The sequence below is a fragment of the Monodelphis domestica genome, chromosome 8 (genome assembly GCF_027887165.1).
Source record: "Monodelphis domestica isolate mMonDom1 chromosome 8, mMonDom1.pri, whole genome shotgun sequence".
Taxonomy (NCBI): Eukaryota; Metazoa; Chordata; class Mammalia; order Didelphimorphia; family Didelphidae; genus Monodelphis; species Monodelphis domestica.
In genome coordinates, this window is record NC_077234.1 from 43013250 (window position 1) to 43157428 (window position 144179).

At 38.3% G+C, this 144179-nt stretch overlaps 2 protein-coding genes across 6 annotated transcripts; one reads left to right on the plus strand and one right to left on the minus strand.

Moving 5' to 3' along the window:
* The first annotated feature begins 27823 nt into the window (after positions 1-27823).
* TTC14 (tetratricopeptide repeat domain 14) lies at positions 27824-46904 on the plus strand. 2 transcript variants are annotated; one of them, XM_001362691.4, is made up of 12 exons: positions 27824-28143; positions 31393-31517; positions 31645-31844; positions 37583-37667; positions 37786-37915; positions 38848-39003; positions 39673-39744; positions 41105-41224; positions 41337-41459; positions 43546-43663; positions 44686-44795; positions 45440-46904. In XM_001362691.4, exons 1-12 carry the CDS (start codon positions 27992-27994, stop codon positions 46344-46346), a joined length of 2298 nt encoding a protein of 765 aa, XP_001362728.1. In that variant the 5' UTR covers positions 27824-27991; the 3' UTR covers positions 46347-46904. The 2 variants fall into 2 exon arrangements, 1 of the variants encoding a protein (XP_001362728.1); XR_008914042.1 differs by having other exon boundaries at positions 27851-28143; positions 43546-44247; positions 44686-46904.
* Positions 46905-47571: 667 nt separating this feature from the next.
* Positions 47572-97632, minus strand: CCDC39 (coiled-coil domain containing 39). 4 transcript variants are annotated; one of them, XM_001368371.5, is made up of 20 exons: positions 97280-97632; positions 94127-94246; positions 92160-92306; positions 90295-90453; positions 88657-88749; positions 88121-88249; positions 81839-82030; positions 80246-80349; positions 79631-79763; positions 76936-77130; positions 75308-75472; positions 71742-71879; positions 71124-71332; positions 60092-60215; positions 58174-58333; positions 56192-56298; positions 55492-55632; positions 55138-55317; positions 54703-54785; positions 47572-48814 (listed from the first exon to the last, which is right to left on the minus strand). In XM_001368371.5, the coding sequence occupies exons 1-20, from the start codon at positions 97367-97369 to the stop codon at positions 48676-48678; spliced, it is 2808 nt and encodes a 935-aa protein (XP_001368408.2). In that variant the 5' UTR covers positions 97370-97632; the 3' UTR covers positions 47572-48675. The 4 variants fall into 4 exon arrangements, with proteins under 4 accessions (XP_001368408.2, XP_056663556.1, XP_016280692.1 ...); XM_056807578.1 differs by having other exon boundaries at positions 97285-97593; XM_016425206.2 differs by lacking the exon at positions 88657-88749.
* Between the last annotated feature and the right edge of the window lie 46547 nt (positions 97633-144179).

Here is a 144179-nt window from a genome sequence, read left to right on the forward strand (position 1 = left end):
AATTGGAAAATGAGGAGATGCCCTTCAATTGGGGAATGGCTGAACAAATTGTGGTATATGTTGGTGATGGAATACTATTGTGCTCAAAGGAATAATAAAGTGGAGGAAGTCCATGTGAACTGGAACAACCTCCAGGAAGTGATGCAGAGTGAGAGGAGCAGAACCAGGAGAACATTGTACACAGAGACTGATACACTATGGTACAATCGAATGTAATGGACTTCTCCATTAGTGGCAATGCAGTGATCCTGAACAACCTGGAGGGATCTATGAGAAAGAACACTATCGACATTCAGAGGAAACACTGTGGGAGCAGAAACACAGAAGAAAAACAACTGCTTGATCACATGGGTCGATGGGGATATGATTGGGGATGTAGACTCTAAGTGAACATCCTAATGCAAACATGAACAACATGGAAATAGGTTTTGATCAAGGACACATGTAATACCCAGTGGAATTACACATCAGCTATGGGAAGGGGAGGGGGAGGGAAGGGAGGGACTTGCTCAGGATCACACTACTAGTAAGTTGGAGGTCAGATTTGAACTCAGGAAAGTATAAGTTCTCCTGTCTCTAACTATCCACTGTGCCACCTAGCTGCCCTTTCTGGAGAGTTTATACTGCAACCTCAATATGAGTCAGCAGTGTGAATGACTCAAAAAATGCTAATGCATTAAGAGGATTCACTAAGAGAGTAGTGTGAGAGTACTCCAGTAGAAGAGAGGTGATGGTCTCAGTTTACACTGCCTTTGTCAGACCGTACCCAGATTGTTGTATTCAGTTCTGGATCCCATGTTTAAGGATGAATAGTGACCAGTTGAAGGAGGTTCAAAGGAAGACAATCAGGATCAAAAGAGGACTAGAGTCCACTCTGCATAAAGGTGAGTTAGAGGCTCATGGACCTAGTTCTATTGTCTCAGTTGGTAGTTCTCTCTTCCCTCCTCAAATAATTTTTAATTTACTAATCTATAGAATGTAAGCTCCCCAAAGGCAGAAACTGAATTTTTTCTATTGTTTAGCAGAGTCTTACACATTATTAGTGTGGAATAAACACCTGTGGAATAGAATTGGGTCAATGAAGTGTAAACCTTAAAATTTCTTAGACTTATGAATGTTGGAAACTTCCCCATAGTCTAAGAAATTTTAAGGTTTACAGAAGGAACAGGAAATTTAGCCAGAAGAAGAAAAGACTTTGGTGGGAAGAAGGAGGCCATCATAGATGTCTTCAAGTGTGTTAAAAACTATCACATGAAAGAGGAGTTACCCTTGTTCTGTTCTGTCCCCCTGGCAAAGGGCTAAACTAGGAACTTCTTGTGTATAGAAGTTTCAGAGAGGCAAATTTTGCTTGATGTGGAACAATTAGAGCTGTTCCCAGGTAGAATGGGCTGTCTTCATCATTATCACCATTATATAATCACCATCATCATCACCATCAGCACCATCATCATCACCATTATCACCATCACCATCATCATCACCATCAACACTATGATCACTATCATCATCACTATCATCACCATTATCAACATTACCATCATCACCACCAGCAACAGCACCACCATCATCATCAGGTTCCTTCACATTACAATCTTCAGACCAAGGCCAAATGACCACTTATATCATAAGGGAATTTCTGTTTAGTTAAGATTTAGACTAGATGTGCCCTGAAGTCCCTTCTGAATCTGAAGCTGTGAATGAATGGATGGATGAGTCAATGAATGAATGGGAAAGATGAATGACTTGCTAAAAGATCATATGAGGGGAAAAAAGCTATAATCCTCAACTTCCAAACCTCTGCACATTTCAAGGTCTTCTTCTAATCTACTCAGGGCTTCTGGTTATTCTCACTTTCCTTTTGTTCCCACGGGACTCATGTCAAAAGTTCTCTTAAGCCCTTGTGAACAAATGCTATCTCTACTGTTTTGAGTTATTGAGTCCTTTTCTTATCTTTTCCCTTCACAGAGGTGGAGAAAGCTGAGCTGAAAATCCTTCATCCTCAAAGCTTAATGAGATATTTGCTGTCTTTTTCTTTCTCTCTCATCCCTCTCTATTATGCATGCTGGGGTCCTATTGCATATGGATTGGTTCCAGGTCACTGGTTGTCAAGCCTGTACTCCTGGGTTCCAGGGTGATATTTCACTTGCAAACTTCACTGTCTGTTGAACAACTGCATTATTTGTGTGGGCACAGAAGAGGAATAAATATCAATTCCACAGAACTTTCATCTGGGAATCTTAATGTGCTACAAGAAAACCATATCATTAGACCCATTTTACAAGTAGATGACTGAGGACAGTAAACTTTATGTGTTCAAGATGTTGAAATGAAAAGGCAGCTGCAGTGGGAATAAACCAGCAGCTCCTTCTCTCCAAATTAAAATCCAGGCTTCTTCAGCTCAAAGCCACATAATTGTAATGTTAGTACTGAAGCAGTTTTCCCCTAATCACCTCACCAGTCATGGCTGATGGCACCAAGAGGACAGAAAAACGGAGAAAATTAGCTTAGCCTGTTTTAGCCATGTGCACCTTTGGTCCATCAATGGGGTCAAGGAGGGCAGTGAGGAGGAAGAGGGAATGCTAGGTCTAGTAGAGAATACTTCTTATAAGAAAATAAATATGCTTCAGCAAAAGTTCCCAGATTTTGTTAAACTTCTCACTGCTTTATAAATACTTATGCCCAATTTTTAAAAATAAATTTGTATTGATCACTCTTGTTATAAGTGACCTAAGCAGCAATATTTTTAAATAAAAAGAAGAAAAGAAAAAGTTCAACAAAACTAACCAACATATCAAAAAAGTATGACATTATATGTGTGATCCAAATGTCTCAAGACTCAGAGAAATTCTCAATGGGAGTTGAAGCAACCTATAAGCTCTGCATTTTCAATCATGAGATTCTGTTTCAGAGATTCTTTTCTAACATCCAGAAATGTATCTCTCATCATTATCCCACTTGAGTTATATATGCAATGTTCTGTACCCACAGTACCCAGAACCCTGCAAAGAGATGGGGCTAGTAGCTTTTCACATCTTTTGGGGGGGGCCAAAATTGATGATCACAATTTCTTAGTATTTAGTTTCAGTTGTTTATCATTATTTTCTCCATTTACATTATTATAGTCAAAATTGTAAATATAAATGTCTTGCTTCTACATCGTTCCCTTTGTATCAGCTCCTATATCTTCCCATGCTTCTCTTTATTCATCTCATTCATTAATTCTGGCAACACAGAAATATTCTATTACTTGAACGACCACAATTTGTTTAACTGTGCTCCCATTAGTGGATTCCTGCTTTGTTTCCAGTTCTTTGCCTCCACAGTAAAAAACCATAATAAATAATTTAGTTTATATGGGGCCTCTTTTTGTCATTGAACTTCTCAGTTAGATTTCTTTCAGGAGAATCTCTAATCCAAATGGTGTGAACATTTTAGTCACTCCAAGTAATTCCAATTTACTTTCCTGAATGACTGGGACCAATTCATATTACAGGTAATGCCTGACTTTCCACAAAACCTCCAGCATTAACCATTCTTGATAGTTCAACCATGCCAGTTTCCTGAGTTGAAGATCCAATTTTATTAGTTGAGGTTTATTCAGGATTCTAAGATCTTTGGAGGGAGAGGGCAGAGTAGACATGTTATTTTTATTAGTCAATGTTATTAACAAGTGCTTTATATTTATTTTCTTTGGACTTTTCTCAGAAAATATTGTATTTCTCCCACATCACCAACTTTATTTGTAGATGGAGCTGGCCATAGCCTAAGTAAAATCATTTCTGGGGATCCAAGAAGGCAAAATGCCAGCCCTCATCCCCCAAACATCCCTTTTTACATTGGAGACACAGATTCTATTTGACTATCAGAGGTAAAATATAAGATCAAGAGGCTATATGGTGTAGTGGTTAGAGTGCTGGACTTGGAGTAAGAAGACTGAATTTCAAATTTTGTCTCTGACGCTCATTAACTATATGACTGTTGGCAAGTCACTTAACTCTTTGAGCTTCCTTTCTTCCTCTGTAAAAACGTGAGATAACTCCTCCCATCCCTTTTATTCATAAGTCTATGATTCTGTAATCCTTGGAAAAGGTGGCACCTTCACTTAAATTCATACTAAGGAGTAAATGGCTCATCAGTATGTATTAGCTATAAAGAGGATGATCTAGAGGTCCTAGTGGGATGGAGGACAAGGAAAGCTGTAGAGTAGAGGACGCTAAGGATGACCTGAATAGGGAAGAGAGTATAGGGGAAGGTAGCAGGAGGAAAGAGTTTGGCTGTGACAGAGACTAAGAATCACAGGATTGAAGGGTAGAATGTGGCATTGGTGGAAGAACCAGTTGACTGGGGTTATAAGTGGAGACTTTGGTTCCTCATTGTACCATCAACATCTGTAGGCTATCATTCCAAACACTGGGAAGCTGGGAGTGGAATTGGAAGGGACTTCTGCTTCAGTATCTAGATCAGTAAACAGAGTCCCCAGAAAGTTGGAGAGAACACAAAGTGAGCACTTCCACTGAAACCACCCCAAATGTCAGGGGTTGAAGTACATCCCAACAATTTATAGAAGGATTGAGTCCTTGGTTCCCAGTTTCTCCTGTGTATTACTGAGAGCCTCTGACTGTTGCCTCTGACTACCTCTATTTTAATCAATCAACAATAAAGATTGCTTAAGCCCCTACTGTGTGTCAGATACTGTTCTAGCTGCTGAAGAAATAAGTATAAAGAATGAAGCAATCCCTACCCATGAGGAACTTATATTCATTGAGACAAGAAATGTGTCGGGAAAATAGTAGACACCTAATGAATATTTGTTGTTGAATTGATGGAACATGGTATTATCTCCATTGCCTTAAGATCATGAGACCACTAGGTTTAATAAGATCCTGTGGTTTTAGAAGGAAAGGTTCATCATGGAGATTACTATAAATGTGAGCTCATGGCAAACTCCCCTGGACAAATTAGCACTCCCCAGTCTCATCTATAATCTCCTGACTCTCCATTCTTTAGCCCTATCCCCCATTCATGGAATGCATACCCTCCCCATCTCTCCCTACTTAAATCTCTTTCCTTTAAGCTTGATTCAGATGCAACTGCATTTATCTAGTTTTCTCCAGTCCTCCCAGCTTTGAAAGTGTTCTATGTCTCACATTCTCTTAGAGCTTTTGGAGTCTCTCCTTGTCCTATATCTCATTCAATTTTGTCAACAAGAATTTATTACTTCCACCATGCCTCAGCTGTTTTCTCACCTGGGAAGATCTCTTTGCCCTTGAGGTCCCCTTCTCCCACAATTGAGTTCTTTCTGCAAGCAACACATAAAACAAGCTCTTCTGTTCTTGTTTTATGTGTTCTTCTCCCATTCGAATATAAACTCCTTGAGGGCTTCAAGGATTGTTTCTTCTTGCTTATATTTGTACTTCTAGTCTCAGCACAATGTCTAGCACTTAGAAACCACTTAAATCAGGCCTGATGATTTGGTTATACTTTTCAGCTTATTTATTTGTGCATGTGTGAATGAGAGAGTTACAGACTGCATTGCAAGGACTTGGTTTGCAGGAAAACATGCAGGAAGAGAAGGGAATTCTGCTGTCAATGGGTGATGGGCTAGAATCTCTAGCTAAGAAAAGGAGATGAGCAGTTGGAGAGGGGGTTCTTCTCTTTTTTGAACTTGGAGAGAGAGGAGCATCTTGCTGAGCTCAACCTGTTGTGATCCCTCATTTATCTGGAGAAAATCAGATCCGCCATCCTTCCTCAGTAGTGAAGAGAGACTTTTTCCCTTTGGGGAAGATAAGAGACTATCCACCCAAGAAGATTTTCAATTGGCCTCTTCAATAACTGTACATCCCTCTATATCAGGAAAATACAACAGCCTGACTCCACAATCTCACCAGGGACTCAGGTCCCCAGACCTGAGCCCTCAACCCCTGAGGGGAATTTAGGTTAAAATAGAAATTAAGGATTTCCTAATTTCCCCTCCACCCTAAACCTACCATTCCTAAATATTAGAAAAAATAAATAGATTTTATTAATCCAGAAGAAATTGAACATCTTATTCATTTAATGTGCTAAGGGGATCAGGATAAAATCTAGAAAGGAAGAAACCAGAAACCAGAGACTGAAGGGGATTTCTTCCTTACCTTTCAGCTCTGGACCTTGATCAAATCTCTCACCTTCCTTTGTGTAGCTCTACCTAAGAGAGGAAGTGGTGTTCCTTTTATCTGTTCCCTCTCTCTCTCTTAGACCTTTCAAGCTTTGGTTCCTTAACCCTACCCTCCCACCCTGTCACCCCCCACCTCACCCCACCCCACCCCACTAGTACACATGTCATATCCTCCCCACCCACCACCCACCTCATTGTCTCCTTGAGGACAGGAACCAAGTTTTTCATCTTTGTCTATCCAGTGTCTATCTAGCATCACCTGTTAATAAATGTTCATTGAATAGTCAATTCTGCTCTCTCATTCTGTGACCTGGCCCATATGGAAAGCTTCTGAGGGTGGACTCAGAAGAGCATTGTTCCTGCTTCTTGAGCATCAGTTCCAAGGGACTAGTGCGCAAAAGATTTGCTACCAAAAGATGAATTGTTCAACCACCAAAGTTCATTAAATCAAACTAAGCTGTGGAGAGGTTGCAATTTGCTCTGTGGAGAGAATTTACATACCAATAAAGTCAAAAACCTTCTAAAGACTGCTGGACTCTCCAAGAGATCTTATATATAAATTATGTAGAGAATTTTGTCAAATATATGTATGTGTATACATATGTATATAAGAATAAGAGACACTCTCCTATGGATTGATGAAGAGAGAATTTTTGGATAAAGAAGTCAGTCACATATAGGTATATTAAAAAAATGCTCTACATCATTATTGATTAGAGAAATGCAAACCAAAACAATTCTGATATTATCTCTCATCCATAAAATTGGCTAAAATGAAAGAAGGGCAAAAATGACAAATGTTGGAAGGGATGTGGAAAAATGGGGACACTAAGTGCTGGTGGAGCTGTGAACTGATCCAACTATTTTGGAGAACAATTTGGAAATTACAACCATAGAGTTATAAAACCGTGTATTCCCTTGCTGAGTCTGTTTCCCAAGGAAATTAGGGGGAAAGGAAAATAACCTATATGGTCCAAAACATTTATAGCTACTCTCTTTGTGGTAGCAAAGAACTAGAAATCAAGGAATGCTCATCCATTGGGAATGGCTAACTAAATTGTGGTATATGATCGTGATGGAATGCTACTGTGCCATAAGAAATAACAAGCAGGCTAATTTTAATAAAACTTGGGAAAACTACATGGGATAATGAACAGTGAAATGAGTAGAACCAAAAGAACAGAATTCAAAGCTACAGATTTACTTCTTGATGAATAAATTGTGAATGTTACCTCCTGAGACTAAACTGAAAGGTGAAAGCATGAAAGATTTAATTTGTATGAAGATGGTTGTCTCCTGGGATGCAGGAAGGGTGGAGGGACTGGGACACATAAATAAATTCTATTAATAATAAAAGGGGGGGAAAGACTGCTGGAGATCTGGACATACAATATGGGATTCATCCTCCCATTCTTTAAAGTCTGAATAAAGCCTAAGCTAGCAAGTGAATAATAATAATATTAATAGTCTTATTACTGATACTATTTAACATTAATATAGTACCTGGGGTCCCCTCACACATGAATCCCCAGAAAGTTACCAGATTCCAGCCCCCCAAAACAATGGCTTGCTAGCCCCCACTAACATGTTTACTTTTACTGGACCTAGAGAACATTTTATTTTGAAGCATATCAATCAGTCAAGAGCATTTATTAAGTATTTAGTATGTACCAAGCACTATGCTAACAAAGACATTTAATCTAACAGCACAGCAAGACAAGTGACAAGAAAACATTGGTGAGTACTCATTGGGTACATTGTAGAAAAGATTCATGTTCAGATGCTCCATCCAAAATGAGATTCTCACTCCCAAAGATCACCACTCCACTAGTTGGGGAGGAGGGGAGCTGGCACACATAGGAGGGCAAATACATGTGGAACATGAGTAGCACAAAACATAAATTCATGTCAATATAACATATACAGGCAATCTGTGAAGCCAGGCAGCAGCTCAATGAGCCTCTGATAAAAGCAGAAGCACCATGGTCTTCTGGGGATATCTATTCTTCTGGGAACCTCCTGGAAGGCTGGCAGCTACAATATCATCTTTTCCCTTTAGGATATAGGATCCATCAGTTTGTTTGTTTGTTTGTTAATGATAGCCCAGAGTTATCTTTAGATCTCTTGTAATCAAGACCCTAACCAACTACATCCCATCAGCAGGACAGAGAACCACTTAAGCATCTTAAATCTAGTGTGTAGTTTGAATTCTTTTTCTTCTTAGAGTCTGGAAGACCAGAATTAAAATATTCCTCACTCTTACTAGCTATATGATCCTAAGCAAGTTACTTAACCTGTGTCTGCCTCATTTTCCTCCCCTAAAATGGGCATACTAATAGCACTATGTAACCTATCTTCCAGAGTTATTGTGAAGATCAAATGATATGATATTTGGAAAGCACTTAGTACAGTGCCTGGCACACAGTGGTACTTTACAATGCTTGTTTCCACTTCCTAGCTGTGTGACCCTGGGCAAGTCATTTAACCCCAATTGCCTAGTTCTTACCACTCTTTTGCCTTGGAACCAATTCTTAGTTTGGGTTTTTTTAATGCAATAATAATGCTTGTTTCCTTGTTTTCCTTCCTTTATTCCTATGGATGCTTAGATAATATCTTTTTTTTAACCCTTACCTTTTGTCTTAGAATCAATATAGTTCCAATGCAGAAGACTGATAAGAGCTTGGCAGTTGGGGTTAAGTGGCTTGTCCAGAGTCATATACAATGCAGTTCCTGAGGCTAGATATGAACTGAGGATCTCCCATCTCCAAACCTAGTTCTCTATCTATTAAACCATCTAGGGGTCCCAAGGCTTAGAGAATTTCAGTCTAAATTTCAATAATAGATATAATAATAGCTAGCATCTACATAGTGATTTTAAATTTTTTAATTAAAATTTATTTTTTCTGAGTTATACATGTATTATCATGTAAATCGTTTCCATATGATTCATTTTTGTACCCGTAAAACATATACCCAAATTGTTGGTTGTCTCTCGAACCGAGGATGACAATTGTCTTTGTGCGTTTTTGTGCACAAAGACACCTGTGCATGAAGATTTAAGTGGAAAAGTCGATGTACAGAGACAGTCCCACTCTCTCGGCTTTGGAAGCCTGGCTCCATTGGCACAAAAAGTCATTCCACCTGGAGACTTCCTCAGCTGTATTGGATAGCCGTGTCGTCTTTTGTGCTCCATCATGCCCTAAGCACTCCACAGTGCCTTGCTGCATCGCCATCTCAGCCGTTGAACCTTCTTGTTGGTTTCTTCTGCCTGTTCCGCCAAAGCAGGGTGCTGGGTGAGCAAAGCCCTGGTACACCAGGGGTCCACGACGACCCGATGGCTACCCTCACAAGGTTTAGCCGGCCTGTCGAAGCCGTTGCCCGGGGTGTGGCCGCTGCCGCATGCTAGCAGCTACTAGGAGCCACAAGTGAGAGCTGGGTGTCAGGTGAGGGTCAGTGGCTGGAGAGCTGCCCTAGAAGGGCACGACAGGCCCTGGAGGTATGGAGATATTACCCCTCCCTGAGCACCCCATACACCTATATATACCCAGGGGCAGCTGGGTAGCTCAGTGGATTGAGAGTCAGGCCTAGAGATGGGAGGTCCTAGGTTCAAATCTGGCCTCAGACACTTCCTAGCTGTGTGACCCTGGGCAAGTCACTTGACCCCCATTGCCTAGCCCTTACCACTCTTCTGCCTTGGAGCCAATACACATATACCCAAATAAATAAGTGATAAATCCAATGTTTTCTTCTGTATCCCTATTCCAACTGTTCATAGTGTTTTCAGGTTTGCAAAAGGTTTTACAAATATTTTCTAATTTCAGCCTCACAAAAACCCTGGGTGGAAGATACCATTATTATTATTCCCATTTTACAAATGAGAAAATTGAGGCAGATTGATGTTAAATGATTCCATGTTGTCACACAGCTATTAAAGGTCTAAGACTGGACCTATCTGCCTTTTATCCAATTTATGGTACAAAATTCTTTTTAATTATTATCATTTCCTTAGTTCTCTTCTCCTCCCCCTTCTAATCATCCGAGGCACTCCATTTAGCAAGACTAAAACTCAGCTAGATGGAATAGGGGTCTGGAGATTACTGTATTCCACTACAAACACATTCATAATGCCACCTGGTTACCATGCAAATCAGCTTAGGAACAAGACTAAAGAGAGTCATACAGAGCTTGGGAACTTTGCCCTATTTCCCCCTCACAAACGGAATTGTGTACTGCCTATTTAACAGATCTACTTAGTGATAATGGTGTGGGGAAGTCATTTAAAGGCATCGAATCTGTTGTGTTCTGACCTAACACAGGAAAACATCCATTCCTCACATCATAAACTCACCTGACTCAGCAGCAGCAGAAGGATGAACAGGGCTCAAACTGGGTCCCTTGACATCCTGGTACCTCAGCCAGCCTACCAGTCAAGCTTAATGCACAACTCTTGCCATTATAATGGACTCTGCAAATATTCCTCTATCAAAAGCCACTTCATGGCCCTGGGAAATGCCTAGACATTTACTTAGTTCTTCATACCTCTTGGATCACCTATAGATTTCTGTCTTGCATCCTTTAAGAGGGAGAGAGAGAGGAGGAAAGAGGGGGAGAAAGAGGAGAAGAGACTTCATTTTCTCATGAGCCTTGGAGGTATTTTTCTCTGAAATGAGAAGTTCTATTTTGTTCAGGGCAAATTGATATGAATTCCAAGAAGATGGTGAGCATCTTAGAACTCTATACCTGGGAATAATGTAGACTTCTTAGACATTCACTCCCTAAAACATTTAAGGCTTTAAAACTAATCAGGATGAAGCTTATCCAGTTCATACCCATAGGCTGGTCATGATGGTCTTGGAGGTACTGAGGAGCCAGAGTGAAGATGGCAGATGTTTAATCATCCTATCTCCAATAAGCTGAGGGAGTACACAATTTATTTTTAGCTGTGCTTTTTTACTTTCTCTCTCCATCTCGTACCTGTGTATTCAGTTGGAAAACTGCTTGCCTAAGCAAAGCACATTACATTTCACAGGCCTCCTGGTTGCTTCTGGGTTTACTCCTCTATAGAAATGAGCAGATCTCCAAAATTAGCCAGTACCAGCTGACTGCTGGGGAGGAATGGCTACAGGGAAGAAGATTGCTTTCCTCTCCTTTTCCATATCTATGCATGCTTGGAGATGAAGGACTTTTCTATTATGTGCAGGCAAACTCTATTATAACTATCACCTAGGAACTCTCCACATTCTTTTGGTGGTCCTGCTATGGAGCTATATTGGACTGGACACTGGCTAGACCTGGGAAAACCTACTGGATAGGGATTAAAATGACCTGGGTCTAAATCCTGCCTTTCACACTTAGAAATTTTTTGATGCTAGACAAATCAGTTTACCTCGCTTTACCTCAGTTCCCTCTTATGTAAAATGGTGTGGGGTTTTAAATTAATATACAATAACTATTATATTTTATAAAGTTTTATTAATGATAACTAAAGTGAAAGAACTAACTGAACCCAGTCTGGTTGTGAGAGAAGAGAATGAGGGAAAAGTCACAGCAAACTTAAATACAATCCCATGAAGGTGAGGGAGGACACAGGAAAAGGGGAAAGGATTCTAGGTAATACAGAAAGGAATTTTGGGTAATGTAATTTTAGGGGTTCAAGAATTTCCAACTATACACTGGGAAACAGAGCCAATGACTTCTTAGGTTCCTTTCCACAATAACCCTTTGACTATTAACAAGTTATTTTAACTCTGAGCCTCAGTTTCCTCTTCCATAAACTGTAGTGACTGTCTCACAGGGCTATTGTGAATGAAGCTTAGATGAAATCGTGTATAGAAAACACTTTGCAAACATTAAAGCATTATACAAGAATCAGTTGCTACTATTTGCTGTATGTAACATTGCATGTTACATTAAAGCATTATACAAGAATCAGTTGCTACTATTTGCTGTATGTAACATTGCATGTTACATTAAAGCATTATACAAGAATCGGTTGCTACTATTTGCTGTAACATTGCGTGTTATGATATCAGCCTATAAGTACCAAAGGATGTGATTTTTGCAGCAGCTACAAATCCTATGAAGCACACTTTGCCTTTGGGTCTCTAATACTGAAAGAACAGATATAAAATGAATCCTGGGATCAAAGGACTCTGAGCCAGAGGAAGTTTCAGTCAATAGTCTTCTATCCAATCCCATATAACAGAGGAGAAAACTGAGGTTTAGAGAGTTTAAGGGACTACCCAAGATCACACCACAATAAGAAACAAGCATAACTCAACTCTCGCCATCTTTCTGGCTCTAAATCAAATATTCTTCCCACTTCTTCATATATCTTGGTGCTCATGTTGCTATGAGAATTTTCCTGTAACTAAGCTATGAATTCTAAGAAGTCAATGACTAATTATGTGTGCATGTATCTTCTATGGCATTATTGTTTGCATATTTTCTCCCTCTTTAGAATATGAGCTCCTTGAGGGCAGGGATTTTTTTTTCTTTCTTTGCATGCTTATCACACTTAGTAGGCTTTTACATACATACATGCACACATATGTTAAGTGTATGTATTTTAGGTGGGTGGTTAGATATATAAGATATTTTCTACTGCTCACCAGTCAACTCATGAATGCTTCAAGAAAATATCGAGCATTTCAAGATGGCCAGAAAGACATCCAGCTCCTAGAAAATGTCATTTTTATTCCTATCAAACTAAAGGAAAATAAATGAAATACCCATTTTTGGAATAATAGGATCTAAATCTACAAATTAGTGACAGGCAAGAACTGAGTCATCTTCTGGGGATTGGGAAGCAAGAGATCATTCACCCAGATGTCTGCATCAAAATCTCTCTTTTATGATGTCAGCTCATGACTCACTGTTGCCTCATTTAGCAGCCCTCCTGCCAGGGCTAGTCCGCAGGATTTCAGTAGAAATGACATGTGTTCAATCAGCAAAGCTCAACGTAAACTTGGTGTGTAGCATAGTTTCCCCCTCTGCCTTTCTTTCAAAAACAAAACAAAGTATTAAGTTCTGTCTTAGAATCAATACTTAGCATCAGTTCCAAGATAGAAAAATAGGCTAAGCAATTGGGGTGAGGCTAGTTTTGAACTCCGGACTTCCTATCTCCAGGCCTTGTCTCTAACCATTAAGCAATCTAGCTACCCCACTCTTTACCTTTCACAGAACTTAACACAGTGCTTGGAACATAGTAGAAGCTGAACAAATGCTAATTGATTGAATGACCAGCTATGATACAGTGCAAAAATTGTGGGAATTGGCTAGACAGAGTTGCCTTTGTGGAAAGCAAGAGAAAAGGACTCCCTTTGGGGAATGTAAATGAATTGATATTGTCCCTCCAAAAAATCATTACACATTCAGAACCATTTATAGGTAAATTCATAATTAATGCTCCTTATCATATGCCGTCCTGCCCCTCCACAATGCAGTTCAGACCCATGTTTTTGTCAGTGTGAAGATTCTCTCCACTGAGGCAGTTTTGCAATTCATTTGCAATTCATAATCCTGGAAAGCTGCCCTGAAAAGTTATATCTTGGCAGTGGTCACAGAGCTAGTATAATCAAAGACAGGACTTGAACCTAGGCTTCCTTTCACAAAAGCCAAATGTCTACCTATGTATACATAACTACTCCCTCTATCTATTTCAAGGCATATGTGTGTATATATACATGTGTGGTTTTATATATCTGTGTGGACATGTATATGTATGTATGAATGCACATGTACATATGCAGATAAATTTATGTGCAGTAGAGTTCAGTGGGTATTACTTATTTAATATAAATATGGATAGCCCATAAATGGCAAAGATAGATAATTGATCTGGATATGGACAACAATGTCTACAAGGACAATTGCAATTTTTGCCTTTATGGGGAGCAAGAGAAAAGCCATGACTGAATATTCACTCCTTGTCTTCAAAAGGGGCTATAATTAGAGCTATCTATGGAACATCAAATATTGGTAGTCTGGGGTATGATTCTTTTGGGATTCAGAATTAAGGCCACTTTCCCTGATCAACTTCAAGAAGAATTTACTCTCACCAACTTAGCTCCCTCCCACCAAATACAAAATTATCTCCAGGAATGACCAAAGTATTTTATTTAAGAAAATAGTTAACAAAAATCAGATAAGTCATACAGAATATACATGGATGGATGGGTTATTCAATTTAGGAATGAGATTGAATTTCAGGTTGACCAAAGAGACAATCATCTTCTTTAGTAAATCTGTGCTTAGTAGTCTCTAAGCTTTAACTGAAACTCAGAAACAATACCTTATTGGCAGACAAGGAAAAGGAATATGCCTTTTAAAAGTAAAATATTTAATGTCTCATTCTTTGCATGGGTAAAGAGCTATGATGTTATAGAATGTTACCAATTTTGTGAGATAGTTAATGTGGTGGTTGATTTTGCTGAATTGCTTTTCTTGACTTTCTAAACTTTATTACAAGGGATGGCTTGCTGAGTAGGGCAAAGAGAAATGTATTCACAAACTAAAATGATGTAACTATAAGCACTCCAGTATCTTTGCCAAGAAAACCCCAAATGAGCTCATAGTCAGACACAACTGAAATGACTGAACAACAATAAAAAAGTACAGATGATAGCAAAGATTTTAAAAATAAAGCATTTAATCGAGATCAAAACAATTAGTTAAAAACTAGAAAAACTATTTCATATGCTACTCAAAAGATTAAAGTCTAAACTTCAAGCAAATAATAAAGAGTTTGAGGGGATTAAAAACTCTTGAAAATTCATGATCTAAGAGGAGGAAGATATTGAAAAGTTTTTGTCATGTGCCCAAGTCAAAGATGAGTAGGTTCACTGATTTCTTCATTGCCTGATGATTTTTTCACTATGTATTTAAGGGTTGAATTAGGAGTTTTGATAAAATAAGAGAGCAGCTTTTAATAATTTAAGTTTTAATGAGACTATAGTAGAGTTGTAAATTAATATTAATCCTTTAAACCAGAGAAAAGAAAACTACCAGCAGCTTTTAACAATTAACAATTTAGTTTAATTAAAACAGAGATAGTAAATGAATATAGTAAAATGAATATAGTAAAGGAGAGAAATATAGGAAAGAGGTAGAGAAAGAAAATTTCCTAATGTCTATACTAGTTATCCTATAACTACCTATAGTTACTAACAAAACTGTGTATATCTACTTATAACTGCCTATAACTCCCACTAATAACACCCATTCCACAAAGTTCTAACCCAATCCAGCCCAATCAAAACCAACCCAATCAGTGTTTAATCCAACGCCGATTAGGTTTGTCAATGAAGACCAGCCACCCCCAAAAAAGTTCAAGAAAGAAAAAAACCTAACAGCCTAAACCAAAAGCTGAAAAGCCCTCTAAAGGCTAAAGCCAAAAACCCTCTCAGTAAGCTCAGACCTGCCTTTATATTCCAGCAACTAAACACATACCACCAACTCACGTCCAATAGCCAACTTCCCCACAACTGCCAGTCTTAACTGTTAGCAACTGACCCCCACCCCCACCAACTAATGTTGGCCCCCTTTTCTACCCTTTTTCTACCTCACTTCCTGTCTCTATGGTTCTTCCTTCCTGTCTCTATGGTTTCTACTACTAAATAATTCCTTTTTATAAGTAAAAGTGTTCTCTTTCTCTCTGCTCCTGTCTACCTAACCTTGTTGCCCAACAAGTTGTACTATATTGCAGAATTCACTCCAGCACCACTTTTTTCCTTTCCAATCTCCTGGGGTCCTTTACACTCTAGCTCCTAAGAACAGAATACATTGAAGATAGTCCACAATACAACCATCTCCACTCATTAGAACCAAATCCCATAAATTCCTATTCAATTCTACAACCAAGTAACCCAGAAAAAAAAAATCAAGACTCCTTGAACACCACTATATTCTCATTAAAACTTAAATTATTAATCAATCACATGGGCCCTCTATTATATCTATATTGAAACAAAATATACCACCCAGAATGAACTTCTCTTCTTTAGCTCTAGTTCTACTCTCTAAAGCAACATAGACTAAGTGTAGGTGAGTCTCAAAGAGAATTTAATGACACCAAAGAACAATTTCAAATGGCATAATATCTGCATTCTTCTGGGAAACAGCAACAGTAGAACAGCATTGCATATTGTTAAAGATATTTTTAGGGTTGTGACTTAAAATCAAAATTAATTTGGTCACCAAGGAAATTCCATAATAAAATACCCAAGTCAGTTGGAAGTTTATGGTGATTTTAATTAATAGAGAGGAAAGAAATTAAGAAAGAGAAAGGAAAAGAGTTAATTTAAACTGCTCCAGCTCAGGCTGAGCCAGGCAGGAGTTCAAGGCCTTGGCCAAGAGGGCCTCCCCTGAAAGCCAAGGGAAAAGGGAGTCAGTCTTATCACTCACCACGTGACTGTCTCAAGGAAGCTATCTGAGGGAGCTCCTCCAGGCTCAAGTTCCAGGATCGAACTGGCACCCAGTCCTGCTCACAGGAAGTGACCAACCAGGTCCACCTCTCCAGGGAAAGAGACCTAAGAGAGGAAGTGACGTGAAATATATGGACGATTTTACATCACTTTCCTGTGTCTCATCTGGAAAAATTAATCTTAAAATTCTGAGGCTTGGAAGCCTGACATCTACAGACACATCAGCAAGAAAACCATGGAACTGGCAAAAGTTGGGATGGAAATGAGGCATGGGAAAACCATTTGATAATATCTTGGCAAAACTATGGAGAGAGTAAGCAAATTCAATTATCATTTAGATGATGTAATAAAAAGAGTTCCAGACTTGTACTAGGAAAACCTGAGTTTAAATACTGATTTAGATATTTACTACCTATTTAATCCTGAACAAAACATTTTACCTCTTTCTAAACCTCAGTTTCTTCATTTGCAAAATGGGAATAATAATCTTGACTGCTATATAGGTCAGTGTAAGGATCAAATAAAAGAATATATGTAGAGGGGTTTACAAACCTCAAGATGCTCTAAATTTTAGTTAGGATCATTATTGTTGTTTTGCCTCAGGAAAGTCCTTGCTGCAATAAATATTGCTCTGCTACACCCCACAGGAAGAGCATCATACAATCCATGAAGGAATAAAAGCCATTTTTAGAACATTCAGCAGAAGATTCCTGTTCCTTCCCAAAGTTTCTTACCTCTGCTTTAATTATATTCACCAAGCCACCCTGTGAATATTTAGACTTTTCTTTTCTCCTCTTGGTCCTCTTGTGCTCCTCCCAGGCTTTTTTTAGCAACTAGTTTGGGTTTCAGTAGGAAATGATAATTTATCCAAAAAGGATGTCAGAAACTTCAAAGAGCTTTGCTTTACAATTTAAACTCTAACCCCTCCAGCCTAAAAACTTCCATACTTCAGCTTAGATCTGATCTATCAACTCCTGGCAAGGAACAAAAGTCATATCAGTAATGAATAAATCAGGAAAGAAATGCTCTTATTTTTGAAAAATACCATCTGTGGCAATTAAATGGTCTGTGGCCCAAATGTCCAGGTATCTAAAAGAAAATTCATTTCAGCAAGCACTTATTAATGTCAATTTATGCCAGATACTGTCCTAAGTACTAGGGATACAAAACCAAAAATGAAATAATTGCTGCCCACTAGGAGTTTACATTCTATAGGTATAATATACATGGATAAGTAAATGCAAAGTTATTTTAGGAGGAAGAGAGGATGGCAAATAGAAGAATGGGAAAAGGATTTTTAGAAAAGGTGGCACTCGGATTGAGGTTAGAATGAAACCAAGGGGTAGAAGACAGGAGTGAATGCAATGCTGGGACAGGGAACATTTTGTACAAGGGCATGGATTTGGGAGATGGCACAAGTTCTAGGAACTTAGCAGAAAAGTTTGGCTGAAATGTAGAATACATGAAGGAGAGTTATATTAAATAAGTCTAGAAAGGTAAATGGTAGCCAAAATGGGAGAATTTTAAATGCCACCCACCGAGAAATTTGTACTTTATCCCAGAAATAATAGGGATACACCGATGGGTTTTAAGGAGATGAGTGATGTGGTCAGTCCTTTATTTAGGAATCTCACTTTGGCATATGTGTAGAGGATAGATTAGAAAGGAGAAACATTCAAAGCAGGGAGATCAATTTCAAAATCTATTGAAAGCTAGGAGGCTCAGTGGATAGCAAACCAGGCCTCGAAATGGGAATCTGAGTTCAAATTTGACCTCAGACTCTTCTTAGCCTGGTGACCCTAGGCAAATCACTTAACCTCAGTTGCCTAGTACTTACTGCTCTTCTGCCTTAGAACCAATACTTAGTATCAATTCTAAGACAGAAGGTAAGAATATAAAAGAAAAAAATCTATTATAATAGTCCAGAGAAGAGGTAGTATCCAAGCAACTGTCAAGGCTCTCTTCCTTCTGAATGTGTTTGATATTTACATATTTTTGTAAACATGGTACCTGCTTAGTAGAATATAAACTCCTAAAGGGTAGGAAATATTTCATTTTTGTCTTGGAATCCCCAGTGTTTTGCACAAAATATTTATTCGATAAATATTTGTTTAATTGAATTCTCATTTGTTATGTCTTGTCATTTAGGTATCAAAAATTAAAAAGGTCTTAGGTAGGATAATGATGCCATGAATAGAGAAGGAAACTAATGTAAGAGACACTGACATCCATATGTGTCTCAAATGTTCCATCTCTCTTTACAAACATCAGTGAAACTTCATGCTTTGCTATATAGCACAATATCCCTTGACTCCTAGTCTTTTTACATCTGCCAATATTGTATGTAATCTTCCCTTATTAAAGACCTTATGTAAGTCACAACCAACAGGGGCCCCATTTTACTCATTTGCAAAATGAGTGTTGAACTAGATCAATGGTGTCAAACTCAAGTAGAAACATATCTCCATGAGCTGCATGTTGACTTAGAAAAACACAAATTAATATTTTCTGTGTTTTATTGTATCTTTATTTATTTTGCTAAACTTTCTTCAATTACATTTTAATTTGGTTCCGTCTGAACAGCTTGTAGCATGCAGATCATGAGTTTGAAAGCTCTTGTCTAGATTGTGATTTATCCTTGTTGAAATCTGACTATCATTGCCTTCAGGACTATTCCCTCAAATCCCAATTACATTGGTAAACCAGATCCCTAGAGAATATTCTTACTCTTCTTGTAAGCCTACTCGGTCTATTAATTCTATTGATTATAAATAATCTATTGATTATCTATCAATTGAAGTGAGGGGTGTCAAACATCTCCTTATATTACCATCAACTCTTACTTCACATGCACCTATGTACACACACACACACACACACACACACCCCTCCGTTCTTCAAATAATCATTCCCATTAGGCATTTTTCAAGGCTCCACCCCTTACTCTTCCCCTTAATCTCTGCACTCCTTTTTAAATTTTCTCACATTTCCCCATCTTTTCTGGTCAACTTGAGCTTTATGCTGACATCTCAGAATAGTCTCCTTTCTCCTGCCCACTATCCTGCATAAAAAGTAATATTTTTGCCTTTTTTAAACCTTTACCTTCTGTCTTAGTATTAATTCAAAGATTCTACCTGCCCCCATATCTTCTTTCTCAACTGTCTCCCCTTGATAACAAATTCAAGGGAGTCTCAAAGTCAGAATCTCGGACAAGTACTGGTTAAGAAATTTTTCCTTGTATTGCTCTAAAATATACCTGTGTGGAGCAGCTAGGTAGCACAGTGGGTAAGGTGCCAGGTGTGGAGTCAAAAGGACCTGAGTTCAAATTTGGTCTCAAACACCTAGCTGTGTGACATTGGGCAAGCCATTAAACCCACTTACCCAGACTTTGCCTTTCTGTCTTAGAGTTGTTACTAAGAAAGTAAGGTTTAAAAAAATTAAATCTGAGGTTTTTATAATCATGCAATTTGTAATAATAATAATAATAGAAGACAGAAATAGTCAAGTTTGGAGGGGCTGTTGGAAGAGAAGCAGTTTGATATACTGTTGAAAGAGCTCTGCATTGACCCAAACATTCTAGAAAAAAAGATCTGAGTTATTAAAAAACACTAAACTGTCCACATGACTTGGCAAAGAAATCCTACTGTTGGGAATATTCCCCGGAGAAGTCCCCTATATAACAAATTCAGAGTAGCAATCTTTGCAGTAGCAAAAAAAAAAATGGAAAAAAGTGAATGCCCATCAATTGAAGCATGGCTAAATGGTATCTGTGAACAGAGTAGTGTTTTTTTTAAACAAACACAAAAGAGGAATTCAAAGAAACCAGATGCCTTGGTGCCATTTTCCTGACTGACTCTGTGGTGATGATCAAGTATCTCATCCTTTTCCTAATAAACTGAAACTTGTCTTGGATGGAAATGCACTAAGCCCAGTATTTCATTCACAGTGCTCAAAGGTCTTTGGTTTCTCCACCTATGAAGCCAAAAACAAGTATTCAAAGGCAATTGGGAGCTGTTCATAGTCATTTGAACAACAATGAATCCAGAACTGTTGGTAGAGATGGAAGGCAACAAAGTGCAATGGAAGTATTTGTGCTCTGAAGTCAGAAACTCTGGGGTGAAGTAGTACTTCTGACACCTACTTCCTGTATGACTTTGGGCAAGTCACTTGCCCCAGTTTATTCATCTCTAAAATGAGAGGGTAAAACTAGAATATCTTTAAAGTCCCTTTCGGTTCTAAATTGATGATGTTATGAATTTATTTTTATTTAGGTTAATCTGACCTATAATAATATTTCCTACCATATACCTATTATATAATATATATGCACATATATAAACTTGGTTTGAAGTTCTGAGTTATCAATAAACTGATCATCTAAGAAATGTGGATGCATATGGTTGAATGTAACTCTTTATTGCTGTTCAGGACTTGTGATGTCATTGTATTGAACCCCAGTAGAAAAAAAACTCTGTGCAAATAATACTAACAAGCAATGTTTAGTCTTAGAACTGAGTCACTGAAAGAAGTCAAATGATTTACCCAAAGTCACATGTTTACTTTGTCAGAGGCAAGATTTGAAACCAGGACTTCCTGACTGAGACCAGCTTTCTATCCCCTGCTTCTCTTTGTGTGATCATGGCTTTTAAATATGAAAATGATGACATTGGTTCATTCTTTATCAGTAGGACATCTGCTTTCTATTGTTTTTCAAAGAATGATAATTAGATTTGCTCTGAACCATTCCACATCCCCTTACCAAATCATCCTTGTAAACTAATGGCAACCACATGAAAAATGTCTGAAATAGGACTGCTATCTAATAATCATGGCTCATTGACCTATTCTGATACTGGAGCTGGTAGTCACAGAACCACAGAATCACAGGACTAGAAAAAACCTCAGAGATCATCCAATCCAAACTATATCTGGACAAAAATCTCTGACAAATCTCTGGCATCTAGTTTGTCTGAATTCCTCTTTTATGTATGTCCTGACAAAATAGTATTCCATTGCCTTCATAATTCAACTTCTTTTCAAAGATCTTCACTAACAGGAAAATCATTATCACTCAAACTAGTTGATTCCATTTTTGGACAGTACTGTAAAGAAGCTTTTTTCCAAATTCCAAGTCTACATTTGATTCTTTCTAATCTCTACCCAATTTTTCCTTGTTCTGGTTTTATCAAGCAGAACTAGTCCCTTTTCTAGATGTTAGCTATTGCATATTATCACAGTGTTCTATCAGGGTACCCTGGAATCAGCCCTTGCCAATTTATAAGAGAGCCACTTGTTAAATTATCAGTTTGAGCACTTATATCTTAGAAAAGGGGAAACACTACAAACTGGGGGGGGGGCTGATTTATTATTTTACTGATTGTCCATATTGAAGAAAATAATAAGAAAAATGTTAATGATGTGGATTAAATTTTAAAGTGTGTAAATTATACATTTTTCCAGACCTATGTATTAAATATTTAACAGCACAACACAGACCCTAATCCACTGAGCTAAACCTCCTAAATTAAAATATTGTGAGACTAAACATGTCATACTCATACACATACACAAGGAAAGAGAGAAGGCAGGATATAAAAATAGTTGTTTCTTTTCACATATCACAGTATTATGTTACTACTATTCTGGGTTGGTTGGCTAAAGAGCATTGTATCAATAATACAATATCTAGTCTAGAAGAGGTAATAAACTTGTTCTGCTTGGCCCCAGAGAGAAGAAGAAGAATGAATAGAAATTTACAATAGGAAATACTTCCTAATAATTATAGTGGTCCAAAAATGAAATGAGTTCTTTCAGGAGATAATGATTTCCCCAGCACTGAAAGTCTTCAAGTAGAGATTAGATGATCATTTATCAAGAGAGGAATCTCTTTTAGATCTGGGTAAGTGGGACAAATGACCTCTGAGTTCTCCTTTACCACTGAGATTCTGAGAGTCTGAAATCACTGGCTCTTGTCCTTGGGTGCCCCGATTAGCTTTGAATAAACAGTAGAACAGTTCCAAAAATATGCATGGTCCCAGGATCTCTAGTCTAGAATTAAAAGGTAAAGAAAGGTGTCAGTGACAAACCTTTTTTACAAAATGGCTCCATATTACAGGTAAATGAATTAACCACTATTAGCTATTCCCATCTTAGTACAAAAAACTGAAAAATTATCTTTTGTCTGCTTGATGGTAGAGAAAACCGTGGTCTACAATGATCTTAGAGCACCCTCTAATGGACTAAGGGACTATTGAAGGAAGCCAAGTTAACCTTTTGTTTTGGGGGAAGAGAGGAGTTTAATTTAATACTATAATTAAAAGTGGCCTTTGAGGTCACCTCATCTAAACTGCACCTGGATCAGGAACCTCCTCTACAATATCCCTTACAAATGGAACAATGAAAGATACTACAGATTAGGACGAAGTCCTAAATTTCAATCCTAACTTTGACAATACAAACTGCTGAGACCTCAGGAAAGTCATTCTGAAAAGACAGAAAGACCCATTAGAGAACAAGAGGCCCCAGGAATTCTACCTTGGGTTAAAATGTAGAGAAGATCTCAGGGACAAACTTCTAGGTCTTCATTTAATTTCTGTCAAACAAGGGGATTTGATTAGATTATCTTCAAGTCTTACTCCAAATCCTAAGTGGCCATCCAGTCTCTATTTGAAGACCTTCAAAGAAAAGGAACAAGCCTTTTCTTAAGGCCATCCTTGTCTAATTGTTATCAAATGTTTCCTTATGTGAAACCAAAATCTATCTTCCTATAGATTCTATCCATCAGTTTTGGTTCTAACCTCTTGGGTTATGAAGAAGTCTAATTCCCTTTCACATGAAAGCTTTACAAATTCTCAGAAAGATTATTTTATTTTTTTTAGATTCAGTACTTTAAATTTTTTTTTCCTTTTAAACATTATTTTATTTGGTCATTTTCAAACATTATTCAATAGAAACAAAAATAATTTTCTTTCCCTCACCCCCACCCCTCCCAATGGTGATGTGTAATTTCTCTGTGTGTCCTCGGTCCGAACTCTTTTCCATTTGTTGGTATTTTCATTAAGGTGTTCATTTGAGTCTCTCCTCAGTCATATCCCCTCCACCCCTGTAGTCATGCTGTTGTCTTTCCTTGGTGTTTTTGCTCCCACCATTTGTCCTCTGCTTGAGGGTAGTGGTTTTTTCTCCTTGATCCCTGCGGATTGTTCAGGATCACTGCATTGCCACTAATGGAGAAGTCCATTACATTCCATTGCACCACAGTGTATCAGTCTCTGTGTACAATGTTCTCCTGGTTCTGCTCCTCTCACTCTGCATCACTTCCTGGAGGTTGTTCCAGTCTCCATGGAATTCCTCCACTTTATTATTCCTTTTTGCACAATAGTATTCCATCACCAACATATACCACAATTTGTTCAGCCATTCCCCAATTGAAGGGCATCCCCTCATTTTCCAATTTTTGGCCACCACAAAGAGTGCAGCTATGAATATTCTTGTACAAGTCTTTTTCCTTATTATCTCTTTGGAGTACAAACCCAGCAGCACTATGGCTGGATCAAAGGGCAGACAATCTTTTATCGCCCTTAGTTCCAAATTCCATAGTTCCAAATTGCCCTCCAGAATGGTTGAATCAATTCACAACTCCACCAACAATGAATTAATGTCCTGACTTTGCCACATCCCCTCCAAAATTCATTACTTTCCTTTGCTGTCATGTTGGTCAATCTGCTAGGTGTGAGTTGATACCTCAGAGTTGTTTTGATATGCATCTGATTATCAGAGATTTAGAGCACTTTTTCATGTGCTTATTAATAGTTTTGATTTCTTTGGCTGAAAACTGCCTATTCATATCCCTTGCCCATTTATCAATTGGAGAATGGCTTGATTTTTTGAACAATTGATTTAGTTCTTTATAAATTTGAGTAATTAGACCTTTGTCAGAGGTTTTTGTTATGAAGATTGTTTCCCAGTTTGTTGCTTCCCTTCTAATTTTGTTTACAATGGTTTTGTTTGTACAAAAACTTTTTAATTTGATGTAATCAAAATTGTTTATTTTACATTTTGTGACTCTTTCTATGTCTTGCTTGGTTTTAAAGTCTTTCCCTTCCCACAGGTCTGACATGTATCTATTCTGTGTTCACCTAGTTTATAGTTTCCTTCTTTATGTTCAAATCATTCACCCATTCTGAGTTTATCTTGGTGTAGGGTGTAAGGTGTTGATCCAAACCTAATCTCTCCCACACTGTCTTCCAGTTTTCCCAGCAGTTTTTGTCAAATAGTGGATTTTTGTCCCAAATGCTGGGGTCTTTGGGTTTGTCATAGACTGTCTTGCTGAGGTCACTTACCCCAAGTCTATTCCACTGATAGAAAGATTATTTTTTACCTTCATAAGTCTTCTCAGGTTTGGTGAAATAGCCCTAAACTCCTTAATTGGTCTTCATATGACATGAATTTGTCTCCCCATCATCTTGATCATTCAGCTGTGTTAGAACTACTTAAATGGAGTAGTGTACAGGATCTCTTAAAAGAAGGGTGAAAAGAAAGATCCAGAGTACAAATAATAAAATACATTTCCCCCCTTTTGATGAAGGTGGAAAGGAGCTACTGGTAAAGACTATTATATGTTATCAAGTAGAATCTTTTGTGTCCCTTGCTTTTGCTTGTTTATTTTGTCAAGAAGTAAGTTTCATTTTGGAAGATGAAATGGAAATGTGTCCTGCCTAAAGATATAAATGCATCAGGACCCCTTTTTGTTGCTGTTAACATAAATGGAATTATAAGAAAATCAAGGCTTCTGCAGCTTTCTGAAGTAGATAAGTTGGAGAGGTGGATGTATATAGAGCCAGAGATCTAGAAAACAGAAAGCCCAAGAAACAGAGATAGAGACAGTTTTTGTATGATACTTTAAGACTAAGAATCTGGCATTGGGCAATGTGAATCTCTATTTCTTCACATGCTTATTTTGTTAGTTTTGTTCACATACATTTTTTTCTTAAGGGGATAGAACCTTGTATTTATGAGAGCCTATAAAGATATTTTGTTCAAGTGACTCAGTTCCTCAGTGGATATAGGGAAAATCATTTCTCTAGTCTCTCTACAATACAGACAAAGTGTTGTTTTTTTCTGCCTTTCTCTATCAATATTGCAAGCCATTTACTAGCTTACTCTGTTACAGCTTAATTGTTTGCAGCTAGGTACAAACTCAATTCCCATAGAAATTATGAATGATAGCAGTTTTATATAAGGATGAAAAGATTTTAAAGTTACTACAAAAAAAAATATAAACAACTTGTGGAAACAGAAAAAAAAAATCTTAGAGATGTCCCTCAGATGAATGTGCTGAGAGGATCTGATTGAAGACAGAACAATGACTGAGATAATGGCTATTGGGTATTGTGATACATCCATTTATTTGCATGTGGCTGTTTTTAGAGATTCAAAGAATATTATAACTGGCAAAATCATACGTCAAATAACTTGTTTGAGGACTGTGGGGAAATTACTTAAGGTCTATTGAGTTTATGCCTGTCAGAAAGGTAGATATCTCAAATTTTACCTCACAGAATAAATGTTACTGACTACAAGTAGCCTGATTGAGATACTGGAAGAGATACAAAGCCAAAAAGAAGCTATATGAAGAAGAAAATAAAGGAAGATGGAGGAAAAATTAAAGGAAGAGATAGGGAGGGGAAAGTAAATTGAGCAAGGTGAAGTCCCAAGCACAGGAGAGTTTAGGACAGAAGGCATACATAAACACACAAAAAAATTGCCTGATTATCAGTTGCTGTTGGACAGCTGATAGACCTTTTCAGGGAGTTGGAGAAAAACTGAATCTGGCAGCTGAATACAGAAATGTTTGAGTTTATCCTCTCTAGTTCAATGGATAGTGTGAGAGAGGGGGAAACTATTTGCCCTTTACTACCTTCTATAGAGAGAGGGTAAAAGGGAAAGACAGGCTCTGCATTTGATATGAGCTATGCGTATTAGGGGGAAATTATTTGTTTTTTTGCTTTGCTACAAGTTGATTGGAGACATAAGAATCCTGTTGAGTGAAGAATAGAATAGGCTTGTCATCATTGCCCAGAAAATCAAGCTCACCTTTCAGTTCTCTGGTTTAAGGGAACTGCTTATCACTGGATAAGTAAAATGTTAATATATTTTTGCTAAGAGAGCATAACATTTTCTTAGCACCATGTTAAGAGGAATCATGGACTAAAAGAGCCTGTCACTGCTTCATCTACTCAAAAGCCAGAGCTGTTTTACCTGACAAAAGAACAGTGAGGTCAAGGAGAGAAGTTTGTATGATATAGATGTTCCTGAAGGGACCAAGAACACCAGCATCTACAGTGATAAGCCCCTGGATTATTGTTGTCCCATTATATGTATCTACCCACTAGGTTTCTTTCTATAAATTCTCATTCACTCTTCTTCTCTGGAACCACATACTGCAGGTTTATGGACAGACTGTAATTTTAAAATTATTCCTGTGTTTACCTTCTATTGTATAAATGTTGTGGTTATTCTTGCTTTTGTCTTTTTCTGAATTAAAAGTTTTATATTTAAGTCATTGGCATAAGAAAATGCCATCAGTGATGTCACTGTGGCTGATTTTGTGCAAATGGGAAGCACACCAGTAGGGGCTCAAGAGCTATAATAGTCAATGTCAAGAAGCAGTTATTAAACTTTTACTATGTGCCAGGCACCATGCTAAGCACTTTCCAAATATTATCTCGTTTCATCCTCACAACCACTCTAGGAGATGGGTTCTATTATTATCCCGTTTTACAGTGAAGGAAACTGAGGCAGAACACAGCTAAGTAATTTGCCCAGTGTCACAAAGCTAGGAAGTATTTAAGGCTAGATTTAAATTGGGTCTTCCTGACTCCCTCCTTTCTTTCCCCATTCTTCCTCATTCTTCCCTCTCCTTTTTTCTCCCTCCCTAATTTCCCTCTCCCCCTCCTCCCTTCTTCACCGCTACTTCCATTAACCTCTCTTCCTCTCCCCTCCTTCCTTTCTTTATGTTTCCCTCTTCTTTCTTCCTCCTCTTTTCTTTACCCCTCCCCTATAGCTTTCTTCTTCCTTCATCTTCTCTCCCCACCCCTGCCAAGACCCTGTTCCGACCCTCCCCGCCTTATCCCAGGCCCCTCCCGCCCGAACAACCTCCGGAGCGCTGCTTGTAGGACCCTCGCGAGCTTCCGTTGCTTCCCGTAAGATGTGAAGTTGTGGGGGATGCTGCAAGGGGCGGAGTCTCTTCTCTCTCTCAAGGAAGCGGGGAGTCTCTTGCGCTTCCGGCGGGCGCACGGTCACTTCCGCTGCTCGCGGGCCCTCTGGGCCGAAGCGACGAAGTAGGAGGAGGAGGAGGAGGAGTAGAAAGAGGTCGGTGGGCTGGGACCGGAGCCGCAGCTGCGGGCGCGCCATGGACCGCGACCTGCTGCGGCAGTCCCTGAGCTGCCATGGGCCCACGCTCCTGTCCCTGCTCCGCAGCGAGCAGCAAGACAACCCGCACTTCCGGGGTCTCCTAGGCCCGGCCGCGGACACGGCCCGCGGGGCGCCCCCGCTGCTGGCTAGGTAATGGCGTCGTCGCAGGGGGTGGGGGAGGGGGCACCGCTACCCTCTGCACCCCCAAAGGGAGAGGTATGGGTGGGAGGCCCTGGACATCCGCACTGGTGGGGAAGGAGAGACCTTTATGTTGCGGTAACCTCTGATCTCTGTCATGGAAGGTCTCAGGACGGGTTCAGGAAACTCATCTTCCCCTGCCCCCTTCCCGACGGGGGATAGGCCTGGAGTGACCTTGGGCCAGTCATTGGACTCAAGCTCTAGTCAGAGCCAAGGTCACTGCGGGACTTGATCGTGGTGCTCTGTGGCTCACCGGACTCCAGTTCATACCTAGGAATCCCTAGAAAGGATAGCCTGAGGCGGGTTGCAGCCGGTTTGCCTCCTCTCTCTGCCCGGGAGGAGAAGCCCCGAGGAGAACTGGGCCCGAGAGAACCGAGTTTTATTACCTCCCCGGACCAAACCCATCGACGGTACACAGAGCAGGTGCTCAGTGAATGTCCACAACCTTAACTTAAGGGTTGGTTCACGTTAAGAGTGTGCTGTCAGAGGGTTCAGTGAATGAAGAGCCAGGCCTAGAAACGGAAGGTCCTGGGTTCAGACACTTCTAACTGTGTGACTTTATGCAAGTCACAACCCCCATATTCTAAGACAGAAGGTAAGGGTTTAAAAATATTCTTACCCACAATTTTGAAAAACACTTAATATGCACAATTTCATTTTCATTGTTGTTACTCCCATTTTACCAAGGAGAAACCTGAAGTTTGGAGAATTTAAATCCTCTCCCAGGTTGCAGCCAGTGTCTCCTGATGAATTTAGACCCTCATCTCACTTCCTCCAAGTCCAACACAGCCATTCTCTGAAATAAACCATAGACTTAGCTTTAGATCCAGAGGAATCCTCAGAGATTTGTGTCCTCTGAGATGCCACTTCCATTAATAATTGAAGTTGTTGAAATCTAGGAAGTGACAGGAAAAAAAAAGAATGACCATTTCTTTAGCTTCTGCTATGTGCCAACCAGTACCTCATTTGATCCTCCTATGCCTCTTCCCTTCCCTGCTATAAGCCTCTTCACTTATTTTCATGTCAATGCCATTATTAAGCAACAGATTTGAAAACTTTTTTCCTTTCATTTTATTTTTTAAAAATCCTTACTTTCCATCTTAGAATCAATTCTAAGTATTGGTTCCAAGGTAGAAAAATGGTAAAGACTAGGTAGTTGGGGTTAAGTGACCTGCCCAGGGTCACAAATAGGAAGTAATATGTGAGTAGATTTGAACCCAGGACTTCCTGTCCCTAGGCTAGACTTTTAATACACTGAGCCACTAAGTTGCCCCCCCCTTTTTTTTTTAATTTAAATTTGATTACACCTACATTTCATGACATAGATACTTAAAGTATCTAGTGTTACCCATATGATCACTTTTTCCATTGGTTCAAATGAAAACCCTTTCTAAGTATCAAATGGTAAATGGCACAGAACCGTCAGATGTCCAAAGAAGCAAGACCTCAAGACTTCTTTCTGGGGATTGCTGCTCTGAGCTGTCACAAGTCGTGGGGATAATCTCCCTAAACAGGCAAATAATAATAAAGTATAGGAAAGACTTGACCCTAAACAAAATGCTAACCAAAAGCCATCCCCAATTTTGAGGAAGTTCTTTTTTTTTTTTTAAAGTAATTGAAGAGCGGACAGCTAAGTGACTCAGTGGATTTAGAGATAGTAGATCTTTGGTTCAAATCTAGCCTCAGACACTTCCTAGCTGTGTGACCCTTAACTAGCCCTTATTACTCTTCTGTCTTGGTGCTAATCATAGTATCAATTCTAAGACAGAGAGTAGGGGTTTAAAAAAAAAAGTAGTTGAAGACATGTAAGTGCCAGCCACTTGCTCTCAGTTTTATATTGGGCAGATCTGTTGACTTTTAGGGGCTTTGGTTTCCTCATTTGTGAAGTAGTGGGGTAGGAATGGATGACCTTTAAAGAGCCTTCCAGATCTAAAGCTGAGTCAACTAGGTGGTACATTGGATAGAATTCTGAACTTGGATTCAGGAAGACCTGAGTGCAAATCCTGCCTCAGACTCTTATAGCCAAGTGGCCCTGAACAGGCCACTTAATTGCTATTTGCTTCAATATGCCTTTCTATGAAAAAAAAAAGGGTTGATATGAGAATAAAAAAATAATTTTTGTAAAATGCTTTATAAACCTTAAGTAGTTTATTAATGCTGTTATTAAATCTATGGTCTACATACTTCAGTCAGATTCCATATTCCACAGATATTTCCATGTTTTTGCAGCTGTTTCTACTTGCTCATTTTGCTTCTTAAGCCTAGAATGCACTCTTCCCTTTGGAATTTATTCTGTCTTTTCCCTCTTCAAAATACCAGTTTCTCTTTCCCCTTTCCCCTTTCCTTCTCCCATCCTTGGAGCTTTTAGAACCCCTTACCCCTGGATCCCATGCACATACCCCAAGATGAGGTGAGAGACTAATACAGTGGAAGGAGTACCAAACTTGGAACTAGAGTACTTGCGCTGTCTGCTTCCCCACAATATTGTACTATGTTTTGTAAGCATTGAAACGTTTGCAAAAATCATTCTGTGGCCAAGTTATTTACATCTTGTCTTTTCTACCAGATTACACATCCTTGAGGTCAGCAACCATCTTTACCTTAGAACTGCACAATTAATCAATGTTTCAGTTTGTTTGCTTGCTATGTGTTGAATTTGTTAATATTTATATAGTCTTTGAGGTTTGTAAAACACTTCATGTAGATTAACTTATTAAAAACAACCCTTTTAAGGTAGGTTATACTTTCATTCCCATTTTTACAGTGTGTAATTGGAAATCTCTTACCCTAAAAACTGCATTTCAAAGGAGTCCACTGTCATTACGTGGTGGCGTAGAGAGGGACATATATTGGATGGGGTTCTTAGTCTCACTCTCTGCTTCCTGGGTTGCAACTGTGGTGGTAAGCGGGCTTTTTGAACAGATAGATTAGCCATGGGCACATGGTTTTTATTTTTTACTTTTTTATTCCTTTACTTCTAATGATCATTAATAAATCTCTTAAAATACATTTTTATTATTTGAGATTAATTTTAATTTTTACAGTAGGTGTAGAGATTGAAGTTCAGAGTAAGTCCAGGGACATACAGCTGTTAAATATCCGGAGGCAGTACAATCTGACCTCAGTGCCAAAGGATGTAGGGATCATTGTAATCAGAAGATTTCAAGGAAGTTGATTTGTTTTGTTTTGTTTTTCCCTTAGGAAGGAGAGGAGGGGTGACAACATTGAAATTCAAAAATTCATTTCCAGAAAAGCTGATCTTCTTTTCGCTCTTTCCTGGAAACAAAATGCACCCACAGTTTCTGAAATCAATGAAGAAAATGAAGGTAATTTCTCCAGCAGTATATATGCCCCATAAAAGCATACTCTTTTTACCACTTTGAGGGTGAGGGGAGATTTTCAGGAAGCAAAACTACTGCTAATCAGTTTTACTTCTTCAATTCTCAAATTTAGACTATTATGCTATTATGCCACCTTTGGAGCAGTTCATGGATGTCCCTAGTGTTGACAGAAGAGAGCTCTTTTTCCGAGATGTTGAACGTGGTGATGTTGTAATTGGAAGAATTAGTTCCATCCGTGAATTTGGATTTTTTATGGTGTTAATCTGCTTAGGCAGCGGCATCATTCGAGATATATCCCACTTAGAAATTACAGTAAGTCTCTCTTTTACTTCTTGCTAATTTCATCTCATTTTTCCCTCCCAGGTCTGAAAGTAAAAGTCAGTGAAACTCTAGCAGTTTCTAGGTCACCTCCTTACCTCAAAATTAGTGAATAGAATTTGAGTTAAACTTGAATTCCACTAATTGGGACAGTTCTGTAACTTCTTGAAGTTTATAAATCATCTGAATGCAGAAATTTGTGTCTTTGTTATATATTCCTACCTTATGGTGCCCAATGCACTGACAAACATCTTATGTTTAGTGTTAATTGATTGCACAACTAAATAATTAGTCGTCCATTAATTAGTACTGTGTATGCTGGAGCCACTTGATAAAAGTTTATTGAATTTTTTTTAAGTTCTTTTTTTTTTTGTCTACAAAAAGCCTTACCAAGATAACATTCCTTTATAATGATTTAAGAAATTATCTGAAAAGTGTACTTAGGATGAAAATATAAAAAACTGTTGTAAGTCTGTCCTTTGACTATAAGAAGGTAATATAGAATTTCAGGCTTATGTTATAGCGGCCCTGCTTTGTGTGATGATAAGAAGAAACTTGGTGACCAGTTTGATATGTCATGTTAAAGAGAATAGAACTCAAAGTATGGTAGTCATTTAGAATTTCACAGCCCAGATTATGTTGTGGGACCAGTAAAATATCTAAATTCTTCACCTTGAACCCCTCTGTCTTCTTTTTGTCCTCAGCAGAACAGTTTGTTTTGAGCACATAGTTTTGGGTGTCTAGAAGTAGGAGGAACAGAATGCAAGAGAAAAGAAGTCAGGTTTTTTCTTTCTGGTTATAAGAAGTAAGGATTTCTAGTAGTAAAAGTTGAGTGAATCAAATGAAATATATGTAAAGCATTTTGAAACTTAAGTGCTTTATCAATCTCAGCTATTAATTTGTGCACCAGTTGAACATTTACCATGGACCAGTGCTTAAGAAACATTGAATACTGAAACTTAGAATAGATACATGATTTAGACATAAAGGATGACATCACAAAATAGAGGAACATGCAAGAAATTGCTTATCAGATCTATGGATGGGGAAGTATTGATGACCAAAGAAAAGGTGGAAGAGGTTCATTTTTGCACAGACAAAACCAAGGCAGCTAAAATTAAAAGTAGGAAACTGGGTGGGAGAAATCTATAGTAAGTTCTCTGATAAAGGTCTCATTTCTAAGATAGTGAATCAAGTCAGATTTCTAATAGGCGCCATTCTCCAAAGAATATGAATAGGCTTGACAAGTATTGACGCCCCCGACCCCCCCCCAAAAGCAATATTACCATAAGTCTTCCTCCAACTTTGACATTTCAGTATTCTTTGGGTGTAGTTCTTCTAACTACAATCTACCTAACTGAACTATCTCCTAGCCTATATTTCCCCATTCTAAACACAAAAATATTGAGAGATTTTATTATATACTTTGCTGAAATCTGGTTCCTTTTTGGCATTCCCTTGATCTACTCTTCAGTTGTGGTAGAAATGGCTAATTTGGCATGACTTAAACCCTAGTAATCATTATTTCAAATACTCACAGTCTTAACAATTAGGGCATTCCAAGTTAGGTGATCTGCATAGCAAAAAAGTTTTTTGTGAGTGTGATGTATTAAGTGAACATGAGTTTGCAGAAAAATTAGATAATAGTGAAGGATAATGTGGGGAGCTTAGAGTAAGACCAGCTTACAGAGCCTTAAATGTTAACATTTGATCCTGTAGGCAGGTTCTCTAATATGGAGTGATAGTATAACAATGAATAGTATGTATTAGCAGGCAAAAAAGTTGACAGACTAGTTATAAGAGGCTGTTCTGACAAACTTGAGCTTGTGTTAAGGAGAACTAAGACTCTGGGGTAATAGCCATTGAAATAAAAAGGAAGGAACTTCTGGGGGTGGAGTAATCCAGAGTAGCTCTGTGCCATCATGAGAATCCTCTCCACAAAGATTAAAATAGCCCCACAAAATGAATAAGGAGTAAAAGAACCAACAAGGAAGCAGAAAAGCAGAACGAAACATCTTTTAAGAAAAGAAAAATCTGAAAGGTAGGCAAAGAACATCTGGGGCACAGGGGTGAGAGGAGAGCTGAGCCAGCAAAAAATTGTGGCAAGAAGGAAAGAGCAAGCCACATACTCCCACCCCACATCTGCTGACCAAGATTTGGGAACCTATGCCGTCACCATCCAGACCCTGAGAATCCTGCCTGGGCAAATAGTGGTACAAAGCCAACCCATACCTCTTGAAATTTCAAACCTGTGACGTCCAGAGCGCTAACCCAGGGAATTCTAGTCTGGGCTTGAGATAAGGACTTAGTTCACACTTTGGGGTGGTTGATAGTACTAAATACTGATCTTTTTGCCTAAAGCTTAGGGTAGAACTCCAAGACAGGACAATCAAGGGTATGCCTGATTGGATCAGAGTGAGGTCAAAAGCTTACACCGAAGACTGAGACAAGTCTTTAAGCTATCAGCATCTCAAGAGTCAATTGAATCAGCAAGGAGAGGGAGTTCCAGAGCTCTCAGCCCTCAGAACATCTGGTAAACTAGTAATAACCCAGAAAAAAGCTGAAAATAGCATCAAGGAAGGACTGAAGTTAAAGACTTCAAAAATCAATTAAGAGGCAGAAGAAAAGTAGGAAAGAGAAATGAAAGTGATGCAAGGAAAAATGGGCCAATTGGAAAAGGGGAAGCAAAAACTGACAGGAAAATCGGATCTTAGAAATCAGAATTGACTATGTAAAAACTAATGATTATATGAGAAATCAAGAAACAATAATGCAGAATCAAAGGAATGGGAGAAAAACAAAACAGAAAAACATGAAATATCTTATTGATAAAAACAACTGACCTAGAAAATGGATCTAGGAGAGACAATTTGAGAATTATTGAACTACCTGAAAACCATGATCAAGAAAAACCTTAGATATATTATAAGAAATTGCCAAAGATTATTGTCCAGAGATCCTTGAACAAGAAAATGAAATTGAAAATTCACAGATCCCTTCTAGAAAGAAGTTCTCAAATGATGACTTCCGGGAATATAATAGCTAAATTCAAGAGCCACCAAGCCAAGGAAAAAATACTTTAAAACAGCCAGAAAGAAACCATTCAAATATCAGGGTCACACAGGACCTAGCAGCTTCTACATTAAAGTTTCAAAAGGCATGGAATATGATATTCAGGAAGGCAAAAGATTTGAAGTTTATAGCCCAGAGTCACATATCCAGCAAAACAGTATATTTGAGGGGGGAGGGTGCTACATTCAATAATTTAGATTTCCAAGCATTCCTAAGGAATAAGCCAAACCTAAACAAAAAATTTTAAGTCCAAACACAAGACAAAAAAAAGGTAAAAGAGAAAATTTAAGAGACTCATTAAAGTCGAAGTGTTTATATGTCTACATGGAAAGAGGATTTCTGTAATTCTTAAAAATTACTCTTGGTAATTGAGAAGATAGAAGGAATTTACTCAGAGGGTAGGAGAAGTAAGCTGATTATGATTATATGGTGTATATGTAAATGTGATGATATGGTATGATATGTATGTATGATTGATATATATATATGCATATATATATGAAATGTAAAAAAATCAGTCAAGGGCTGAAAGAGGGTTGCACTAAAAGAAAAGGGAAGGGAGAAATAGAATGGGGTATAAGGGTGGTGATGGGCAATACTTAAACTTTACTCTCATCATAACTGGCTCAGAGAAGGTAAAACAAGTATACTCAGTGAGGTATAGAATTCTATCTTACCTTAATCAGTGGGGTCTAGAATTCTGTCTTATCCCATGGAAAAGTAGAAGAGGGATAAAATAAGGGAAGAGGGAAACAATTGGAGGGAGGGGGAGTTGACAAAAAGAAAAATACTGGTGAGGAGGAACAGAGAGAAAGGGGATGGAGCAGGATCTAAAGGGGATATAATGATGGAGGGCAGTGCACTCGACAGTATAAAATATTTCGAAATCTCATCTACTAAGACAAACACAGGAATTATATGAACACAATTACAAAACACTTCACACAATTAAAACTAGATCTAAATAATTGGAAAAACATGGGTAGGATGAGCTAACATAATAAAAATGACAATTCTACTCAAATTAATTTACTTATTCAATGCCATACCTATCAAACTACCAAGAAACTTTTTAATAGAATTAGAAAAAAATTATAACAAAATTCATCTGGAAGAACAAAAGATCAAGAATATCAAGGGAAATTTAAAAAAAATGTAAAGGATAACAGTACCAGATCTTAAACTATGCTATAAAGCAGTGGCTAAGAGACAGAAGGGTGGATCAACAGAATAGACTAGGGGTAAAGTGACCTCAGCAAGCTAGTGTTTGAGAAACCCAAAGATCCTAGTTTTGGGGACAAAAAGTCAAGCCATTCCCCAGTTGACAAATGGTCAGGGGACATGAATAAGCAGTTTTCATATGAAGAAATCAAAACTCAATAAGCACATGAAAAATTGTTCTAAATCCCTTCTGATTAGAGAAATGCAAAATAATATTGAGGAAAGTAGTAAATGTTGGAGGGGTTGTGGCAAAATTGGGGCACTAATACATTGCTGGTGGAGTTGTGAATTGGTCCATCCATTCTGAGGGGCAATTTGGAATTATGCCCAAAGGGCTTTAAAAGAAGGTCTGCCCTTTGACCCAGCCATACCACTGCTGGGTTTGTAACCTAAAGAGATAATAAGGAAAAAAACTTGTACAAAAATATTTATAGCCTCACTCTTTATGGTGGCAAAAAACTGGAAATTGATTGTGTGTCCCTCGATTGGGGGATGGCTGAACAAATTGTGATATTTGTTGGTGATGGAATACTGTTGTGCTGAAAGGAATAATGAGTTGGAAGAATTCCATGTGAACTGGAAAGACATCCAGGAACAGATACAGAGCAAAAGGAACAGAACCAGGAGAACATTGTACACAGAGACATTATGGCACAGTCAAATGTAATTGACTTTTCTACTAGCAGCAATGCAGTGACCCAAGACAGTCCAGAGGAATGTATAAGAAAGATGCTATTCACATCCAGAGAGAGAACTGTGGATGCAGAAATGCAGAAGAAAAACATGATCAATCATGTAGTTCGATGGGGATATGATTGGGATTTTAATGTTAAAAGATCACTCTGTTGCAAATATGAATAACATGGAAATAGGTTTTGATAACCCAGTGGGATTGCTTGTTAACTCAGGGAGAGGGGGGAGGTAAATGGGAGATAATGAATCATGTAACCATGGGAAAATATTCTAAATTTAAAAAAAGAAAGGAAGGAATAAATCATTTGAGTAGATTAGTAGGACACAGAATAAAATGTTCTGTTAGAAGATATGTGGCAAGAGAAAGAAGAAAAACTGAAGACTTTCCCAGGCTGAATTGGCTTGAACTTTGGGGACTTGCTGCTTTATTTTTGTTGCCTATTTTTAACAATTCTCTCTACATTTTAATCATTATAAAGCATTTTCCTTGTGATTATAAGTATTTTATTGCTCTAGTCAAATGGAAAATGTTTTATGAGAGATTTTTTAATTCTCAAAATGTGCCAGATAATGTTTTATGTTTTAATTTAATAATTTGAATTTAATAATTATGTTCTTTATTTTAAAATTAGAATTTAAGTGCTTTATCAACTTTTAGCAAATATATATTAAACAACTGGGTAGAGAAATAATACTGATTTTTCAAGTGACGAAATTTGTCCAATTTTTTATATCTTTTACTATAGGCTCTTTGTCCATTAAGAGATGTGCCTTCTCACAGTAACCATGGTGATCCTTTGTCTTATTATCAAACTGGTGACCTCATACGAGGTAATCATTTTTACTTAGTAGAGATGAAAGTAATTTTTTAAGCAAATTTATGAAAAATTATATTTCAACTTGAGTTTTTCTTAGATGCTTTTCCCCTGACGTTTTCCATATTTTTTAGCTGGAATTAAAGATATTGATCGTTACCACGAGAAGCTTGTAGTATCTTTGTACAGCTCTTCTCTTCCACCTCACCTATCTGAAATGAAATTAGGTGTAATTAGCTCTGAAGATCTCCCTTTACACTACAGGTAATAATACATTCTCTTTGTGCTAGAGATCACTCATCATTAACAGTTTGTAATATATTCCTATTGACTAATAGTTGCTGGGTTTTGTTTTTTACAAATCTCTATCTTCCATTTTTTAATCAATACTGTGTGGTTCCAAGGCAGAAGAGCAGTAAGATCTAGGCAATGGGAGTTAAGTGACTTACCCAGAGTCACACAGCTGTGAAGTATCTGAGGGCAGATTTGAACCCAGGACCTCTCATTTCTAGGCCTGGCTCTCGATCCACTAAGTCACCTAGCTTTCCCTGGCTAATAGTTTTCTTGAGTAATGTCAATAGATTTTCTCGAAAAAAGGTGTCCAATATTTTAATAATTCATTTCACTTATTACACAACAAAAGAATATTATCTTTTTGTAAATGTAGAAAAGGAATAAAGTTATTGTTATTTCATGTATAAAGAACTGAATCTCACCGAAGACCTTCATTCTCATGTATATAGCAAGGAAACTATTTTAAAGTTTAGGCTTCATATTTCACTCCTTTGGGCAATAGGGAGAATTCTGGGCCTTCCTATGAATGGTAACTATTGAATTATAAGGTTAGAAAATATTTTCTGTTATCTCATTTTACCCATTCAGCAAACCTGTTGACTATAAAGGTTGTCATTCTCTCCTCATAAATGATGAACGAAACTGGGGCCCAGAGACAATTCAGCCCCCAATCCCAGTCACACAGGCTGGGATCATCGGAGACAAGACTACACCATGGGTCTTGACACTCAAATCCAGGGCCCTTGTCATATGTTGTACAGTTTCTCTATATTTAAAAATTTACATTAAACATGGAAAGATGCATACTAGACTTTGAGAAATATATATAAGATGATATAGCATATAATAATAATTAATATGGTTGTGTAAGATTCATCTGTTCTTATTTTGTTATCTTTAAGGAGGAGCATCGAATTAAATAGTAATTCTTCAGAGTCTTATGAAAATGTTCTGCAACATTCTATGGGATTTATGAATCCAGGAGGAGTTGAATTTCTTCTAGGAAAACTAGGAATAAGTGAATCCAATCCACCATCCCTAATGAGAGGCCTTCAGAGGTATTAGAGCAACTACATATTGTTGGGTGGAGGAGGGGGAAGGAGAGCAGAACCAAAAAAGCTAACATATGGGAATCAGTGTGATAGATCACAGATTTGGAGTGTACCTGCATGTCACAGGGTCTTCAACTCCAGCAGGCTTAGAGGAGAATAAATGGAATTAGGAAAGGGGACCTGGATAGGTCTTGGTCAGGCAGTGTAAAAGGAAGGAGGAATAAGAGGAGCATCTAGTATAAATGAGAGATAAACTTCATATCATTTTTACTCTTAATTTCTTTTTTCTCTGATATTTTCTGCTGCTCTAAGGCAGGCAGCAGGAAAAGTTCCATGAGGGAGGAGTTGAGATCATTCCCTAATCAGCCGCAGGCTATCCTTGTTTTTTGCCATGGAGAAACAGGGAAAGGGGACCTTCAGCTCAGTGGGAAAAATAAAGAGTTTCACCGGGAGATTTTAAAGAAGTTTGTAAAATAGAAAAGGTGGAAAAGTTTTTCTTTGGATGTGTGGTGGCATTAGTTATATCATTTTTATATAATTAATGATCAATTGGTGAATACAAAGTTTTCCCACCGAATTTTCAGAATTGGGGACAGCAAATGTCTAAGGTGCAAATTTTATGCAAATGTAAAATGTTTAAGGTTCTAATTGTACATTTTGTTTTCTATTTTATAGGACAAATTTCTCTGAAGAAGATTTTGCTTTTACTTTAAGGAAGAAACAGTCTGCTTCCTGGGCTTTAAAATGGTATGGTAATTTGGCTTTTCTCAAAAGCACCATAAAGTATAAAGAAAGTCTGAAATTTCTAGATGGCAGGCATTTTTCTAACGGCATTGAAACCAGTTTGTCCATTCTGGGCTGTAAAATATTTAACAGATATTTGCTTCTAGATAGAACCCAAGAGTAAGGAATGTTATACAGTAAAAATGTCATGACTTTCCCTAGCCTTCTTAAACATTTGTTATGCAGAAAATATTTGAAGATATTTTCTTTTTAGGAATTTTTACTTTGGGGAAGATCTTGAAAGTAATTATTGAAAGATATGACTGTGAGGATGGGGAATATGTGGCATTACAAAGTTTCAAAAATGGAACAGTGTTTGTTTCCTCCTCTAGTCTGGTTGTGTCCACACTTAGTTCTTCATTCTCCACCAGAGTTTAATTATTTTTTTCTATCATATTAATTTAAATATTTTTTCTATCATTAATTTAAATATTTCTAAACAGAAAAAATCCTTAATGAGAATACTACTTGCAAAAGAGCTGGATGAGAATTCTTAATAACTATGTTATTGCTGTGAATGTTCGTTTTTTTCAAGGCAACTGGGTTTGAAGGGATGTTACATTCTGTATTTTTAGCAGTATAAAGCTTCATGAAGTTCATTGAGTTATGTGCCCTATCCTGTCCTATATAGATCACACAACTGTCTCATCTTAATAGAGTTATGTGCTTGAGGATAGTTTTAGCAGTAGATGAGGGGAATGAGGAAAAAATCTGTTTTGATCCATCCACATTTGCCTGAGTCCCTATTGTGAAGTGGCATATATTGGCAAAACTTGAATTTGTAGCACTGGGAACTTAACTTCATCCATAACCATAGGTTTGGTGTTAACTGTGCTCTGACCTAGGTTGGCATCTGCCACCTGTTGCTGTATAATTGACAAACGAAAATGATTTCTACATTTTAAAGCCACATACTAACAGGCAATTCTGGTTTGCCAACCCCTGCTAAAACCAAAAAAGTTCATGAAAAAGAACAGTTGTTTTATTACTCTTCACTGACACACCTCTGTTCAAGCCTCTGATGTTGCTGCCAAACTGGAAAGTCTTCAAATCAGGACCAAGTGAATTAAACTGTGGGTCAGTTGTTCAAGTTCAGTGAAGGGTCACCAGCTTGTTCACTGGCTGATGAATAAGTTTTTGGACATAGCAACTCTTAATGACCATCTCCTAAAATTGGAAACATTGCAGTTCAGTTGGAAAGAGTAATCTCTGGAAGTACTGAAAAGTATTTGGTGATAATATACCTTTTTTTTTTAATTTGGGAAATTATAATAAATTTGGCATTCTACTATGTATGGAAACTGTGACTTGTCTTTTTTTTTAGTGTGAAGATTGGAGTTGATTATTTTAAAGTTGGCCGCCATGTGGATGCTATGAATGAATATAACAAGGCTCTGGAAATAGATAAACAGAATGTGGAAGCTTTGGTAGCTCGTGGAGCATTGTAAGTGACCTTACTGTAGACTGTAGTGTTTTTAAAAAAATGATAGCATAAATGGCATTTTGCTTGTAGTACATGAAATACTTGGTATATTTTTGTATATTTCCACCTCTAGATATGCAACAAAAGGAAGTTTAAACAAAGCCATTGAAGATTTTGAAGTAGCATTGGAAACCTGTCCAACCCACAGAAATGCAAGGAAGTACCTCTGCCAGACCCTCGTAGAAAGAGGTGGCCAGTAAGTGTCATAGCCTACTTCTGTGTGTAGAAGTATCTACACTACTACTACTATCTCCTATTGAAACACGAATAGAAATCGAATCAAAGATATACTTGACAAAGTCTCTCGTACTTTTATGGGGTAAAAGATGGAAAGACAGAATTCAGCTATGTGAGTCTAGAACAGGAGGTCCTTAATGGAATGCCCCAGGGATCTGTGGCTAGTTGGCCCTCCCCAAAGCCTGTTCTTCCTTTGCCAAACCCAAATCCAGTGTGGCTTGCACCATCTGCCTCCTCTACTCGTATACATGGGCTTCTGGATAGAGCTGGAGTAAGTCATCCAACCCTGTAGACTGTTTACATCATAAATTCACATTACCCCACTTCACTGTGACCAGGCAGTCCTTTTAGCCCTTCCGAGAGAGTTCCCTGTCTTTTTCCCCAAGAAGCTATTCTACATCTTCTCTCCTGAAGCCTCTCACACCCCACCCCATCCCCAAGCCCTGCCTCTTTATTGAGAAATTGAAGTCCTTCATCTCAGTCCCTGCTGATGATGAAGTGGCTTTTGTCCTTGCCGAAACTAGTTCCTCTACACATGCCCTAATCCGGCCTCTTATAGAATGATTGCCCTTTCCACCCTCCTCTCTCTAACCCTCCATTTCTCTCCATCATCTGGTTCCTTCCCTCTTACCTTCAGATGCACCTGAGTCTCCTCCTTTTAAAGGACCTTCCCTAAGGGGCAGCTGGGTAGCTTGGTGGATTGAGAGCCAGGCCTAGAGATGGGAGGTCCTAGGTTCAAATCTGGCCTCAGCCACTTCCTACCTGTGTGACCCTGGGCAAGTCACTTGACCCCCCATTGCCTAGCCCTTACCACTCTTCTGCCTTGGAGCCAATACATAGTATTGACTCCAAGACGGAAGGTAAGGGTTTAAAAAATGAAGGAAGGAATGAAGGAATGAAGGATCATCCCTAGACCTCTTGGGCTAAGTGTCTCCTTAGCTAAACCAGTAGGCAAAGCTTTCAAGCAGCAAACATTTAAGCATCTGTGTGCCGGGCACTGCACTAAGTACCAGGGATAGAGAAAGAACGGTATCTGCTGCCAAAGATCTCACAAGTCTGAGGGAGGAGACAGCATGAAGACAAACCTACAAGCAGTCTAGAGACAGGATAAATCCAGAGTAACAGGCATCTCTCCTTTGTACTCTGGCTTTCTGTGCCTGCTCTCAGGGGTCACCAAAAACCTCTTCAATGACATTCTCATAGAGCTTTTCTCAGTCCTCTTTCTTGACCTCCCCACTGACCTTCCCTTCTCCGCAGGCACTCGTCTTTTTTTTTTCTGTCACCGCTCCCTCCAGGTTCTTCCCATCGCCCCAGCTGTTCGTTAATGTCTCCTCACTGGGTTTGCCCCAAGACTACTACACTGCCGTTAACTAACTCGTAGATCTCTATTGTGGCCCAAGTTCTTTCCTTTGCTTCACTTATCACTGCCTGTTTGACTTTTCATTCTATGAGTCTCAAACACCTCTCAAGTTCAGCATGACCAGAACAAGTCATTCATTTCCATCAAAACCCCACCCTCCTCCCCAACTTCTCTATTTCTGGCCTTCCCCTCTCTTTTCCATTAAAAGGCAGCTCAAGCACCATTTTCTATAGGATACCTAAACACTCCCACTGCTACTGGCTTCCTTCCCTGACTACTACTTTTTTGAGTATTTGGTGTTGTCTTGAGGGAGGGCCCTTCTTAATTGCTTACCAAATGCCAGTATCACAGAAGCTTCAAGGGATTTCTGTCACCATGCAGGCTGAGTCCTTGATTCTGTACAGTAATTCTCATATTATTCAGTTATGTCCATACTGTCCATATTTGCATCATAAGTGTGGGATGAATTGTCAGAGCATAATTTGAGTTCTTTTCAAATCTGCCTCCTCCTTGCACCACCCACCCACCCAAATGAATATGATTTCAGGGTCTGTTTTATTTGTTCCCATTTGAAATACTAAGCAAGAGTTCACCCCACAACAGATTTTTGGCAGAACTCTCCCAATTTCCATGCTTCTCTTTATAGGGGAAAATGTCCCTTTTTACAAACCTTTTTTAAACTTAGGCTAGAAGAAGAAGAAAAACTATTAAATGCTGAAAGTTACTACAAGAAAGCTTTGACTTTGGATGAAACTTTTAAAGAAGCAGAGGATGCATTATCAAAACTTCACAAGCATATGCAGGTGATTCTTTATTTTCCCTTAAACAATTACTAACTGTAATAAACTTATAACAAAATTTTCCTTTTAGGAAAAACAAATAAATTTAGATAATGAGACTATTCCCAAAACTTGTTGCTTCTTTCTTACAGATGTTATTGTTTTAGGCCCTGTCTCTTTTTATAGAATGAACCTAAATTGATATTGACTTGCGTTTGCCTAATCTTCAGTACTCAGAAGCAGAAAGTATTTTAAATAGGCATTATCAGATTGCCTAAATGTGCTATAGAATTTTGAAGACTACTAGTGACTTGTTCATGAAATAAATTGATGAATAGCTGAGCTCTCCCTGTTTCAGTGGTGCTATTATTATTTTAATTACTATAATGATTCTAAAATACTTGTAAAATCATAAATTTAAATAAGTAGTTGAGGCTGAATTTTCCTGTAATACTGATGATGATGTTTTCTCATATGCATTTTCTTCTGAATTGGACCGTTGCTGCTGTGTCTGTGACATCTGGTGCTGCTCATCCCCAACCACAAACTGGAAAATGATTTCTTATGTAAATCATGTGTCCAACTGGGCTGCGATATTTTAAAAAATGGTTTGTATCCAAACATGGCAAATCCACCTTAAATCTACTTTTAATGGAATCTCTTTATTTGGATGAATTGTAAAATGCATGTGACCCAATTTAATCCACCCTCTTTTCTTTTTTTGATCATTTTTCTTGTCTTTTTCATCTATTTGGTCTCCCTGTTTCACTGCCCTGGGTCATGGGTACCAATGCAATGGTTTCCCTTTTTTAATGGAATACCAACTGCAATATGGTCTTCAATCCTCTACTGGTCATTCTAATGATTAATGCCAAATACCTCTTTGATAAAATTTTCATGTTTAAAAAAACACTTATTTGATGTTGGAAATATGGTGATGTTGGTATGTTACTTTTGGTAATGGGGGCTGATCTTGTGAAACATTGGGGTTCACATATTCTGCTATGTTTAATGTGTGGTTTTTTTTGATATCTGGGTTCTAAAAGAAATCTTTGGAATTAAGAGAAAAACAAGCTGAAAAAGAAGAAAAGCAGAAATCAAAGAAAATAGAAACAAGTGCAGAAAAATTGCGTAAGCTCTTAAAAGAGGAAAAAAGGTAAACCCAAAATATTCCTTTTATTTCAATTAAAGTGTCTACTCAATTGAACGCAAACACCATATAGAGATAAAGTAAGTAATCAAACACTGCCTTCAGGAACTAATAGGAGTTACAGGCTTTTTTTTTTCTGCTTATTGAAGAAATATGTTAATCCCTTGCCTTTCCTCAAGTATGGTGATGTCATGCCCAAATTGTAGCATGAATATTCAAATATTAATCCATTAGAACACCTATCTCAATTTTACTAAGCTGAATAAGTTACTTGTTCATTAAGAATATATATATGGGCTTACCATATGTAAGGAGCATGCTTTGAGCTCCTCTGATTGCACTAGTACACAATCATTTTAGAAGATTGCCTATTTGGTTGGGGTGGTGATAATAAAGTCTTAAGATTAAGCTAAATATATTTTGGGAGCCAAATTATTTTAACTCTTATGTTTATTTTAGGCAAAAAAAAATTTTCTACTCTTATTTCCAGATAAATCTCTGGGTACCCTGACAACATGAAATGTCAAGGGTGGGTGAATGTGCTTAGCTTTTGTGCATCTACCTGAAGAAGGGACAGTTTCGTGCCAGGAGTTAAAATGTAGATTCTCTCACCAAGAATGGGGCTTCATGAATTAACTATGTCTTTTTAGGTTAAAGAAGAAAAGAAAAAGATCTACTTCCTCCTCTTCAAGTGCTTCTTCAGCTGACCAGGTGGTTTCTTCTTCATCATCCTCTTCCTCTTCTGGTCACAAAAAGCACAAGAAAAGGAAGAGGAACCGTTCAGAGTCCTCTCGAAATTCCAAGAGGCATTCCTCCAAAGCTTCTTCACACCCTCCAGATCAGAATAGGAAAGAGGAGAGCTACCTACTTCCAGCCAATACCTCAGCATCCTTTCTTAACCAAAAACAAGAGATGGAAAAACTGCTAGAAAATCAGGGTAGAGTAAAAGAAAGAGAAAAAAGTAACATTCAGTCTTCATCTTCAGCTGAAATTCCGGATAATTTTGGAGGTAGGTCTGAAGATTCAAGGGATTTTTATAATAGTTCTAGAATTCAGGCAAGTAGTAGCAAAATTGAAAAGCCATTTAAACCAGACAGATACTTTTCCAGTAGACGAGATTTCTCTGGCTCATTCAGTAGAAATTCAGATGAAAAAATAAAAAACTTTAATAGAAAATTTGAAAAGGGAGTAGAGGGAAGAAAAGAACATTATAGAAAGTGGGAGCCAGGTTCAATGAGATATTCTACTTCTCCAGCAGGATTGGACTGTTCATGGAAGTCCGTTGAAAAAAGCAAAAAATATGCAAATACTGGATTACATGGTTTTAATAGAAATGATGAAGAGCAAAGATCTCAATTAAATACAAATCAAAAGAAAGAATCTGAAAATAGGGAAGAAAATTATGGGGATGAGATAGAGGATCTTGAAGAAGATGCATTAAATGGTAAAGAGCAATCAGAAAGCAATGTTAAGAAAAATCTGCCTCAAAATTTGCTCACTATATTTAATCAGATTGCTGAATTTGAAAAAGAAAAAGGAAATAAACAGAAAAACTGAGTAGGTGCCAAAGAAATAGTCTCATGTTACTAAAAGGCCATTAAGGTGTTTTTGTCTCCACTGTCCTTTGGACATTTACACAGACTTGAGAGAACAAACACACTTGCAATTTTCTGTTTAAATGTATTGACTTCTCTGTAGCACCCCTTTCCTAGCCAGGTTATTGATCATAAGCAGGATTTTTATCCGTAATAGGTGTACAAACATCATTTTTAAGAAAAGAACAAGGGGATTCAGTCATTTGTTTACTTGAGGATGTTTCCATATGATCAGAATTGATCTTTTTGTATGACATTTTATCACATTTCTTTGCTAACCTTCTAACAGAAGTAGCCTTTTGGTTAGGTTGAGAGAAAATTAGATTTGCACTTTAAAGATTCAGGCCATGTTTACTAAAACTGATGATTCCATTGTTGTTTTTCAATTGTTAAATGGAATTGAGCCTTGAGCTTCTGAAAAGGTTAACAGAATGGAACGTTCTGGATGTGCCATTTTGTATCTGTAAAGCATTGTTTTAAATATTAAATTTTATTAAAAACACAAATAGCTTAATTTGCATTGGCAGGGCTTTGTTTCTTGTTTCTATCTCTATTTGAGTACTCTTATTGGAAAAAGTTTTCATAGAAGCACCTTTATGGACAAAAGGCAAATAACAGTTTATGTGCTACACCAGATCATGATTCTTGTTACTTTTAACCATCATATCTGTTTCAGAGCCTGGTAGTCAGCTTGTTCATCCAATTTATTGACCAGACTTGGCTCTGGGTGACTTGTCTATTTACTCTTAAAGTTCTAAGATTTTCCACCTTTGAGGACCTTCAAAAGATTATACATAAAATATTTCCACATATAATGAAATAAAACCACCCCTTCAAGGCCTCCTTTGAATTGGAAAACCATCATTTCCTGTCTATTCATTGGAATGTGTTGTTATAATGGATTTTTAGATTAAAGGGGGCTTTGTATTATACCTCATTTAAAAAATTTTTTTTTTCATTTTAACCCTTATCTTCCATCTCAGAGTCAATACAAGGCAGAAGAGCAGTAAGGACTAGGCAATGTGACTTGCCCACTAGGAAGTGTGTGAGGCCAGATTTGAACCCAGGATTTCCCATTTCTAGGCCTGACAAATCAACTGAGCCATCCAGCTGCCCCATATCATATACTCTTCCAAAAGTTCAGAGACAAAATTCTCACATATAATACATATAATATGCCATAAGTCTTAACCAAGAAAAACTTTATTGATGCTCACATTCTTCTCCCATCACAAAATACAAGGTCTTCTGTGTTTTTTCATCATAGTTTGCTTTAAAAAGTATTTTACTCTTGAAAATATAAAATTTCACAAGTATAGAGCAAATTAAACAATGCATATTTGCCAAAATAGTCTGGTGTGTGACCATGAATACCACACTCTTTTTGGTGGAAGATGCAGCTAATTCTTTTCATTGTGTGTTTTCTTCTCATCACAATGCAATATGAATCTTCTTTTTCAGATATTGGGCAAATTCTGATTTTGCCTCCTGTTGAGATTGCTACACATAGTAAAATTAAAGGCAGCTTAATTGCACAAAGATAAAATATCTATTGCCTAGAAAATAAGTTTTGTAATTAGGATTAATTTAAAACACTTGGGATCCTCCAATTAGTAGGGCACATTAGAAGTTGAACATTTTTAAGAGTTAAAAATAAGTTTAAAATGGATGCCTCTAAAGATAGTATGGTGTGCCAACTGCCTGTGATTGAGATGTTCCTGTAATAAGAAACGTGCATTACACCACTTGCTACAGAATAGAAGAGAGAAATTCATGTATGGGGTGCCCCAAAAGTCTTAGCACGGTTTTAAGCTATTGAGGCTTAAAATTACACTAAGATTTGGGGATTCCTTTTGCACTATCCTCTTTTTGGAGTTTGAGGAGTTGTTCAAATTCCTAACACATTGAATGACATCTTAAAATCATCTTCCTGGTGGTAGAATTTTTTGTCATGGTTTGCATCATAAAGCACAATTATTTTACAATTTTTCCAATGCAGATCTTACTATATTTAGGTTTATGTTTATGCTATACTATATATTCCTTAGGAAGTACAACCTTACTGAAACAAAAAAAAGAGAAAATATTAATAGGAAAATGATGTTTTTTTACTTTAGTTATTTTCATTTGTCATTTTTTATATTTTTTTTTCCTAAAGAAAACTTGTTTGGTCACTTCTAATTTCTAACAGTATCATAATATATTTTTTCTTCCAAAAAATACCTAAGTATGAATTTCTTCTACATTTGTTTAACATTCAAAAACATTATTCATCCTGGAGCAAACAAACATCACTTTGAGCTTTTGCCCCCTTTATCACTACTTGAAGTACTTGGACTGTCCGCATGTGAACTTGTTGGAGAAACTGGCAAACTTAACTGCACAACTTTAGGTGAAACTGTTGGACCATGTAGGGAAATCCTCGGTGACCTAAGGAGATGTCAGAATTAGCGAAAAATAATTCATTTTTTAGTACAAGTCCCTTAAGACCTAAGAGTAGTCATCTGAATATAAAGTCTTCATTTATCTAGAAGTTAGGTTCCTAACAACTTCAATCACAGAAACAGCTGGTAGTAATAAATAATCCTCTGGGCAGTAAGGAAAAGGATACATGCAGGAGATACTGTGGCCTAAAATCATACAGAAGTGAGTGTAGGATGGATGGATTTGGGAAAGCAAGGGTGATCCCTGATGAGTTAGAGTAGGGATTGTCTTAAGTATGTGTACACAGGTTGCTCATTGGTTGGCTTGGGGTGTACAGAAGATGGAAATGAGGGATGAAAATGAAAAGATACCTACAGAGGTGGAACGTTTCTTTTGGTATGGTGTCAGGCCCTGAGCAAGGGAAGCTGAGCCCCATAGTCAGGGCTTGCTTATTGTCTGTTTATTGGGAAGGGAAATTCCTCTTGGAGTCATGATTACTGACGCCTTCCATGCCAAGGAGAAGCTTGACCAAAAGAAGAGAAGAGTAATAGGACAAATGAAGAATTAAGACAAAAAAATCTGTCAAGATGTAAAGAGTCCCTGATTGCTCTGGCTAGGAGAGATTTAGGTCAAGAAGTGTGTGAGTAAAAGCCGGTCTAGCTGAACTTTGAAAGATCACCAAAAGCATTAGAATCAAAGGAGGAAAGAGCAACTATCCCAATAATACAGTCCACATAGATGACATCCCATTCCCTGCTTCATGTCTACCTTAAAATAATTTGTTGAGACCTTTTTTGATTTCTTTTGATCCCCCAACTTCTATGCTCCCCCCCAAAAAAAAATTTGTTCGATGTTTTTTCCAACTATCCTTCCATTTACAGCCATCACCTAGTTTAGTACTTAGTCATCTCTACCCTAGAGTACTGCAATAACCTTCCTCATTGACCATCCAGCTTATAGTCTCCTTAATTCATCATTCTCAAAGATGATGAAGTAATCTCCTTAAAGTCTGATGGTCATTTCCTTGCTTGGTAACCTTTCAGGATCTTTGTTTTTTATAGAATAAAAATATAAGCCTTTTAATGTGTTGCATAGTATATAATAGCTTTCTTCTATAACATGCTAATTTATGCCAAACAATTTCTAGATATATTTCATATAAAGTGAAGTGAGTAGAAGGACTTTATATACAGTAAAAGCAATATTTGCGTGAGATCTCTTACAACTACATTGGCAAAATAGTGATCCCAAGTAATTCCAAAAGACCTATGATGAAAAATACAACCCACCTCCAGCTAGAGAACAAATGGACTCATAGACCGACACATTTTCCGATTTTTTGTTAAATTTTTTAAAGTGGAGCTAATGCAGAAATTTGTTTTGCATTGGTAATGAGTTTTGCATTTCTTGTCTTCTCTTGGGGTGGGAAAGGGGTGAAGCAAGGGAAAATAAAATTGAAAGAGAAAAAAAAATAATACAGATCTGGAGTTCTGGGTACCATAGTTGAAGACTTTGACAAGATAGTAAGTAACCCACTTGGTGAAGGGCTTCCAATCCATGACAAACTTAACTGAAGAGGTTTGCAGGAGAGTTCTTCAATTATTTTGTGGGCTGTCACGTAAAAGGAATGGGCTTGTTCTGTTCAGCTCCACAGGGAAGAAGTAGGGAATAATGGGTAGAAAATGCAAACCAGCAGGTTTTTAGGCCCATTCCAAAGCCAAACTTGTAAGGCTAGGACATTCTAATCTAAGAGGTAATAACCAAGTGATAGGTAATGGTGACCACTATGGTGTAGCCAAAGTGAAGATCTAACCATTAAAGAGACTCATGTGAGTGAGGCATTGTGATCATGGAGATCCACATAGATATAGGAGCCAGAAGAGAGGCAAGAGTAGAAGGAAAGACCATAAACCCAAGTATTGACCTTTAATGGGTAACAAGCACCAAGAATACGTGACATAAGCAGATGAGTATGCATCAAAGGAAGAAAAACTGCAAAGTGATCATGTTTGAGGAAGAGATGACAAAGTCTCAATAAGTATGATGATTTTTCCAATTGTCCCTATATGTTAGGGTTAATTATTGGGGCAGAGTCAAGATGACATCAGAGGAACAGCAAAAGCCAAGTTGACCTGTCTATCCTTCCATATCAATCTTTAAACATGCTTCAAAAAACAAAAATCCAAACCCAACAACAAGATGGAGCCACAGGATTCCTACTGAACACAACTTGAAAGGTAGGCAAGAGAAAGTCAATTTCCACTGTAAGGAGAGACTGGAAATAAGCCTGGGCTGCTCAAACACCTCTTCCCCCACCTACTGCACTGAGACCTGTGATTAGATGTGGGATGATTGGGATTCCCAGACAGGGGCTGCAGCCCTGTATATTGGGGAGAGATGAAGGCCTTGTGCCAAGTGCTGTAGATAAGATGCTTAAACTAATTAGTTGTTTCTCATTGAATTTATATCCTAGTGGAAATCCAAATATAGAGAACAGGAATATGGGGAAGAGAAAGAGAGGAGTCAGAGATATTAGGGAGTTGGGGCATCCTTTTAGTTTTTTTAAAGCAGAAAACTTTAAACTTTATAATAAATAAAACAAATTTTTAAAACATGATTACATTCTTCAAGAGGCAGTTTTGTTAAACAACAAATATTATCAAGGAATGAAAGTGCCTTAACATAGGAAACAGCCAGTTATGTGGAAAATGTTTCCAAATCCATTGTCTTATCTCTGTGTAGTAAAACCAATGAATGATCAGTTAAGTTATAGTAGAATTTAAAGGGCAATTACAAGTCCTCATTTGACTTACTCAAATAAGCTACTAATGCTGAAAAGTGAAAAATTGATAAAGGCAAAGACCTTAATACCCTGTCACCATTTCCTACTGAAATTTAGTCGATATAAGTGATCACCAAGACAAGCCAAAAACGCTCAGAAACTGCCTCATAAAAGGCTCCTTTCCCAGACACATTGATAGGAATGGAAAGGGGAACACAAATTTAAAGCCTATATTCATTTATAGGTGATTATAAGCAACATCTCAAAAATCAGGACAAGTCTGCAAAAGGCTTGACATCAGACCCAACTAAGCTTAAATATCCCACCCTGGAAGCATTTCTAGATGCAAATGAAAGTGTTCAAACAAACAAAAACCACTGTCCAGGTTTCTCTTTGGAACTCATAATTGATACCAGGGAAATTCTAGCATTTGGAAATGAACCTGTTAGCACCCAAGGTGCTAATCAGAGAAGAAGGAAATGGCATTCAGAACATAAAAAAAAGGAAAAGACCACGTTTGTATCTACTCTTCCCCACAAAGAATTCACATATATCTGGGATGATTACTAAAAGATAGAAATTAAGCCAGGTGAATGTTATACTGGTCCAAGAGGGGCCATGATATTCATTTAAGAGAAAATTAAATGAAAGGGATTAAAGCAGAGTATGTGGATCTAGGACATTTGTCTTTGGTGTGAAATAACTGCTATATCAAAGACACTAGTGGTTTTAAATTTGTTATCATTAGAAATATTGGTATTGTTAGAAAAAGCACAGAGGGATTTCTGGAACAAAGTTGGTGGACTAAGGAAAGAATCCATAGTGGTCTCCCAAATTCACCTCCAGCTATAAAAAAAAAAACACCCCAAAATGAATTCTAGAGTAGCAGAACCAAAAAAAAAAAAAAACAGGGTGAAACAATTATGTAGCCCAAGGCAATGTAGGGGGTCATCAGGAAAGATCCATCTAACTGGGTTAAAAGAACATAATCCAGTGTAGGCAATGTTCTGGCAAGCCAGTAACAGGTCCTTCCCCAGCAAGCCACCCCTCACTCAACCAGGTAGTCAGGTATATGCAGCCCCTGCACCCAGCACTCCTATCGGGCAACCAGACCTTCATGTCTGAATGCTTAGCAAAAAAGCACAGGACTGCAGGTAGCCAAGCCATCCCCATGCCAAGGTGTACAAGTCCCCAAAACAACCAGGCTATCTCTCTTGCATTGAACCCCACAAATGCAAAACCCCACAGGAAAATTTGAAATGGTGACAGGCCCAATAAGAACTTATGCAGGAACTCAAAAAGGTTTTTTGTTTTTTTTTAATCAGAGAGATAGAAGAAAAACTGGGAAAAGAAATGAGAAAGATCAAATGGAATGAAAAAAAGTGTCAACAATTTGACAAAGGAAGCAAAAAAAAATGTACTGAAGAAAATAACTTCCTAAAGAATATGACTTGCCCAATGGAAAGGGAGGGACAAAAATTCACAGAGGAAAACAACTTTAAAAATTAGAATTGACCAAAGGAGATACAAAAGCTTAAAAAAGAATAATTTCTAAAAAACAAGTTGGGCAATGGAACCTAATGATTCCATGAGACATCAAGAAACAATAAAACAAAATCAAAAGAATGAAAAAAAAAAGTGAGCTATTTCACTGGAAAAACAACTGACCTGGAAAATAAATCTAGGAATTATTAGACTACCTTAAAGACCCATAATCAAAAAAAGAACCTAAACATCATATTACGAGAAATTATCAAGAAAAACTGCCTAAATATTCTTGAGCAATAGAGGAAAACAGATATTGAAAGATTTCATCAATCACCTCCTAAAAGAGTCCACAAAATGAAAACTCCCAGCAATATTATAGCCAAATTCCAGGGCTCTCACACCAAGGAGAAAATACTGTAAAACATCCAGAAAGAAAAAATTCAAATATCATGAAACCACAATCAGGATATTACACATGACTTGGCAAGTTCTGCATTAAGGATTGGGAGGCTTGGAATATTATATTCTGCAAGGCAAAGGGGCTAGGGCTACAATCAAGCATCACTTACCCAACAAAACTGAGTATATTCCTTGGGGGGATGTATATTTAATGAAATAGAGAAGTTTCTAGCATTTCTGACAAAAAGACCAGAGCTGAACAGAAAATAATGTCCAAATACAAAAGAGAAACATAAAAAGGTATACAATAACCTATATTATACTATCACCTTGGGACAGGGGAAGAGAAAGGAGAAAATCTGAATCCTAAAATGTCACAAAACAATTATCAAAAATTGTTTCTACATGTAACTGAAAAAATTAAAATTTAAAAAAAAAAGACATACAGGAAAGAAAAAATTTTAAGAGATTCAAGATTAAACTATATTCTTACATGGGAAGATGATACTTGTAAATTAGGAACTTTATCACCAATGGGGCAGTTATAAGGAGTATACATAAACAGGGCATGGGAGTGAGTGGAATATATTGGGATGATTGATATAAAAAAACAAAATTAAGGGATGAGAAGGAAAAAAAGCACTAGGATAAGAAGAAAGGAGAGGTGTAATAAATTATCTCATATGAGGAGGTATGAAAGCATTATTACAGTGGAGGGAAAGATGCAGGGAGAGCAATGCTTGAACCTTACTCTCACAAGAATTGGCTCAAAGACAGAATAACATCCATGCTCACTTACGCATAGAAATCTATCTATAGGGGAGTTGAGGCCTGGAAGGGAGGATGAATTTGGGGAGTTGATGGTCAGATGGTCTCACATTTGTAAGAAGGGAAAGTATGAAAGGAGAAAGAAAAGGATAAAAAGGCAAAATAGAATGGAGGGAAATATACAGTAATCATAACTGTGAATGTGAATGAGATGAACTCACCCAAAATAGTAGCTGAGTTAAGAGTGGTTAAAAACCAGAATTCTACAATATACCGTTTACAAAAAACACATTTGAAGTAGGTAGGGAGATGCACACAGAATAAAGGTAAGGAGCTGGAGCAGAATCTATTATGCTTCAGACTCTCAGGGAAGCCTAGACTGGCCCCAGGCAAAGCGTGGCTGTGGGGGCTTTAAGAACCTAAATAAAGTCTTGGATGTGGGAACATCACCACTCACCTTGCTGAGACGGAACTCTGAGAAGAAGACCTGGATGCACGGTGGCTACTTACAGCACTAATGGACGGGAGCTCCAAACCCACCTGGAAGAATATGGCGCATTGCTCATTAGTGCCTGGATTTACTGTAGAGCTGTCACCAGATGTGTGATGCTATGGGGCACCCAGCTAGTCACTCACTATCCATCCTATCATTGGATTCCTATAGGACTTAGAGGTAGAATGGAACTCAGGATCATGTCCTCCAGCCCCATCATTTAACAGACAATAGAACAAAAGCTACTGAGGTTAAGGGTCACTTGTTACAGCCCTGGAATTTGAACTCGGGCCTCTGACTCTAAAGCAAATGTTCTTTCCAATACACCCATTAATGCATTTATTGAAAACCCACTCATTAACATTCCACATAAATGAAATGCTTAACAGATGCCATTACCTGTTGAAAGTATGTTTGAAAGATGCTGTATAAATCAGGATTCTCTTCTGTAACTTCAATTAACAATTTGTCAATGGATTTGTTATAGTCTTTGATTTCTCGAAGGCTGATATCATACTCTTCTAAGATTGGCTCATCAGTATTCTTTGCAAGACGGAGTTCTTTGACGAGTTTAGAATGCTGTTTGAGGGGAAAGACACCATTACTGTTTGACATGGGTGGGCAGATGAGGTTTTTTAAATGTCATTTCAATTGTCAAATGCATTTTTCCCAAAAAAATGGTTATTTGGTTATTCTTTGTAATTTCAGAAAATATAAATTAAACTAAAGACAAGTTGTAAAAGATGCCAATACCTGTCTCTTGGCTCTCTCAAGTTTGGGCTTCTGCTCTTCAGTTTCACCATTTAATTCAATTGCATAAACTTGCTTCTCTGCAAATCTTTCTTTGGAACTATTTATTAGATTTTTCAAGACTTCTAAAGTGTTTTCCATGCTCTATAGGATACAAAGAATTAATAGGCCTTATAAATGCAGGTAGATCTGTTCAGTTCTGCAAATTGACCCTTGACAAGGATCACTTGATTTCATTCATTTTAGGTGTTATTATGTACATGATGAGCTCAGGTGAAGTCCCACTTTCTTTTTTTTTTTTAAACCCTTACCTTCTGACTTGGAGTCAATACTGTGTAATGGCTCCAAGGCAGAAGAGTGGTAAGGGCTAGGCAATGGGGGTCAAGTGACTTGCCCAGGGTCACACAGCTGGGAAGTGTCTGAGGTCAAATTTGAACCTAGGACCTCCCATCTCTAGGGCTAGCTCTCAATCCACTGAGCTACCCAGCTGCCCCTAAGTCCCACTTTCTGAAGGAGACCTTCCCTCTCAAATCACCTTACACTTACACCGTGTCTATCCTATGTTTAAGCCTTGGTTTCCTCTTCTGAAAAATGGGGATGAAAATGCCTACAGTGCACAGAAAACAGTAGTGCTAGGAACTGGGTTTCTGTAGACAGCATCTCATAAGTCTTAAAACACTCTGCACCTGTGAATCACCTTTACCTGTATATCCTCCTGGAGCTCCCTGATTTGTCTTCTCTTGTATCTGTATTTTTCATCCACATTTCTTTTTTGTTCTTCCAGTTTAATTTTTATTTCATATTCCGAACCTATAATGCAAAGGATATTAGATAAGATCATATGCACCTAATGAGCATAGCCTTCATGTCGACGAATTTTACATTTAGTGCTCATAAAACATTGGTTATGTGAGTGCGATACTTTGGCACAGGTCAGTGTCCCCATCTCCGTCCCCCAACCTTCTGTGGCTCTAGGCTGCTGCCGAAAGTCTCTGCTCCTAGACTGGAAGCCCACCCAGGCTGGTCCCAACTGACCATTCCAGAATGAGGACTTTCCAGGATGTCCTGCATGCTGAGATGGGACAGCCAGCCTCCAAGCTCAACATTCAGTCTCTTATTGGCATCTTGTCTTTGCATAAGCTGGTTCTTCCCTTTGGAATCTGCCCTCCCGCCTCAGAATCCTGTTCTTTCTGTAAGGCCGAGTTCATGACTCCCCCAATGAGAAACCTTCCCTGATGACTAGTTGTGAGCGCTTTTCCCCTCCTCTACTTGATTATAGCTTATTCAAACACATCTAAGATCCTCGAGGGCTATCTGTGTATCTGAACCCCCAAGGCCTAAAAGAGCACTTTGCCCAGAGCAGAAGATTAGGAGATGTTGGATGAAAACCCTGTCCAGGAAAGTACCAACTCAGAGAGGAGGGAGAAAAGGGAGAGGGGGGAGCGCCATCTTTGGTCTCTTCAACACCAGCATCCCCAGCACAACTCTAAAACAACCTGCTTCTTGAATGGCTATTTCAGATGCCTGGAGAAATGTCACAAGACAAAATGGCACCTGCAGCCCAGCCTGGGCTAGCAGGATTGCCCTCAACTCATCTTCTTTTAGCGTTTCTGGGCTCAGTCTTGTCACTGGAGTCTGAAAAAGGTTCCCTTGGGTTTTTTTCACATGTCAGTGAAATGGATAAGTACTCATGGCAATAAGTGGAAGGAGGAAGCCCCCCTGGACAGCTTGATCAGAATCAGCTATAGAGTGACTGGAAGGCCACAGGGAGAGAGAGGAGGATCCTGGCAAGGGCTGAGCAAGAAGGGCTCAGAATCTGCCCAGACCTTCATTGCTTCCCTTGCCCCCTTTGTTCTGAATGATTCAGATCTGATCTCATTTTAAAATCCACTTTTAACCTGTTTTCAGACTGGCAATCCAGGAAATAGGATTACAGAAACTTGTTACGTTACCAGAAGTCAAACAGTGATAGAGATAGAGTCATGGACAGGAGGACGCTGATGAGGGGCCTTATTAGAAATAAATTCAGAGCAAGTGATTTGTTAAAAGTTAATGTATCACTTTTCCAATTATCTCCATTTAGACATGTGTTAGGTAATGTATCTGTGTGCCAAGAAAATGGGCATAAAAATAAAAACCAAGCCTGGGGATGGCAGAGCAGCTATCAGATGCGAAGCATTCCCATGGCCGTAAAGATAAAAAAATAAAAATTAAAAATTCAGGAAGCAGCTGGATGGCTGAGTAGATAGAGGGCCAGGCCAAGGGATGGGTGATCCCGAGTTCTAAGCCGGCCTCAAACAGTTCCTAACTGGGTGACTCTGGGCAAGTCACTTAACCCCCAATGAGGAGTCCATACCTTTCTTCTTTCTTAGAAGCAAGCTATAACATTGACTCTAAGACAGAACAGAACAGAGGGAGGGAGGAAGAAAAAAAGGAAGAAAGAAAAGAAAGGAAGGATGGGAGGGAGGAAGGAGACCTGGTCCAACCAAGTGGTGCCTGTTGGTGAAATGGCTTGGCCCAGCTAATCAGGCAATGGCTCATCCAGGTGACCCTTTCTACAGCTTGCACTGAGTGAGGTCCCCATGGTGAGGCCATGGCTCTGGGGGCTGTTAGTTTTCTGCCTTTCTCTGTGTCTCCAGCCTGCGTGGAGTGACTCATCCAAAGCCCACAGCCTGTCCTACGTACTGGCAGGGGTGATTTTCTTAAAGGACTGCTTGTAGTTGGAGTTACAGGTTTTGATAACACGCAGCGTGTTCTCGAGAGCGTAGATCTCCTTCTCAGCCTTGTGTATCTTCATGTCCAGGCTGTCACCTTCACGCTGAAGCTCCTCTTTGGTTTGTGCTGCCTGTGAAACACAGAGATAGCCCCGTCTGACCGAGTCCTCAATGGGGGAGGCCTCTCTGAGGGGCAGCCACACTTGGAAGACGTCATCACACCAACCCCCCAAAGCGAGAACAGGCTAAACCTCATGATTCTAAAGACAAAATCTTCTCCAGGGAGTCAAGGTCCACCATTATTTGTTTTTTCCTAGCAGAAATTCATGTGCCCAGGTCAGTGTAGCTGGGGCTAGTGAGTACTCCAAGTGTTCACTTGGGACGATGCATGTGCATGATCATGGAGGGCTCTTTTTAACAAGTGCTTCTCTCGGAAGCCACATCACTCAATTTTTATTGCTTGACCTTTTGCTATTGTGTTAGTTTCTCTCATGGCCCCAATGACAAGCACCAGACCGTGGAGGCTGTGCAAAAATGGGAAATCCATTCATCACCGCCATAACATGAAGCAGCATTTCTAAATCAAGGACTACTGACCTTTGACCCTCAGGTTAGAAACTGATGATGAAATGAAATTCTGATGTTTACATGCACATAACCATTTTGATAGTAATGTAATCATTTCCTAGCCAACACTTCTAGGTAATTTCCAAATATAATAATTTCATTAAATCCAAGTCAAAACAAGGCTAAATTCTCTTATAAAACTAAAAGCTTAATGGGGAAAAAATGTTAATCTTCTACTGGTGAGTCATCAATGGAACTGAGGCATGATGTTTGCTTTTTGGTTTTTGTTTGTTTGTTTGTTTGTTTTTTAAAAGACCAGGTAGGAAAAAGGAAGATAATAGTCAAGAGTTTCTTATTCTTATTTCCCCTTGCCCTTGGAATATAAGAAATCAGTGTCCCACCCCATATCTCCCTTGCCTAAATTAGCATTTAGACAGAAGCAGAACAGTTGAGTAGGCACTATAAAGTTAAAAATACTAGGAAGAAGCAGTGGGATTCTAGGTTCTATGTGTGGAAAAGATACAAGATCATGCACCAACACAGAAATGTCATAAAAAATCAGATAAGTGATTATATATATATATATATATATGTATATATGTGCATACACATATATACATATATATATATATATATATAATCACTTATCTGATTTTTTAAAACCCTTACCTTCTGCCTTAGAGTCAGTACTATGTATTGGTTCTAAGCAGAAGAACAATAAGAGCTAGGTAATAGGGATTAAGAGACTTGCCCAGGATTATACAGCTACAAAATGTCTGAGGCCACATTTGAACCCAGGACTTCCTGTCTCTAGGCCTGGCTCTCAATTCACTGAGCCACCCAGCTACCCCTCAACTTATGTGTTGATATATTGTTCCAATCCCTACCCCAGCAGAGTCTGTTGAGAGCAGGGACTGTTGAATTTTTGTCTTCACGTACCCAGGGCAAACTTATGGGAAGAAATGTTTGAGTCCCATTGGCTGGGCTGCATCCTACATGTTTAGAAGGAACGGCCCATCATCATAATCTTTAGTATACAGTGCCTGCACAAAGCAGATGTTTTATAAGTACTGAATGAAAAGTCCTAGAATACTAGGTCCTCAGGATCCATTTCCTAAAGGAGCTCCCTGGAGTACTCTGACAACAGAAAGTAAGTCAAAAGAATTGGATTTGAAACCTGGTTCTGCCAGGACCCCAGGCAAATCTCTGGACCCCAATTTCCTCCTCTCTAAACAGAGGGGTTTAGATTCAGTGATTTCCAAGGTCCCTTCTAGAACTGGACATATTGCCAAATCACAATCGTAACCCACATAAGACAATACCCTTATCACGTAGTAGGCCTGTGTTTTTTCTTCTTCCCCTTCAGGAGGCATCATGACCACTGTAAGAAGTTCATATCTGTTCTTCAGTTTATCTATCTGACTTAGCCGGTCGTGAAATTCAGCACTGATTTGAAGAGATGAAAAAAATGACAGTGCTGAAAATGATCTTAAACATTTGTTTTATCTACAAAAGTACTGTGGTTTACTAAGAAAAGCCCAGAGGATCAGCATTTAATTGTGACAATCAACAGCTCTAATAAAGTAGCAAGGTACAGAAGAGATCCATAAAATTTTTCAATATTCTGCATAATAACAAAATTCAAAAGGAAAATGATTAAAATGAATATAAAATGCTCAAACATTTAAGAGTCAATCTATCAAGGCACACTCAAAACTTTTATTAACATAATTATAAAACATTCTTTGAAGAAATAATGGCAAATCAATGAAGGAATATCCATTGCTCATGGCTGGGCTACACCAATATAATAAAAATGGTTTTATTACCTAAAATAATTAGATTTATTGCTCTACCAATCAAACTACCTCTAAGAGGGTCCTTTGTAGAGCTAGACAAAATTATAACAAAATTCATTTCAAGAGAGAAAGGCCTAGAGTCTCGAGGAAAATATTTTTAAGGTAAGAATAAAAGAAGGCATACTTTATATTCCACAGCTATAATCATCAAAATTATTGATAAATAAGCTTTAGAAACAATAATTTCAATAACCCATTTGATAAGACGGATAAAATAAAACAATAATAATGCTAGTTAACATATTATAGCACTTTAAGGTTTGCAAAGTATTTTACATATTATATGTGTGTGTATGTATGTATATATATATATCAATATCAATATCAATATATATATATATATATATATCCCTTGTTTCTTATAACAACCCTGTGAAAGAAGTACTATTATTGTCCCTGTTTTACAAATGAGGGAACAGGTTGAGACAAGTAAAGTGCAAGGTGACACAGCTAGAAGGAACTTGGGTCTTCCTAAGTCTGCCTCCAGTACCACAGCCACCACCCGGCTTAGTCTCTTGGAAGAGAAGAACATCCTATTTGACAAGAATTACTGAGAAAACTGCAAAGTAATTTGGCAGAAACTAGGTTTAGACAAGCATCTCACATTCTGTGATAAATCAGCTCGAAGTAGAGATGCAAGCTGAATATAGGTGTACACACATATGTAAGTGTATAGCTCGCACAGAACGAATTCAGAAGAGAACAAGATCAGGTACCTTTTGCTACTATTGTTCAGAGAATTCTTAACCGACGACTGACAGCACACCGATCAGAAAGGATAAAAGATTGTTTCAGTTCCATGAACCCAAAGAGTTTTCACAAGAACTAAATCAATCCAACTAGAACAAGAAAAGGAAATTGTTGAATGGGAAAATTTTTTTTGCACCCAGTATTGCTGATGAGATGCATGTTGTGCTGCAAAAGTGTTTAACAAGAGAACTGAGAAACAGGGAGCTAGACAGCCAGTATATGTGGGGCTCCACCAGGTCAAAAAGAAATGGCATGGACATCCACCTACCTGGGAGACCAGGTTTTATCCCCCTGGAAGTCACAAGAGGTAAAGGCTGAGCCAGTGAAAAGTTAACTCCCCAACTTGGAAGGATGCTGAGACAACAAGTTCATTTGGTACCTGCTGAATATCTCGAACGGGAAGTCACCATAACCTCAACATGCCCCCAAAAGAACTCATTTTCCTCCTCCTAATCCTGCCTCTCTTCCTAATTTCCCTATTATTATGAAGGCCATAATTCTCCTCTAAATCCCCCAGGCTTGAGACCTAGCTGTTGTCCTCAAGTCCTTGCTCGGTCTCAGCCCACCCCCATATCCTCATAGTCAGTGTGTGGCTAAGGTCTGCCATTTCTTTATCTTTCCTCTAGATGCCTATTTCTCCTCTGATGCTGCTATCCCACTAACACAAGCTTTTGTCACCTGGACCATTGCAAGAGCTTCTTGTTGAGTCTTCTCACCTCATCCTCCCCTTCTCTAGTCCATCATATATTCAGGTCTCAAAATGCTCTTCCTAGAGCATGAGTCTGACCACTTCACTCCACTATTCAATAAAATGCAGTGGTTCCCTATTGCCTCCAGAATCAACTGATAAAACCTCTGGTATTTAAAGCCTTTGGAATCTGGCACCTCCCTGCTTTTTCAGTCTTCTTATACCTCCCTCCCTTCCACATATTCTGTGTCCCAATAACACCGGGCTCCTGTTCCTCAGTCAAAAACTCCATTCCCCTATTCCTGACATTTTCACTGGCCATCACTTATCCTTGGAATTCTCTCCCTCCCTCATCTCTGATTCTTGGTTTCCTGGGTACCTGCAAATCCCAGGTAAAATCTCACCTTCTGCAAGACTTTCCAGACCCCATGAATACAAATGCCTTCCTCTATGCTTAGCTCTCATTTATCCTATATATATCATGTTTATACATGGTTCTTTGCATGTTATTAGACTGGGAGCTCCTTGGAATTAGACACTGTCTTTTGTCTTTCTTTGTATCCCCAGCACTTAGCACAATGACTGACACATAAGATATGCTTAATAAATTCTTGTAGATATGATATGACTTGATTAATACATGGTTAGTTGAGCTGTGGCTTAGTCTAATGATTCTGGAAAATAATTTAGAACTATGGGAAAAATTAATTATTCATGCCCTTTTACCCAGAGATCCCACTGCAAGAGGCCCTTAATCCTAAGGAGGTCTTAAACAAAAAAGATCATTTAGATCAAAATATTTGTAATGGCATTTTTTTATGGTAGTAAAAAATTAGAAAGCAGTCACCTATCAATTGGGAAATGGCTAAACAAGTTGTGATATGAGAATATAATGGAATACTACTGAACCATAAGAAATGGTAATTATAAAGAATTCAGAATTCAGAGAAGCAGAACCAGGATTAAGAGGACCCTGAATTAAATGTGAATAAAGCCTAGCCACCTCTATGGAAGAATTCAATCAATCAAGGACACTAGAATTAGGTGTGAGAAGTCTTCAATCAATTTGTAAAGAGTAAAATCACTGGATGAAACAGTGAGTGCACAAAAGGCATATTGGAATTAGATGAAAAGACTGAGTCATGTCCTAAAGTTCAGCTCAAAACTCAATATTGGAAATACTGGCTGGCTCAGTGGTTTAGACAAATGATAGTCCAGAATTCTACTTTTTTTTTAAAAGAGAGGTGTCAAGGAAAATGATTTTGCATCATCAGAGTGCACAAAAAGGAGAGAATGGGCAGTGCAATGGCTGACCCTTAAACCTCACACTCATCTACTCTAGCCAAAGGAAGTAAGAAAACACACACACACACACACACACACACACACAGAGTTGGGTAAAAAATATTTCACTCAACAGGGACATGGAAGGGAAAAGGGGGATTAGAAGGAAGATAGATTAAGGGCGGGGGGGGGGGGTTGGTCCTAAGCAAAACAAACCTTAAGGAAGTACAAAAACATTTTTATAATTTTTTGAGGTAATAAAGCATGGGAATCTGAAGGGATACCCATAAACTGAATGGCTAAACAAGTTATGATACATAAATGAGATAGAAAAATAGATGACTCCCAGATCCAACCTTAGTCTCTCTCCTGAGCTTGATGTGGGCTGAAATGTCCCACAAACCCTCCCAAGTAGCTGCACACAATCAAAAGAACATGGAAACAACAAGCAAATGACTAGAACAGGACCACTTTCTTATATGACACAGGAGTTGCTTAGATTTAAAGGTACAAGAGAACTCCTCACATCAATCTTTAGACATAACCCAGATCCTTGGTTGGGGTCTCTGGACAGCAAGTACAGATGGTTCAGTTCCCCTGTCACACAGGACTCATATTTCAAACAATGCTCCATTTCCCTACTCACTGCCTTCCTTAGAGTCTGTGCAGAAAAAAAGTAAATCTTGACTATTTACCCCACAGTGAGATTGTGGTTTGCTTCTCCCCACCCCGAGCGGGCAGAATGACTCATGGGTAAAGCTACACAGACCAAAGTGGACCATGGGTAAGTGACATCTGTTCCCTGGAGACACAGAGCAACAATTGCCCAAACCAATGGCCCCTTCCTTAGTAACTAATCCAGATAAAGAGCATCCCTGAGATCCCTGCCCGCTCTTCTCACTCTTTGCCTTTACTACCATATCTCCTACCTTACCTTAATTGCTTCCTTACCATCCTAGCTACTCCATGACTATATTCTCGTACATTAAAGCTTGTCTCTCCCCACCCCCCTTTGGAGTCAGTGTGAGCCATCAATCAATTATTTGGACAAGACCCAATCACCTTAATCACATCATGTTCTCATCACAAAATTCTCATTGGAGCTTAATAGCTATCATTTATATTATTTAAAGTTTGCAGGGTATATTACCTATATTATCTTATTATTAGATCCTCACAACAGCTCTTGGAGGTATCTGCCATTATTATTCCTATTTTATGAATGAAGAAACTAAAACAGAGCTCCACATAGGTGAAGTGTCTGAAACTGGATTTGAACTAAGTACTTCTTAGAACTAAGTACTAAGTACTTGACTACAAGACCAATGAACTAAATTCATGTTTCCAGGAGCAAAGATGGCAGAGTAAGGCATGCTCCAAACCCACCTACCTCATCTCCAAACATAAAAAAAAAACCAGGGGAAAAAAAGCCTCAAAACTAAGGAAAGAGGGAGCAGCTGGGTAGCTCAGTGGATTGAGAGCCAGGCCTAGATACAGGAGGTCCTAGATTCAAATATGGCCTCAGACAGTTCCCAGCTGTGTGACCCTGGGCAAGTCATTTGACCCCCATTGCCTAGTCCTTAACACTCTTCTGCCTTGGAACCAATACATAGTATTGAGTCCAGGACAGAAGGTAAGGGTTTAAAAAAAAAACTAAGGGAAGAGGGAAAGATTGATCTTCCTGAGGTGAAAAGGAAGAATAGCCCAATGCATACAGCACTGGGAGAACCAGCATAGCAGAGGCCAGTCCACCACACATAGCCCTGCTAGTACACTAGGGACCAACTTACTTCCCATGGGCCAAAGGAAAGATCCATCAGAGCAGAAACCAGCCCAGCTCACAAGACACCAAGGAAACTGACAACAGGGGGGATGGAATCTAGTTAGACAAAAATAGCTGCAAGTCTCCCCGAGCAAGCCAGCTAGGACACCTCTCTGAAAGGCACACCATGGGGCCCACAGGCAACTGGACTTACCCCAAGTACCAGAGCAGACTACACTGCAAGCTTAGAAAAAGGCTCCCTCTACCTCAGGAGCAGAGCAGAACTTCAACATATAGAAAAACAAAGGGAAAAAATGGAAAAATGAGCAAAAAACAAAAAAAAACCTGACCCTAGAAAATTACTTCAGTGACAGATGAGATCAGAATACAAACTCTAGATGAGGAAAACAATGTCAATAAGGAAAAAGGTAAAGCCTCAAAGGAAAGTGTAAGAGGAGGTGAGGTACCAAGAGAACTCAAGGAAGAACTTGAAAAGAAGTTTAAAAATCAAATAGTAAGGGAATTGATAGAAAGTGTCAACAGCTTGGGGGGAAATTCAGTAAAGAAAACAATGCCCTAAAAAGTAGAATGGTTTCAAAGTGGAAAGAACATCCAAACCTAGTTGGCTATAGAAACCTATCTTACCCTATAGGGAAGTAGGAGAGAAGGTGGAATAAAAAAAAAAGGGACAGACAAAGGGGGAAGTGGTGGTCAGAAGCAAAACATCTGTCTTTTGTGACAGTGAAGAATGAAAGGAGAAAGAGAGATAGAGAGAGAAGGATAAACAGAGAAAATAGGATGGAATGAAATACATGGTTAGTAATCATAACTGTGAAAATAAATTGGATAAACTCATCCATAAAATAGAAGAAGAGAGCAGAGTGGATTAAAAACTAGAACCTCACAATGTCTCATATACAAGATACACATTTAAAGTGGATATAAAAAACACACACAGAGTAAAAAAATAAGGGGTTGGAGCAGAATTTATTATGGTTCAACTAAAGTTTAAAAAGTAGCAATCATAATCTTGGAGAAAGCAAAAGTAAAAATTGATCTAATTAAAAAGATGGGGGGGGGGCAGCTAAGTGACTCAGTTTATTGAGAGCCAGGACCAGAGACAGGAGGTCCTATGTTCAAATCTAGACTCAGACACTTGTGTGACCCTGGGCAAGTCACTTAACCCTTCATTGCCTAGCTCTTACTGCATTGGAACCAATACACAGTATTGGTTCTAAGATGAAAGGTAAGGGTTTTAAAAAAAAGATAAGAAAATTACATCTTGATAAAAGGTTCCATAGACAATGAAATAATAGCAATACTAAACATATATGTACCAAATGACAAAGCATCTAAATTCCTAAAAGAAGTTAAGTGAGTTACAAGAAGATATAAATAATAATACTATACTAGTGCTGGGCCTCCACCTTCCTTTCTTTCAGACCTAAAGAAATCTAATAAAAAAAATAAGAAATAAGTTAAAGGAGTGAACAGAATTTTTTAGAAAAATTTGATGATAGACTTCTGGAGAAAACTGAATAGGAAGAGAAAGAAAATGTACCTTTTTCTCAACAGTACCTGACACTTTCATAAAAATTGACCATATAATAGGGCACAAAAACCTCACAACCAAATGTAGAAAAGCAGAAATATTAAATACATTCCTTTCATATGATAATGCAATAAAATTATAGTAAACAAAGAGCAACAGAGAAAAGCAGAAATACTAAGTGCATCTTTTTCAGGTTATAATACAGCAAAAATTACATTCAATTAAAGGTCATGGTAAGAGATAAAAAATTAATTGGAAAGTAAATAATATAATTCTAAAACATAAGTGGGGAAAAGAACAAGTCATAGAAATAATCAGTTATTTCACTGAAGAGAATCACAACAATGAGACAACATACCAAAATCTATGGGATACAGCCAAACCAGTACTTAGGGGAAAATGTATATCTCTAAATGCTTAAATCAATAAACTAGATTTAAAAAGATCAATTAATTGAGCATGCAACTAAAAAAGTTAGAAAAAGAATGAATTAAAATCCCCATTTAAACACCAAATTTGAAAATCAAAGGTGGAATTAATAAAATTCAATGTAAAAAAAACCATTGACCTGATTTAAAAAAAAAGTAAAAGCTGATTATATGGGGGTTATAAAATAGATAAACCATTGATTAATTTGAATTTAAAAAGGAAAGAAGAAAATCAAATTATCAATATTAAAAATGAAAATGGTGAATTCCCCACCAATGAAAAGGAAATTAAAGCAATTAGGAGGTATTTTACCCAATTATATGCCAATAAATTTTATGATCTAAGTGAAATGGATGAATATTTACAAAAATATAAAATGCCCAGATTAACAGGAGGAAATTGAATACTTAAACAGTCTTATCTTAGAAAAAGAAATTGAATAAATCATCAGTGAACTCCCCAAGAAAAAATCCCCAAGCCCAGATGGATTCACCAAACATCTAAAGAGAAATTATTCCCAAAACTATATAAACTAATTGGAAAAATAGTCAAAGGACTCCTACCAAATTTTACTTAATGACACAAATATGGTGCTGATAACACAGATATAGTACTTGATATCTAAACCAAGAAGTACAGAAATGGAGAAAGAAAATTATAGACCAATTTCCCTAATGAATACTGAAGCAAAAAATTTTAAATAAAATACTAGCAAAGAGATTACAGCAATATATCATAATGATCATTCACTATGATCAGCAGGGAAAATGCCAGCAATGCAGAGCTGGTACAGTATTAGGAAAACTATCAGATTAATAATTGATCACATCACTAACAAAACCAAAAGAAATCATGATTATCTCAAAAGATGCAAAAAAAAAGATTTCGACAAAATGTAATGCCCATTCCTTTAAAAACTAGTAAGCATAGGAAAAAATGGAACTTTCCTTAAAATCATAAGTAGTAAACATCTAAAACCATCAGCAAACTAATGGGGAAAAGCTGAAACTAAGATGCCCACTATTACCATAGATATTCAGTATTTTATTTTAAATACTAGCTATAGCAATAAGAAAAAAAATTGAAGGAAATAGAGCAGGCAGTGAAGAAACAAAACTCTCACTCTTTGCAAATGATATGGTGGAATATCTAAAGAATCCTAGAGAATCAATTAAAAAATTATTTGAAATAATTAACAACTTCAGCAAAGTTGCAGCACATAAAATAAATCCATATTAATAATCAGCATTTTGAGATATCATCATCAAAGTCCAATAGGAAGAAATAGAAAAAGAAATTAATTTTAAAATAACTGTAGACAATATAAAATACCTGGAGGTTTAATATGAAATGCAATTACATTTTTTATCTTTATTTTATTCCAATAACAAATTTACACCTAAGTTTTCCAAAGTTTTTACTGTCTCCCTCCCCTCTTCTTTCCCCACTCCTGGAGATGACAAGCAATTCCACTGGGTTATACATGTATTATCACTCAAAACCTATTTCCATTTATTCATTATTAATAAATGTAACCCCAAATCATATACCACAATAAACAAGTGATAAGTCACATGTTTTTATCTGCATTAAGAAATTATTTAGTGAAATAAAAGTATTTTTAAAAAGAAATGATGAATGTTATGAATACAGAGAAATTTATATGAATGAATTCAAGTCTGAGGAAGCACTACCACAATGACTAATGTGTAGAGAACCACCACATTCACAAAAAATGAAAAGTGATCAAGACAAAGTTATCAAGATCAAGCTGAACCTTGAGAAGTAAGAGAATATCCTCAATCCCCCTTTGGGGAATAAGAGCTCGACAGATCTTACTTACAAATGCTTTCAAATTTTTTCAGGGTATTGATTGGTTATGTTGATTTTTTTCCCTCTTTTTTGTTTGTTCATCTAAAAATATACTATTTGTTTTATGGAATGGCTTTCTAAGAAAAGGAGGGAGGAAGATACTCGAGAAAACTATGATGATGTAAAAAAAACTGAATACTGATAAAATTATTTTTTAAAAGTGAATGCTCCCTGAGGGTGGAGACTATTCGCCATTTTTCTTTATATCTCTAGCACTTAGCACACTGCCGAACACACAGGGATTAATAAATGCTTAATCACTGATTGAGTGATTGATTGAAGTAAGAAAATCAAGGTTTCTTTGATTTTGCAACTGATTCTATTCTACACCACCACTATTTTGTATAAGTACCTAAAATCACCTTCCTTTGTCTTTAAGTTCAGTTTAGAAATTCAGTTTCAAAAGTTCAGTCTTCCTCTTTAAGTTTAAAAGTTTAATTTTATCATTGAAACATTTTTACTAAAAGGAGTCTGCTACCTTAAATTGAAGAGTTCATTTTTTCTAGAAATTACTCTTAGTTGAAGTAAACTTTCTATCTCTACACCAATGGCTTATCCTTGAACAATTAGTAAAAATGTGTTGTCTCTTAAGTTCACTCCATATCAAAGAAGTCTGTTATCTCTGTTCCACTAATAAGCAGACAGACTCTATCAATCAACCTTTCCTGACTACAGTATGGAAGGAGTTGTTATTAGTCCCAAATGTCCAGCCAATCATATTGGTTTTGCCACATATGCTATAGGCTTTGTAGCAAATCATATTATTTTGCTCATCCATGATGCTACCTTCTAGTTTTTGAAGGCTCCTCCTTTTAGTAATAAAAATGATCTGTCAGCTGTCATCCAAGGTCTTTTAGCTTACTGAGGAATCGAGAGACCCCTTTTATTGGTTATTCCTAGCCTCGCCAATAAATTGATTGTGCTCAGAGTTTTGGGTCTCAGTCTTCCTTACTTTCAATTGCAACAGAAGGCACTGCCTGTAACTACAGGTGAGGAATAAGAAAGGTCTCTAGTGCCTCCCTCTCTGTTATCTTAGTCTTGGGTTTTCATGGAATCACAAAGCCGTACCTTAAACACGTCCAACAGAGTTTAGTCCTTCTAGAACTCAATGGTCAGTCTAGTTCTTCTAAATAAACCCTTTTAACTTTCAGCAACAGGACATTTCAATGTTTTGGAAGCAACTAAAAGAAGCTTCCAGTGGTGCATATTTTAGGTTCACATTGTGTGGAGTGAGAAATTAGCATGTTATTTTCAAGTATATTAGCGATATGAATATCTCCAAAATGTATATGCCCAGGACCCCATAAAGAGCTAAATAAAGCTGGTCTCTCTGAGATGGCATCCCTAGCAGGATAGGATTGCCCACCCCATTCAGAATACATCAGCCTCTTAATTAACTTTGGCCTGAGGGAGACAGAAACAACTAATGTCTTTACATACCATACCAGGTATTTTTGGTTTGGGGGGAAATCTTTTGAGTGTGTACTGTAAATAGGTTCAAAACTACAGTTTAGTGATATAGGACTAAGTTTTAGGACCAGCGGCTGGGCTGATGGCCTCTTCCCTGTTCTTTAACCCCCTTGCCCAGTTTAACCCTTGGCCGCTTTAATTTTGCACTCCTAGTCCCCCATTACCTCTTACTGACCCAGCCTATGCAATTTGCATTGAGGTGGGTACCTGCCCAGGAAACCAGGTGGGCAGGAGGCTCTGGAAGGCACTCTCAATTAGCCCTGCACCCCAAATGTTCATATGTAGATTGGGGCCAGATTCTGACCCTAGATGTCAACATCAGCTAGGGGAGGCTGATTTGAAGGAAATCTCCTTCAGGATCTGACCAGGGTGCATGTGTCAAGATGATGTCATTTAGCATGAGGGTTGTTTTTTTTTTCTATAAATAAGGGGTATTTCTGTAAGCTGAGGGCTTTTTGTTTGGGGCTTTGGGACTTTTTTACTTTGGGAGCTTATAACTTTGGGGCCCTGCTTTTTCCTTTCTCTCTGCTGCTCACTAAAGCGTTTCATTTTGGAAACAGCTTCCTGGGTTTCTTGAATAGTGGCTAAAGAGGGTAAACCTTGAAATCCTCAAGGTCCTCTCAATTTCCACCCCATACAACACTGATCCTACCAAGCAGAATTATCATGCAGAAACATGAGTGACTACCTGATGCTCTGTCGTTCTTGGTCAACATATCTGATCTGTGATGAAAGCATCGCCTTGTGAACCTTGATTTCTTCGGTTCGCTCTTCCATCGCAGTATATAACTGCTGCTTTCGTTTCTCCAGGGAAAGGACTTCATCTGCTTTGGAGTGAAGCAGTTCTCGGATCCTTTTCACTTCTAGCTTCTGAAGATTGTCTTCAATCAACAAGTCCTACCCAAAAAGTCACATTGAAAATCAAAACCATTGAACATCAAAGCCTTCAAAGACATTTCCCCACCTTTGTCTTGACCAGAAAAATAGAACAAGGGATGATATTTTCAAGAAAATGTAATTGCTACAATGGATATAAGTTTCAGGCTTTCCTAATACACAACAGTAGGAAAGTAATATTCCTAAAAACATTTTGTAGAAAGTACTGTACTAAGTACCATTTTGCTAGTCTAACAAACACCTTATAGGAACTTCTACTTACAAAAAATGACTAGTAAAAATCAGCCAAAAAGTACAGAGAAGAGAACATAAGGAAGTTCAGGAAGAAACACAGACAAGCAAGACAGCTTTGAAAGTTATATGTTAAACAACCAAAACCTTAGTTCTAATGTAGCATTTGAATCATTACCTGTTTCATGACTTTGGCTTTCTGTAATTCTTTTTCTGATCGTTCAATGAAAAGGTTGAGTTCACTTATTTTGTTCAAAAGATCAGTTTTTTCTACACTGGTTTTATATGCTGATTTCTTGAGAAAATAGAGGTCATTCTAATGAGAGAAAGGAAAAAAGAGATTCCAATGACTTCTCTGTTGTGGGGGGGAAAAAATCATCTTGTACAAATTACAAGTTCCTAGTATCATTTTCTCAAGTCTTATCAATAGTCTGTCTTCCCTTACTTTTCCAAAGAGAAACTGACTGCTATTGCTATCACCTAGATTAATAAATGTTTTACCCCTCCTATTCAATTATGACAGGGAAGTCTTAAATTTATTTTCAGCCTTGATTTCCTTATCAGTATATGGAGAGAATTGGACTAGATGACTAAGATAAATCTCTTTGAGCTTTAAGTCTTTCATTGGAACTCTTATCCAGGGAGAAGCTGGGTAGCTTAGTGGATTGAGAGCCAGGCCTAGAGAAAGGAGGTTCTGAATACAAATCTAGCCTCAGATACTTCAGAGCTGTGTGATCCTGAGCAAATTACCTAACCCCACCCCACATCCCCATTGCCTGGCCCATACCACTCTTCTATTTGATTCGAAGACAGGAAATAAGTGTTTAAAAAAAGAGCTCTCATCTGTAAATTTGCCAACCAATTCTTGAACTAAATGAAATTATTGATCAACTCAGAGAACTTATTGACATTCAAGTTGTGTGCAAGATCAATAGTTTGTTATGGCAGTGGTTTAATATCTAGGATCACCTCTAATTTAAACTATTTAGTTGATTTAAAATATAAAAACCACCCTCCTCCTGAAAAGGGGCTTTAGGGAGAAGGGGGCAGGAACATAATTTATTCAAAATAATGCTTAGATTCATTTAATGAGAAAATAAGTATAATTTATTCCAACTTTTGGCCTCTGAGTGGTTTACTTCAAGCTGCTCCTGTTGCAAGCCATCTGGCCTTTAAGCTACTAACATACACTGATCCTATGACTGGTAAGAAAAAAAAATACTGGGAAATAACCCTTTTCCCCCTAGATTCATGAAAAGTTCCTTCTTGCCCCATCTGTCCCATGTACTCTGATTTGGACAATTCATGTCACTTGCTTCATTCCACACCTTTTTAGACTCAAGGCCCACTTCTGTGAGTTTTTTCCAGCTTCACTTTATGCCCACTCTGATCACTGTTGGGTTCCATTCAACCCCCCATATCTGTTCTCCACTTTCTTTTTAATTGAAGTTGGAATTCAGGGTCTATGACCATAAGTGATTCCAGCTCTACCTTGCCTCCATTGTCTTCTCTCTGCCTGGAGCCCATCTCCTGCATCACTTCTATTGAGAATCTGTTCATCTCCCAGGACTGATTCTCTGAGTCTGTCTACTTCATTTCTTTCTTTTCCCTAGCAGCAGGACCAAAGGCTTCAGCACGAGACAGAGGGGACCATAACTTTTCTCCAGAAGGGTCTGATTCTACATGTATCTCTATTATATGGAGTTCCTTGACCTTCTTTGTGTCCTGGAGCCCTTTGGCAGTCTGGTAAAACCTATGGCCTGTTCTCAGAATAATGTTTTTAAATGCATAAAATATGTAGGTTTACAAAGGAAACCAATGATGCTGAAATACAATTATAAAAAAAAATTTAATATATTTACCATGGGGCAGCTAGGTGACTCATTGGTTGGAGAGCCAAGCCTAGAAATGGGCAGTTTGGAGTTCAAATCCGGCCTCAGACACTTCCTAGCTGTGTGGCCATAGACAAATCACTTAACCTCCATTCTCTAGCCCTTATTACTCTTCTACCTTGGAGCAAATACACAATATTGATTCTAAGATGGAAGATAAGGGTTTAAATTTTTTAAAAGATATTCATAGGGACAGCTAGGTGACTCGATAGATAGAAAGCCAGGTCTGGAGATGGAAGATCCTGGGTTTAAATCTGGCCTCAAATACTTCCTAGCTGTGTCACCCTGGGCAAGTCACTTGACCCCATTTCCCAGGCCTTACCAATCTTCTGCCTTGGAACCAATACTTAGGATAGATTCTAAGTCAGAAGGTAAGGGTTTAAAATAAATTTTTTAATATATTCACAGACTTTAAGTTAAAAATTCCTTCCTCTAATATTTTTTTCCAGTTCAGAAACAGGGATAATTCTCTACTCTATGACATGAATTTTTAGTATGATGACAAATCTAAACATATCAGTGAATATTTTTATGAAATATTAGTTACTCCTTAAGGACAAGACATTTATTAGTGAGGAAAGAACTTAATTTTAGGTTAACTTGACCTTTTAAAAAAATTTCCTTGTTCTTTTCTTTGACTCTACCATATTTTGATTGCCAGGAGAAGGATTAGAACAACCACAAGTCCTGTGATATATGAAAATGTACAAGAAAGCCAAAGGGGCAAGAATGGTTTGGTCAGGACCAGTTTTGTTCCTTAGAAGGATCACCAGACTGGAACAACCTCCAGGAGTGATGCAGAGTTAGAGGAGCAGAGCCAAGAGAACATTGTACACAGAGACTGATACACTGTGGTATAATCGAAGGTAATGGACTCCTCCATTGGTGGTAATGCATCAATCCTGAACAACCCAGAGGGGTACAGGAGAAAGAACACTATCCACATCCAGAGGAAAAACTGTGGGAGTAAAAACACGGAAGAAAAACTACTGCTTAATGACATGGGTCGAGGGGATATGATTGGGGAAATAGACTCTAAATGAACATCCTATTGCAAATTCCAACAACATGGAAAGAGGTTCTGATCAAGAACACATGAGATATCCAGTCAAACTGTGCGCTGGCTATGGGAGGCGTGGGGGAAGGGGAGGGAGGAAAAGAAAATGACTTTTGTAACCAAGGAACACTGTTTGAAATAAAAAATAAAGATTAAAAAAAGAAGAAGAAGGATCACCAGGAATGAGCAGCTGAGATCAGGATCAGACACCCCTTGTGGGTAAAAGAGTGCCATCTCATTTATTGTTCCCCAGGCTAGTTTCATCCACCCATTTGGGGTCACTCAAGTTATTTAGCAACAAGATGTCCACAAAAAATGCTCCAAAATTTTGGAAACTTTAGGAAAAGATTTTTCATTTCTAAACGATTATATCTTCAAAAACATCTAAAAGGACAGCCCTATTCTGCCTTATGCAGGGATGCTCAGAAGGTTCTGTGGATCTTGCTGTTCAAGCCAACTGAAGATCCCAATATCAATCTCTTACTCAACACTATTCTTTCCAAGCAGTTCTTGATTTCCCTGCCAAAGGAAGAGCTACAAGTAGGTTCAAAGAAGGACAATCTCTAATATATTTGTGAGTGAATCAGAAAATAACATTTACCATATTCCTCTAGCAGCAATAGAAGAGAATCATAACTGTGTTAATCACTAAAGGTATTAAAGTCAGTCATAACTAGCCCTACATTTTGTGAGTGAATGAGTCAGTTGCTTAATATGAGGCTTAAAATAAACTAATAATTTGCTACAATTTATCACAAACTTTTCACAACATAAAAGCAATTTGGAGCAAATTACATCAAGTTTCTTGATCTGGGCGTCCAGGAGGTCCGATGTGTCTTTTTTCTCATCATAAATGACTTTAAGGTCGGTAAGTCTCGCTTCAAGGTCTAGCTTTTCTTCAACATTAAGTTCTCCCTGGAGTCGTGACATTCGTCTTTCTATTTGTTGAATATAAAAATCCTGTTTGGGATAGTAAAAATAAATCAATAAGCAAACAATTACAACTATTTATTTAAAGTTTTAAAAAACTGTGAACATTCTGGGGGTTTTAGCTTCAGAGAGGTCATTTAATCCTGACACTGTAGCCTACAGTGGTAGTGTACAAGCTGGTCCCATGATCTTTCTCCTGGGGCAGGTATTGGTGAGTTGCCTTCAGGGATGAGGCTGTGTACTAGGGAGTAATCATCTCCCAGCAAGATGAAGCACTAAGCAGAGAATGGGACCACCAAGAGACACTGATAAAAAGGGGGACACTCACAGAGGGAAGGAGCAAAAGTAGTGCAGGGATTGGTACGAGTCCTTTTCTAGCACTACCCGAGGAATCAAACACATCAAAAAGTTGAGGGAAAGGATGGCTATTAGATATTAACATAAAATACATACACATAACTAAGAAAAGTTACATACATAGAATATAAATGAAAAAATAATTATTTTTAACCTCTAGCACTGGAAAATATAGCTACTTCATGGGCAGTCTTATGATGAAAAAGAAAAACCCACAAGACTTACAGAAGTCTTTTGAACCCAACATACATCATGCAAAGAAATATGTATACATATATCTATGTATGCAAATATATAAAATAAATCTCTAAATGGTAATAAGGTGAAAGGGACCCAGGAAGCCTTGGCCAAAGTAGGAAAGGGATGACTAGGCCTCCTTACTACCACTCTCTAGGCCTAGACTTAGTTTCTGGCTTATTTAGAGCCATGAAACCCGCTTTGGTTTTTGGAATAGGCAGGTGGTATGGACAAGTTACCTAGGATCATTTATTGCTCTCAAGAAGGTTCAGGGATAGACAAAGAAAACGGAGTTTACTATGAATAAATGCAAGTAGAAAGAGATTACTAGTTACTGTCATTGCAGAGAAGGCACTTGTTAATACACATTAATGTAAATAATGGATGCAAATGAGAGGCATCTTGGCATACTGGACAGAGCCAGCCTTGAGGGCAGAAAAACCTGGATTCAAGGTCTACCCCTGCTCCCTTTGAAATAGGGATCTTACTCTTTGACTAGAAAAAGTTGTCTCCTCTCTCCTCTTCTGTGAATAGTTGAGTTTGAGGGGAACTAGACTTCTTCAGAATCCCTGATCTTACCTGAGATTGTGCTTCCAGCATCTGCCTGCTCCATTGATGAGTGGAGACCTTCGGTGCCCTAAATCCACAATTGGTGCTTTCTTGATATAAAGAATATTCTGACTATCATTACTCTTTTTTTCTCCATTTAAAAAAATTTATTTAACTGATTAATTAAGAAAAATTTTCCATGGTTATGTGATTCATGTTCTTTCCCTCCCCTCCTCCCACCCCGCTCCCATAGCCAATGCACAAATCCACTGGGTTTTACATGTATCATTATCACCACTCTTATAAAAACTAGCAGGTTGATGTTTGCAGGAGTTGTATAGTACACGCACCTGATTATACATGATTTCTTGCTGCTTCAGGGTTTCTAAATCAAGTTTGTATAACCGGCGGTTGAGGTTCTTTATAGTGGAACGGGTTCCATCGATTTCTGATATAGTAGATTTCTCCTCTTCTGTTGCAATTTGTAATTTCTTAACACTCTTGAAAAGCACTTCCTTTATTCTACTCAAATGATCTTCTACATCCTGGGGATCAAAATTAAGTTAATTCACTGAATAATAGCATCCTGAAATTCTTTACTTACAGAGATTCAAAGTCTCAAAATGGTGGCCAACTTCAGAAGCCCTTCTTAACTGACTCAGCGTGACCCAATCCTATGACCTGCCAAGGTGGTCTGCGATGCCTAAATTCCTTGTGAGGTTGACTGTTTCAAATGGAGACAAAATGCTTCCTCTTGAATACAAAGGATCATAAGAATTGGAGTCCAACTGCCTCATTTTGTAATTTTAAAAAATTGAGGCATCCTTATCAGATTTCCAGGTGTCACAAAGCTAGGGGAGATGGCTAACATTGGATAACCGAGTTAGGAGCCAAAAAAGATCTTGGCACATTACAGCATTGGGCTGAAACTAGTACAATAAAACTCAATGGAGTAAAACGTAAAAGTCTTACACTTGGGTCCAAAAAAATGGCTTCTCTAGAATAAGGAGGAAGATGTGTTGCTAGAAAGCAGTTTATGTGAAAAAGATCTAGTGGTTTGAGTAGGCTGCAAGCAGATGAACCATGAATGTGATCTAGTTACCAAAAAAAGACTATAAAATTAAATTATGATAAAAAGGATGCTGGTCCAGGACAGTGTTTGGCACAGGGCCTGGTACACAGCAGTGTTAGTGCTTATGGGTTGATTGGTTGACTAGGAAAATGATAGTTGTGTCTTCCCAGACTGGACCACACCTAAAGTACTGGATTCAGCCACAGATACCAAATTTTCAGGATACTGAAAAATCAGATAGTTTCCAGTGGAGGGCAACGAGGGTAGTAAAGAGCCTTGAGTTTATGTTCTAATTGTTGGTCAAGGGAACTGGAAATATTTAGCCTGGAGAAGAGATAATGTAGGGAGGACATGATGATCCCATTTAACTTTGTGAAAGGTTGTCACAGAAGGAGGGCTAGATCTGTGCTGTTTGGGCCTGGAACAAAGAACTAGAAGCAATGTCTAAAAGTTGCAAAAAGAAAAAAAATTTAGACCTGATGTAAGGAAAAACTTCCCAATACAACCATCACCTCTCCAGAATTAGAATGGTTCTTCCTCTGGATAGTGGTGTCAAGTGAAGGCTACACCATTATTTGTGGGATCTACTGGGGTGGGCTTGGGGAGTCTTGGATGATGAAGTTAACAGCTGAGATGGACAGGAGAGTAAAAGGCACGATCAAAGGGAAGATGGTCAGAGACATGCGAGTGTGATGCACATAGTCTACAGCTCCCTAAACAGGTTACCTTAGGACCCATGAGGTCTCAGAGATAACAACAGGGCAAAGCCACAGCCAAGTGACACAGGGATGAATTCTGGCCCAGAGGAGGAGCTCCTAGACTCCCTGGAGTTGAATTCTAGGTTCTGTAACTAAGAATTAATCAGGCCTTAGAGATCTAATTCATCTCTCTCAGTTCAAAGACAAAGAGATGCTAAATCTAGATGCTTCCTGTCTTATTCTCATCATGCCCTCACTTCCCAATCCTTTGCAGTCTGGCTTCTGACCTATCCATTCTCCTGAGACTTTTTCTCAAAGGTAAGAAAGATCTCTTCCCAACTCAACAAAATTACTAAATCAATATAATTCCTTTTTGCTGTCCTGCTCTCCTTGAAGTCTCTGCAGCTTCTGACCCCTCCTGACCATTCTCCTCCCCTTTCTTCCACATGGACAGTCTCTCCTTTGGCTTCCCTAAAACTGCCCTCTTATGGCAAGTCTCTTCCCTAGTCTAGTCTGGTCACTCCCCAATGTCTGTCATTCATCTTCCACTCCCTAAATAGGTGTCCACCAGCACTCATTTCTAATAAGACATCAAAGGATTTGAACAAATATTTCTCAAAGAAAAAATGCAGACTATTAGCTCTGTGAAAGATTGTTCCAGATCTCTGAGAAACATTTATCAAGCCCACCCTGAGGTTCTACCCCTGCAGCCTACACATAAAATGAACCAAAAGTCAACATTGCAAGATTTCAAAGAACCAGCACATCTGTGCTACGACAAGAAGACGCCTCCAGAACATCCTCAGCAAAAGTGTGAGACCTAAAAGTACTGTAAAAAAATTACACATATTTTCAGGCTTCTTAATGCTGATTTTTAAAAATCTTCATTTTTCTTTTCTTTGTCTTTAAAAATAGTATGTATTGGGACAACTAGATGGCTGAGTGGAGAGAGAGCCAGGTCTGAAGATGGGAAGTCCTGGGTATGAATCTGACCTCAGACACTTCCTAGCTGTGTGACCCAAGCAAGTCACTTAACCCTAATTACCCAGGCCTTACACTCTTCTGCCTTGGAACCAATACACAGTATTGATTCTAAGACAGAGGGTAAGGGGTTAAAAAAAAAAAAGAAACCATCCAGGTACCATTTTGCCTACGCACAGTAGGGTATGCTAAGTACCCTCTGAAAGTTCTACTTAATTCTGATTCTGATACTCTGATTTATTCCCCACTGCTTTTTTTTTTTTAATAAAAAGTAAAACTTCTAGTGAACTTTACCTTGACGGCCTTTTCCTCATCTCTTATCATCGTTTCCATTCTGATAGCTTTATCTTCTACACTCATCGTTTTGTCAGTGATATCCTTTAGTTTTTCGGTGAGCATCTGATTATGTTCTTGAGTGGCATGTAGCCTAAACACATCATTCAAAGAAAGATGAGCAGAAAACTGAGAAACAAATTGTTCAGAAAAGCCACTGAGGGCAACTTCTTCTGACTAGAGAACCATTGTTCTCTGAAATGGATTCAAATAGTATTAACCCAATTAATTTTTCTATCAACCAATAACAGATTAGGTGGGAAAAGTTTATAAAATCTTAAAACAATTTGGCATCTGACACATGGGAATTGTAAAAAATATCATAGTTATGGAGAAATTAAATATTGCCACTTGCTAGAAGTCATCTCCAATTCTTTGTTGTTGTGGTTTTTCAAAAAGGCTTTTCTGACTATTACAAAAATGAATAATACAGAAATAGGTATTGAGTGATAATACATGTATAACCAAGTGGAATTGCTTATTGGCTCCAGGGGGAGGAGGGGAGGGAAGTACAGGAGCCATGTAACCATGGACAAATGCTAAAATAAAAATTTCTTTTAAAAAGGCTTTTCTTACGTTTCAGTATTTTCTTGAATTCTTTTCTTCAGACTCATCACCTCCCTCCTAATGGCTTCCAGATCATGTGAAGTTCTAGTCACGGTGGCTTTGAGAGTGTCCAGCTGAGGGTTAGGTGGCAAAGTAAAGAAACATTTTAACTCAACAGCTTACCTGGAAATGTTTCCCACCATTTCTAAGAGGTTCCATTGCTCGTCATGATGACAATTTATCCCAAGCCTCCCCCCCCCAGACGTACAATATATTTTATAATATAATTGATTGACATAGTGATATAGTGTTTGCTATTTTATCAGTAGAAAAAAATGCATATGTGCATATATGTATTGAAGAAAAGTCCAAAACTTTGGACCATTATCCCTCTGACCACTCATACGATACACATTCCAATATTCTCTCTCTCTCAAAAATTTTATTTTAAATATGAATAATCATAAAAAAGAAAATACAAGTTTTAAATACTTGAAAAATGTTTAAATTTTACTAATAAATGAAGAAATGAAAGATGCTTGCTTGTGCCTATCAAAATCACAAGGATAAATGATGCCAGATTCATTGATTCAACTATGAGAACATGAATGCCTTTATATGCTGATAGTAGCATTGCAAATTGGTTCGTCTTTCATAGAACAATCCTCCAAGATACGAATCACAATATAATTCTATTATTGGGAATAGATCTCAAGGAAATAATTCTAAAAAAAATACTAAAAAATGTTTATAGCTGTATTACTTGGAATAGAAAAATGGGAAGAATCTCAATGCCTAACAGGTAACAGTTGAACAAACTATGGCATATCAAAGTAACAAGGTTAATTTCATTTAAAATGGCAAAAGTGAAGAATATAAAGAAATATGTTAAATATGAAATGAAAGAAGTTTAAAACCAGAACTAGAAAAACTTTGTTACCTACAACTAAAAGATAGACTTTTATAAATAGGGCTAGCTTTGTAGAAGAGTTTAGGAGTTACTAAGTTGTTTCTGTTATTTATGCTTAAACATTTTTTTGTTCTAAACAATTTTGATTATATTTTTAATTGGTTTTTATTTCATGCTAAGTATAGTTATAATAAAGACAATATATTTAGAGTATATTATAAAGTATAAGACAAACCCCAAATTATATTTGGGAAAAGGTCAGTCAATTATATGTTCTTTTCCCTGACAGACTAGCCTTTTCAACACTGTCTTTCATACTTTATTAAATCCTGACTTAAAATGTGGGGGGTTTATCCAAAATTGGAAGCAATATGGTGTTTTTAAGTGGTCTCTGAGAACACGGTTTGGAAATTACTTATGAATAGATAAAGACCTTTTTAATGAAAGTCCCAAACTGTGAAGTCTCCTGACACTCAAGTCACTTTAGCCTCTGATTCCACTAGTCTTGCACAGGACAGTCAAGCTAAGGCATCTGACTCAGTCAAGCAACTTTGATTCCATTAAGTAAGAAAGAAGAGATAGCTAGGAAGCTCTCTTTGAATCAAGAATCAAGAGGGTTTTTTGGCCATATCTTGTACCCCCAACAAACACACACACACACATACACACACACACACACATACACACACACACACACACATATCTCTAAGTACCTCATCCTGGAGCTGCGATCGACTGGCATCACAATTTTGATATTCCAATCGAAGTTTCAAAGCTTTACGATCAGCGAGAGTAATTTTCTTCTCATACTCTGCATTGTTTTCTACCTCATTCTCCAAGAATTTGATCTTTTCCTTAATCATGTTTTCTTTGGCTCTTAACTCCTGCTTTACTGTTGCCAATGTCTAGTGAATAAAAAAGCATAATTTTAGTAAAGGATATTGGAAAATATATCATATTTTCATCTTTTGCTGAATTGTTTGTTTTTTCTGAAATTTCCTTTAAGAAAAAATTCTGCCAAAAAAAGTCCTCAAAGGAGGCAGCTGGGTGCCTCAGTGGACTGAGAACCAGGCCCAGAGATGGGATGTCCTGGGTTCAAAATCTGGCCTCAGATATTTCCTGGTTGTGTGATCCTAAGCAAGTCACTTAACCCTCATTGCCTAGCCTTTACCATTCTTCTGCCTTGGAACTAATACATAGTACTGATTCTAAGGCAAAAGGTAAGAGTTTATTTAAAAATCCTCAAAGTATCAAAGAAAAATTATTTTTAAAATGCAAAAATGCTATTCTCCCATTAAAAAAATATAAAATCAGAATCTCACGGTTGAAGAACTCTTTTAAGCATACCCCAAAGTTGAACAACACACTTTTTGTTTGAAGATTTCCCATGAGAAGAAACCTTTTCTTCCAATCCCTTCCAATCTCCACTCTTGTGGCAACAATCTTCTCTACTTCTCAACAGTTCTCATTCATAGAAGTCTTTTCTTCCCTCAAGCCTGAATTAATTAATTTTAAAGCATTTATTATTGACTATATTCCAAATACTAAATTCTAAGGGAAAAACACAAGCAAGAAAAACCAATCACTATCCTCGAGCAGCTTCCATTCTAATAGGATAAGACAATACATATACAGAAAGGAATGACCAGAGAGGAGTCTTATGGAAAGAGAAGTCAGAGAGATGGTGACTGATATCATGGGGCCATTTTAGGAATAGTAATATTGATTTGATGACTGTTTCTAGAGGTAAAATTAGAAAGTATGTTTGGTGAAGGGGGAAGGCAAATAAGAAAGGAATTGGGCATGGCATTAGATGGTCTGGAAGTGGTGATGGTGGCCTGACACTGGCCTAGATAAGGCAAATTCTCTTGAATTCTAGATCTGTTTCTTGGAATTTTCACAGTGGTCCAGGCTCTGCCTTCTGGGGCCAATAAAAACAAATCTTTTCCCCTCTTTCCTATGTCCGCTTTTCAAATACTTAAAGGTGACCATCACGTCTCCTTGTAGGTCTTTTTCTTTCCAGGCTAAACATTCCCATTTCCTTCCACTGCTCCAAGTGTCATCTTCTCAACCACTCCTTTACCAGCCTGCTCACCCTCCCACTGGTCACCAGGTTATCATTCATATCATCCTCAAATGTTATGTCCAGAAGTGAATCCAAACTTCATGATGTGATCTGACCAGAGAGAAAATATTAAAACTCTTCCCTTCCCAGGTATGAGTATCATGATTCCTCTTGCTGCCCAAGTCTGAATTAGCCCTCCTGGTGGCCCCACCATAATACAGACTGGACACTGACTAAACTGCCCCCCTCCATTAAAGGAAGTGAATTATGAGTAATAACTCTTAGAATTCTGTGCTTTACATTGTGAAGGATCAGTAGGGGGCAGCTAGGTGGCTCAGAGGATAGAGCTAGACCTGGAGAAAAGAGGTCCTGGATTCAAATCTAGCCTTCAATACTTCCTGTATCCTATGTGACCCTGGGCAAGTCACCTAACCCCTAGTGTCTAGCCCTTACTGCTCTTTTGCCTTAGAACCAATATATAGTATTGATTATATGATAAAAATTAAGAGTTGAAAAAAAGGACCTTTGTTTAATTTTCATTATGCCCTTTCCAGTCCAAATATCATACCCATTGGCAGGGTTTCTAGGGCCATATTCAAACCAGTACTTCTCTAATAGGCATTTAATATATTCCTGCTTATTGATCAATTTCTCTTTATAGGAATTATTTCTCTCTGTGCTTTCAGGATTCCAACCTTGCAAGGTTCATGGTACTCCTAAAAACTTCTTTTTTAGGTTTTTAATCCTTGGAACTTCATGCTCTCTCTGGACCTCCCAAAATGCTCTCCATCCCACAGCCCAGTGTTGACCATAGAGTAAGTAAGCACTTAATGATTGCTCTTCAATTCACTGTTTCCCCAAATCTAAGATGAATGTCAGACTGGTCTTGGCTTGCCCCTACTTCTCTATCACAAATTCAAAACTTAAGTGGTTCCTTAGCCTCTGGCTCCTATCATCTCCACCCCAACAACCAGTCTTCTCTCTTGCTAGCAAGAATCAGATCCTTAATTCCCCAGTGGTTCTTCCAGCCTCTGAAGGATGAAATAATTATGGAAGCAAGTTGAATAACAGTTGGCCTCTCTCTGCTTTGGGCTAAGAAAGTGACTGGGTAATTCTCCATACTGCTTTGTCTCTGGTGCTAGGCTTGTGACTTATTTCCTAAAATCATTTATTTCCTTCTTCTGGGAGGTCTACTGGATGATGCTCCAGTATCACTTCTGTTCTTATCTCCACTGATCTTTAACCCAGTAGTCTCCACCAGCTCACCTTCCTTGCTCCTAGATTTCTTCCCACATTTTTTTAATATTCAAAATTCTATTTTGAGTTCCCCTTCTCTGTATCCTATTCCTTTTTGATCAGCTATATTCCAGGCAAGAGTCTCACCTCTCCAACTTTCAAATTTATAACTAGATATGTCATAGTCAAACAACATACCCAAAACAATGTTATCTTTTCCCCCAAACCCACTCCTCTTCTAAAATCCCCCATTACTACTGAGGGTACCACTTGTCACCCTATATTGAAATCTTCATATCACACTCTTCTTTACTCTCGATCACTGTTTATGTCCAATCAGCTGTCCAATCCTGTTCCATCTCTAAGCCAGGCCTCACATATGCCCCCTTTTCTCCATTCACAAAGCCATCAACCTAATTCAGGTCCTCATTACCTCACACCCAGACTATTGCAGTAGCCTCCTACTTGGTCTCCCTTTCTTATGTCTTTCCCCTCTCCATTCTATCCTCCAAACTATAAAGTGATTTTCCCAAAAAGGAAAGGTCTGGCCATGTTACTGACCTATTCCATAAATTTCAGGAGCACCTTCTTATCTGCAGGATAAAATAGAAATTCTTCTGTTAGTCTTTTAAAACTCTTCACAATCTGGCCCTTTCCTACCTCTCTAGACCTTATACATTATTCCCTTCAAGTATTCCACTATTCAGTTATACTAGCCTGCTTGTTAGACTTCACACACAATGCTTCCTCTCTCACCTCAATGGCCTTGCACTGGTTGTCCCTCATGTCTCTCTTTTTTAAAATTTTAATTAATTAAAAATTAATTTTAATTTTAATTAATTTTTACCAATTACATGTAATAAAAAATTTCTACTCAAGTTTTCCTAAGTTATATGATCAAAATTATCTCCCTCCTCACTTCCCTTCCCCCTCCCAGTGCTGGCAGGCATTTTGACCTGGGTCATATCATGTCCCTCTTTATCTCAATGTCAGAATCCACAGCTTCCTTCCAACTCAGCTCAGCTGCCATTATTGTCCATGAAGCCTTTTCTGATCTGTTTCCTCCTCCCACCCACCCCAGCTACTAGTGCCCTCCCTCCTACATTGCATTTATTTTGTATATATTCTGCATCTAGTTAGATAGGTCCATGTTATCTCCTCTGTTACAAAGTAAGCTCCTAGAACACAGACATGATTTCCCTTGTCTTTTCATCTCCAGCATTTAGCACAATGCCCGACAAGCATTCTTCCTTGTTTTCCCTTCATCTGCTACCTGCTCCCTGAGAGCCCATTTGAAGTTGCCATAAGGGTAGAGCAATGTGACCGCTCAGTGTGCTTTGATGGGCTGGGGGCCACCCACTGCCACCCCACTGGAAAGATGGAAGAACATTAGGCCTTGTCAGCTGTCCTGTTCCTACATCTTCCAGACCCCTGGCATTGCCCTATGACCTACCAATGCACTCTTAAGGGTCCCAGGCCTTACAATTCCCCCATAACAGTGGGCCCATAGGATTTCTAGACTTTTCACCTGTCGCTGCAGCCACTCTCCCTTATCATCTTTCCCAATTAGAACATGCCCTTGAACACAGGAACAGTCTTGGCTTTTCTACTAGTATCCATAGCACTTAACACAGTTCCAGGTACATAGTAAGCACTGCTTTTCCCTATTTCATTCCTATTTCTAGCTTATATCCCTTAACTCTACTTTGGGCATTTATGTACAGATATCTGAAGGCAGGCACGGGTTTTATTGCTGGCTGCATCTTGGATTTTATCTCCTGTGGATTTCAGAGTCTCCCTACAGTTATTCTTCTGCCTTGGTTAGCCAGGGAACCTAAGGTAGTTTACCTACCTTGATACAAATACAGAGGCAATTTCAGTACCACTCCCACTCCCACCCCGATCCCAGCTATGGCTTCTTTGAAATTTGTAAGATTGATTAGACAAATTCATTGTGCTTCTTTCTTTGCTAGGAGTCTCATGCCCATATTTTACTGTGGTCCCAAAATCCAAATCGCAACATTAAACACTATCTTCTAAACCAGTTATTTGCTTCTCAAATCTTCCTCTTTTGAAGCATTTGCCTTCGATTGGCTGTAATGACAAAAATATTACCCATGCCCCTAAAGCCTTCAGTTTCTTGCCAAAGATTTCACAGGCACAAGCATTTAACATGGTTTGTAGATGTCTTCTGGCATTATTATTTGTGCCCATGTGAACCACCAGCAATAAGTATTAGTCATCCAGTTTGACAAGACTTTGAAGGTTCTCCATCCAATACTGGATGCAGGCTACAAGAAGACTAGAAGATCTCTCTATTGTTATCAGCATGACAAATGGCTTCCTTGATACCCTTCCCCAAAGAGCTATCAACCAGCACCACTCAGATCTTCTATTTAGCAGCACCTAAAACTCCATATCCCCTTTTCTGTGAGCAAAAGTATCACTTCTTCCTCAGAGAGAGCAGCTCTCTTCCCTTCTGGAGGTCTCCAACTTATTTCTTCTAATGTTCTTTTGCCCTTTGTCTCCAGGGAACAGTTTTCCACCCTCCAGTTTCCTGACACAGGGCAGAAATTCACTCTACCCTCTTTAGATCTGTTTTCTTCTTTATTTTCCTATTAAAGCTCTTTTACTTTTTAAAGGAACATGTGAGTCTCCCTGATAACTGGCAGAGTGCAAAGGTGATTCTTCAATTCCTCCACCTGCTCCTCTATGAGGGAGATCAGCATGCACTTTGAAAAGAGAGACCAGTCAATTGGCCATGCACAGATAGAAACATTTTTATTCATCCTGCAAAACCTCCCTGGGTTTCCCTACTAAAAGGAAATGAAATGCTCGATCCTTTGTTGTTCTTTTAAAATAAAATAAAATAAAATAAAATAAAGCAAAGAAAGGAAAACTTTGGCCAGTTTTATTAAAGAATACTTTTGTAAAGTTTACTTTTCCTTGGTCTGGTGACATGTGCCCAAAGGATATCAGTAACCTGAATCAATGATACAAATTTTGTGTTCATATTCTATGATACTTTCCATATGTAGTATCTAATTAAATGTTATTGCCACCGTACTTGTTTTGGCCAATGGAGTTCATGTCAGTTTATTCAGTTCCTGATTTCCTTAAGCCCATTTGGCTAGAAGGCCAATTTGTCTTTCTCTTAATTATCTGATCATTTTAAAGTTCTCCTTGTTATTCAATTTCTATTTTCCACCTTCCAATGAAGGACCAATCACCAGAAACATGTCACCTCACTAGCCAAGGAGCAAAGTTTCTATTGTCCTTTGTAATGGCTCCTCTGTTGAATAGCTGCAAGTCAATTGCTTGGGAGAATCTCCAGCTCCAGAGCCATCACTCTCCTGTCTTCTCAGTTGATTTCTTCTTATCTTGTTAGCACCTTCCATAATACACACAACTTCTTAAAGCCAGGCTCTGAAGTGATCTGTTTCGCTTTATATCCCTGCAGTAAATGTAAGCCCCATTGAGGGGAAGGCCTAGTCCATTTGTGCCTTTATACACCAGAACCTAGGATAATACTCGGCACAAAGGCCAGACTTTAGAAATTCACTGAACTGAAACTGAATTGTCTAAAATAACTGAATCCATCTTAGAGGTAATTTTCTAAATACTTTTTTGCAGTTAGAAGTAAATGAGTCAAATACAGAGCAGATTAGTAAAAGTACAGGACTGAGTGATTTACCAAAGCACAATGGTCGATGTCTTTATCTCGTTTTTGCATCTGCTCAATTGTGTTCTCCCACTGTCTAATAAGTTCCTTCCTCTCACCGTGAACCCTTCGAAAATCTTGGGCTGCTTTATCCAGCTCAATCTGCAAAATATTAAAACAAAAATGCACTTCTGAGGTCTCAGTCTTGTGACAAACAGTAGGCTCAAGTCAATGACAGTCAAGTCTACAAGCATTTGTGAAATGATAACTATGGGTCAGAAACTCGGCTAATCAGAGGTGATACCAAAAAAAAAAAGGAAAAAGGGCTCTGCTGTCAAGGAGAGGAGGAAGACGAGGAGGAGAAGTAGGAGCAGCAGCAGCAGCAGAACTCACAGAGCACCCTCAAGTTTCCACATTCTCCAAAGCACTTTACAAATATTATTTCATCTGCCCCACCAGCCCCTGCAACCCCCTTGGGGGCAAGAGTTCTCATGATGAGCACATTCCTACAGGGGAGACAACTGACAAGGCAGGAGGTTATGGAGGGCTGCATCTCTAGCCTTACCAACCTGGGCAGACATTGTCTCTGTCAATTCTTCATCAAGTGCCTTCCGTTTTTCATTGCAATCGATCGTTAACCTTTCTATCTGAAGCATTAATCTCTGCACATACAAATATCAATAGTTAATTACTCATTGCCTAATAAGCTGTTAGATCCTGGGTCCCATGACATCTATTCAGTATACAGAAAACTAAAAGATAGATGGATGTCCTCATTCTAAGTGACTAAAATAATGATCAAACTGACTGTACACAGACTGCTGACTAAAGGAAATGATGTCCACATCAGTCATAATTCGTTTTCTATTAAAAAAAAATGAGTTTCATTTTTGGTCATATTATTTGATGCTCACTGTGGACTGGATCTTCCTATTCTTTTCTCAAGAAAAAGCATTCAGGATCCATAGGTGGGAGCTTTCTCTAATCTAAAGGCCTTGGACCCCTACATTTCTTACTGATAAACTAGATTTTCTTCTATATTTTTCATCATCTTCCCCAATATCCACTTATGCATTGAATTCCCCAAGTATTAGAATATATACTGTCTTAATTTGGACATCATGGAATTTCTCTACCTTCTCATATTCTGCAATGGTCTTTCTCAGAATCAGAATTTCTGGGTAGAAGGGACCTCAGCAACCATCTTGTCCAATCTACCCTAAAAAAAAAAAATTAAGGGGGCAGCTGGGTAGCTCAGTGGATTGAGAGCCAGGCCTAGAGATGGGAGGTCCTAGGTTCAAATCTGGCCTCAGACACTTCCCAGCTGTGTGACCCTGGGCAAGTCACTTGACCCTCATTGCCTAGCCCTTACCACTCTTCTGCCTTGGAACCAATAGGCAGAAGGAAAAGATTGAAAATAATAATAATCCACATTCTGAGATACCTAATAAGTGGTTATCCAGACTTTACTCCAAGACCCCCAAATAAGGGGAACCCTAAAATCAACTCCATTGACATTTCTTCATTTGCTTCACCAAGGACAGCTTTGGAGCCTTCTCACTGTTCCTTCAGTTACTGGACAACAATCTCATACTTAGGGGACCAACATTCATGGACAAGCTAAAAACTATCCCATACCCTTAGTGCTCTTAGCCTCTCTTCCCAACTTTACCACTATAGCGGGGAGTGGCCAGAGGCCCAAGACTGAGTTCATTTTTTATTTTTCTTTATTTCATGGGTTATCATGGCCAAAGAATTTATCCTCAAGCAGCTACCCTACCAGAGAAGGTTCACTCTGAACTTGGGTTCATAGGCTGGGCCTTGGAAAATAAACTTAGTCATAATTATTAAATAAAGGGATTTAACCACAAAAGGGTTTACAGCTTCTTCAAGCTATTATTGTATTTTTAATTAACCCACCTCTACAGTTAGGCTAAGTTGGACAGTACTAATTTGCTTAAATTTTAAAACAGTAAAATTGGTAATATCTGAAAAACTGGTGGCAGTTGTGACTTCAAAACAGCAATGTTATATTTAAACAAATTGTAAACAGATATTGTTTTCATCAGGTGTTTATCAGTGAGAGAATCACTGATCATAAATTTATTGGTTATTGTTAGCCTCATCAATAAATTGATTTTTCATACCCAGAACTCTCAGAATTCCATTCCTCCATCACAAGCTTAACAATGTCTTTTTATAATCACCCTGATTCTGTTGTCATCTTGTTGGGTATACTTCTGGAGGGCAAACGCATCACTGTCTTTATGAGCAGACTCCTCTAGCCATGCCTCCAGAGCTTGTTGATCCCAGTTCATCTGACATCTCAAACACTCCAGTTTTTGAGAAGTTTGAAATATGACGTTCTAATTCCCAAAAAAGAAACATGAAATGTGTTAATCATGTAAAGAAACTAAATGAAAAAGCTTTCAAAACAGCTTTACTTGGCTGGATGTATGAGTAAACATAGATTTAAATATCTCTAATATTCTATAATCTATATAGATATCTATATGATTTTTTAAAAAACTTCTGGGAAAACTGGAAAGCAATTTGGCAGAAAATCTGGCTTAGACTAACAACTTATAGTGCATTCCATAATGTATATAAATGGATATATGATAATAATATTAAAAATTATACTACTAAAAATAAGAAGACAGCTAATCATGGGAAATGTATTCTTAACTAAACAAAGGATAAAAGCAATTACAAAAAATAACATGGATAATTTTCATTACATGAAACTGAAAAGCTTGTGTACAAAACAAAAACTAACATACATAAGGAAAAGACGTGGTGGAAGGAGAAAACATTTTTATATCAAATTTCTCTGATAAAGTTTGGTATCCAAAACATATAAACAGTTAATAAATATATTTGACTAATAGTCATGCCCCAAATTGTCAAAGGATATGAACAAACAATTCTCAAAAGAATTGCAAAGAACTCACAATCACATGAAAAAAGGTCCAAATCACTAAAAATAAATGTAAATCAGAATAATTCTGTGGCTTTACCTCAGATCCTAAAAATGGGCAAAAACAGAAACGATGAAGGGGTTGGGTAAGGATAAGCACACTAATACATTCTTGATGGAGCTGTGAGATGGTGCAACTGTTTTGGAAAACAATTTGGAATTATGCAAATAAAGTGATAAATGTCCATATCTTTTGAACAAGAAACTTCATTACAAGGTTTGCACCCCAAGGAAGCTATCAATAAGAAAAAAGTCCCCCAATACTCTAAAATATTTATAGCATGCTTTTTTGTGATAGCTAAGAACTGGAAACAAAGTAGATATCCATCAGCTAGGGAATGACTAAACAAATATTGTTACATGAATGTAATGGAATAAGAAAAAAATGAGGGTGATAAATACAGAGAAGCCTGGAAAGATATATACGAATTGATGCAGAGTGAAATAAGGCAAGGAAATAATATATCCAAATAACTGCAACAGTGTAAGTGGGAAAAACAAACATACACCAACAAACAAAGTAAACATAAAAAAATGATAAATATCACATGGAACTTGAATGAAGAGCTTTGAGAAGACACCCCCAATCTACCCCTCTATAGAAGTGGGAGGTTCCAACATGTTACATATTGTACATATATTAGGACTTTTCATTGTATTGATCAGACTTGTTGATTTTTTTCTTCTCTGAAAATGCTTTTTGTTATATGAGATGGCTCTCTGGAGAGGGGAAGAATACTTGGGTTAACCTTATGGTGCTGTGAGAAACAGAAAATATCAATAAAAACTTATTTTTTAAAAAGACAAAAGTTCAATAGAAAAAAGAAAAGAGATAAACAGCAGAAAGAGAGGAGAGAAGATCTATGTCTTCCTTCACTGTATAATCTTCTATAGTAATTTGTATAAATGTCAAAGAATGTTTTTTTTTGTCTTTGTGCCCACAAAAAAACTCATAAATACCCCAAAACTGACAACTCTTCTCCTTCCACTGTGCAAATGAGTCAATGATGCATTATATTTGCAAAGATTGGAAAATATTTTATCAGAAAGTTATCAGTAGCATAAAATGTTAAATAAGATCAGGCCACATACTTCTATTTCAGCTTTTCTTTCTCTGAATGAATTCATTTCTCGTTCCATTCGGCGAATCTCATCCTTCACTCGTCCCATTTCTCTAACGGCAATGGCCTTTAAGTGGTTTTCTGTCTCAATCTCATTCTTTTTGGCTCTGCAAAGAGACTGCAGAATAATATTCACAAGAGAGAAAAACATTCCATTTTAATACTACATCAAATTATCTCCCACAAAAAGGGAGCCCAAGAGACTTCAAACAAAAGGTCTAAGCACTGCTAACCTATTTCTCATCCTTCTGAAATTGGTGCCAGGTCAGACTTGGTCATGATAGGATCACTTAAACATGGCCTAGTCAGGGATATGATCATGGAATATTTTATTTTGAGGCAAAACCCAGAGAAAATATCGATGGCAATAGTTTCCCATTGCTATGTTGGTCAAGGAACGGCATGCCCCAGTAGAGAAGGGATCAGCCTCAGAGTCAAGAGCTGGGTTCAAATCATACCCTTAACACATACTTGCTGGATGAGCCTGATAAAGTCACCACCCTTCTCAGTGCCCCACATAGCAACCTAGGGTTACAAGTTGCAGACTGGGTGACTATCTGCCTTGGACAGTTTCCTCAACAGAAACTCCCCAAATTAATGAAATCACAGATCCAGACCAAAAACATTGGTCAAGAGCAAGCAAAAAGAATTTACCATAAAAATCAGACTTTGAAATTCATGAGCCATATCTGATTGATTTAAATTGAGTTTCCCAGCTCAGTATTTCCTATAACTCAATACTGGAAGATTTTCCTCAAAACGAAATAAAAAAGAAGTCTGACCAGATGCAATCATGTGGAGAAGAGGATAAGGCTAAAGGCGGGGTCTTCCTGAATTCTGAGTTAATAACTCACAGACTCTAACCAGTAACTTCCAGGTCAGTTATACTGTCTTCACACCTAGTGTTTTAAATGTTGTTCCATCTGTAGCAATAGCTCAGACCTCTCTGGGCTTTCTGAGCAGCCCCCAAAGGCCTTGGGCACTAAACACAATTTTTATGATATTGGTTGGGTAAAGATTCTCAGTTTTCCTGATAATTCTCCTAAAACCTGACACTAGAACAAATCCTTGTGTTCTCTCACCTTTCATCCTGACCCTGGTACAACCAGGAGCTGGGCTAAGGAACATTCTTTCCTTGGGACCTCCCCTATCATCATGCTTACCCTGAAAACCCTGGACTGTTCCAGGAGGTCTTGGCTTTGCTTCTCCCAGAATGGAAGGAGACACCCTCTATTTGGAAATAAAGGTCATATAAAAACAAATAACAAAGGGGTTATATGACTTAACCAGGGTCACCATAGCCAGGAAGTGTCTAAGACAGGATTTGAACCTAGAACTTCCTAAAACCAAAGCTATCACTGCTAGGTACTATGTCATATTGTTGCTTTCCCTCTAGGTAGGCTCATCTCCTACTGAGAATGTTGTAATAACAAGGGTAAGGAAAGAGGGAGAACTGGAGGCACCAGAGCATACTACCTCTTATTTGGTAGCACAGGACAGTGTCTGGGTTCAGATCTTCCGCTACTATCTGCAGAACCTTGTGCAAATCCCTGCCTCAATGTGGGCTTCCATTTCTCATCTATAAAATGAGAAATTTGGACTAGATGACCTCGAAGGTCCTTACCAGCTCCAAACTCATGATTCAAACCCATCTATCAGTGTAGGCAGTTAGTCATTGAAGCCCAGAGATGAAAATGGGGGTCATCTAGTACACCTTTCTAACCAATGGGCTTGATTCCTTCCAAGTGGTAAAGATGCCCCCACCTCTGCTAAAGCAGAAGGTCCACAGGTCTGCCACATTGACCTGTCTTGCCTCTAGTAAAATCCAGGGGCCTTCAGAGCCAGTAGGATGTTACTAGCTGTCTTCTTTACCATTAGGTTAAGGATTATTCAGCACTGTAAGGTTTGGTCACTGCTCTGCCAGCTCCATGTTCTTACCTGGGTGAACGAAAACTCCTGATTGACGTTTTTTAAATGACATTTCATAGCATTAATTCTCTCCTCATAGTCAGAGATCTGGTCTTGGAGGGTTGTTCTCTCATCGTGCATCATCAGCAACTATAAACAAAGGCCATAATCAGCAGGAACCCTATTTGCTTCATATTAGCACCCAAGGATTCAAATCTTAGGAAAAATCAAAAGTTCTTTTCTGTACATGCACTTGGACTTCGAAAATCCTTTCTATTTTTTAAATTATGAAACACAATTTTGTCACTTTATGAAAATGAGGGAGGAAATCAACATAGCAGAAAGTAGGATGGAAATCAATTTTAATATATTCACAGGAGTCAGAAGGTCTATTGCTAAAATGTATTTTTCTCACTGAAAAACTGTACTCTCAAAACAAAATGATTCCAAAAGAAACTACACCAGGACTTTAAATGATCAGGGGAAATCTAAGGGTGCCTCCAGCCACAGAGCAAACCCAGTCAATTTTCATGACAATAGGCCATTAGTCTAAGTTTCCCCTTTCTTGGACTTCAAAACTAAGATTATTCTTTGGTGGCAGGTGAAATAAAGCAGAAGAGGACAACCAAGCCTCTCCACCACCCCCACCCCCATTGCCCATAGCATGCCAAAAACTTGGCTCTGAACCTATTCTGGGTAGTTTTATAATCAGGAATAACAAGTGATGAGGAAAGTATTTGAGGAGGGAAAGAGTTTGCATCGTTTGATTTGTTTTTACCATTCTAGGTACAAATGTACTTTTAAAAAAGTCCTTAGAAGATGGTTCAACACCTCACCAAATTTCCACTCAATCCTGGAGGAGCACTAAAAGAAAACTCTCTAGGACTCCAAGTTAGTGAAAGAAAAATTACCAGCTTGTCTTGGTAAATAAAGGGAATTTCCTCACTTAGTTCTCTATCAATAAAATGCCAAGTCCAGCCCATATCCTAAGCACATACAAATATATGTGGTCATGGAAGAGAATGTAAACTTTTCCAGAGAATATTTTGTCATCCTCAGAGTTTAATTCATTTTGTTTAGTTGTTTTCAGTCTTGTCTGATTCTTTGTGCTACCTTTTGGAGTTTTCTTGGCAGGGATACTCAGTGGTTTGCCATTTTCTTTTCTACCTCACTTTATAGATGAGAAAACTGAGACATAAGTGATTTACCCAGGGTCACACAGCTAATAAGTGTCTGAGGTTGATTTGAACTTCAGTATCCCCAATTCCAAGCCCAGCACTCCATTCACTATGGCACCTAGCTGCACTAAATAAACAATATAAATTGCTACAAAGTAATTTGCATAGCACTTTCATAGATTACCTCAATTGACTTGATCCTCACAACAACTCTTACAGATAGATGTTACTATTATCCCCACTTTATAGATGAGGAAACTGAGACAAAGAGGTTAATAGACCTGACCAGGGGTACATAGCTAGGAATGTCTTAGTCAGGATTTGAACCCCAAACTTCCTAAACCCAAAACCATCTGTATGCTGCTGATTCAATATTTAAAACACCAAAATAATGTGGACAAAGGAAATGGGAGAACTTGGAGTGAAAGGCATGGCACAGGCCTGAAGGCCAGGAAATATGAGCTCATCTGCCACCCCATGCTAGCTATCCTGACCCTCAATTTCCTCCCTCCTCTCTGACCTACCTCAGTGCCCCACCCCAGGAACCTGACCCTTCAAACCAGTATCTCCAACATTGACCCCTGTAAACCTTAAAATTTCTTAGACTTATGAATGTTGGAAATTTCACCATTGGGAAATTTCATACTTGAAAAATTTCCTACTGATAGTAAGAACTCTATTGGAATGTGAAAACCCTTGGCATGGGAGGATCCTTCTCCTCCCTACTTAAGACTACTTTAGGACAAAAACCTTTTGCTAAACAATGGAAAGGGCTTTGACCTATGCTTAAGCATAGAACAGAAAGTTCTTTGAGTCATGATTGGTTTTAGAATTGATACAATAGAGATACTTGGAATGACAGAACCAGGTCTTGGAAAATACAATCTCCACCCTACTTAGAGTAACAGGATTTAGGAAGGGCTGCAGCAAGGATCAAGATTTAATTATTTGAGAATATGACCTTCAACAGACATGTGCAAAGGGGCAGACCTCTGGGCGGTCCTGGGTTAAGCTAGAGCCACCATTGGCACAGGGAAGACATGGACAGTGATTGGTAGATGTGAGAACTGAGGGGAGGGAACTTAGATGGTTTCCTTAAAGATAGCTGGGTCTGAAGAGAGAGGGAGAGAGTTTTTTGCTCTGGGAGGTTTTTGCTCTGAGCGAGGTGGCTCTGAAGGAGGACTGAGGAGGTTGTTCTGTGGGAGGACCAGGAGAGAAGGCTGGCTCTGAAGGAGGAGCCTGAAGTTGGCATGAGAAGCCTTACCTAGAGAGATCTTGGGTGAGTGATAAAACCAACTGACTGATTTATTCATTCTTATTTCTTTCTTACTTTCTCTCTTTTTCTATTGATTAATCAGTGTATTATAAATTAAATTTCTCTATAAAACCCAGTTGGCTTGGGCATATTCATAAATTGGGAATATATTCCCTGGCGACCATCTTATATTTATATAAACCCAAGGCACAGTAGAAAACATATTTCAGCGGTCATAATTGTTATATATTTCCCTTGCTCCCAAAACATTTTAATTATCACACCCCGTATCCCAAAACCCAGGAAGCAGAACCTCCTGTCCCCAGAATCCCGACCTCGAGCCCCAGACCCTTCAGCCCCAGGATCCCCAACCCTGTCCCTGGACCTGTGACCCTGGCCCCATGGTCTCTGACCATGATTCTGGCCCCCTGACCACCATTCCAGATCTCACATCTCAGACCTTAACCCCAGACCCTCAACCTCAGCACTTCGACCCTCCAGCTCCACGACCTTCAGACCCCAGACCCTGACCCCGGACACCAAGGGTCCCAAATCTCAGACCCTAGCCCCAGGCCCCTTGACCCCACCCCCACCCCCACTCAGCTCCAGTCCCTTTCCCCTATCCCAGGATCTCAACCTAGGCCCTTGGCCCCAGGACTCTTATGTCTAGCCTCCTAACTCTGAACCCAAGCCCTTGGCCCAGGCCGGCCTCTGCCTGCCCTGCGCCCCTGGCCCCTAGTCCTGGCTCACCTTACTTTCGAGCGCCTTGTTGTGGTCATTGGCCACCGGGATGGCGAAGCCATCCTCCCAGTGCAGCTCGGACAAGAAATCCTGGCTCATGGTGGCGGCTGTGGCGGCTGTGGAGGCGGCGGCGGCGGCGACAAGGCCTGGAAATAGCCGATCAGACTCCCCAAGCTCGCGTCGGGCTCCCCACAGCAACCCTAGCAACCTCTCAGCGTCCTTGGTTACCAAACAGGAAGGGCCCCGACCCAGAGGAAGGACTTCCGGCACGTTTGAGTCTGGTCCTTCGGCCGCATCGTCGATCCTGATTGGCTAATATGCTTCCCGGCTCCGCCTCTCCACATACAGGCGTCCCTGCCTCCTGACCCTAAAGGATCCAAAACACCAAAGAACAAGGCAAGGAGGGTCAGGGATGGACTCTCTGATTGGTTCATCAAGGCAGCACGTAAAGCGTGGTGCACCAATGGCTGGCCCTATTAAACGGCCTGAGCCTATTTTTAGAAACTATATGTCAATTGCCCTGGGTGCTGTCTCACCCTTTGAGCTCCTGGAATCCTAGACTAGCTTGGGTCTCTTTGTCGCTGCCAACCCCCTTCCTGTCTTTCTAACCTTCTCCTCCGGCAGCCAACCTCCTCCTTCAGCCGAAACTGCCCCCTCTTAAACCTTTCGGGATCTCCTGGGCTTCCCTCCCCCTTGAACTGGCCACAGCCCATTTGGGGCTGACTGTCCCCCTGACTGCTCATCATGGGACGTCCGGCTTTCCTCCCCGATTTTCTAGGCTAATCACCCGCCTCCCCACAGACCAGGGTCCTGCACACTAGCCTACCAGAAACTCATTTTCTATCTCTATACCTTTGCCCAGCCCGTGCCCCGTGCCTAAAATGCTGTTGTATTAATGCGGCTTCTTTTAAGACTCAGCTCCAGCTCCACATGCTGCAGGTACCCTTTGCCTGCCTCTTCCCTTCCCCCCCCCCCAACCCAACTACTGCTTTCTCCTCAAAGGTGCCTGTTGTATGTGCTTGTTGTATATATTTATATGATTACATGTTACCCCTGGCATGTAGTAAGCATTTATTCAATTTTTTGTTTGTTTTTCATATTTAAATTTTTTTGCTAAAATCTTTATTGATTTATTGTGCATGCATTGATTCATTTATATATTGCATATTGTATTGATATAGGTGTTTATGTGTATATTAGGCATCAGGAAATAAGTATTAAGTACTTAAAAACCAGGTATTCGGTTCCCCTGAAAGACCAGAGAGCCATAGCATGCTCAGCAACTTTGCTTATTTCCTTTGAGAGAGAGAAAACAACAGGAGTCCAGGGATTCAGGATAAAACTCAGCCCAGGAAGAAGGAGAAGGTGACAGGATTTATAATATTCTAAGAAAGAAGGGAGAAGGTCTATGGAATTGGACCACAAGGAAGAGACTTCTGCCTAGCAATAGGAAATATTACTCAACAGCTTAATGTATAGACCAGGACACATGGAAGAAGAGAGCTTTGGAGTTATCCATAAGGACTCAGAGACTTTAGGGGCTGGACTAAACCGTTCTTGTTCTAGGAACATTTTCAAGGCATTTATTTCCAGGGTACATACATACATCGTTTTATCATATTCTTCATCAAGATGGAGAAGCCAACTCAGACACTTCCTAGCTGTGTGACCCTGGGTAAGTCACTTAATCCCCACTGCCTAACCTTTACCACTTTTCTGCCTTAGAGCCAATATGCATTAGTGATTCTAAGGCAGAAGGTAAGGGTTTAAAAGAAAAAGAAGAGAAAACCCAAAAATGGAGTCATGAAGAATTGGACATGGCTGAATGACAATAACAACATTTTTATGTGTATACATACTTGTGTTTTATACATTTATATAGTGTATATAAGCAAACCACAGATAAAGGCAATCTCAAAAGATAAAACAGATTGTTTTATAACAGTAATTGAAAACTTTTGAATTAACGAAACCAAGACAACTAGGACAAGAAGAGAAATCAATGTTTGGGGGGGGGGGGGAATATAAGGGTTTAATGTATATAAACTAATGGTTCTTAAAAAAAAACCTTCAAATTCTTATCCCTTTAAATTGCTCCAAATGTCTAATAATAAGAGAAATGCAAATCAAAACAACACTGATATTTCCCCTTGAAGTGCAGAAAATTGGCAAAAAAAATGATGAAAAAGAAGTAATGCTAGAGAGAATGCTGAAAATCTGAGGGTGTTAATACAATGTCGATGGAACTGTAAATTTGCCTAACCATTATAGAAAATAATTTAGATTTTTTAAAAACTAAATTGACAAACATCTCACTGCTAGGGATTTTCCTGAGGAAAGTTGAAGACAAAGATGTATCCACCCAAATATTGAGGACAGCACTTTACATGGTAATAAGGTACTGGAAATAATGTTCACCCTTTGGAGAAGAGCTAAATAAATTCTGGCACATGACTTGTAAACTGTTATACAGAATAAGAAATGACAAATCTGAAGAAATGAGCATGGGAAGACACAAACCAATGCAAAGTGAAGCAAGAAGAAGCACAAGAACTAATTACAATAATGACTGAAAATATATATAAAAAGAATAACAACAAAAATTCTGAATGCTATATAATTATAATGACCAAGCTTGACTCTAGAAGAAAATTAAGAAAATGTACCTTCTCTTTTTTGAAAAAGTGGGAGACTCTGGGTATGAAATATTATATACACTGACAGACACACATGTACTGGTTGATTTTGCTGAATTGTTTTTTTTTCTTCCTCTTTAAAGCTTTGTTATAAGGGATGGATGGCTCTGGGCCTAGGGGAATGGGAAGGGATAGATTTGGAAATTATTTAAAAAACTAAAGGCATCAATAAAAACATGATTACAAATTAGAAAAGAGAGTATTAGAGGAATAGAAGAAATGACATAAAAGAAGATATGGAAGAGGCAAAGGGAAAAGCGTGACTAGAATATGGAGAGAGAGTAGAAGTAGCCTTAACTTTGAAGCAATTAACCTGACGTTGGGAGGATAAAAGGAAAAGGATTTCACATAGAAATATTATTACTAATAATATAATTCAAAATTAATTTTCCTCTCTCATTCCCCCCTCTCATTCCTTGGGAAGCACAGTCTGCCCAATGATATCTATACATTTCAGGACTGACTCACCAGGATACATAAGGACCTGAAGATACTATACATTTCATGGAAGGTCTAACTCTGATACTTGAGTTTTTCTTAACATGATGTTAAAAATAATTGGTAGATGCACTGACAAGGAGCCGTCAAGAGAGCATTCCTCTTCTGGCACATGGCAAAGGCATGAAAGGGATAGATGACCCAACGCCAACTGTTCAGTCCATACCCAAGGACTCAGAGCCTCATGATGCAGCTGCTTAATTTCTGAAGATATTTTCTACTACTGTCGTCTTAAGCCTCCTTGGATCATTCTGGTTCTCAGAGCAATTTCTGACAGATCTGCTTTTTTCAGTCCAGGTCATTGGTAACATCTTTCCCTAAAATCACCGAAAAATAATCTTAATATAATTTAGTATAGTCACTAAAATTTTGCGTTGCCAGTGGTTAGGTCATGTAATAAGAGCTCATTCAAACTATATGATTCTAATCTTATTAACATAAAAGGTATCCAATTCTACCTCTGTCTCAAAGAATTTGCATTTCCCATACTTCTTGTTGCTCTTTGCATCTATTTGAACCAGATACTTGCTATGGAAAATTGCCAATAACAGACTGAAAGGAAATTCAGAAGAAATTCAGAAGAAGAGGCTTCTGCTTCAAGGGCACAATTGGCAGTTTTTACTTTTTTTATCTTGTGAGAGTGGTGGAAGATGTAACTTCTTGTATATTATGGTATTTTTCTTCACTGTACTTTGAACCTCGTTTACGTGAGTAGTGTGTAAGTCTTGGCCCTCAGACAAGGAGGCTAGGCAGAGGAGGAAGGGGAAAGTCTCGCATTAGGAAAATTATTAAAAGATGGTTCTTACATCCAGGCATTTGCCTTTGCCATTAGGGCATCTGCCACCTTTCATGAAAGGAATAAAGACTGCTGTTTCTTCACTCATGCTTTCTGATTCTGGTCTGTTTTTGCAAGTGGGGAATTTGGGGCCATTTTTATCTTATCCTACCCAGAGCTTTAACGGGTCAAAAAATATTAAGAGAATTAAAGAAAAAAAAACTAGAGAATCTAGGGACAGATTAGTTCTTTTGAAGCGGGTAAAGAGAAAGGAGGGTAAAAGGAATGCACTAGTGTAGAAAGCAGGAAAAAGGGAATAGAACTTTCTAGTTCTTATAATTAGGTACAACAGGAAGAAGAATAAACAGAGTGGAGGAAGTGATGAATGGAGTAGGCATCAGAGGAATCTCACTCTTTCTGAAACAGGTAAAGGAGGGTTAATCACACAGTCAGACACATACAGAGTTTGGTGTAGAAATAAATCAAACTCAACAAGGAAACCAACTTGTGATGGGCAGGTTTGGGGTTAAAAGGAAGATAACAGAGGAGAGGGAACACAATAAATCAATTATTCTTTGTTTTGGGAAGGGGAGGGGAGAGGTGGAAAAGAGAAAGGAAGAACTAGAATTTTTTAATAATATTTTATTTCCCCCCCCAATAATATGTAAAAACAATTTTTAACATTTATTGGTTTTTTTATTTTGAATTTCAAATTCTTTCCTTTCCCTCCTTCCTACCTGAGACTGTAAGCAATCTGATGTGCCATCATGCAAAATGCTTTTCTATATTTGTCATTTTATGAAAGAGATCTCAACAACAAATTAAAGTTAAATATGGTATGTTTTGATCTACATTCAGTCTTGATCAATTCTTTTTCTGGATGTAGATAGTATTTTTCATCATGAGGCTTTGGGATTGTCTCAGACCACTGTACTGCTGAGAATAGCTAAGTCATCCGCAGTGATTCATCATACAATATTGTTGTTATTCTGTACAATGCTGGAAGAACTAGAATTTGTGGAACAGCTGGTCATACCATGGCATAGGAGTGTTTTGAACTATTATTTTTCTGTGAGAAATTTTAAAAGAGAACTAAAACAAAAACAATACCATTGTAAAGAAAAACAACTTTGAAAGACTTAAAAACTTTGGCCAATGCATCTTGAGAGGTCATCTTGAGAGGACCTAGAATGAGACCTAATAGAAAGGTGAAGGACTCACTTCTGGACATGGATACAGTGTGGATTAATTTTATTTAACTGTGCTTATTTATTTCAAGGCCAGCTTTTCATTTCTCAAGTTTTTAATTGGAGGATTTTTTAAATTTGAAAAAGAAAAGTTTAATGAAACTTTAAAAAAAGATACAAAAGGAAACAAGCACAAACAAGAAAGATAGTTTTGAAAATCATATGGTATTATTAGATACTTTGTATGAAAGTAAATGGTGGGACAATGAGGTGGCTCACTGTGTAGAGAGCTGGGCCTAGAGATGGGAGGACCTGGGTTCAAATATAGCCACAGTCTCTTCCTTGTTCTGTGAACCTGGGAAAGTCATTTAATCCCAGTTATCTAAATAGCCTTTGAGCTATTTTAAGACAGAAGGCAAGAGTTTGAAAAAAGAAAAGAAAAAAAGTAAATGATGAGATGGCAATTAGTCATTTTATATACTATAATTTTCTTTTTGTGTTCTGCTGTGCATATAGAAATGGGTTGGTTTTTTTTTTGGTGTTTAAGTTCAGAATAAAAAATAAGTTAAAAAATAAATTAATGATTCCCCCTCCCACACCATCTACCACCACACAGAAGGAGGAAAGGAGCAAGTTGGGGATTGGAGGAGGTAGAAGTAAGAAAAAGGAGCACATCAGACCTAGAGAACCACCTTGCAAAGATATGGAAGCTGGAAGATAGGATGTCATGTATGAGGGCTTAAAGAAGAAGAAGAAACCTTTACGTACCTATCCAAGATTTATTAAAATCATGCCCCATCTGTATAATCTCAGATGCAGCTGGATTCCTTCAGGTCTAGTTTCTAGAAATAGTGTCAAAACTTTCCCTGTGACCATGAGATACTCAGGCAGCAAGTCACAAATAACTATGGCAGACATGACCCATTGGTTCACTGCCTTCCTCTCAAACCAATGGGCTGTTAGGAAGTAAACTCAACTTTAGCAGGCCCAGCTGTCACCCGGCTGAAACTGAGGCGCATAGAAGTGTCACGGAAATTACTCGCTGAACTCTAAATAAAGCAATGCATGATTAGAGTCATGGTGTCATTGATCATTAGGCCTAGAAGGGAACTATAATAAGCACAGATGTTGATGGCTTCATGCCTCCTCTGCAGCAAACGCATTTCTCCCTGAAAGAGTCTGAGTACTCCTTTGAGTTCACATAGGTTGGACAGACCCTGCCAATGGACAATAAACTGGGAGAATAATTGAACAAGAGAAGGCATTCCAAGTAGATTGCTTTAAGGAAAGATGTCATTGTTTTTAATGGCCCCAAGTTAACTCAATCCCCTTCAATCCAACAAGCTTTTATTAGTTCTGGCATTGTCCAGGATTCAGACAAAAACAAGACAATCCTTGCCCTCCAAGAGCTTCTCTTCTGCTGGGAAGCTATTGTAATCGTCCACATGATTGGTGATGAGGGTTGAGTAGACCATTTGTGAGTGGAGAAAAGTAGACAAAAAAAATAGTGTGGAGGCAGAATTGGTCATACAACAACTGATCAAAAAACCAATTTAGGATGCCAACTGTAAGGATAATTTTAGTGTTTTGACTTAAATCTATTTAATTTGGTTGCCAGGGATGATTCCCAAATAATAAAATACCCAAGTCAGCTGGGAATTATGGAGATTTTAATTAATAGAGAGAGAAGGAATTAAGAAGAGAGAGAGAGAGAGAGAGAGAGAGAGAGAGAGAGAGAGAGAGAGAGAGAGAGAGAGAGAGAATTAATTTAAACTGCTCTGGCTCAGGCTGAGCCAGGAAGTAATTAAAGGCCTTGGCCAAAGTGGCCTCCCTGAGTCTAAAGGAAAGGGAGTCAGTCTTATTATCACTCACCACGAGACCATCTCCAAGCTGGGTTCCAGTCCTCCACTGAACTCAATCTCCTGAACTGAGTTCCGAACCCAATTCCACCCCGAACTGAATTTTTAGCCTCCTTTTAAAGAGAATTTTCTCTTATGTCACCTCCCCTAAATTTTCACATCTACCAATCACAGTAGAAACTTTTTTCCAGGACTGCCCATTCTTAGTTCTCACGACTCTTTAGTTCTCACCTTCTCTGGTTAAATTCTATCTTTTGAGTACTTCACACTTGTTTGTTAAGCTTGCCTTTTGTGAGTTACTTGACCTGTTTGTGATTAATTTAACCTTTTACAGGTACTTAACACCTTTTTGTATTAGATCTAAAAATAGACTTAGTTTAAGGTTCTAGCTTCACTATAAGGTATGAGTTAAGTACCTTCATTGTTCAATCAGGAGTTTACAACTTTATCTTCCCCTAAAGTATGTCTAATTAGGGTGGAGTAATGTAAAGTTCCCAAGACATTCCTGATTCTTGTTAGACCAAGTATCTCCATTGTTACAATAAGGAAATAGCTAAATCTAAATCTAAAGTACAGTCTGAGTAGTTTTTAAGATTTACACAACCTGTGTACTTAGCCCACTCTTTACCGGGACACTCAGAGGTGTTAGCCAAGTGCAAGTTCAGTGAACTAAGAGCAAGACCTCATTGAACAGCAAATGCCATCTTGGGCCACATGGTGAGAAGTCAGTCTCCAGATGATGGGTCTGGTCTCACTGGAGACTTATGGCTGTCTGTACCATGATCTGGAGTGTTGTGTTTGGTTTGGGGCTTCACACTCCAAAGCAATGGAAGAGCATCAGGAAGGAAACTATGGCAAGTGCCTCAACACTGTTGTTAAGTGGAGTGTGAAAAGAGAATTGGTTTTATTTGGCATGGAGAAGAGGAGACCAGAGGAGTGTACGGGTGGGAACGAGAGCCATGAACCGTGTTCATCTATTTAGGTCTATCAGATAGAAAGAGAGTCCTTCAGATCATTGTAAGGGCAGAACTTAAACTCATGGATGGAAGTCAGATTGATGTTGGGAATTATATGGAACCTAAATCTTATGAAGACAAAAGAAATAAAATGAAATTCCAGGTCTTAGGACTTGAAATCCAATGTTTTCCCCACTCTATAATGGTATCCTCACCCTACCAAAGGAAGAGCTATCATTTGGGAAAGATATTAAGAGTTTATCTAATTGTCAAATGTTTCCATGTTCCACCAATATCTTGTATCACTTTCATTCATGGTTTAAGGTTTTGGGAATCTGAGCCAGGATCTGTAGATATTTGTTCTCAGATGGTCTTACAGAAAGTTTTTCCCCCCCAAAACCATTATCTTCTATCTAAGTATCAGTTCTAAGTCGGAAGAACAGCAAAGGCAGGCAATCAGAGCTTAATAACGTAGCCAGGCTCACACAGAGAGGAAGTCACTGAGGTCATGTTTGCACCCAGGTCCTCCTGACTCCAGATCTGGCATTCTGCCCACCTGCTCCCTAGGTGTCTGCTTACAGAAGATTTCTGACACTGCCTTCTTTCTCCTTCTTTAAGTTCACAACCTCTGAGACTTACACGCTCTCCAACTAGATCAACTAGATCCTGACTCGAATCCCTTCAAACCTCTAATATGGTATATGTACCATGCCAGTGGAATATGGAAACATGTGACAATTAGCCTCTCTGACCGTCTTCCAGAAGTGACAGTTTTTCAACTGTCAGCGTGAGAAACTATACCACAATGGAGAAAATCCTGGATTAAGAGTCCGCAGAGGGGGCAGCTGGGTAGTGGATGGAGAGCCAGGCCTAGAGATGGGAGGTCCTGGGTTCAAATATGGCCTCAGACACTTCCCAGCTATGTGACCCTGGGCAAGTCACTTAACCCCCATTGCCTAGCCCTTACCACTCTTCTGCCTTGGAACCAATACATGGTATTGACTTCAAGACAGAAGGTAACGGTTTAAAAAAAATGTCAGCAGACTTGGGCTCAAAATTCATCTCCTTTATTTCAATATTACTGGTTCTTTTCCTAAGAGTGTCCTACGTCCACCTACAGGACCAAAGAGGAGGGAAAAAATATGCCCAGAAAAGAAGTCCTGCTGGGGGGGGGGGGGGGGCAACAACAAAAATTCACATAAAGACCCTGTTATCTTTATATCTAAGAGAGGCAGAATATCATGGTGCCACCCTCAAATCAGGAAGACCTAGGTTCTCTTATAACTCGTGGGTCTTTGACAACCCCTCCCCCAAACAAAAAGAATCCATTAGATTGATGTCAATGCTGCCTAATAAGAAAAGCTCTAATTTCTTTTTTAAAAATGCTCAGCTTTGGAAATAAGAGAGCTGAGAATCTTCTGGGCGAAAATCCTAGTCCTCTGCACGTCACCCAAAGAGCTCGCTTGCCCAACGATAGCATCTCCTTCAAAACCTACAGAATTCACTAGAACCCTCACAAAAACACACTCCTTGGGCTCCCCACTCTTCCCTACCAAGATGGCGGGTTTCTTTCATGGGATGGCTCCATCGTCCATGCTCATCCAGCAGATGGCGCTGTGAGTCTGTCTAGAACAGATGCCACAAAGGGAAGCTTTCCTCCCGAGCCCTCATCAAGGTCTCCTATTATAACGAAGATCCTTCTTCCCATCTTCCAAGCCAAATCTCAGGATGAGGCATTAGAGACATACTTGAGGAGAAAACCCCCCGAAATAATTGTGGAGTAAATAAGAACATAACAGCCTATTGACGCTAATGTTCCTCGGCTCATTCTCCCTCTCCAACGCCCGAGTCTCGCCTTGCACAGAGTTAGATCCATTACCAATTCACGGAGGCGAAATTACAGCCCGTTTGTTTTTCTAAAGCCTGTTAGTCGCTATTGTTATGGAGCGGCGAAATAATGATAATAATTAACAATGAGAGCGCGAGTGTAGAATTCTCCGGAGTTTGATCAACATTGAAGTGATTCGTGCACTTGAGAATCCCTGGATGCATTTTGGAAAAAATGAAAACACTTGGATGAATGTAAACTGGTGAACGGGAAGTGCTCCTTGTTGTTTTCCAAAGAAAGTGGTTTATTGGTCCGGAGATGCTTTTCTGTTTTGTATTGACTCACTTGGGAATGGGGTTAGTCCTCCCAGAACTAAGCCCCGCCCCCGCTCCCCCACCCCACCCCTCACCGCCCAGGGCAGAGGCCACCACGGATGAGGGGTAGAAAGATGGCAAGAGAATTGGGTCTGGGGTCCGAATCCCCGGATTTTCATTTTTCTTCTGCCGCTTACTATCTGTGTGACTTTGGGCAATTTATATGGCAGGGTAAGGTTTGCCAAGCACTTTTACAGATATCTCATTTATTCTTACCGCAGTCCTGGGCAATAATGAATAATAATAAAGGGCACCGAGGTGGCTCAGTGGGTAGTGTTGGGTCTGGAGTCAGGAAGCTCTGAGATCAAATCCAGGCTGACATACTTATTAGTGGTACGACGGTAAGAAAGTCACTTAATAATCTTGTTTGCCTCAGTTTCTCCATCTGTAAAATGAGTTGGACACGGAAATGGCAAACTGCTTCAGTATCTTTGCCAAAAAAAACCGAACTGGGGTCATGAGAAGTGGGTCACAATTGAAAAAACAACTGAAGTTAAGCTACCTGGCTAGAATAATAATATTAACTAGGGGGCAGCTAGGTGGTCCAGTGGACGGAGAGCCAGGCCTAAAGACAGGAGGTCCCAGGTTCAAATCTGACCTCAGACATTTCCCAGCTGTGTGACCCTGGGCAAGTCACTTGACCCCCATTGCCTAGCCTTTACCTCTCTTATGTCTTGGAACCTATACTTAGTATAGATTCTAAGACCAAAGATAAGTTTGTTTGTTTTTTAATCTGGCCTCAGACATTTCCCAGCTGTGTGACCCTGGGCAAGTCACTTAACTCCCATTGCCTAGCCTTTACCACTCTTTTGCCTTGGAACCAATACACATTATAGATTTTAAGATGGAAGGTATGACTTAAAAAAAAAAAAGAACTAGCATTTATGTAGCACTTTAAGGCTTGCAAAATGCTTTTACAAATATTTTCTCATTTATTTTCACAACAACCCTAGGAGCTCCATTTTACAGATAAGGCAGACTGAGGTTAAATGACTTGCTCATATCACATAACTTTTGAGGTGAAATTTTAACTCAGTCCAACTCCAAGTCCTGACTCCAAGTCCAAAGCTCTAATTATTGGACCACCTAGCTGCCTCTCCCAGCTTACTCAGTTCTCTGGACCTCAGTGTCCAAAGCCTATAAAATGAGGCACTTGGAGGAGATGGCCATCCTTGATGCTTCCAGCTCTGACTGTTTTAGATTTTATCTGTTTCCCTAAGCTCTGGCACAGACTTTAAACAGAAAGGTACTTAATAGGAGCTAGATTAGAACTTTAGAGGTCATCTGTCCAGCCCCTTCATTTTACAAATGAGGAAACTGAGGCTGGGAATTAAACACACATGAACAAATCCCTCCTAGAATTGTATTAAATAAGAAAGAAAGGTCTAGGAGATTAGGGACTAGGTCTAGGTTTTGTTTTATTTCTTGGCAGTGGAGGGAGGGGGACAGAAGGGTTAGGGAATTCCTGAAAAAGAATGTCCAGATCCTTCAATGCCAAAGCATCCCCCCTGCTAATTATCTCCAATTTATCCTGCCTAGAGTTTGTACAAAATATATTGTCTCCTCGATTAGACTGGGAGCTCCTTGAGAACAGGAGCTATTTTTTTTCTTGGTATTCCCAGCCTTAAGCACAGTGCATGGTACAGAGTAGGCAATTAATAAATGCTTATGAGTATTACCCCTGGAGATGGACACTTGCTCTACAATTTAAAGTCTTAAACAGTTGGTCGGACCAATAAAGATTAAGTTGCCTTGCCTAAGATTAAAGAGCCAGGAGGTACCAGAGGCAGAATTCGAACCCATATCTTCCTGACTTGAGACCAGCCCTATAACACATATTGTCTCCTAGATATTTATATTCAATTCAAGTACTCAAATAATCCATGGTTTCATCAAGAAGAGCTTTCTCTCCAGTAATGAAGATTGGCCCATCCATGCTTGTATTTTCATGTAGTCCAGATTATAGACTTCTAGAAGGAAGTAATTTTAGAGTCAGCTTCTGGCATCTAGGGTCTACATGCACTTTTTTTTTTTTAAACACAGGGAAAATGTTCCAAAAGTCTTAGTGTATCTTTGAGCTTGAATGGATATTTTAAATTTTTTATTTTTATTTTCAGTTCCAAATTCTCTCCTCTTTCCATCTCTTTTCCCATCCAGTAAATGGCTATTTATTAACGGTTTCAATTGCACTTAGATTTTTGATCTATCTATTTATCTATCTATCCATCTGTCTGTCTGTCTATCCATCTATCTATCTATCTATCTATCTATCTATCTATCTATCTAATTATCTATCCATCTATCTATCTACCTATCTATCTGTCTATCTGTATGTCTGTCTATCTATATATCTATCTACCCATCTATCTATCCCTCCATGTATCCATCCATCCATCTATCTATCTATCTATCTATCTATCTATCTATCTATCTATCTATCTATCTATCTAATTATCTACCCATCCATCCATCCATCCATCTATCTATCTATCTATCTATCTATCTATCTATCTATCTACCTATCTGTATGTCTGTCTGTCTATCTACATATCTATCTATCTATCCATCCATTCATCTATCTATCTATCTATATTTGTTAAGTGCCCCAGGAATTATGCTAGGGATACAAGGACAAAGAATGAGCCCCTTCCCACTTGGAAGGAGCTTTTGTCCTAATGGGAGTGACAAGAGCATATAAAGAGAAAGCACACATATAAAGGATATATATAGTAGTTAAATATAAAGGAATTTGGGAGGGAGGACAGTGACCTTTGGGGGCATCAGGAAGGTTTCCTATAGAAGATAGCAGACTGAGTTGCTTCTGAAAGAGAAGAAATGCTATGGGTGGGGGGGAGGGGGAGATGGCTTCTAGGCAGGAAGGAGAGCCAATGGAAAAGTCCAGGGGCAGGAGATAGAGTGTGACTCATGAGGAACACTCATGAAAAGTCATTTTGGCTGAATTTCAGAGTATGGAAGGGAGAATAATGTCCAACAAGTCTAGAAAGACAGGTTGGGAGGGTCAGATTATATAAGATTTTAATAGCTAAACAGAGAATTTATATCTAATCCTAGGGGCAGTTAGGTGATACCTTAGCGCATGGGTCCTAAAGTCAAGAAAACTCATCTTGAATTCAAATCCTGCCTCATACATTTCCTAGTTGTGTGACCCTGGGCAAGTCACTTAAGCCTGTTTGCTTCAGTTTCCTCATCTGTAAAATGAATTAAAGATGGGAATGGCAACCCGTTCCAGTGTCTCTGCCAAGAAAATCCCCAAAGGGGTGACAAAGAGTTGGATGCAACTGAAAAATGACTGAACAACAAAAGGAGCACCAAGTCATTTCTATGTGATTTTTGTCCTTATCTGCCAATACATTCTTCTTTTTTTTAACCCTTACCTTCTGCCTTAGAATCAATAATATATATTGGTTCCAAAGCAAAAGAACAGTGAGGTCTTTGGCATATCATTGTTACCCTTTCCTGAATGGTCTTTTTTATTTTTTTTAATCCCTTACCTTCCATTTAGAAATCATACTATGTATTGGTTCTAGGGCAGAAGAGCCATAAATGCTGGGCAATAGGGGTTAAATGACTTGCCTAGGATCACACAGCTAGGAAGAGTCTGAAGTCACATTTGAACTCAGGACCTCCCACTTCCAAGCCTGGCTCTCAATCCACTGAGCCATCTAGCTGCCCCCTCTGCCAACACATTCTTAAGCAGTCTCCAAAGACTTAGTGATCCTAAAGAAGTTCATTTATTCATTCAGCAACCATTTTATTCATTGACTCTTCTTTACAAAGAACTAGACTATAAGTGGGGTGGAAGAGGGAAGATAATTCACATGCATTCATAATAATTAAAACTAGAATATTATCTAGAGAAGCCCATAACACTGAGCTGAAATGAGCACTCTTGCCTCCTCTAGACTGGCAGAATTGGAAAGCATTCTGCTAGTTGCCAGCACAAAGCCTTGGAAAATGGAAGAGTGCCGCTAATTGGGATAGCTATTGACTTCAAACAGCAACCTACAAATCAGGGCATGTTATTTACAGGATTCATTTACTATATGAAATCTGGATTGAGTTAAATGGGATGCGGCAATCTCCTTAATGCCTTTTCATGGTCTTTGAAAATTCTTCTGCCGTTTTATTCTCTCAAAGGAAAGAGCTTTAATAATCCTAGCATAATGTTGTGCACATCGCAGGTACTCATCAATAAATACTTGTTGAATTCATTCAATTGATTGGTGATTGGCACCCTGAGTTAGGATCAGTTTCTCACTTTCCAAGCACGTCTCCATCTGATGAACCTAAAAATGTCATTAAAAGTGCATTTATTAGTGTTCTGAAGGACTTTCTGCTTATATATGACTGATAGTCTGGCTGAACTCAAAGGACAGTGGGTTCAAATCTCAACTCTAAGGGGCAGCTAAGTGATACAGTAAATAAAGCCACCACGCCTAAAGACAGGAGGTCCTGGGTTCAAATCTAAACTCAGACATTTTCAAGTTATGTGACCCTGGACAAGTCACTTATCCCCAATTGCCTACCCCTTACAGCTCTTCCATCTTGACCTATTGATTCTAAAACAGAAGGTAAGGATTAAAAACAAAACAAAACAACAACAAAAAAAAAACCCACTCTGTGTAATTCCAAGTAAATCAGTTCTCTTATTTGTAAAATGAGTCAGTGGGTCTAAATAATCTCTAAGGACCCTTTGTAAAAATTAAAATTAAAATATAATAATTTCAAATATTATATTTTATAAGATTTATTAATAATCACTAGAAGTAACAAAATAAAACCACGTACCCATGGCTAATATACCTGCTCAAACAGCCTGCTCCATCCATGTCCCAACCCAGGAAGGAAAGAGACCCAGACACAGAACTCCCCCTAATTTATCTTCTGTCTATGTCAGCATGTAACGACAGGAAGTTAGGGGGCTCCTGGGAAATATAGTTCAAAGGCACAAGATTTCCAATTTCACACTTTCCAGGTCTAAATTTGAGACTGGGACCTTCTCTGACCTCATGTCAGCCAGAGGAACAAGTTTCTGTCTTGGATCTGCCAGTGACTACCCATTCCTCCTACTAACCACCTGGAATAATTGTGCCTTGTATACTACACAGAGGGAGCACCTTGGGGGCTCAGTAGATTGAGAACCAAGCCTAGAGATAGAGATCCTAGGTTCAAATCTGGCCTCGTCAGATACTTCATGACTATGTGACCCTGGGCAAGTCACTTAACTCCAATTAACTAGCCCTTACAGTTTGTTTGTTTTTTTTCTGCCTTGGAACCAATATAAAGTATTGATTCTAAGACAGAAGGTAACAGTTAAAAAAAAAAAAAAACTTCCCTGCACCAGAAGACAAAAAGACTCAAAGAGAAAGAAGTCGACAACCATAGTGTCAGAACTCAATGGGGTCTGAGAGGCAACCCAGCAAGTTTTTTAATTTACAGATGAAAAAATTTGAGATCCAAATTGGATTATGATTTGTCAACAGAGGTAGCAAATGTCATGTTCAGGATTTGAACTCAAAACCTCCAGAATCTATATCCAATGATTTTTCCACCTCCTCAAATTGAGAACAACTACAGACCCAGCCCAGTGAAAAGGAAAGACGGGGATGAATAATATCTTGGAGAGGATGAGGGCTTATTTCATTACTTCAGGGAAGTGGAGTGAGCAGCAGTGGTTATTGTAATCAGCAGTGAGCTTCCTTCTCTGCTAATCCCCCAACCCTTGATCCCATATTACTCTCAGAAGCGAGAGTTTCCCATGATGCAGTTCTCCAGGCCAGGGAACCTCATCGCAGTGGACATTGGGATGGGAATGGGAAGAGTTACAGACAGTTTTCCTTGTTCCAAGGCACACATCAATATGTTGGTAAATATTTAACAGCCAGAACACATAATGGATGCGGAAAGAAGAGTAAGTAGCTCACTCTATGGACACGTTGGGCACTGCCCCAACCACCCCCAGCTAGTTTGAGTCTACAACCCAATCTAATCTGAGAATCCCTTATCAAGTATCTTCATGCCAGGAGTTGAGTTAGGTTCTGGGAATCCAGAGACAAATGAATCAATAAGCATTTATTAATCACCTACTGTGTGTCAGCTTCTGTGTGAGCCAACTAGGAATTTAAGTCAAGAATGAAACAATCTCTACTCACAAGGAGTTTACATTCTCATGGGGGAAACAAGAAATATATATGTGGCAGGTTCTGCTTATTGGGTGTGGGAAGGGAAGAGGAAGGAAAGGAAAGGGAACTAGGACGTATTTCCTGCTTCCTTATTTTCATGGCCCAGGATTCCAATTTTACCTTTAATCTAATCCATGCTAATTCTAAAGTCAACCCTGGGAACAATCCAAAGTTTGACTTGATTTGGAGGTAAAAATTAGGAGGTAAACAGACTCCTTTGTCAACTTCCTGCTACAAAATGGAAAATATTTTTTTTAATGGTTCAGATGGCTCTGGGAAGGACTCTGACATATGTTAATGACTCATTGGGCAGTTTGTGTTCTTTATGCTCTCATTGACTCCTACAAAAATGGAGTCCAGTAATACTGATGAACTTTTTTTCAAATCTATTAATGAAATAATTTATACTGTTGCACAGAAACGTTCCCTCTTGGTTGTATAAGTCTAGTTATCCTTCTGACAGGAGTCTAGAAGGCTACTGGAATGGGGAAGATCATGTCATGTGAGAATTGGTGGCAGAAACTGAGTATGTTTAGTTTAAAGAAGGGAAGACTTGGGAGGAGACGTGGTAGCCGTTTTCAAGTATTTGAAGGGCTGTCATATGGAAGAGGGATTAGATTCTGCTCAGCTCCAGGGAGATGAACAAGGTAGAAGTTAGAAAGAGGCAGATGGAGGCTTGATATATGACAGAACTCCCTAACAAATTCATAATGCAATGGCTATCTTGGGGGGTAGTGAGTTGATCCTCACTGGAGGTCTTGAAGCAAGGAGTGAAAGTGAATGATTGGCCACTTGTCAGATAGATAGTGGAGATTCCTCAGTTTAGTTGGACCAGAGAGTCAATGAAACACCTTGCACCTCTTGAGTTCTCTGATTTTCTAATTCTGTGATTTAGAAAATGTGCCACATTTGGCTAGTTTGTTCAATGGATGCATCAGGTACCATGGATTATTCTTACTAATACTCCATATGATTGATTGTGCAGCATTTTCCATGTACCTGCCACATAATTAGCATATAATAAATGTTTATGGATTGCCTCTCCCATTAGAATGTTAACTCCAGCAAGATTCTTTCAGAAAAATCTGGGAAGACTGACATGAACTGATGCAAAGTGAAGACAGCAAAATCAGAACAGCATACAAAGCATCAACAATATTGTATAAGGAGAAACTGGGAATGACTTAGATATTCTCAGCAGTATGAAAATCCAAGACAATACTGGAGGACTTCTGATTAAAAATCCATTCCACTTCTAGAGAAAGAACTGATGGAATCTGAATGCAAATTGAAGCTTCCTTTTTTTTTTTACTTTATTTTTCAGGAGAGAATTGTCTGATTTCTTTCAAAACATGATTAATATGGAAATATGTTTTGCATGATTGCACATGTATAACCTTTATAAATTGCTGGCCTTTTTAAGGAGGAGAGAAAAAGGAAGTGGAAAAGAATTGGAACTCAAAATTGTAAAAAAATGAAGGTTAAAATTTGTTTTTATCTGTAATTGGGAAAGAATAAAATATTAAAGAATTTTAAAGAATGTAAGCTCCTTGAGAGTAGGGACTATGACTTTTATCTTTATATCTTCAGCATTTAGTACAGTACCTGGTACAGTAGACACTTAATAGCTGTTCATTCATTCATTCAAATAACAAAGAAGGAGATACCTGGTCATGATGTGGTGCCCTGTTTATCAGTACGCAGAGGAGAACCAACTGGCAGCTGGAGAAAACAGATGAGACAAGAATCCCTCCTCTCCTCTGAGAAGCTTAACCCCTCTCCTGGCTGGCACTTTAGAAATCTGAGGAGCCACTGAGGAAGAATGATTTGCCTTCCCTTGAGAGCTACATCCCTGCCAGTAATATATGGATAAGTTTACTCAAAGCCCTCTTTAACATCTGTCAATTTGTTTCCCAGCCTGCATTTGGCTGCATTTCAGGTGGAAGAGCAGGAGGTCCAGATTATTCCTCCCAGCCTCAGCCCCAGAGAAACTAATTGTTACCTATTCCTTTAGTGAACTGTGCAAGGAAATAATTGCTGCTTTGGATCTGCTCGGCAGAGTTATCCCACTCAGCCGCCAAAGGAAAAAAAAAACAGGTCAACACAGATTCACACTGCTGACCTCATTGGAAAGAACTGATGATGTTATTGGTACATTTGGGTAGTTCAAGGCTGGTGTTTCCAAAGCTCTGCCTTTAGAATCAAGGAAACCCGGGTAGAGGCTCATCTCTGATATATACTGACTAGGAGACCCTGGGCAACTCATTGTCCCTCTCAGTGTCCTAGGCATCTCTCTACAGCTCTGAGTTAGAGAGGAGCCTTGCACCTATGTCAATAGAGGAATTTGCCACACTGGGAGTTCCCTAGACTATTATGATAATAGCTAGCATTTCTATAGCTCCTAAGGCAGTGATGAACAAGCTTTTGAGCTTAGTGTGTCAAAATTCGCCAAAAAAAAAAATGAGCATAACTCAGATGGTGTGTCACTTTGAGAAAAAAACCCATAATTTTGCAATATTTATAGTTTAAATAACAAAAATGTATAATTGTAATATATAACTGTATTTAATAAACCAAAAATTGATTATTTAACTTACCTGCTTAGTGACTTCTTTGTTCATCTGTCAGTTGGTTTCTTTTGTTGGTCTTGATGTTATTTCACTTTTTGGGGTGTCTTGAACTAAGATAAGTAAGTGAGGGGGAGGGGGAATTCTTTAACTAACCTGCTGATTAGTGACTTTTTTGTTGCTGAATTTCATTGGCTATATCTTCAATTGAAGGTTGGTATTTTGTACACTTTAAGCTCAAGCAAGCGCTACTAACTTCATCTCTCAATGTTTCTTTTGTTGGTTTTGATATTATTTAATGCTGAGAGTAAGGTCTCACAAAAGTACGTAGAAGGAAAAATTGTGAGTAAAGCCATTGCTATATTTTTCAGGGTCCTAAAAGTGTCTGGTAATTGGTTCCAGGCACTCTTCCATTATATATGGGTGGGAACCCTGCCCAGCCTTCCACTGGCTTGGCCCATCTCCACCCAGCCCCTCCTGAGCCAACTGACAGGGGTGGGGGGAGGGAGGGGAGCAACCTGCCAGCCTGCCTGCCCATGTGCTCCTTCCACTTGGGCACTCTTCCTCCCTGTCCCCCCCCAGCCCCGCACACCCCAGCTGCCTGGCGTGCACCCCCAGCCACTTGCCCTGCCACCCCACCCCTGTGGCCAGCCCATGGAACAACCCTGCCTCCCCCCTCCCCCTCTGTTCCTTCCTCCATCTCCTCCCTCCCTACCCCCCCCCGCCCCAGGATCAGCTCCCCCACAAACAACTCCTGGGCTCTGAGGCAACGCACATGCAGCCATGTGTCATTCAAAATGGCTATGCATGTTAGTGCTGACACACGTGTCATAGCTTTGCCATCACAGTCCTAAGGTATGCAAAATCTCAGGAAGATAAACTAAGATAAAGTGCTTTTAAAAGTATCAATCACCCAACCATTCTGGAGGGCAATTTGGAACTATGCCCAAAGGGCGACAAAAGAATATCTACCCTTTGACCCAGCCATAGCACTGCTGGGTCTGTACCCCAAAGAGATAATGGACACAAAGACTTGTACAAAAATATTCATAGCTGCGCTCTTTGTGGTGGCCCAAAACTGGAAAACGAGGGGATGCCCATCAATTGGGGAATGGCTGAACAAACTGTGGTATATGTTGGTGATGGAATACTATTGCGCTAAAACGAATAATAAAGTGGAGGAATTCCATGGAGACTGGAACAACCTCCAGGAAGTGATGCAGAGCGAGAGGAGCAGAACCAGGAGAACATTGTACACAGAGACTAATACACTGTGGTATAATCGAACGTAATGGACTTCTCCATTAGTGGCGGTGTAATGTCCCTGAACAACTTTCAGGGATCCAGGAGAAAAAAAAACACCATTCATAAGCAGAGGATAAACTATGGGAGTGGAAACACCGAGAAAAAGCAACTGCCTGAATACAGAGGTTGAGGGGACATGACAGAGGATAGACTCTAAATGAACACTCTAATGCAAATACTATCAACAAAGGAATGGGTTCAAATCAAGAAAACATCTAATGCCCAGTGGACTTACGCGTCGGCTATGGGGGGTGGGGGGGGGGGGAGGAAAAGAAAATGATCTATGTCTTTAACGAATAATGCTTGGAAATGATCAAATAAAATACACTAATAAAAAAAAAGTATCAATCACATCATAAATGTCATTCATTATTATTATATTAATATTCATCTTTCCAGTGCTACTCCAATTTCCTTGAATTAATAATAAATAACTCACATTTAAAAAGAGATGAAAGGTTTGCAGAAATGCTTTACATTTAGCATACCATTCTATCTTCAAAACAAGCTGGTCAGATAGATGTTATCATTATCCTAATTTTATACAAATGAGAAAGCTGAGAGATCAAATTACTGACCCCAGGAACACACAACTAAGTGTTTGAAGTAGAATTTGAACTCATGTTGTCCTGACATCCCAATTTCATCCCATCATCCCCTTTGAAAGCCATCCTTTATAGTTTGTATCAATTTATGTAGTTCCATGCTATCTTCCCTGATAGAATGTATGCTACCAAAGCACACTTTTGTCATTGTATCCCCAGAGTTTAACAAAGTACCTGGCACATAGTAGGTGCTTTAAAAATGCTTGTTGATTAATTGGTTCCTCCTTAAGTCTGCCCCAAGCATCCGACATTTTCCCCTGGATGAAGAGAAACCTGTGCTTCCGGTTACTTCTCTTCCCTGCCAGCTTCATGCTGATTTCTTGTTACTCCCCCATGGTTGCCTTCTCTAGAGTACTTTTTGTTGTTGTTATTTAAGCTCCCTAAGATTCAGTGGCAGCTTCTTAAGACTGGAACAAAATATCTGATCCTCTTCCTCCCTTGTTTCATTTGGTCTTTATCTCTCACCTGGCCTTCTTGAAGACTTGCTAGTTCTAAATATGGATAGAAACACACACACACACACACACACACACACACACACACACACACACACACACACACACACACACACACCAGGAGCTTTCCTTGATAAAGAAGGAAACTGCTTCCTTCTAGCATATGAGAAGCCTAAGAACCTCCATCCCCTGTTGTCAAGGCAACAACTTTTCCTTGGCTAGCGGCAATAGAAAAGGATACAGAAGCCCTCTCCATGGGATCAAGTCTTTCATTATAAAATCATAGAATCACAGAAAGGGGCCTTTCTAGCCCATTCCATCTAGCCCATTCTCCTCCCTTTGGAAGGAGTCCCCTCCCTGTTTTTCTCTTTTTTTCCCCTCTCTCTTCTTCCTCCTCTTCTTCTTCCTCCTCCCTTAGGAACTTAGTTCTCCCCCCCCCCCAAAAAAAAAGGTGTGTTGTAAGGGATGGAATGAAGGACTTGGAGTCAGGAAGAGCTGTACTGGAATCCCACTTCAGATACTCCCTTAGCATGTGATTTTTGAGAAGTTCCTTAATCTCTTTGAAACTCAGTTTCCTCACCTATAAAATGGGGTGAAACTGATTCCACTTGATGGCCTCTAAGGTTTCTTTTAGCTCTTTATCATGTATAATTCTGTGAAAGTTTATCCTATCTTCAAAGGTTTCAAGGGAGGCAATCCTCTAAAGGTTGAACAATTCTCTGTCTTTCTCACAGACAGATGATGTAAACCTCCTTTCCTATAGCAGCACCAAGGTGATTTACGACGTCTGTGACCTCAGTCTCATCAATGTGTGTTAAGAGTCCTTTGTGAACTTAAAGAGTGTTCTAAAATTATCTTTTACTCTTCATTTCCTTGGACTTAGGAACCCAAATTTCAGCCTTTCGTCGCTCTCATGATTTTCTTCTAAATACTCTCTGAATCTTCCACATCCTTTGTCTTTGCAGAATTCAGAACGGAACACTAGGTTGAGATGGTTCATTTCTTTAGCACCCGGTGACTTTCATCTAATAGATGTTTATTAACAATTGAGAATGGGTGACATTTATTGAAGACTGTACATCCTATACTAGTTCATAAATGATTTTTCAACAGTTGAATTTAACTAACTTAAGCAATAAGAGTCCCCACAAGAAAAAAATGGCTACTCCTACGGGTACCTTCTTTCATTCATATGCCAGATTTCCTTTCCCTTACTAGCTATAGTACTATGATTGCTGATTCAGTATCAATTTATTGTCTGCTATGACTCCCAGATCTTTCTCTGCCCTACTAAAACATTTCGTCTCTCATTTCTCTTTCTAAGGTTTTGGAATTTCTCTCTGTGTCACTCTGGATCTCTGTTTCTATCTTTCTGTCTCTCTCTTAATGGCTATGCCCTTTTTCAGAGAGGGCTTCATTCTCCCTGTTCAACCCTCCAAAGTGGTATCTACCCACCCACTCCAGACTATAAGATTAATCATCAGGGCTTTCATCTTCCCTGTCACTGACAAATGCACAAAGCCCTCTAGAAATCTTTTCTTATACTAGCATTTCTCAAATTGTTTTTTCCTCAGGACCTTTTTACACTCTTTTTTCAAATTCCTACTTTCTGTCTTTGAATTAGTAATGTGTATCAGTTCCAAAGCAGAAGAGCAGTAAGGACTAGGCAATGGAGGTTAAGGGACTTATGCAGGGTCACCTAGCTAAGCAGTGTCTGAGGCCAGATTTGAACCCAGGACCTCCCATCCTAGGCTTGGCTCTCAGTCCACTGAGCCATCTAGCTTCCCCACCTTAATACTCTTAAAAATTATTGAGTACCCCCAAAGTACTTTTGCTTTATGGGTAATATCTATCAATACTTATTATATCAGAAATTAAAACATCTTGACTTTATTATGAAAATAGTTTTGTCTGGAAGATAGAATACACATTTATTGAATTCACCTTTGAGAAGTGATAGTTTAATAGAAAAAGTTTTGGATTTGGAGTCAGTTAAGAGCCATGTTTGAATTCTGTCCCTGGCCTTTAATAGCTGTAAGACCCTGTGGAAGTCACTTACTTTTCTAAACTGTAAAATGAGAATGCTAATTGCTATAAGGACTACTTCCTGAGGTCATTTTGAAATTCAAAACAGACAGTCTATAAAGTGCTTTGCAAACCCTAATGGGTTATCTAAAGATGGCTATTAATATTTCAGAACTAAATATTTCCCTGTGTAGACTGTTCAACAAACATTCCTTCAGTACTGATGAGACCTCTTTGGACAGAACAGAAATTTCTGCAGGAAAAAAAAAATGTCCTCTGAGCTATCAAGAATCACTTTATAACTGAATAATAGATGGATTTTCTTTAACCTTGAGTGGGTCTGTTTGGTCTCGGAATAAAAGAGCTTGTGGAGGAATGAACAAGTCTGTGCCACTGGCAATATGACAAGTTACTTATCAAAGGGCCTTTTCTATTAATCAATTGCAATGTTCTAAGTACCAGCTATGTGCCGGGGGTGCTGATGATACAAAGAACATAATGATAGGAACCTGCCCACAGGAGGCTTTCATTCTGCTAGAAGAAAATGATTTTCACAAAGATAAATCAATGAAAGGTAATTTTGAAGGTAAGGACACAAGTAATTGGCAAGGAGATGGTCAGCAAGAAGATGGTACTTAAGGGCAGCCAAGTGGCTTAGTACTTAGTGGATTGAGCACTGGGTCTGGAGTCAAGAAGACCTGAGTTCGAATCTGATCTCAGACACAAACTAGCTGTGTAACTGGATAAGGCGCTTAACCCTCTTTGCCTCAGTTTCCTCATCTATAAAATGAGCTGTAGAAGGAAATGGCAAGCCACTCCAGGATCTTTGCCAGGAAAATCCCAAATAGAGTCACCAAGAGTCTTATATGACTGAACAACAACAACTTGAACTGAATCCTGAAGGAAAGTAGAAAGTGGAAGAAAAGAAGGAGAGCATTTTGGGCAAGGGGTTCAGTCTGCTGCAAAGACATGATGATAGGAGATGGAAAAACATTTCTGAGGAATAGTGAGGAGAACAATAAGGCTGGATCAGAGCGCATGAAGGAGTATAATGTAGAAAAACATCCAAACATGCTGGAAATATAATTTGGGGCCAGGGTATGAAATGATTTAGTGCCAAATAGAAGAATCTAGCTTTGATTCTAGGAGTAATATGGAGCTGGAGCCCCTGGACCCTATTGTGTAAGGGAGTGGCACAGTCAGACATGATTTAGGAAAATCAATTCAGTAGCTAAATAGAGGATGAATTGAAGTGGGGCAGAGGCTCTTGGCAGGGGATCAACTAGAAGGCTATTTGAATAGTCCAAGCGAAAGGCAAGGAGAAACTGAACTAGGGTGGTGTATGTGTGAATAGAGAAAGAGATGGATGAAGTGAATGGATAAGAGAGATGTTGCAGGAGGAAAAATAATATGATTGGCAAGTCCTGATGCTTAAGACAAAAAGAGAGGAATTCCTATTTGAATCTGGAATCAGGACAACCTAAGTTCAAATTTGATCTCAAACACTTGCTAGCTATATGACTCTGGGAGAATCACTTAATCTTGTTTTCCTTGATTTCCTCATCTGTAAAATGAACTGGAGAAGGAAATGACAAACCATTTTAGTACCTTTGCCAAGAAAACCCCAAATGGGGTCATGAAGTGTAGGACACAACTGAGGAGCAATCAAACAACTAGCACCTAACATGTGGCTAGGTATAAGGTAGGTGTCTAATAAATTTTTGTTGATTGGACTCTGTACCTTATAGTGTAAAAAATAGACTTGAATCCAGGACTTCAATCCCCAGAAGCCCTTGCAACACTTCCCCAGAATGCTTTATAATCTCACTGAAAACCTCACCTGGGCCGAGAGTGAGATGGGGTATTTAAACCTGGTTGTGAATAGGATAGGCCTCTTTTGGACTTCCGTTTTGGAGCAGACACATCTCTTTCATGATGTGAGGTTATCTTGTCTGGGCCTCTCTGGCCTAGGCATGTGCTTTCTTATTCTATATTTTCTTTAATCCTTGACCTTTAATAAACCTCATAAAAATATAATACTCCTTGCAGAGAGAAACTAATTTCTACCTGCCTCAGTTTCCCTAATATTTTAATTGTTACAATGGGTAGAATTAAATATCATAGGATAGTGAATTAGTTCAGTGGCAGTATTACCTTGGCTCCCAGGCAATCACTTTTCTATTACCTACTGGATTGGCTTCAATATAAACAAAATTATTTTAATCCACCTGAACTTTTTTTTTAAATCTCATCAGTTCCCAGAAAGGCCTCAAAGGCAATTTCTTTAAAAAAAAAACTTACCTTCTGTCTTAGAATTATTACTAATTGTTGGTTCCAAAACAGAAGATCAGTAAGGGCTATGCAATTAAGGTTAAGTGACTTGCCCAGAGCCACACCAGAGCCACACAGGAAATATCTGAAGCCAGATTTGAACATAGGACCTCTCATCTCCAAACCTGGCTTTCTACCCAGGAAGCCATCAAATTATCCCTTAAAAGGCAATTTCCATGCCAGTGTAGTTTTTTGGTCCAAAGGTAACCTTTCTTTAAAATAAAAGACAAAGAATAGCAGGAAGAAGTATAAAGAGCTCCCCTACCAACTTCCTACTCCTGTCCTATCCATGATGCCTCCAAAAAGATGAAGAAAATGTACTTGACCAAATCCTCATTGGCCAATACCATATTCCATATTGTTTTGATGACCACTGCTTTATAGTTCAGTTTAAGAATTGGTACTGCTAGACTTCTATCCTTCACATTTTTTTCAATATTTTCCTTGAGATTCTTAATCTTTTTTTCTTCCAAATGAACTTTGTTATAATTTTTTTCTAACCTCATAAAAAAGTTTCTTGGTAGTTTGATAGGTATGATCCTAAATAAGTCAATTAATTTGGGTAGGATCATCATTTTGATTATATTAGCTCATCCTACCCGTGAGCAATTAATGTTTTTCCAATTATTTAGAACTAGTTTTAATTGTGTGAAAAGTGTTTGTGCTCATATCATTCCTATGTTTGCCTTGGCAGATAGATTCCTAAGTATTTTATATTGTCTAGGGTGATTTTGAATAGAGTTTCTCTTTCTAATTCTTGCTGCTGTGTTTTGTTGAAAATATATAGAAATGCTGATGATTTGTGTGAGTTTAAATCCTCATTGGAAACCCCAAGAAACTATTATAGTGAATTATTTTTTAAACCCAGGTCATCATAATGGATAGACAGGGCTAGAGACACTGGGGGAGAGGTCTGACTAGGAGTTAATGGTACATATTATTCCAGTGCAGGAAGAGGCTATGCACTGGGGCAAGCAGAAGTCCTAGATCCAGCAAGAAGGGACCTAAACTTTAGTGGTCTTCAGGAATGGATACCAACTGATGCTCACTACTCAGTTCCAGTCACAGATCCAAGAGAGACCGAGTCTAGGGTTGGTATTCCAGGGTTAACATGTTCCCGGGCCCTTGATGGTAAACCAAAAAAGGAACAAGTCCTGCACCAAGCAGCAGGCATGGAACTGTGACACCAGGATCAGAGGTGAGTCTTAGTTCCAGCTTCTAGTCCAATCTGAAGCCTACAGAGGAATAACCAGGATAGGAATCCTAAACCAAAGGGAGTCTGCAGTCTACAGTTCAGTCTGAGCCATCAGAGCATTTCAATTAGCTAAGAAAGGTTAACTTGAATAGCTGTCTACTGAAATATCAAATAAGACAAATCTACAGATCTGTCACTTAGACCCAAACTCAAGTTTGGAACTCAGTACAGATAGTGAATAAGTAGTAATGAGATTTTGGACTGGTTTAGACCACTTTGGGGACACTGAAAACTTGTAGGTCCCTAGTATAAGCTATTCCTGAAACATTGGAGTACAAGCACACTAAAATACACTTAAAAAATGGTAGGACCAACCCAGACATTCCCTTTTGAAGTGTGCATGGAGGTGGCTAAGTAGTTCAGTGAATTGATAACCAAGCCTAGAGACAGGAGGTTCAGGGTCAAATATGTCCTCAGACACTTCCTAGCTGTGTCACCCTTGGTCACTTAATCCCCATTGCCTAGCCCTTACCACTCTTCTGCCTTGGAACCCTAATATAGTATTGATTATAAGATGGAAGATAAGGGTTTAAAAAAAGAAAAAAAGAGATGTGCATAACCTGGCCCTAACATCAAGTCCAAAGTCAAGAAATAGATTGAAATAATGAGCAAACAAATAAAAAGAATTGCTATAAAAAGCTATTACCCTGACTGGGGCCCTTAAGGTACAGGGCCAGAAGAAGAAAATGATTCCAAAACATATGTTAAGTAAAACCTCAAATAGAAACACAGCAGGGGCACAAATTCACTAGAATTATTGGAAGAAATTAGGAAAGATTGAATTGATGTTTTCAAAATGAAATGAGAATTTAGAAGAAAAATGGAACAGAAACAGGAACTTTGGAAGAAAGATTGGAAAATAGAATAAATATCTTGACACAAGAGGTACAAAACTTTGACAAAGAAACAAACTCCCTAAAAATTAGAATGAGCCAAATAGAAGACAATGACTCCATGAGACAACAAGAAATATTTAAAACAAATTCAAGAATAAAAAATAGAAAAATATAAGGCATCTTAGCAAAAACAACTGACTGAAAACCAGATTGAAGTGAGGGAATTTAAGAATCATTGAATTACATGAAATCAACAAGAAAAAAAAGCCTACACATTATTTTTAAAAAATTATAAAAGAATAAAATTAGGCTCAGGAAAAAAATCATAAAAGAAAATATTCCAGATCTCTTAAAACCAGAGAACAAAGTAGAGTTAAAAAAAATACCACTAATCTCCTCCTAAAAGAAACCCCCAAATGAAAACTGCCAGGAATATTATAGCCTAAATCCAAAGCTTACATGTCAAAGGAAAAATATTGTAAATATCCAGAAAGAAATAATTCAAGTTCTGAGGAACCACAATAAGAATCACACATAATTTGCCAGCCATCAATATAAAAGAAATAGAGAACTTAGAAAATGATACTTCAAAAATCAAAGGATATAGGCTTACAACCAAGAACAATTTGCCCAACAAGACTGAGCATAATTCTATAGAGGAAAAAAAAAGACCCTTAATGAAATAGTGAACTTTCAAGCATTCCTGATGAAAAGACCAGAAGTGCATAGAAACTCTGAAGTGCAAACACACCAGTCAAGAGAAATATTAAATAACAGTCCCTTTCTCAGTGTCAAAGAACTGAAAACTGATGGGCACCCACTGATAATTTAAGGAATGATTGAACAAGTTATAGTACACAAATATGATTGAATTATTCTTGTGATAGAAGAAATGATGAAGGAGATGGGTTTAGAGAAAACTAGAAAGATTTGTACGAGTTGATGAAGTGTGAAGAGAGCAGAACAGACAATACTATAATAACACATAGCTTTGAAACCCTTAGGAACTCAGATCAACATAATAATTAACCACCATTTCAGAGAGAGCTTTTGATGAAATCTACCTATCCACCTTGTAAAACAGGGTAATTTCTGCCCTCAACACAAAATGAGACATTTTTTGAACAAAACCAATGCAGAAATTTGTTGTGTCTGACCATACATGTTTGTAATAGAAGTCTTGTTTTTCTTTCCATCTCAAATGGGGAGAGACAGGGCAAAAAGTTAGATTTTGCCAATTAACAGATAATAAAATTCAACTTTAAAAATAAAATACAAGACAAGCATATATTACCAAAATACCTGTAGCAGAACTGTTTCTTGTAGCAAAATGGGTGCCCAACACTTTAAGAATGACTTAATATAATATATAATTATTATATTGTAAAAATGAATATAATAATTCAGAAAAAAAGCATGAAAAGATTTGAATGAACTGATGCAGAATTAAATAGAGCAGAGAGAGTGCAAGGACCACAGCAATGTAAATAGAAATAGTACTGAAAGTCAGCTGAACTCAAATTAACTACAGAGACCAATTGTGGTCCCAGAGAAAAAATAAACACATTTCCACTAAACCTTTATGAGCCTCAGTTTCCTCATCTGATACCTAAGAAAGTTGAACTAAATAATGAATGAGGCCTCGGAGGCAATTAATAAATGCTTATCGAAATAGAAAAAAGAAAGAGATGCTTCTTTTTATTAGAAGTAGCATGGTTCAGATGGGGAAAGGCTGGATTTGAAGTGGAAGAACATGATTTCAAATCCTATTATAATGTATGACTTTGTATAAGACACTAAAACCACTCTGGGCTTTGGTTTCCTAATCTACAAAATGAAGATGTTGGCTTTTAAGGACCTTTCAGCTCTAAGACTCTGATCCTATGATCTTGGTAGGGAAGAATCTTATATATAGTTGTTTTGTCAATTGTTTTCATTTAGTTCTTTATCTTTTTTATGAGGGAAATTTCACTGGAGAGAAGATATATTTGAATATGACTCGTTTAAAAACAAAAAGCAATAGTAGCGCTTAGGATAAAATAAAGGACAAAATATAAAGATTTTTTGAAGTTCCAAGCCAGAAATATTTGCATCTAAGATCATCTTCCAATTGGACTCCTCTGAATGAGTTTCCTAAACCCTCTTGTCTTGATCCAAAAGTTCTTTAACTTTAAGCAGAAGCTACCAGATGGAGTTGGGGATATGAGAGGAGAGGAGGGTCTGTCATCAGTCTGTCATTACTCCCACTTCCCTCTGCCCACATTAGTTGAGCCTCAGTGCTCCTCCCTGTAATCTTTCCCAGGCTACTCCAACACTGGTCGGGCCTCACTGCTTCCACAACTAATACACTCCCAACACAATGAGGGGATGGCAGGGGCAGGCGGGACAAGCATCAGATAAAGCTGACGCTAACTTGACAGACTTGCTTCTTTTCCAGTGGCACATTATGAACTGGCCAAGTGAAAAAGAAAGATCATTATTCCTTCTTATCTAGGGACTGAATGGGGGGCAGCCTCTGTCATGGGAAGCCTCTTGGCTTGTTTCCAGGGGACTCTCACTTTTGCAGTATCCAACATTCATCCCAAGCCTGCCTCCCACCATCTTCAGAAGCTAATTTGGTTCTACAATGGGTCTGGAGTCAGCTCAGCAAGAACAACACATCCCTGAGTGTTCCCTGAGCCAAAGACCCCCAGGAAAACCACCCCAAATCTGAGACTGATTGGGCACTGGACAGCCAGTGGCATCCATCCTAAAATAGATTTCAATCTATGGAGTAAGTTAAGCCCACTCTGAGGGGACCAGCCTGGGACTGGACCAGCTTTTTTCGGTTGAAGTTCTTTGATGCTCTTTAGTAGTAGCTTTGCTTCTGGTGAAACCAGTTCAATCATCTGGTCCTGGAAGGTTTGTATAATTATTTGGACCAGGCTACATTTAGGCTTGTATAGATAGAGCACTGGTTCTGCAGTCATGAAGACCTGAGGTTCAAATATAAAATCAGACAATTACTAGCTAAATGACTCTTGGCAAATCACTTAACCTGTTTGCCTTAATCTGGAAGAGAAGGAAATGGCAAACCACTCTAGTATCTGGGCCAAGAAAACTCCTTGGAGAGGGTAACAAAGAGGTAGACATGATTGGCTGAATGCAAAAGTTATTTTCCATGAGATAGATATAGTCCTACCTGGAGGCAAGGGCAGTGCCTAGGTCCAATGTCCTCAAACTTTGGAATGTAAGCTCCTTGAGGGCAGGGACTTTCCTTTTAGTCTTTGTATCCCTAGTATCTTGTGGTTCCTGGTACATAGGAGGCAGTGTCCTAGTCCCCCCAGCTGTTAATGCCTTCCCCTTTCAGATTGCCTTTCATCTATTTGGTACATATCTTGTATGTACACTGTACACACACATACACACACACATATACCTTACCTAATTCTTTACATGTTGTAGAGACTCTTTAGCCTTTGTTTATATGACTATCACTTAGCACAGCTCAAAGTAAGTGCTTAATTAATTCATGTTGACTGATCAATAAATGGATCCTTATTGAACTGCATAAACAAAAATCCTGAAGATGAAGTACTTCTCTTCCCACCTACCCCTGGAAGAGAAACTATTCCTCTTCATTATTCTTCCAACCCAAAAATGCAACTATTAATAGGATCATAAATTTAGAGCTAGAAAGGTCCTCAGAGATAATTTGATCTAATATCAAGGTATAAGCTCTTTTTAAAAAAATATTATTTAATTGATTAATTAAGAGAACTTTTCCATGGTTACATGATTCATGTTCTTTCCATCCCCTCCTCCCAACCCCTTCCCAGAGCCAACATGCAATTCCACTGGGTTCTACATATGTCCTTGATCAAGACCTATTTCCATATAATTGATATTTGCACCAGGGTGATTGTTTAGAGTCTACATCCCCAATCATATCCCCATCAACCCACATGGTCAAGCAGTTATTTTTCTTCTGTGTTTCTACTCCCACAGTTCTTTCTCTGGAAGGATATAGGCTCTTTGAGGGGAAAACATAATAAAAAAAATTATGGCCTTGGGTTCAGAACACTTGGGTTTGATTGCTGGCTTTTCATCTGCTACCTTGGTGATCTAATTTTATAGTTGAATAGAAATTTCTCATAGGAGAGCCTGATGAATGTTTCTGAGATCCAATCCCTCACCTTTGCCTCTGCCCCCACCTTAGTACAGAACGCCATTACCAATCTCCTGTATCATTTCCATAACCTCTGCTTCTTGTCTCTTTCCATTCAATTTTTTCTTCAGATAACTTCCACTTCCTAATAAGTGACTTTGCCCTCTTCTCCTAAAGAGCCTTCACTAGCAATCCATAACTCCCTGGATAAAATGAAGATTCTTTAGGCTAGCATTTAAAGTCTTACATGAGATGGCCCTATTCTATGCCTCCAAGCTCATCTCCCTCAGACACTCAGTGTGGGAGGCATAAAGGAAAAGGCGAGAGCTTAGGGGATACACAAGGAGAAGATGACTAGACATAGTGTCAATAATTTTAATGCGCTATTTTTTGAATGAATAAAAACAGTTATTAAGCCCTTACTATTAACCTATGCTATGTTAAGTAGAATGGATACAATTTTTTTTACTTTTAAACATTATTTTTATTTGGTCAATTTCAAACATTATTTATTGGATGCAAAAATCGTTTTCTTTTCCTCCCTCCCCTCCCACCACCCCTCCCATAGCCGACGCTCGATTCCACTAGGTATCACATGTGTCCTTGATCTGAACCCATTTCCAGGTTGTTGGTATTTGCACTAGGATGTTCGTTTAGAGTCTACATCCCCAATCATATCCCCTTGGCCCCTGTTGTCAAGACTATTTACACTAAGATATTTATAACAATATTTTTGTGATAGCAAGGAACTAGAATCAAAGAAGAATCCAGTTGAGTGGGGAAATGGATAAACAAATTATGGTATGTAAATCTAATGGAATATTACTATCATGAAAGAAAGAATAACTACAGTGAATCTTAGGAAGACTTATGTGAACTGATGCAAAGTGAAGTAAGAACAACAAGGAAAAAACTATACACAGTGATGCCACCAATATAAATGGAAAGAAAAACAAACCAAAAAATGGAATGTTATATAATGATAATGGCCAAGATGAGAAAATGCACTTCCATCTTTTGTTATAGAAATATGGGTCTATGGTTGCAGAACATTGCATGTGATATCAAATTTGATTAATGTATTGATTAGTTTTGCTTAGATACTTTTATTTTATTCTTTATTATCAAGTATATCTAAGTAGGAGAAGGAGAAATATATTTTGAAATTACTTATGTAAAAACAAAAGATACCAATAATTTTCTTCACTTCTTGGGAAAACAGAAATAGGGGACTGAATTAAGGATGGAGTGAGAGTAAAAAGAAGGGAACCAATATGAGAGATATTAGGGAGACAGAATTAACTAAATATAGCATTTGATTGAATATGAATAGTTAGAGCAATGAGGAAAAATGAAAAGTCAAACATTGTCCCAAATATTTAAGCATGAATAATGGGATGTCACCAATAGAAAGGCAAGCCAGGAGGAGAGGCAAACTCAGGACAGGCAATGAGCATAGTTTTGGACATGTTTAGTCTAAGGAACAGTCAGGACCTACAAGTGGAACTATTCAAGAGGCAGTTGGAAACACAAGATTGGAATTCAGAATTGATCCTGAAGTATAGTTTATAAATCAGGATATCATTGTATTTTAATTTAAAATCTAAGAATTTTTGAATTTTTTTGTTTAAGATTGTATTGTTATAAATATCCAAGACTTTGAATTTTGTTCGAGAAAATATCTTCAAGAAAGAAGCTTGAAACTCCTATATCCAGAAAATGAATTGTTGCAGAAAGATGCCAGAAAATCCACACTTCATCAAGGAGATCAAGAATAAACTTTGGATATGATTGATTGAACTGAACTTTGATTGAACATTTATTGTAAATGTACACATCTATGCCAAAAGGGACTGCCCCTAATTTGGCTTTCTGTCAATGCGCCTAGCAAAACATTGGTTTTGCTTTCTTTTCTTTTCTATTTCCTCCCTCACTATTCTAATTCCTCTTAGAAAATTGAATATTGTGTATATCTATAGTTAGAAGTGCATTTAGGATTACAAAATGATTATGTTAAATGATCAATGGGGAAACTAGTCTCCCAATGATCATCAGGGGGGATTGTAAATCTTGAAATTTCTCAGACTTGTGAATGTTAAAAATTTCCCCATTGGGGAATTCTCATTTGGAACAATTCCCTACTGGGAACATTCCACATTTGGATGTGAGAACTCTACTTGGATCAGAAATGGGAGGACCTCTGCTCCACCTGTACTTGGGACTGCTTTGGGGGAGAGAACTCCTTGCTAAACAATGAAAGTACTTTAACCCATACTTATAATGAGGCAAAAAGTTCTTTAAGCCATGCCTATTTTTAGAATTAATACAATGGGGTGCTAAGTACCTATTTAAGGTCAGGCAACTTGTAAACCTGCCAGGAGCAAAGAGGTAAAAACTTATTCAGAAGTTTTTCTGGTTCAAACTTACTAAAGGTATTAGTCGACTCAGCAGTGAATTCAGAATGGGCTGTCCCTTGGAAAACGTCTACTGTGATTGGTAGATGGAAGAACTTAGGGGAGGTGACATAGGAGAAAACCCCCTATATAAGAAAAAGCAGAATCTCTTGAAAGACAATCCTTTTGAGGAAGATCTCTTATGAGGAATCCTTTTGGAGAAAAGCTCTTGGGAGAGGCTCTGAAGAAGGGAAGCTCTTGGAGAACAATCTCTAAGGAGGTCTCGCTGGAGCTCCTCTGAGGGGACTCTGTCCCTCTGGAGGCTCTTGAGAGAGGCCCTTTGAAACAGTCTCTGGCTGGAAGGCTCTTTGAGGAGGACTCTGGCTGGAACTCTCTCTGAGGAGACTCTGTCACTAGAATCCTTGCTTAGACAGACCTTGTGGTGAGTGATAAAAGACTGACTGACTGATCTCTCTCTCTTAAGACTCAGGTCTAGGCCATGCTGGCTTAAGGCCCTTCATAATTATTCCTTTCTTACTCTTTCTCTCTTTCTTTAATTCCTCATTTGTATTAATTAAATTATCTATAAAACCCAGTTGACTTGGGTATATTCATAATTGGGAATATTTCCCTGGTGACCACCTTATATTTGATTTAAAACCAAGACACTGTAGTGAAACATATTTTCTGTGATCACAAATTTACTCACCCACTCTTATATCTATCACAATTTATATCTTCAACTCTTTTAACTGCCACAGTTTATGGCATATACTATTTTAACGCTTACATCATCTAATACAAAGAGGTCAAATGAACCTGCAACATTCTTGAGTGCAACCTGAATCAGATTAAAATGTAATTGAAAAAATATTTAACAAAATAAATAAAAACAGAATAGAATAGAAACAATGTCAATGTGTAGTTTTCTAAGTCAATATGCAAGTGCAGGGATTCTTATGAACTATTAAGTGACCCCAATTTCTATTTGAATATCACATCCTTTATATAAAAAACTCTCAACAAGAAAATAGCAACAAGGACAAGCCCAGATAACAAAGAAGGATACGAGTCTAGCTCTAACATAAGATCTGAAGTCAGTAGGAATGAGTGAATAACCCTAAAAAACAGAATTCTACCATAAAAAGTTATTATGATGACAGAAGTACTCAAGACTCAAACCCAGAAGAAAGTAATCCCCACCATCTATAAACAATGCCTCAAAGAAAAACTCAACATGAGTTCAAATAAATAAAGCAAGTTTTTTTTTTAATTCTGGTTTTAAAAATGAAATTAGAGTTCTAGAAGAAAATATGGAATAGAAATGGGAACATTAGGAAAAGAAATTGGAAATAAAATTAACAGGTTGGAATCGGAAGGACAAAACCTAAACCAAGCAACAAACTTCCTGAAAATAAGAATAAACGAAAAAGCAATCAATGACTCCATGAAACAACAAGAAATATTTAACAAAGTCAAAAGATTTTTTAAAAAAATCAAAGAAAATGTAAGGTATCTCATAGCAAAAATAATTCACCTGGAAAATAGACCGAGAAGATATAATCTAAGAACCACTGGGCTACCTGAAAGTCATAACCAAAAAAAAGACTTAGATATCATATTTTAAGAAATCATTAAAAAACTTACCTGGAGCTCTTATAACCAGAAGGCAAAGAAGAGACCCACCAATCATCTTCTGACTGACTTCAAAAATCTCAAAATGAAAACTCCCTAAAACATCAAACCCAAAATGTAACCCTTCCAGAACGAATTTTAAATGGTGGCAAGCAACCAGAAAGAATTCAAACACTGAGGAATCAAAGTCAGAATCAATCATGCTTTTTCAGTCACTACTCTAAAGGTGCCAAGAGCTTTCAATTCAATATTCCAAAAATCAAAGGATATAGGCTTACAACCAAGATTAATATACCCAGCAAAACTGAGTATAATCCTACAGGGTAAAAAATAAAAATGAGTCTTTAATAAAACTGAAGTCTTTAAAACATGCCTGAAGAAAACAAGGCTGCACAAAAACTTTAAAGTCCAAACACAGGAGTCGAGAGAAACTTAAAAAGATAAACTTGGAAGAGCAATCATAAGGGATTAAATAAAGATAAACTGCTTGCATTCTAATATGGGAAGCTGATACATATGTCCGCTCTGAACCCTATCATCCTCAGGGATCATAGAAGTAATCCAATTAGACAGAAGAGGTTGCCATAGTGCATAAAACCCTGGGCCTCAAGTCAGGAAAAGTCATCTGGCCTCCGATACTAACTGAATGATCCTGGACAAGTCACTTAACCCTGTTTGCCTCAGTTTCCTAATATGTAAAGTGAACCAGAGAAAGAAATGACAGACAATTATAGCATCTCTACCAAGAAAACCTCAAATGGAGTCATGAAGAGTTGGACATGACTGAAACAATTAAACAACAACAGTAATTACTGATCTACACTGATTGAGGGATTTTCTTCATTGGGAGTTCTCTGCATGAATGAAATCATAGATCCAAAAGAGAAAAGTTGGGATATCCATGCGAAAAGCCCCAAAATGGGGTCACAAACAGTCAGATATGACTGAAAAATGAAAGAACCAAAAAATGAGAGAACCTATAATTTGTTCTGTTATATCTTGATGGTCTTAAAAGAATAAGAAGGGAGAAAATGAGAAATACAGTAAAAGGGGGAAAGTAGAGCAAGGATAGAGAAAATTATCTTATTATCAGGGTTTACAAGTAGAAATCTATACAACTAGGAGGAAGAGGTGGGAGAAGCAGCTGATCCTGGGACCTAACTCTCATCTAGTCAAAGAAACATATATGCAAAGTGAGTTCTGTGCAAAAAGACATTTTATTCAACAGGAAAACAGGAAGGAAATGAGGAGAGGGAGGAATAAGAGAGAGTAGATTAAAGAAGGGATTAGTCTTGAACAAAAGGAACTCTAAGGATGTACACAAATAGTTATAGCAGCTCTTTTTGTTGTGACTAAGAACTGGAGATTAAGAGAATGCCAATCAATTGGGAAATGGCTATATTTATATTTATATATATACATTTTATATTATGGTATATAAATGCAATGAAATACTATTCTACTGTAAGAAATGATTAAAGGAATGGTTCCAGAGAAACCTAGAAAGACTTCTACAAACTGATCCAAAATGAAGTGACCAGAACCAAGAGAATAATTTACATAGTAACATTTTTCACAGACCAAAAGATTGATCAGTATAATATGGCCAATTATGATTCCAGATGACTAAGGATGAAAAATGCTACCTAATAGAGAGGTAAAGGACTCAGAGTACAGAATGAGACATAGATTTTCTTGGACCTTGGCCATGTTCCTTCTATTTATTTTGTTTGACTATTAATGTGTGTAACTAAGGTTTTCTCCTTTTTCTTTCTCAACTGGGGTCAAGAAGACAGAGAAAAGGTAGATTTTTTTTGTTGATGGGAAAAAAATAAATTTTAATTTAAAAAAAAGTAAAATATTGATATTGTTCAGATAGAAACAAACACTGAACTGAGAAATCAAGAGGTCTGGACTCTAGTAGTCAATCTATTTCAAACTAGACATGTTACTTAAGATATCTGTTTTTTTCAAATTGGGAAATTGTTACAATCAAAGAGTGCTGGGTATTGTGACAGGGGAATCACTTTAAAAGACTGATATATATTAATTTAAGGTCGCCAAGGAATTCAGCTATGTAATTCCTAAATGAAAAACTCAAGTCAGCCGTCAGCCTTTTTTGGAGTTTAATTACAATAGGAGCAAGAAAGGAATTAGAGATAGAGAGAAAGAAAAAGGGAGAGAAGGGAATAGGGCTTAAATACCCCTTCTGTTTAGGCTGGGCCAAAAGGCCCAAGCCCTTAGATAGCTGGGGCAAAGAAAAGAGATCAGTCCCTATCACTCACGTGACCAAAATGGAGAAACAGTCTCAGAGGCCCCCACCTTCAGCTTCCTTCAGCGCAAGCTTCTCCGAGTCCACCGCAATCACCCCGACCAAACTCCTCCACCTTCCCCAAGTCTCCAGACCCTCCTATCTTTAAGGAAACCATCCAAGTTCCTCCTCTCAGTTCTCCCATCTACCAATCACTGTTCATCAATTTCCCTGTGCCAATGGAGGCTCTAGCTTAACCCAGGACCGCCCAGAGGTTTCTGGCTTTTGCACATGTCTGTTGAAGGTCATATTTTCAAATGATTAAATCTTTGATCTAGGCTGCAGCCCTTACTCAATCCTGTTAGGACTGAATAGGGTGGAGATTTATTCCAAGTATCTCCATTGTATCAATTCTAAAATCAATCATGATTCAAAGAAATTCCTGTTCTATGCTTAAGCATAGGTCAAAGTCCTTTCCATTGTTCAGCAAAAGGTTTCTGTCCTAAAGTAATCTTAAGAAGGGAAGAGAAGGAACCTCCCATGCCAATGGGGTTCACATTCCAATAGACTATCAGTAAGAAATTTTCCAAGTATGAAATATCCCAATGGTGAAATTTCCAACATTTATAAGTCTAAGGAATTTTGAGGTTTACAGTATGGAGGACCTGGGTTTGAATCCTCACTCCATCACTTGCCATTTCTATGACCCCAGTCAAGCCATGTAATCTCTCTGAGGCTCAATTTCCTCCACTATAAATGAGGATGTTGAACTAGCTAACCTCTGTGGTCCTGTCCTGCTCTACATCTATGATTTTTTAAGCCCTTTTCTTCTCTTAGAATTAGTTATAAGACAGAAGAGCAGTAAAGACTAGGCAATAAGAGTTAAGTGACTAGTCATGGGTCACACAGCTAGGCACACTATGATTTAGCAGGAGTTGGACTTTTAAGTTGTGTTCTTAAAGTCCCTTCCAGGATTAACATTCTATGACTCCGTGATACTATTGTCAAGCTGCTTGTTGGAATACTTTGAATGAGAGTCGTTTTAGAAAAGGCTACTACTTGAATTCTAATGTAAAATTTAGGATTCATTAATAAGTGATTGTTATTTATGCAAGGGGGATTTTTTTACATTTATTTCCTACAACTTTCTTATTTTACAATTTTCTTTAGATTTTTAGGTGGCCAGTCAGAGGCCTTCAATCTACTTAATCCTCACTGATGAAAAGTAAAAAACAAAAACAAAAAACAAACACATAAATCTTACCCTGAGTCCAAAGGTCCCCAGAAATGCCTATCATGGTTATTTTTCCTAAGAAGGAATTGAAATAAAACTAATAGATCTCCATGTATAGATTCCAAAAGATTAGGACCTCTGAACTAAACTTTTAAAAAGGCAGAGAGTGAGGAACCTCTTGTCTACAAATGCTGCAGACACATCTGGCCTATTTTAGCTCAGGAAAACTCACCAAATTGGGCTAAAAAACATTATTTGAACAAACATGCAAAGATCATTCTATGCGCTGGGATTTTTTTTTTCATTTCTGGCTTTTGTTCCTTTTCTGGTAAAAGCCTGTTTCTCTGTACTGAAATACTCCTGCTGATCAAGAGTGGAATATGTGAGAATGAACTAAAATCCATTATCAAACAAATACAGCAGTAGGCTTTTCAGAGTCATCATGCTGCCTTTTTTTCCCTCAAGAAGTTGGGAGTGATTTGCACTCTTGCAAATAGGGCAAAGTGGCAGTGGCTTTTTTGTGTGTTTTTTGCTGTGTTCTGTCTACACAAGTTTGATTTGTAAATTCCCATTTATAGCTCTTTTGGTTCTTCTGCTATAGCCTTCCTCTGTGATAGGAGATGGGTTACCAGAGGAGAAATCTGAGCCTGCTAACAGCTGCCTTGATGGACTACCTTGGGCATTCACGCAAAGGCTTCCTAGGTTTCTGAAGCAGAGCCCCATACAAGTTGGAAAAACTTCAGCCCTGGAGTCGTAAGTTGCTGTATACTCAGCCAACCCAAAGAGCCAAGAGGAAAAGATAAATGGACAAGGGCCAGCCTGAAACTGACAAAGCTTGGCCTGAAACTGCCAATTTCAGGGTGGCCATGCTGAGTCTGCTGCGGGGAAAAGCAACATCTGTTTCTGGGCTTTGGACCAGAAACATCTGTTTCTGTACTCAATTCCCCATGGCTGGAACATTTCAGCTCCTCCTGAAATAAGCACAGCCTTCCTACAGAAGCCAGAAATGGGGGTATCATTGATAATACTCAACTATACAAGGACACAATCATCCACAGCCTAATCGTGCTCAGTCTTCCTTCTGGGAGAACAATATCTCATCCCTTTGGGCTCCTCTTGGCCTCCTGCTAGTACTTTAGTTTGCTTTTTCTTCAGCTGAGACTTTACTTCAATTTTTTTTTTTTTTACAAAACCAGGCAGAAGGCACAAGAACTTGATCCTTCTTGCCTCAGAGCGCGGAAGTGGAGCAGAGGGAGCTTAGGCACTGGTATCAGCATGAAAACACACTTTTGTTTTGCTGAAATTTCAAGTCTCATTTGATAGCATTTCTAACAGTGTTATCAAAGGCTCCTTTCCTTCCTGATTTGCAACATTTTTAATGCTTTAAGTAAGATTTTCTTCATTGGGGAATTTGAAGAATATTCCTTTTAGAGAATTCTCTCTTGCTTTTTTTTTTGTCTGTATCTCTCTCTTCTTTTCTTCTCCTTTCTATTCTCCCTTTCTTCCCTTCTCTCTCTCCTGTCTCATTCCCTCTCTCCTTCTCTTAACTCTCTCTCATAGTTCTCTCTCCCTCTCCCTCTTTGCCTTTTTCTCTTTGTCTCTCTTTCCCTTCTTCCTTACCTCCTTTCCTCTCTCTTCTCTGACTCTTTCTCTGTTTCTCTCTCTGTAGCTCTTCTCTCTGCCTCTTTCTCACTCTCTCCCACCCTCTTTGTCTCTTTGTTTCTCTCTCCTCTCTCTCTCCTCTCTCTCCTCTTCCCTCCTTTCTCTCTCTCTCTCACTCTTTCCTCTTTCCTCCTTTCCTCTCTCTTCTTGCTTTCTCTTTCCTCTCTGCTTTCCCTCTCTTCTTTTCTTTGTTCTCTCTGCTTCTCTTCTTTCTGTTTCTATCCTTGTACCTCTGTCTTTCCCTCCTCTTTTCTTTCTCTTCCCCTCTTATCTTTTCATTTCTCTTCTCTTTTTTCCTTCTCTTTCTCACTCTACCTCTATCCTCTTTCTTTTCCTTTCCTTTTAATACTATTGCCTCTCGCTCACTGTCTCTATGTCTTTGTCCATCTGTCTCCCTTTTCATTCTCTTTCCTTCTGTTTCTCTATCCCCCTATCCTCTTCTCCTCTACCATCTCTATACTATCTTCTCTCTAAATCCGTGTCTCTCCCTATTTCTGTCTCTCTATGCTTGTCTTTGTCTCTTTGTCTGTCTGTCTCTGTCTCTCTTTCTCTGTTGGTTTTGTATCTTGTACCCCCCCATGCTCTGATAAAGCAGCTAGTTCTTATTTGTGTATATGTGGGGAAGTAATTTTGTAGCCCCTGTTTACAATTCCCATTCATTCTAATATTTGAAGTGTGCCATTTGTCCTTCACCGTAATGGGAGTGTGAAATGAGATGGTTTATAGTCCAGCCCTTTGAGTTGTTGAGAAGAAAGGCATGATAAACATTGTCGGTATTAATATTATTATTATTAGTGCCTGCACATTATGATTCAGAAAAACAATTGCTGTGGATGGGAAATGCGCACCACTTGTTTCTAGGGTTCCTCACAAACATTATAAAATGAATATTCTGTCAAGGCTACCTTGTTAGCATACATTTCCTCCTGATTCTGAAAGCATTTGTGCTACCTGAAAGAAAACACTTGAAAATCCAAGTAGTTGTTTGAATAGTTTTAAAGTTCAGCTCTTGTGAAGTATTTTCAACATTATCTCTCAAAGAGGCAAAGGTTAAAGCCAGCTAAAATTTGGTCTGACTTGAATTTCATGATGTAGAAGCAGACATTAATAAAGCCTGTGTGGTGCCTTCATATGTTCCCTCCAAATAACCATTTACCATTTCTTATAGTTGATTTCATAGCTGCTGAGAAATGAAAATAAAAATGAGTCTCATTTAAAAGCAGTTCATTTGTACCAAATTAACAAAGTGGACCTCAACATCCCTCTCGAATCTGTTTCAAAAGTGATTTTCTTTGCAGTCACTTTTTGTTCTTGTCCTGATCTCAAAGGAAAACACGTTTCTCCAAATATATTTTAAATCACTTTAAACGTGCAATGAATGCACTGACATAAACCATTAATACGAAATGGTGAGGAGAATGACTCTCTCTGCCCACATTAATTTTCACTATTCTTAATTAGACCCTGAAAAGTCAAGGATTTAATGCAAATCCTGGTTGACTTTTAATTAAAGCAATCCAGCATTTAATATTACAAGATGTCCTTTACTAAGTTCATAGGATGTATACAAGAACTAAAGAAATATTCTTTGGGGGTGGGAGGAGAGTGGTTAGTATTATGTGGCACACAGAAAGGAAAGGTTGAAGAGTGAGTGGAGAGAGAGCCTCAGAGTCAGGGTAAACTGTGGGTTCAAGTCTCATCTCTGAGACATCCTTGGGTGTATAACCCTTATCTAGTCTCTTAATTCAGTCCTACAGACAACTCAAAGACTTTTGGGTGGGATTACAATTGTAATACAATTTGGGGGCAGTTGGTGGTGCAGTGGCTAGGGTGCCAGGGTAGGAGTCAGGAAGATCTTAGTTCAAATCAGGCCTCAGACACTTCCTAGCTGTATGAATCTGCACAAGTCACTTAACCCTGTTTGTCTCAGTTTCCTCATCTGTAAAATTAACTGGGAGAAAAAAATGGCAAACCACTCCAGTATTTCTGCCAAGAAAATCCCAAATGGGGTCACGAAGAGTTGGATACAACAGAAACAACTGAACAACAATTGCAGATTTACATCAATCAAGGGGTTTTCCTCATTGGGAGCTCCCTGCATGAGTGAAATCACAGATCTAAAAGAGATAAAATGGGATAGCCTTGGGAAAGTCAGGCATTTGTACTACTTGTCACCCTGGAAGATGGTGCAGATGTCTATGAGTCTGTACAGAGGAGTAACTTGTATTCTCTGCAATTTTTCTATTCGTCAGAGAGCAACTGACTAATAAATTAGGATCTTGAGAATTTGTGCAGCTTAAATCTAGCCTTGTATGGAGGGGTGAAAAAATTCCTTCTTTCCCCTTATCTAACCCCAAAATAGGAATTCTAGTACCTACAGAAAATTCAGTTGAATGTGCAAAGGGGTAGAGGAGTAGAGAGAACCTTTTACCCCAAGAGAATGACTCATGCCACCTGCTATGCTTACATTGCTGACCCACTCAAATCCCAAGAGAAGAGGGAGGAAGGAATTACAGAAGGCAAACCATAGGACAGAAGTGCCAGTGATGGGACCTCAGAGACAGTGACCCAAGGCCAGGCAGAAGATGCAGAGATGGTTTTATGGCCAGCAGAAGAGCACAAACCCCAAGGATCATGGAGTTCTGCCAAAGGTCCTACCATTTTGACTGCCCTCTCCAGTCGTAGACACAACTTGACCCACTCACCCTCAATCCTATATACCATACATAAACCTATGGAAAGTTTGCCTATAATTAGTTATAATCTAGGTAAAGTGACTTCAAAGGAGAATTCCTGAACCCAATTCAATGATAATAGGAATCGATCTTGATAAAAATGGAGACTAAGCAGATAGGAACACACATGTAAATATATTAGTTTCTCTTCACTTCTCTCCTGGTGTCCTTCTGGACAGACAACTACTTCTGAGATCCCTCCAAGCCTGAGCCCTGTTTTAACTAATGCACTGGAAAGAATCTTTGAAAAGAAACAATCAATAAATATTTATTTATTTAGAACATTTGCTTTCATTCTTAATAAATATTTTAAAATATAATTTAAAATAAATGTGATAATTTAATATAAATATCTTAATAATTGTTGAAGATCAAAAAGGGTATATGATTTAAATATAAAGGGTGATACCATAAGTAAATTAGGGAATATAGCATATTTTGCCTGGCAAATCTATGGAGAAGGGAAGAATTTATGATCAAAGAAGAGATAGAGAACATCATAAGAAGTAAAATTAAAAATTTTATTATATTAAATTAAAAAGGTTTTTTACAAACAAAACCAACGTAACCAAGATTTGAAGGGAAACAACAAACCAGGAAAACGTTTTTATAGTAAATTTCTCCAATAAAAGTTTAATTTCAAATTTTAGAGAGTTAAGTCAAATTAATAAGAATTCAAGGCATTCCCCAATTGACAAATGGTCAAAGGATATGATGAGCAGTTTTCAAGCAAAGAAATCAAAGCTATCAAAAATAATATGAAAAAATATTTTAAATCACCTTGATTAGAGAAATACAAATTAAAACAAATTTGAGGTGCTAACCCACATCACAGATTGGTCAATATAACAGTAAGGGAGAGTAATAAATTTTGGGGGGAATATGGCAAAATTAGGACACTAATACATTGTTGGTGGAATTGTGAACTAAATCAACCATTCTGGAAGGCAATTCGGAACTATGCCCAAAAAGGTATAAAACTGGACCTACTTATACAAAAATATTTATAATACTTTTTTTGTGGTGGCAAAGAATTGTAGATTGAAGAGGTATCCATCTTGGGGAATAATTGAACAAATCATGGTATATATTAGTGATAGAATGCTATTGTACTATAAGAAAAGATGAGCAGAATGAATTCAGAAAAAAAGTTGGAAAAATCTACATGAATTAATGCAGGGTGAAAAAGCAGAACCAGGAGAACATTGTACCTAGTAACAGTCATACTGTATGATGTCCAACTGTGAAAGACTTAACTACTCTCAGCAATACAATGATCCAGCACAGTTATGAAGGACTTATGACAAAGAATGCTATCCTCCTAATGAGAAACAACTGTTGGAGTCAGAATGCAGACCAAAACATACTATTTTTCACATTAGGTTACTTATGATTGGGGGAGAGGGTTTGGTTTTATATGAGTATTCTCTTACAAAAATGACCAATAAGGGAAAAAATATTTTTTGTTTTTTCCAATTACATGTAAAAATGTTCAATATTCCTTTTGTAAATTTTGAGTTCCAAATTTTCTCCTTCCCTTCTTCCTCTCCTCCCTCATTGAGAAGTCAAGCAATTTTATATGGATTATACATATGCATGCATATGCAATCACACAAAACATGTTTCCATATTAGTCATATTGTGAAAGAATTGTGAAAGAAGACACAAACCAAAAAAAAATAATAAAGATGATTTAATCTGCATTCAAAGGTTATTTCTCTGGCTAGCCTTTTCCATTGTAAGTCCTTAGAAATTATCCTGAATCTTTTATTGCTAAAAAAAAAACAAAAAAAACTAATTCATTCACAGTTGATCATTATATAATATTGTTATTACTTTGTACAATGTTCCTCCTGGTTGTGCTCACTTCACTCTGCACCAGTTCATGTAAGTCTTTCTAGGTTTTTCTGAAAGCAAACTTCTTGTCATTTCTCATAGAACAACAGTATTCCATAACAATCATATATCATAATTTAGAATACACTGCTTTTAAACAAGTGTTTCCATGATCTCCAGTGCCGACATACAGCTCTATAAACTTGACTTAACATGCCAGAATCCCCTTAAGAATGACATAAAGTTTACCTGTCTGAAAAATGGCTCTGGAAGGCTATTTAATCCAACTCTTTCATTTTAAAGACAAGAAAATCAAAGCTTAGGGATATTAAATGATTTGTATGTCATGTAGGTAGTTGTTATGAGAGATGATATTTTAATTAATTTAACCTAACTAACCTAGATCTTCTGACCTCCAACCAGTATTCTGTATAATGTGGCATATGGTATTTTATTCCCTTGTTACAGTGTTTTGTCTTGTTCCAATCAAATACTGAATTTAAGGGTTAGCTTTATAATGTGTCAAGTTTAGCCAAAATCGGTCAACTCTCAAAAGCTGTCATGAAAGAAAAAGGCAGAAATGAAAGCCATAGGTCAATTATAAAAAAGGAAACATTTCAATCCAGACACATTTTGGAATGATTAGCATCCTACCATTCCTACCATCCCTGTCTTGACTATTACCTTTTAGACTTTTAAATCCCATGCACTGGACCTGAATAAAGTTATGGTTTCAGTTTTTTACAATGGGATAGGATTGTTTAAGGAAATCAGGATAATCTGTGCAGAAAGAAACAAATTTTATAAATAAATTAGGTGAACATAGAATAGTATACCTGTCAGATCTATGAGAAAGAAAAGAATCTAAGACCAAGTAAGAGAGAATATTACAAAATGTAAAATGAATAATTTTGATTACATTAAATTAAAAAGGATTTGTATAAACAAAACCAATGTAACCAAAATTAGAAGGAAAGCAACAAATTGGGAAAAAATCTTTATAACAGAGAGAAACAAATTAACTGCCTGTTTGGGGGAATTAAATGATATTGGCCCAACTGGTGATTGGAGGCATGTGATGGTGTATAGATATGATAGAAAGTTATTGTGCTCTAAGAACACATCAATATGAAGATTACAGAGAAGCTTGGGAAAACTTATGTGTTCAAAGTGAAGTAATCAGGAAAGCGATATACAACACAACTACCTTAATGTCAATGGAAAGTACAAAAACTCCTAAACCAATGGCTGTGTAATTACA

Coding starts and splice junctions, on each gene's coding strand:
- CCDC39 (XM_001368371.5), bottom strand. CDS start 97,369: ATGAGCCAGGATTTCTTGTCCGAGCTGCACTGGGAGGATGGCTTCGCC. Junction 88,250..88,656: donor CAGAGACAATGTCTGCCCAG/GTTGGTAAGGCT, acceptor AATATTTTGCAG/ATTGAGCTGGATAAAGCAGC. Junction 55,318..55,491: donor TTGAGAGAGCCAAGAGACAG/GTATTGGCATCT, acceptor CCCCTCAAACAG/CATTCTAAACTCGTCAAAGA.
- TTC14 (XM_001362691.4), top strand. CDS start 27,992: ATGGACCGCGACCTGCTGCGGCAGTCCCTGAGCTGCCATGGGCCCACG. Junction 28,144..31,392: donor GCGCCCCCGCTGCTGGCTAG/GTAATGGCGTCG, acceptor TTTTTCCCTTAG/GAAGGAGAGGAGGGGTGACA. Junction 37,916..38,847: donor GATCTCCCTTTACACTACAG/GTAATAATACAT, acceptor GTTATCTTTAAG/GAGGAGCATCGAATTAAATA.